The sequence below is a fragment of the Leuresthes tenuis genome, unplaced genomic scaffold (genome assembly GCF_036924035.1).
Source record: "Leuresthes tenuis unplaced genomic scaffold, fLeuTen1.0.hap1 SCAF_16, whole genome shotgun sequence".
Classification (NCBI taxonomy): domain Eukaryota; kingdom Metazoa; phylum Chordata; class Actinopteri; order Atheriniformes; family Atherinopsidae; genus Leuresthes; species Leuresthes tenuis.
In genome coordinates, this window is record NW_027325370.1 from 4,663,852 (window position 1) to 4,808,030 (window position 144,179).

At 39.1% G+C, this 144,179-nt stretch overlaps 1 protein-coding gene across 1 annotated transcript; it reads left to right on the forward strand.

The window, feature by feature from the left end:
• Positions 1-27,602: 27,602 nt before the first annotated feature.
• opn7b (opsin 7, group member b) lies at positions 27,603-107,783 on the forward strand. Its single transcript, XM_072367834.1, has 6 exons — positions 27,603-27,948; positions 88,380-88,467; positions 88,557-88,719; positions 91,799-91,926; positions 101,134-101,468; positions 101,564-107,783. Exons 2-6 carry the CDS (start codon positions 88,380-88,382, stop codon positions 102,062-102,064), a joined length of 1,215 nt encoding a protein of 404 aa, XP_072223935.1. The 5' UTR covers positions 27,603-27,948; the 3' UTR covers positions 102,065-107,783.
• The last annotated feature ends 36,396 nt before the right edge of the window (positions 107,784-144,179 follow it).

Here is a 144,179-nt window from a genome sequence, read left to right on the forward strand (position 1 = left end):
CAGAGGCTAGCTTGTTTTGGTACTCGACATTAGCCGCCTTGTACAAGCTTCTTAAAGCAAAACTAGCGGCAGAATTAAACTTTGGCCTTTTTGTGAATGTACGCGATTCAAACATTCCTTTTAAAAGCACAATTATGCTTTAAAACCTATTTATCTTCACGAAGTAATAGGAAGCTGTACGGCCCTTTAACTGACCTACAGCCAACAGGGTTGAGTTGCCAAACTTTGTAACCAACTTTGTGGTACTATTTAGTGAGATCCTCATTATTAGAGTTAGCTAAACCAGATCACCTAAAGATATCCAGTATATGTTGAACCTCCTTTGCAGTGCAGAAAATAGTTTGAACGTCCATATTTTTTTTGTTTATCTAATCTATTTATTCATTTATTACGCTGAGACATAACCCCTGCCTCTCTCCATGCTAAAACCTGTGTTTTGGGGTGTATTGATGCACTGATACAGCTGCATTAAGACTATTTCAAACATGTCTTATCTATTACATTGAGCGCCTGTAATGTAAGTTGAACTTTTGTTTGAGACTTGATGGACTGTACACCGGCTCTGTCCTCACTTGTGTCATGCACTGTCACTGTGTATGATTGTGTCTGAGGTCATATAAAGAGCTGTCAATCTGGAAAATAATAAGCAATGGTGACCAGTAGAAATGCTTCTTGTAGCATGTTTGAGTTACAAGCATAGCATTGAAGTGGAGAAAACTGCTGAAGGTTTGAGCCAGCCATCAAGGGTTTAGGGGACTACCATTTTAGTAGCAAAATGAGTATAGGATCTACTTTTGCTTATGCTGGCATACAACAGCGAATCCACTAATCGACAGTAATGAAATGAGACTGGATAAGAAATTTAAATAAATACTGTAGAATGGTAATACAATAATTTCAAAGCATTCTATATTATTGGATGTGCCAGTTTAGTTAAATAAATGCTCTGTTTTATTTATGTTAAAAAGTTTATTCACTACAAACATGTGACAGGCAGCAGCAGAGCTGTGAGGTAGTTAATGCTGACCATCCAGTCAGCTAGTAAGTGCTGCTCTGCTACTGGGACCTTGTTATTCTGGAAATGTCAGAGCCTCATTCACGATTTATTGACTAATTGTTTTTAGATTTGATATCTATATTCATACCTAGAAAATATCTGAATAGAAATGTATGATTTACTGTATATTGCTCGTTTTATGTTGCAAATGACACACTATTGTTGGCTGGCCCATGCACACACAAATCAACCCTTGGTGCATTCTCAATAAAACAAGAATACATCTGGGCATGTGGATCGTTTTTCTCTTGATGCATACTTTGAAATAGAGCTGTTCCTGGGCTGTGATTGATGACATTTCAGGAGGACTCAAGGGCAATAAGAATGCATATTGAAAAAGACTTTGCATGTGTAATGCCACATTGATACAGCACTGAAGTACTGGTTTCACATTTAATTTCCTCATAGCTCAGTGTTTGGAGTCTATGTGAACTTTAATCTAAGTAAACCTCACTTATCTCTCATATGACGATAGCATTCTCAAGCATTTCTGATCTTATCCAGAAATTTCCACAACACAATTGTCTCCTTTTTCTTTTATTTTTTTACTGTAATGCCACCTAAAACCATAAGGCTATTCAAAACTGGTTTCAAGCCTTAATTCTTACAAAAATTTCTCCCGATTCTCTTGATTTTTAATGATGAACCTTAGATGAATAAATCCCCAAATTCTTTCTAGTTATAAATTGAAAAACCCTATTTAAAAAAATAGTTACACAGAAACTCTTTTACAGTGAACCTCTCCATCTGTTCTTCTTAAAGATGTTCTCAAATGTCATTTTTACTTATTTCTTGGCATTTAACCATATTAGCTGTGGGATTTGCCATCAGGTGTTGTTCTTCACAATGCATATTTGAAATAACACATGTATTTGTGGTAATTTGACACTGTAACTGCAGTTAGCAGTATGATATAATACATTTCCAGCATGCCTGTTGTACAGCAGCGAGTATTTTCTCTCAGGATAAAAGGGCTGATGAAAACGTAAAGAATATTCTGAAATGAATCGACTTGTCATCATACCACAAGCCTTTCTCCTGCCTGTCTGTGAAGTTTAATAATGAAAGTTATATCACCACATTTAATAAAGAACAGGAGGATGGATCACCAGCTCTGTCACATTTACTTTGTGATAATGATTCCCTCAGTCACAGCACAGCACATCACTTCTATGCAGCTCAATATACAGTATTAATATTTTCTTACTGTATATTTTATAAAGAGCATGGACTGTAATTACATAAGCTCTGACTGTGTAGTTTAAGTCCTGTTGGCTCAGATCACGTGGTTTTCCTTAGCATGTGCAACTGCCAGAGGAATGACAGCATTAAACAGAAGATGACAAACAATGAGGCAAACTACATGAGACAGTACACGGGGGTATTGACTTTTTCAGCGCCTGTGTGGCTGACAAATAACAAACTAAAGTGATGGTAGATAATTAGGACTTAATAATGATTGCTGATTATTTCCGATGTTGAGCTGTCAGTGAGAGAAATAATCAGAAATGGTGCTCAGTCATGCACGAACCAGCTTTGAGTTACAAGCATTGCTTTGTACACTGGAGAAAACTATTGCTGATATGGAGCCAGTCGGGGTTTAGGGAACCACCATTTTGACTTATATATATAGGATTTACTTTTGCTTATGCTGGCACACAAGATGGAATCCACAAAACACAGCTGGCTGCCTGGCTGCCTAATGAAATGAGATTAGATAAGAAATTTAAATAAAAAAAATCTAAAATCTGAAATAAATTAATATTATAAATAATGTAGAATGGTAATCCAATACTTACCTTGCATTCTATATTGTTTGATGTGCCAGTTCAGTTAAATAAATGCTTTGTTTTCATTGATTTTAAAAAGTCAAGATCACAACATTTCAATGTGACGTTCAACTGTGGCCTTTGGATGGATTATGTGGATAAAGGCAGGAAATGATCATCAGAAGAATGGCCATTTCAGATGTTTGATTTTACTTACAAAAACGTTCAATGAACTGAGATTGTGCACAATTGCAAAGTAACACTTGTTTTACCAAACTACGCGAAGCCAGAGGTTTGCTTATTGCCAAGAGAGTCTCACGGAACGTCATAACTGTCATGAATGGAGGATTTAGCAGATTAAAGAAGCAGTGGTTAGTGCCGTTGCCTCACAGCAAGAGGGTTCCTGGTTTGAATCCCGGTTGGAGGCCTTTCTGTTTGCATGTTCTCCATAAGTTTGCGCGGGCTCTGACTGGGTACTCCGGCCTCCTCCCACCATCTGGAAACATGCACGTTAGGTTGATTTGTGACTCTATATTGTACCTGGGAGTGAGTGTGAGCGTGCATGGCTGTGTGACCCTGTGATGGACTGGCGACCTTCAGGGTGTACCCCACCTCCCGCCCAAAGACAGCAGCTGGGATAGGCTCCAGCCCCCCTGTCATGCTGAATTGGATTGATATGATTGGATTGATTGCTGAAGTGGATAGATATACTGCCATGTATAAATGAGATGATCCTCATCTTTAATTAAAATGTTTTATATATAAGGAGGTCATTTAAAAAGAATCTTCTTAAAAAGAACACAAAAACACAGGAAATGAGAGAGTAAGTTCCAGTCAGGTGCTGCTGATCGTACGCACTTGATGGATGATCATCAGAAAGTAGCACCTATGAGTCTGCACCCCAGACTCCTCAGGTCTCAGTTTGCATGTTAGATTTTAACGCACATGAGTGTAAAGACTGAACTAGATTGTTTGAAATAGCTGCCTCTTTAAAAAGAACATGCCAGCATGGCATGGATTTACAAAGTTTCATCCAAACAAGCTACAAGATTTCTTGAACAATGTCCTTTGTACAGATGAGACCAAAAGTTTGGCCATAATTTACAGCACCATGTGACAAGCACAGTGGCGGAGGGGTGATGGTTTGGACTTTTTCGCAGGACCTGAACATGAACACCTCTGTAAGTATTCTTGAGTCAAATGGGAGGCTGTCATTCAACAGTATGAGAAAATCAGCAAATCTGCAACGGAATGGCTGAAAAACAAGTGAATCAATGTGTTATAATTGCCCTGTCACCTTCCAAAGTCTGGGGCAAAATCCCAGGAATCTGGGTTTGTCAGAGGCATGAGAGATGACGTTGAATTTTTTCCAACCACATTGGTTACAGTGCACAAATTAGAAAAGTTCATTCTGTTTCAACTGCACAGCACAGGCTCTAGCCCTAAAAAAACTGGTGCTATAGCAACACTTTGCTGACACAGAGCAAATAACCATTTGAATCCAACACAAGGAGCAATATATTGGGGGCAAACCAGACCAACTTGAATACTGAATATTGTGAATATTGCCCAGAGCCAGTGTGAGATCGAGTCAGCTCAAGTTAAGAGAGAACAATGAATAAAAACTGACATGCAATGCAAATGTTAGGGGTGATGCAGCAGTGTCCTTCATTTTCCTGCTATTTAATGTTTTAAATTTGCCAGTTGTGTTTGTGAGCGCTGCCCAATTTGTATGAGAGCAGCAATGACAACTGCTGTTTTTAATTGAATGGATAACCAGTGTTTGGGTCTTTTTTTCCCCATAATCGGTCTGTTTTAATATCACCAGCTGGCTTTTAAAGATCCAGCTCAAAACAACGCGTATACATGCTGATTTCAGACCCTTTCATAAATACATACATGAATACAAGCATTTAGGAACATCAGCAGTGGCACCACTTTGGCGTTGTAAACTTTTATATCGGCCAGTAAACCTTTTTTTCCTTCATAGACTGGTTTAATCTTCTTTAAAGAAGATATTACCATCATATCTTTTGCCATGAGAATAATTGGCAACATTTTAAAGTTGTAAACACTGTCCCAACTTTTTTCATGAACCTGAAATACCTTAATTTACGAATCTTATTTAATAAGTGTAATACAGTCTGCTCACACTATCTGCACTGACATGAAAGTCAAAGTGAATGTATAAAGATACAATATGCAAATTATTAGCTCAAGTCTGCACCTAATAGGTCTTACAACACATTTAGTGCAACCTTGCTTCTTTACTTCATATGCATCAAATGGCAAATTTAAATACTTGACCTGTGCAAAGACAGGACAAAGGATGAGAGAGTAGCCCTGATTTTGAGTGGATTTCACAAATAGCTCTTCTGAGGCCTGCCATCATTCTGTGTGTGTGTGAATGGGAGAGATTATTGATTGGTACTGTACCATTTAAAGGTAAATATCCATGCAATGCATTTCACCACATCATGTAAATATGCTTACCATTAAGTTGCCCATTTTGCACAATTAGGTTTGAAAGTTTGCCTCTAGTTTGTGAATTGTTATAGAAGCCATTGAATAATAAGTGGTCTGTTTGATGTGTTTTATGCAAATGATTTAGTAACCAAGGTTACACAAATGCCCATCACTACACGAGAGAATGGGTTTATTTAATTAATCCGCTATTGGTCTCATGATGTCTCCCCTACTGCGTTTGATGTATTTTCTCAAACTTCACTATTTCTTGAAAAATAGTGAATAAACAATAATCCCTGCTATAAGGAAATTTGCTGTTAGAAAGGAGGCTAATTTGCATTGTTACATGAACAAGAGTAGTAATCTGATTCAATTCTAATTATTTTTGATATACAAAAGAAATTGTGTTGAGTTACTCTTTTGCCTCCTTCATAAAGAGCAACTTTAAAAGCTTTAAAACAAGTAATGTTTGCCCTCATGTGGTGTAAATAAGAAAAATCAATATGTTACAATATATCATTACCTCTTTTTTGATAAAGAGAGCTTTCTTATTTTGTTAAATTGTTATTTTCAAATAAATAAGGCTCATGCAAATGCTTGGAAAATTACGCCAACAACAGGCTGGATAAGATTAAGTGGACCAAGCTTAAATGATGGTTAACAATAAGTTCTGGGTGAAAGCAACACACGGTAGAGCAAGAGGACATCGGCAAGAAAAACATATAAGAGATTCATGTGGGGAGAATAAACAACAAGTGAGGAAGTGGTGTATCTTCAGGAAGAGACAAGAAGACGAGGTGGGGTTTCAGGATCAACAGCAAGTCCACTTCTCTGGTGTCTGTGGTGTCATTTTGATTTCCCAACACGACAAACGTTTCGTTTCCAGCTTTCTTTATGACATGCCACATTTCATGGTTGCCTGTTCCCGTCCAAGTCTGCATGTTGACACGCAGTAAGGTGGAAACTGTAGTTTTGAAATGAGGTGAATTGTACTTTTTTGCCTTCACAGTAGCATGGATGTCACAACTCGGGTCACTCGAGTCGTCAAAGGATTGTCATCTAGCAGTGCCTACAACACGCTTAAGAGAATCCAGACGCTACAAGAACAGGGGTGTCCCTGTCTATCTTCAAGAAACTCTTCAGAGAGCATCTCCTATCCTAGCACTTACCCTGTACTTCCCTACCCCTCTACTGCACTTTATCTTTCTGTACTTCCCTCTGTGCCTGCACTCTATCTCTACTCTGTCACCCCTGACAGAGCCTGACTTGTGGTTTTCCTTCCATGTAGCTTATTGCTAGCTTTAATGTTATATCCTGTATTATAAGCGTCTGCAAAATGCATAAACATGTTGGACAACACTATGTTACAACAATGTATCTCATTTGTAATTACCTGAGGTCAAACTTTGAGGTGCTTCGTAACCTTTGAACTGTGGAGGGGTGACAGGGAGATGTATTCTGTGTAAACTGCACTTCTATGGCTGCTATCACCTGCTTCTAACAGTCAGTATTTGAAAAACAGACTTTTCCCTAAAGATTAGCTGGCCTCTTGAATTGGCCTCTTTCTATCAAATCAATACCTGTGGAAAACCGACTATTCTAATCAATCATCTGTGGAATAAGCCTGATTCATAGACACCCCCAGAGGTCCAAAGTCCCTCCCTGAATGAGAGCTGTTTGGCTGCACCAGGAGGAACTGTGCTCAGACAAAACAATACATGTGTTGATCTTCATTCTGGACAGAAAGGAATGTTAATTCAATTCAATTCAGTTTTATTTATATAGCGCCAAATTACAACAAATGTCATCTCAAGGCACTTAAATAATATAGTCCAATTCAAGCCAATTGGAGTTATTGAATACGGATCTTAATTTGATTAAGGTTGGTTCCACTTTGTTAAGAGAAGTTATGTTCTATAGCAGGTGCATAAAAAGCAGGACAACAGACCTTCTGTCTGGAAAGAAAAGGTATTTTGGTTCACATTGAAAAATTAATTTGTTTTTTGAAAAGCAATTAAAAAATATATTCTTTAAAACCTCTCATTTTGTGCTGTGACCGGCTAGAAATGCAATAATGAAAATAAGCTTCTTTGTGCTGGAAATATTGGTTGTTTTGGCAGACAAACATTGCTTGTAAACTAAATATTTTTTCTGATGTTATAGGGTGCACCCTCTAGGTAGCCCTTCAATCATAAAACGGATTTTAAATTGACCTTAAGAGTGAGTCTGAGCGTGCATGGTTGTTCATGTCTGTGTGGCCCTGTGACTCGTGACACATCCAAGGTGACCCTCACCCACTGGAGGCTGGGATAGGCTCCAGCCGCCCTGTGACCCTGGATGAGTAAAATTTGAAATGTACACACCGTAGCTTATGAATCCATATCCATAATTCTTTGCATCATCATCACGCTCGTCTGCCTTTCATAAACAGAGCAAGAATATATACAATGTAACATCGACAATACTGTTGTGCAGAAATGGCTGAGACTGCAGAAACAGAGCATATCAGCATGTTTATAGAAAATTGTGCATTCCTCTAGTTTGAAGGAATCTTACTCTTTACTTTAGAGGCATGCAGGGCAGCTACAGTAAAAGCCTGTGGAGTGTCTAACTGGATACAAGCATGTAAGAACAGGGTATGGGGGATGACTTTAAGCAATGCTAGAATAGGATTATTACTGCAGGTTTTCTCTGTGCTTCACTGGCTCTTCAACTTAAGCAGCGTTATTCTTCCCTCATACACTGCAGGGCAAAACAATATCTATGTTTGTCCCTGCTCATTTTCACTTATTAGTTACTGTAGGTTCGGAGCAAGGAACGAAAAAAGTGCAGACAGAGAGAGATGGGGTGGGAGTTTGGGTGAAAGCTCATATTGCACAGCCAGAGGGACTGGGAGAATAGAAAACATGAAAGAGAAGGCAGAATGCGAGCCAGAAAGACGGACAACTAACCATGACTGATGACTTGAGGCCTCAGTTCCCATGTGACCCCTCAGCGTACTCTGCAGAGTAAATAGCTGGCTGTGACACTGCGTAATCACCTCTCCAGAAAAGTGGAGTTATTTCCTCCTATTTCATCCTATTCAGAGATCACAGTAACGGTGACTGGAAAGGATTACTTTTACTGTAAGGTGAACAACAAGGTGAAACAAGGTACCAAATAAAACAATAATAATGGTGAGAGCTCGAGACAAATAAATCTTACCATTAAAAGGTAAACAAGAGAAAAATTCCTCTGGTAAAAACTGCTTGCTAGATGTGTGACACTGATATGTAACATGGCTACGGTCCTGCATAACCAAAACAATCTCAGTGCTGTGAAAGAAAATAGTCTGGTTGCACAAAATAGTCTGGCTGGTTTATAATTCTTTGAGCCAATCTCAGTCATCTTCATCATCAAGTCATCTTGGCACAGTCAGCACAAAGTGGAAGTGACGTTACTCCCTCTCCATCATGAGTTAAGGGGAACTTCTTTTGGTCTAAGTTGAGGCTCCAGTCCTGCAAGAATGTCCCTAATTGGCAGGAAGTTTTAAAATTATTATTTTTCCTAAATCTTTGTAACCATTTACACCAAAAGAACCTGGCAGGCACAATCCAATCTCTGCAAAATCAGAATCTTCTTAAAAAGTTGCCATTTTCAGCCTGGTGGTTGCACCTTCTAAGTAGTTTATTTCCCAACGGTGGAGAAGATTTAAAAAAATAAGAAAATACATGAAGCTGAATGGTTGGAGAATGCCTCGAAGCAGTAGTCAGTTTGAAGGCTTGCAGCAGTGATTGACATACGACATCGTTCATCATTTTCAAGAAGAGAAATAGCAAAAACCTCAAGAACTGCAGCTCAAACTCTGCAGGCCTTAAGCAAAGTTTATGACTGTACAACTGGAAAAGACTGGACAAGTTTGGCTTGTTTGGAACAGTTGCCAGGAGACAGTCTCCTCTCTTAGAGAAGAACAAACCAAAATGGTTCTGGGACAATATTATTGGGACAGACAAGACAAACATAAAGACGTCTGGCCACAATTCACAGAAGTGTGTTTGGGGGAAAAACAAACTGCATATCAGTACAAACACTCATATAAACTGCCAAGCAGGGTGACAACAGCGTGGTAATATCAGATTTTTATTTAGTTTTGAGGCCATCTGACAAAGAGCTAAAACTTGGCAGACAATGAATGAAACGAACAGAGAGTGAAAAGGAAAATAATTACAGTGTCTCAATGACCCAGTCAAACGTAAAACATGACATACACACAAAACGGCTATCGCTGAGGAAAATCTTTCCTTGTTTTCATTCAACACAACTTTAAATCGAATATATTTTCATTTCCTTCATGCGTGCACCATTTTTTAGACATTTGCAGATAGATTGGAACTCATCAGCGATATAACAAGAAAAAGAAAATTTCTCACATCTGGTAAACATTGTGGAAGAATCTTTGTCAAAACGACACACAAGAAGCTTGGGGTGTTGACAAAGACGTAGTGGGAAGATGGGAAAACGGAAAGCAGTATCATGTGTTACACTGAGACATGTTGGCAGGTGCGGATATCTCCACCCAGCTTTCAGACTATTTGGGGAGACGGAGGCAGAAAAAAGAGCGGTAATACTGAGGAGGAGGAACGTCAGTATTTGTCACAGTGAAGAAAAGGATCATGGCCCCAGATGTTGAATTAGTTTCTTCCTTCCATCGTTTCATCATTTTTTGTTTGTGTGAGTTCAGCTGTGTTAATGTTGATGCTGCAGATGATGTCATCAGCTAAGCTGTTGTCAACCTACAAATTGAAGCCGGAATGCATTCATGGCGATCCCTGGAGATTTCAACCCCTCGTTCCTTGGTTAAACTTTATCTTTCAAACAGTTTGCCAGCTAATTTAAATATTTTTCTTTTTAAATGTTCCTGTTATTTGTCTATTTTCATCATAACTTGATATGTCAACAATGTCATTTTTATTTGTGGATTAATAAAGTAAAATATAATTCAATTAAACTAAATCCAGGGAAGAAAATAATTTTTTTTTCCTGTTCTTGAAGGTATAAATTTGGGTGTCTAAGGTGACGACCAATTCAAAGGCTCCAACAAAACAAATGGAATATAATTTGAGAGAGCCTAGTTCTGAAAAATATTTAATTAACCTTTTCGCCACCCATAACTCCATATCATGGTACATTTGTTGTATCTTTGCAAAAAAACAGACTTCTTTGCATTTTCTAAAATTCCCACTTGAAAGATAAAAATTCCTATTTTCCGTTTGTTATTGAATGCATCGCAAGTTGTGAAATCGCCATTCCTACATTACAAAAACAAATTTGTAAATACTGATGAAAGGTTACACATGTAAGTAATACTTCTGAATATTAGTCTAATATCTCCAACCAGAGGAGCAGATCAAGAGTGAAGCCCGGAGCTTATTCAGCCTAAGTGCAGTGGGAAAATTACAACAAGATTGGGACTAGAAGAGGGATCAGAGTCAACTGTATGCTGTTGAACAGCAACTGTCTGTCAAGTATTTTTATTTACCTCAGTTTGGCGTGTGGTAATGTGAGCTTTGTTTACTGTATATGCTAGTGGCAGCTCTCAGACAAGGCACTGTATGTTCTCATATGGTTAGACAAGGCAAGTAGAACACAATTCGTACACAAGGCAATTCAAAGTGCTTTACAGTTACATAAAATCAGAAGAAGACAAATAAAATCATTCCATAAATATAAAAAAAAATCATTAATTAATTAATTTAAAAGTGAAGAGTGCAGATAAAATACTTTCAGTTGTCATATGCACAGCTAAATAGAACTGTTTTCAGCTTGGATTTAAACATTGTCAGAGTTGAGGCCTGTCTCACATCTTCTGGAAGACTGTTCCAGATTTTAGGAGCATCAACCTGAAACACAGCCTCATCTTGTTTAGTCCTGACTCTGGGCACCAGCAGGAGACCACTCCCTGAGGCTTTCAGAGTCCCAGTTGGTTCATATGGCTCTAACATGTCAGAGATGTACTTTGGCTCTCCAAGAACAGACTTGTACTCGAGCAGAGCTGTTTTAAAGTCTATTCTCTGACCGACAGAAAGCCAGTGCAGAGACCTGAGCACTGGATTAATATGGTCATATTTCCTGGTTCCAATCAGGACTCGAGCAGTAGCATTCTGGATGTAGTGCAGCTGTCTTACAGCCCGTTTAGAGCCCAGTGAGCAGGTCGTTACAGTAGTCTAACCTGCTGGTAGTAACACACTTTAGGGTTTTTTGGATTTATTTTATTTCTAAATGTATGAGCGATGTAAAGCGTGTATATAAGCATGAATACCAGGGAGATTTACCACATTTATAAGAATTGAAAGAGAAAGAAAATGTGACAGAAGAGTTGGCTCCTGGGAGAGCTAATCCAGATGAGAATGGACAGAGAGGATAAGACTTCATTCAAGATTCAAGATTCAAGAGGCTTTATTTATCCCGAGGGAAATTGCTGTGCAACAGTTATGGAACAAGGGGGGAAAGTGCAAAATAAAATAAAAATAAAATAGACAAATAAGATAAAATAAAGCTAACCTAAAATAACATAAGTAACTGAGTACATACGTGTGAAACAAATTAATAATAAAATTAATTCTGTCATAATCCACAGTTACCATAACAACTTTGTTTTATAAGCTATGAGCTTTTATAGAGAGTGCAATCTCAAATAAAACTACCCCCATCCAGCCCACTACAAAAACTGATCAGGTGAGTCTGATCAAAGATGGTCATGCTTGGCTAATTGTAATGCGCATCACATGATTTTCACCATACGGTCCCCTTCAGTCATGTAACAAGCTGATTTTGACAGGATTATGCTCCTCGGGGATGATGGTGGTGACGACAGACAGAGCAGATGACGTAAATGGGGCAGTGTAAGGCTTGGTGTAAAAACTTTCAGCAGTGGTATATCAAACCTTTTCAAAAACGCACAAACAACTAAATAGTCCTCAGAGAACCCCGAACACTTAGAGAAAAGGGTTGCTTGTGTGCAGTGGAAAAATATTGTTTTTGTGGTCTGGGAAGTAGAACATAACAAAAATCTAATAAAAACCTTGCTTCATAAATGATTGCTGACAAATTCAGAAGCAGTGTGAGGTGTTAGGATTGTCCAGTTGATCAAAATACAGATACATGTCTGTCCCATTCATGAGATATAAACTATTTAACCATTTTAATGGACACCGTAGGGAGAATGTTTTAGAACAGAGATGATCAGTTATAAGTAAAAAGTGCAACAGACTGTTCCGGCAAGAGGGAGATCGACTGGCTGTCTGCTGGGTAGTGGTATCATAGAGTGGGACTCTGAACAGTGATTAATATTCATGCATTTATATTCATATGCATTTCAAGGGTTGTGTGAGAAATATTAACAAAAGTGATACACTACTGTCTGTAAAAAACTTACATTCACTCCAGCTTTGTTTAAATTTTTTATAAAGTTTAGTTTAAGACGAGCCAATTCCACAACACAAAGAGACAAGTTGGGGAATAAGAAAGAAAGTACAAAGCTGGTTCAAGACTGAAAGAGATTTAAGGAAGGAAAGAAACAGGAGCAGGCATAGGGAGAATACAAGGTGTATGAAAAAAGAACAGAAAGAAATTAAGCTCGGCACAAGATGACAAAACAGACGTCTGGAAAGTAATGGCCCATGGCTCACAGATGAAGAACAAAGAAAATAACACAGACGATCTGGCTACTGTGTGGGATGACTGTAGTGTACACAAACTAAGGACTTGTTAGATAATGAAAAAACGGTGACACAGAAAACTGATATGAGGAAAATTTCAAAGTAAAGCATAACACAGCCACACAAACAATAATCAAACTGAAAAAAGTCTCTGGTTGGATCTCAGCTGTGGCCGTTTGCACATTCTCCCTGTGCATGCAAACATGGGTTCTCCCCGGATACTCTGGCTTCCCACAGTCCAAAAACATATATGTTAGGTCAACTGTATGCAGGGGTGAGTGTGAGCATGCATGGTTGTTCATCACAGTTGTGTCTATCATGAATTTACTCCAGGATGTTGGAGAAGAGGTTCCAAACTGTTTGCTGAACCTTGGATTGGGCCCGGGCTTCACCAGCTGTAATGTTCTGCTCTGGGCCATTGTGGTAAAGAGAGACCTGAACCGGAAGGTGAGGCTTTCAATTTACTGGTCCATCTTTGTTCCTTCCCTCACCTATGTTCACGAGATCTGGGTAGTGACTGAAAGAACGAAATGGCAGATACAAGCAGCAGAAAGGGGTTTCCTTCAGGTGGGGGCTGGGCTCAGTCTTAGTGAGGTGAGGAGCTCGGTAATCCAGAGGGAACTTGGGATAGAGCCGCTGCTCCTCTGCATCGAAAGGAGTCAGCTGAGGTGGTTCGAGCATCTAGGATGCATCCTGATCGACTTCCTTTGGAGGTTTTCAGGGCACTGGGGGTAGGCCCCGGAGACAACCCAGGACGCGCTGGAGGGATTATATGTCCCTTCATCCCTGGGGACGCCTCAGGATCCCCCAGGAAGAGCTGGAGAGTGCGATGTCTGGGTTTCTCTCCCGAACCTGTTGCCTCTGTGACCTGACCTCAGATAAGCGGACAATGGATGGATGCAGCGATTTGTGGATGGCAGAGTGAATGTTCACAATGATCTGTGATCATCATCACATCATGATGTGTTACTGAGCCAATGTGGTGATTTCAGTGACAGAATCATGTCTTTTAATGTAGTGCTGCTTGAAGACCCAAAGATCACTTGCATTAACTATTGGATTTTGGCCATGTCCATTCCACACAGGGATCTCTCCAAACTCTCCCAATATTTTAATGATATCATGGACTGTAGATGATGAAATATTCACAGTCTTAGCAATTTTATGTTGAGGAACATTATTTTGAAATTGCTCCTCAATTTGTAGATGCAGTTTTTTTTTAAATTGCCGAACCTCTGCCCAACTTTAAGTCTGATAGACTCTGCTTCTCTAAGGGGCTCTTTTATTCAAATCATTTAATATAATTTCTGTTTTGATTTACATTTTACAGTTTCTAAACTTTTTTGGACTTGTACAATATGATATCACAAAATTGCAAGGTATCGGTTTTTTGTAGTCTGGTGGATGATAATCTTCCTACTCTGTACTTATTTGTTCATGTAGCAGCCCTTCTACAACCTCCCCCAGTCATCAGACTAATTTGACAGATGAATAGAGGATCCTATTTATTTCATAATGCAAGAACAGACATGAAAACATAAAGATGCCAAGTCGAATTACTGCGAAAACATGAAGATGAGAATGGCGAGCCTTTTGCTAAGTGGAAATTGATTTTTGATTTTCTGCTAACCGGTTCCGAACTCAATTTAGTTTTTTATCCCTCACAAAAGAAATGTCTGTCAATAACTCATTCAATGCAATAACTACTTGCTTAAATACTCATTTAAGCATCTGCTAAGTCAATATAATATAGTGAACACACAGAGCAAAGTTGGGTATCTGATCTCTGTCACAACAGCTGAATCCGCCCACAGTGAGGGGAGTACTGAAAGTAAAGCATAAAGAGCCGTGCTGGATCAAATAACTTTCTTCCTTTTTAAAAATACAATCCACCCCTCCATTTTGTTTTATATCTGCCGAATCCAATCTAGGGTGGGGGGCTTGAGCCTATCCCAGCTGCCATCAGTGAGAAGGCAGGGTACACCATGGACTGATTGCTAGTCCACTACAGGGTCAACACAGAGCCAGCTGAGAAAAACACCTATGTCTGTGCACACTCACTCCGAAGGTCAATTTAGAAACACCAGTTAATCTAAGATGCATGTTTTTGGCCCGTGGAGGACACTGGAGTACCCAGCGAAAACATACAAACCCCACGCAGAAAGGCCCCAGCCAGGATTTGAACCAGGAATATTGGTGCTGTGAAGTGGCAGTAGCAACCCAACAGAATTTGTTTAATTTCAAGGTGTCAAAATGGACTCATCACGGGTGTTTTGACTGATTAACTCATCCAGCCTGAACGTTCTAAGGTTATCGATACAGCATGCTGGTTTGGATCCAAACTAATAATTTAGCTTGGATTACAATATTTACTTACTTTGATCTTTTCACAGCAGTATTCCAAAAAGGATATGGAAATGCCTTTGAGTCAACAAAAGGATTAAGTCCATCTAAAATCAAAATGGCAGCATTCCCTTCATCTTCAAGATATTTTTAGGCGCGTAGCCCAGAGATTTTTTATTTGCCTGAGAGAAATTGGAAGATGATCAAGCTCCAAGAGTGAAGTAAGTGATTTTGAACATGTCTCAATAAATGAGTGACCATTGGTACAAACTGGAAAATCCCATCATATGAACAAGTGAAATAAGATAATGCCAGACACACTGCAAGATGTAATGCAGTTGTACTGTGCAATAGGCAACAGAAACCAAGAAGAAAAGTAGAAATTGCCCATGTAGCAGACATAGAAAACAGTCAATTTAACATGTGAGAGGTTCAAATTAACCAAAAAAGGCAGGATTAACGGGTACCAGCTGCAGAACTTTGGCTGACTCACTTACTGCCACTCAGCCTGGACCACAAACAGTTGAAGAATTAGATTTTCTGCACACAAAATCATTCAAAGCCATGTGAATTTTGTTGAAAAGGAAATATCCTTTTTCCTTGGTTTAACCCTGGTGCTTTTAAAAAGCTCTGCTTTTGCACTATTAAAGTAAAGAATTAACAAACCGAAACTACAATGTCCCTTTATTCAGTTATTGAATGAGTCGCACCTTGGAAGTTTGATGTGTACAAACTAAGTATGAAACAGCTACTTGCATGGATGGACGAGTCAGCACAAACTTCATCAACAGTATCTGACTATCATTTTTTTGTCCTGTCAAGTTATTCATACTATGTTTGTGTATGTATTTTAGAAAAGAGAAGGAAAGATCAGGGAGCTGTGCATAAAGATGCATAAAGATAACAACTCTTTATTTGTAATGCATGCCATGCATGTTCATAGAGGAATGCATATCCATGAATCAGTTGAGGGTGTTAGTGACTGTTTGAACTTACGAGAGACAAGCTTCATGTACTGCTTGTTTACTCCAGCTCAAGGTCACTGTCAGTGCTTTGTCGAATGGTAAAACTCAATTAGTCATTAATCGCTTTGTCGGTTGGCTGAGCGGATAAGCTGCTTCTAAGGGATTTGACTCAAACTGACATGCAAATTCATCACCACCATAACTTCAGTGTATTGCTTGTGGAATGAATCCCATCTTGTTTTGAGTCAATGTGAAAGTTCATCTCCGGACAGCACAAGCGAGTGGTCTAGTATCTGCATGCCTATTGATGCCACTGAGGAATTTCTCCCTGCATTTATTCTTAAACTGACATTTGATGGCATGTTGCCACCTTGCTAATAGCAGACTTGCAGATTTCACGTAATGTTTGAGCTATGGCTCTCTGGACAGAACTCTGCGTTTGACAGTTTTGTGGTTGTTGTTTGTCTAACTTGATACCTGGCTTAGACTGACAGCCTGTAATCTCCTACCTTTCCCTTAAGTGCTACTACCAGATTTGATATTGTTATCCAAGGACACATGTCAACTTGAATAAATGTAAACATATATATTGATGTCATGTGTACATGCAGTGCAAAAGAGAGCAAAGTGAGGAAAGGCATCATGGGAGGTCCCCGAGCAGTCTGGGCCTATAGCAGCATAACTATGAGATGTTTTAGGGTCACCTGAGCCACCCCTAACTGCGTCAGACCTTGCCCCCTCCCCCTCATGCCATAAACCTTATTTTATCATTTTATCAGATAAAATATAGAAAGAGAGCACTGAAATATAATGCAAGTCTGCTCCCTGAACGCAAACTGACAGCTTTTTCCACAAGAGAGGGTCCTGATGACTGAAGGCTCTGCTTGTTATTCTACTTTTAGAAACTCCAGAAAACATCAAGTAACCCTCTCTGCAGCCTGCATCTGCCTATGTAGCCAAAAAGCAGAACGGAGAGGCGTTAGAGTTATTCTGGCAGCCAGCTCTCAATGACAAAGTAATAGTTGTCTTTGTGTCTTCATCACATTTATCATAATATATTCTAAATTATACAGTATTTTTCTTGTGAGGTCCTTTAACATTACCCTACATGGTAGCTTGAAATATTTGGTGGCATCTGATGGTATTTTTGTCAGCCTCTTTAGTGTATGACAGTCCGTGTGCCCTGTGATGGATAGATAATCTGTCCAGCGTTAACCCGACCTCTGGCATGACAGCAGCTGTGATAGACTCCAGCTTCCCATGACCCTGAATTGGATTTAGCGGGTATAGAAAATGTATCTATGTACATGTGCAAGATTCAGATGGATGTTTGTTTTTATGATAGTTCTGTTCCATCCCACAACTGGAGGGGAAATCAAAGAGCAAGATGCTTTAAGTGAACTCTGTCACTAATGATGGTATTTGCTGCTCGTGTCAAAGCAAAAAGAAAGTGCAAAAGACCTTAAACTTCCCACTAACAAGGTACAGTGAATGCAGCATCATCTGAAGTTGAAGTTAGGTGGAGATAACGAGAAAAGCGGTTGGATAACCTAGTAGAGTTTCCCCTGCAAATCTGAATAGCTCAGCGACTGACACGTTTTCAGATAAATGAGGCCCGAAACAAAATGCCAGGTTGTGACTTCACACAGCCAACTATATAATAGATTTTTCCATTACATGTTCCCTTTAAAGCTAACTTAAAACTTAAAAAACAAACAAACAAACTACAAAATTTTTGGTCAACTTTGACTGTTAGAGTAAGATTCTCTTTTCCAACTCTGATGTATTAGTTTGCTGCTTGGCTAAAATAAATTACTTGTATTAACTGCTGCCCACTTCTTATTTCCTGTTCCACAGCTTTGGATTTTCTCCTCTGCCTGTTATCATCTGTTCCTATTTTTATGACAATTGTTACAAGTAAATTGCCTCGGCCTTTATGATGGGACCTGAGCCTGCATTTCACATCCGGACTCATGCTGTGCTGTGACAGTTGTTGCTTTGAGTTAGTTCAAAGTAGGGAATGTGAGAGCAAATGAAAACACATTTAGTCAACAGTTCTCAATGGCAAGAAAAGGCCACTAGGAATATTTTGGCTTTCTGCATTAATAACTAATAAGATTTGAATGATCTTTATTTTCTTTTTTAGCACAAACAAACATGACGAGCATTCACTGTTCAGTTGTAATAACAGAATAATTTGATATAATAAATAATTAGATCTCTTTTGGTAGCAACAACCTCAAAGTGTTTCTGGCAGGTTTATGTCAGACCTGCATAGGGTTCTGGTGGAAATCTGGGCCATTGTCACTTACACAACTGCTTCAGCTCAGCCACTGAGCATATCTTCTGTTGTATTTGTCAGGTTAAGGTCCTGGGGTCTGATTGAATCAAAATGGTGGGTGCTGCTGCATAAGACAGCTGCCAGCACCAATTGAGATAACTTCATAACCTTGATAGGTAATTTTCAACTGATAATACTAAGATGTCCAGGAGCAAATCAGCTATAAATCATTATCCTTTTTCCTACCGTATTACATGATTAGGATACTGTTTCATGCTGAAACCTTTTTATACTACAAATACTTCATGAGCAAATCATCCTCCCAAACAATTCAACATTTGTTTTTATCAGTGGTCCCAACAGTTTTATGGACTATTATTAAGCTTTTTGAGAAACATCAGGTGCTCAGTTACTGTCTTTTGGGTGTCCTGCAGTGGTACACTGACAGTTCACCCTATCCTATATAAGGATAGGATAAGATTTTGCCCATTTAAAGTCTTCATTATACCAATATGTTTCAAAACACTAAGCTTTACTTGGGTTTCTCCCTTGGCCCCAAAGCATGTCTTCTTTTTACCTGCAGCCATATTGTTCTCGTCATGGTTCATAGTGTGAGGTTGGAGGAAAAAGACCCAAATGAGCAATAACCAGGTGAGCAGGCGAGACGAGTGATAAATGAATGATGGTTTTGATAAAACTAAACAAAAGGCGCCGCCGAGGCAGGATAAGCAAAACTATTTACAGACAATGCAAGACAAAACCAACGAAGAAACGGCAAAAGGAGTGGCGGTAAGACTGACTCAGGAAAACAACCGGGAAGAGAAACCCCAAGAAGATGTACAGTAGATCGCAACAACAACATACAATGATCTAGCAGCTGACTGAGGTGACCGAAGAGCTGTAAATATTGGGAGGATTGATTAGTTGAGTGAAAACAGGTGAGTGATTACCAGGAAACAGGTGGGGACGAGACAAGGGAACAAAACCAAGACAACTGAGGACATCTAGGGGTTATGACAAGAACCAGGAACCTTCTACTGAGGACTGGAAACGAATACAGAATATAAGGAACAAAAGCTCTAACAACATACCAACCAAGACCACAGAACAGAGACTAAGTCAAGGTATTAATAGATATTCAAACCAGAGCAAAGACGAAGAAACCAAAAGACAGAAAAACAATACACTAAGAAAACAGGCACCAAATCTGCACAAATCTATTGGAGCATGTTTTGTTCTGCTACTGGAGCCCTTGTTCTGTATTGTGATAGAAACAAGCAACCTGCTCTCTAAAAGCTAGGCCAAATCAGATTAATTGGTTCTTATAAAAAAGGCCAACATTTCTGATAATTAGCAGACCTGGTAATAAAGGAAATAAGGTCAGGCACTGAAAACACCGGTTTTCCTTGTCCTTATGAAGCATGTAAGATCTGCTTATTCCACACACTTTAATTCCATCTCTGCTTACTCTGAATACGATCTTATTTTGGGTAAAAGTGCTAAAAAAAAATGGGTTCACAGGGCATTGTCTTCTTCAGGGTAAGGTTTTAATAAGCAAGTTATAAACATAGCAAGTTATTCATGAAAGCTTTTGCTGTTACTCTTGGGTTCTTTTTCTGCTTAAAGAACACATGTGCATTGTCCCTTTGATGTAATTTCAGCTGGCAGTCCATTTTGTGAGGTGCGTAGCCACAAGAATTAAGCATCTTCTCACACAAACACACACACACATATATGTTGTATTTTAAGGCTATTTTATTTTATATTCCAATGAATTTACATGTTTTGTCTTGACAGATATCTAAACAGCCACAACATAAACATATCTGTCCCACATATCTGTTATTCTAAGCTATTATTATTCACATTAGTATACTGCTAATGTGGACATAATCCTTTTGAAATTAAAGCGACCTTGTCAACAGCCTGACCGCATTTTAGGTTAACCATTCTGCAGTCGTAAAATGTTCAGTGGTGTTGGGTGTCTATGACAGGCAACAGTCATATAACCACTGTTATGACCTGTTATAAGAGTACAGATTAAATCTAATCATAGCTAAAGTATGAAATACAAGGATTACAGAAAATGATTATTTAGTAAGAACCCTATGAAATGATCCACATTTGATTCCAATATGTTGCAAGCTTATCTGAAATCACAGATAAAGATTCACCATTTGGTGAATGGTGAGCCTATGATTATGTAAGTTTGTTTGTGTTTTTTTTTTGTTTGTTTTGTTTTCCCCTTTCTAATTAATTTACTTTTTCATTTATTTTTTAACAGTATTATTATTATTGTTATTATCTTCTTTTCTGGATGGATGTCCTGTACGTTCGTTTTGTGTGAATTAATTCATACAAAATGAGTTGTGCATTGGTCTAAAGCTCTTTTGTGAATGCTGCATTATGTATAACTCCTGTGATATGAGTGCTCAATAAAAAAAAAAAATATATATATATATATATATAAAAAAAAAGATTCCCCATTTGAAGTTCAGTGTTTGTTTTTTCAATAATTACTTCCTGCCCCCATCATAGGAAGTTCACCCATGTGTGTCCTATTGAATTTCTGGCAACTAGACTATGAGAGAAACTAGGATTATTGATCAGTTATGGTACAATGTGAAATTGCATGTGACTATACTCTCCTCTTATTTCCCAACAAAATACTTTCTTTCTCCCTCTGTTCTGGGAGTCGATTCTTCACTCTTCTGGCTGTTATACAGTAAATCACAGAGTGCTGACCCACATATCGAAGGAGTTGCTTTTACTAACTCATGAATAAGACAAAGAGAGACTGCAAGAAGGACACATAGGGAGACAAAGATAGAGAAATGTGATATGTCCAGGAATAAGGGTACATGCAGCAAAAAAAAGTTTGTCATCCCCAGTAATGGGTTTGGGAGTTAGGTTATTATGCACCACAATGACTTCTGTGACAAGTTTAAAAAAGACACCTGATGCTGTATTGACATTTAAAGACTTAAATGTGCTCTCCTCTCTTAAGGATGCAGGGACATCACCACAAAGATGCATGCACAGATACATATAGTGTACACTGCCATTTGGTTAATACTTGCTGTGTAAATATTCTTGATATCCTGGAAATACTGAGGAAAATATTAAGTGGATCTGTAAGTATGGTGCAATGCTATTTCCAATAAGGGAATCAATTAATTAATTGCACATGGTTCATGCTCTCTTCCCATGAAGTCAAAGTCAAAATACACCACAGCATGGTGTCCTTGATGAAGTGACTACAAGCTTTTTTCCCTTCTCATGTCCACAGTCATTGAATAATTTATGGTTCTACTTAGGGCATTTACACTGATCTGATGGCCTGGACTTCCACTCAGTTTTAGACATCAAAAATACTTCCTACATATGGAGATGTATTTCTGACTGCTTATTTGCTATATGTAAGCTGAGATGGAAAAGACTCGATTAAAAGAAAATAGGTGTGTGTGTGTCCTTGTCACAGAGCTGCCTACGAGTGCTTATTTGTAAATGCATTTCTTTTGCATGTGCTTACGCATACTATTATGTTTTTTTTCTTTTTCAAAAATCAAGTCCAACATAGCTGCCGGTGCTACTTGTGGGATTGGGAATTGAAACAAATGAATGTCATCTTCAATTGAATTTAATTAAATTAAAGGCCATTGGTTTTGGCTTAGGTCTTTACTGTGGAATTGTTGTGTAAAATCCACTATGCAACCCATGTCACGTGCAAGCACAGTCGTGAATCAAGAGAAATGGTGCTGCTTGATTGTGGCCTCTAAAAAAAGCTTTTTCCTTTTTACCCACTTCCTTTATAACACTGACAGATCATTTGAAAATGATGTTGTAAAAGCAATTTAACCATTATATTTTAATGAATTTAACCATTCATTAAAATATCAGTAATAGATTAAATATGAACAAATATAGAGCAAACTTTACACATTAAGTCACTTTCGTGACAAATTTTGCTTGCAGAATAGACCTGTCATTGTTTCTGTTAGGTTGTCATGACTACTGTAATTAACATCTGATTATTGAGGGTTCAATATAACCTTTTATTGTACATATTTATTCACTGTGCTTATACAGAGTTGATGCACTCCTTTTTGAAGGGAACAAGCATTGACCCCACGGTGTGAAGGGGTTGAAACAGGGAAGAGGCTGAGATGAGTGTTGAGAGAAACTGTTACATGCTTACAGGGGGAGTCAAAACAGGTGAGATGAAGCCCATAGTGGAAAAGTATCAGACACAGGGAGATAGGGAGGGTTTCCTGACTGGAGGAGAGATGCATATTTGTATGACAATATAATATATATATTATTTTGCAAAAGAGTGGTACCCTTTTCCTGATCAGACTGCCTGACAGAGAGAGGTCCACAGCGCTGTGTAGACTTGGAGTTTGTATATCTTCTCTCAGACAAACGAACACAATATGACCCTAAGCCATAACGCAAACCAAAAGGAGCAGTGTTATACATGTCCATCATATACAAAAACATTGCAGTTACATGGGCTATATGTGGGAGATAAAAATGTATATTTTGCACATGAAGTGTTCATTGCAAATCCACATTCTTGAACTTGTAACTGGCAAATCTATTTGGCTCTCCTTTCCTTACTTTTAAGAATTTTGTAAAAGATTATCTGGACTTCTTTCTGAATCTGTCGATGATTGACTGTATTCATTTTAGTCTTTTGTGTTTTCCACCTGGTCAAACAGTCCACAGACTCTGGGTCAGCTGTCTTTTAAAAATGGGTGTAACCTGAGTACAGTTACATGTTTGACGACATATGCATTCCTTCTATTCTTTTAATCTATTTTTAATGCTCCCCACCTCCAATTTATAGAGTGTTCAGCCATTTTTTCCACTGTATTTCGAGCTCTGTGCTTTCTTCAAAGCTTTTTAGTTCACATGACTTAACTGTCAAGTCCCATGAGTCTGAAATGCAGGGAACTGTGACTATCATATTACCATGTATCTTATTCTTTAGTATAATTTTCATGTTTTTCCATGGGTTGTCATACAATTGTAAATGTGATGGGATTGGAGTGAGAGTTAGAATTTTGTATCATGGCTGCAGTTTTACTGTAAGTTCGTAGAACCTCTCTTTTATAACAATACCAATCAACAGCTAAAGTTTTGTCTTTATTTAGAAGCAGAAAGGTTTGAGTCATCCATGTCTTTATGTCTTTGAGACATGCTGGTCTGACCAACCTATTGGTTTCATCTGTTTTCATAGATAAGTACAGCTGTCTGTTTTGTTTTTACAGGTGTAGCAGCTCTGTTTCCTCTTCTTCTTTCCTTGTCCCCCGGTCCGGTTCGGCTCTATTACATGTTATATAATGTAAACAAAAATAAATAAATGGGTGGTTGATGGGCATCAAGGGGAGCTTTACATTTATAAAGCTTCCCTTGGCAAAGCAAATCTGTTTGGCATAAAAGGTATTCAGATTACAATTCTGCTGCCATAATGCTGGACAGGACAAGGGAAAAAAAAAAGATAAGTACAGCTGAATATCATCAGCATAGCAATCAAAATGTATGCCATGATGTCTAAAACTGTTACCCAATTGAAGCATGTATAAAATGAAAAGATTCGGTCCAAGCACAGAACCCTGAGGAACTCCATGACTTACTCTGGTGTACAAGGAAAGTTCTTAATTTACAAGAACAAACTGCAAACTATCAGATAAATATGAATTAAACCAGCCTAATGCAGTTCCTTTAATCCCAATAACATGTTGAAGTCTCTGTAATAGCACGCTGTGATCAACCGTATCAAATGCAGCACTGAGATCCAACAGGACAAGCACAAACACAAGGAGATCATTGGTAACTTTCACCAGTGCTGTTTCTGTGCTATGATGCACTCTGAATCCTGACTGAAACTGTTCAAACACATTATTTCTGTGTAAATGATCACAAAATTAAGCTGCAACATTTTTTTTTAAAGAACTTTAGACAAAAAAGGAAGATATAGGTTGATAATTAGCTAACACATCTGAATCAATAGTAGGATTTTTAAGTAAATGTTTAATTACAGCAACCTTAAAAGTCTGAGGTACATATCTTATCAACAAGGACATATTGATCAAATCCAATATGGAAGTGTTGATTAACCTCCTTGAAAGTCTGGTTGGTATTGGGTCTAAAATACAAATTGATGGTTTAAAAGAGACTACCGCTGTTGTTTGCTCACAGAGATCGACTGGACAGAACTATCTAAAGACAAATCAGGTTCTAAAGATACTTCTAAAGCTGCTGCACTTGATGATACAGTGGTAGTGGGAAGGATTCCATTAATCTTCTTTCTAATAGAAACAATTTCATTGGTAAAGAATCTCCTGAAATCATCACTATTTAAGAGTTAAAGGAACAACGGAGCTCAGACTCTTCGTCAGTCTGGCTACAGTGCTGAAAAGAAGTTATTCTCATTATCTTCTTTCATTGATGAATAATAACCACTTTTTGCTTTATGAAGGGATTTCTTATATGTTATTAGACTATCTTTCCAGACTAACTGAGACTCTTCTAAACGACACTGTCTATCCTGCTTTCTTGCAGTCTGCTTTATAGCATGCTTCTGTGAATTATAGGAAGAAGCCATCTTCTTTTGACTGATTACCTTTCTTTTCAGAGGGGCAACATTGTCCAGTGTTGAACGCATTGAAATTGTAGTCCTGTCAACAAGAGAGTCAAGTATTGCTGGGGTAAGATTTAGCTAGCCGTAGTCTGTAATATTTGCACATGCGAGTGCAGAAAAAGATGATTGAATGAATTCTTTAAATCTGGTTACAGCCTTATCTGATAGACATCTTCTATATGTAAATTTCTTCTCAGAAGCTGTATAGTCAAGTAATGTGAACTCGAAGGTTATCAAAAAATGGTCAGACAAGACAGGGTTATGATGAAATACATTTAACTGTTTACTCAAGATCACGGGTATGACTAAGACAGTGAGTAGGTCTGTGAACACTTTGAGAAAATCTAATAGAATCTAATATAGAATTAAAGTTAATATTAAGGCTGTCATTTTCAACATCTATATTAATATTACAGTCACCCACTGGAAAAGAGTTTTTTTTGTGATTTCCACTTTGGGTGGGATAAACTGAGAAAGAGCTAAAACTAATCTTGGGTCTAGGACTGATTAGTGATCCTGATTTCAAGATAGCTGCCACTCCTTTGCCTGTTGTTGGAGGAATGTAAACATTTAAATACTTAGAGAGTCATTAATGCTAACATGATAGTCCTGCTGCAGCCAGGTTTCTGTAAGACAAAATATATCAATATGATGATCATGCGATGAGGATGGATGTCGTCTCTCCTAATCAGACCAGGTTTTCCCAGAAAGATTGCCAATTACCTATGTCCAATATTGTTTTAGCAAATTTACACCGATGCAACATTAATTTTAGTGACCTGCAAATGGTTTAACTGGGTGTCATTACTGCAGACGAGAATAACTATTTTACTGTATCTACGCTTATCCTTAGCCAGCAGTTTAAAACAGGATTCTACGTCAGCTGCCCTGGAATACATTTGACTACGGTTTTGTGCTCAGCTGGTGTGTCGCTGAGCGGGGAATATCTGTTTGAAACGTAGACAGGTTGATGGTGAACCATGGGCTTGACTTTAGGGCTACGCTTCGTCTTCCTGGCCGTCGCCCAGCCAGCCTGGGGTCCTGGCTGCTCAGGTTCTGGTAGGGGGCAGTTAACGGGGTTAGCTACGCAAGGTGGCTCTGCACCTACTAAAGGGACCTGGCTTTTCAATGGAAGTTTTCAATGGTGAAGAACCGAACTTCCTATTCAGATAACCTCTCCTCCAAAACTACAAAAGGACTAAATTTTTTACCATTATCAAGAGGGAAGGCAGAGGAGTAACTAAACATCTGACACACAGAGCAAGTAAAAGCATGAGATAAAGGGAGGGAACTGGTAGCCATGCTAAGCTAGAGAACCAGACATACTGCTAAAAAAGTGAAAATAAAGACTAAAGATCTGCAGGAGTGAGTTTTAGAATAAAACAAATACGCAATAAAGTTAACTATGCAAAAATATGTAACTTAAAGGAAGAAATTAAGGGATTTTTCTGTTCGCTGTGCGTTTTTGTTACTGGTGTCCATATTTACTGAAAATTCAGACAAACACGAAGGTATTTTTTCACAGACTGAGTCACCTTCTCAGTCTAGGAAACAATATCTTGATGTTTACACAAAGGCAACAAAAACTAACAGCAGAGAACAGAATACCCCTCAAAAATATGACTTTTTAACATTTTAATGTACACACAATAACATGCAACAGTAAATACAGCAAAAGATAAACTGCAGTCTTTAATGTCACATACTCATTATCGTCGGGGCTGAAAGTGACAAAGTAATGAAGACTGGTGTAAAATCATCTGTCTCTGTTTTCTTCATGAATAATGGTGCCAATAGATCCTCCAGTGTATTGTGAAATTCAAACAATCTAGGAAACCCGTGTACACTCACCAGTGTGTCTTTGCTGGTGGCAATAAACAGCACTCGCTAGCAAAGATTAACCATGACGTTTTGCTTTCACTTGAACTTCAAAGCTAGTGCCCTAGTCTCAACCCCACCCTACAGAACTCTACACAGCCAGATTTTTTTTGTATCATGTTGTAATTCCTTTGCCTCCTTAGTGTTATCTTTCTGTCTGAACAGTATCTCTGACTCGTTAGTGCCTCATACGTTTTCTCTTTATGTCGTACACCATGTACAGTTGAATATTAAAATGAGTGCAGGATTTAGGTGGATATAGACATCAGACCAAAAAGAAAAGCAAACTCATCAAAGGTATAAAATCCATAGGAAAGACTGTAAATCAAGATATCACAGTGCGCATGAGGTATGTTTATAAAGTGGGGCATAAAGGCTATGACTGACAGACGTGCATAACAGTGTGTGTTTATGTGAGAGAGGGAGGAGATGCAGTGTGGAGAATGCATGTGCTAGAGGAGATTTAAGAGGAGAGTGAGAGCAAAGCAGCAGAGGAGGGACTGGGGAGAGAGCGGGAGCTGCAGACAGAGAGAAAAAGAGACACGAGAGTGAGAGGAGGAGAGTGCAGAGACCAGCAGCCGCACGTCTGCCTCTGTCCGTCGCCTTCTGGATCTCCCTGAGCACAGCTGCCGGGCTGCTGCCGACTTGCGAGTGGATCCTCGCCTTCAGTTGGAAGCGCCTGAGTGCGTAGTACATGCCAGAGTTTCCCTGTGGCTATGCACTAAACCTGTGTTCAACTCTGCTGGTTGTAGTACTGCCACATGAGTGAAGGTTTGACCATCTTCGATCCGGACTTGACTAAACACCCATGAGCCCCAGTCAACCCTGGCATACCGTCTCATTAAGGTAAGCAGATAGTGTTTTATTGACAGTAAATGGTGTTTAAATGTGACCTGAACAGTATGCTAATCTTTGTAAGATATTCATCATATTTTTAATATGATAATAACTCTAAAATGTTTGGTCAATTAAAAGAAAATAAATAAATGAGCGTAAAACTGAATGCTGTACAGTGCATCACATTGCATGTCCCGAGCTCTAGTTTCACTGTTTACGGCGTGTTCTCTGATCTGCTTTATGTGCACAAGCATCTGTGATGACCCCTGTAGTTTATCTTGCCCCTGCTGATGTGTGCCGGTGTAATTACTTTACTTGACATTATTAACTGTTGATTCTGTCATGGTCTGTTGAGGCTGGAACAGTTTGTGGTGTTTTACATAATTTTTTTATTAATTTTGAAGCCTCAGCATTTATTACTCACACATGCATCATAGGTTAACTGAGCCCATAATCAATTCTGCATGCTTTATGGGACATTTTAGCAAGTTCAAGTTGCTGGGTCTCTACCATGCGGAGCGCAATACTTATGACATACAGTAATAAATGTTTACAACACAAAGCACGAGTGCACCTTAAATACAACATATGAAGTTTGAAGTGTTAATAATGAGCAATATGTTGGAGACATGCTTTTCCTTGTCACTTTGTTGTAATTCTTTTTTTTAAAAATGTGCTTGTAACTGAGACACTACAATACAAATAGGGTCTCCCAATGCAGCTTCCCAAAATATACATGCCTCCGTCAGTAATGTGAGCTTTAACTATCAGAAGATCTCTGTACTGCTGGATCTCTCTGTCTCGTGTTTACATCCAGAATGTCTTTTTACTGTATTTGCTTTTACACTTGAACATGTTACATAGAGGTCTTTCATAAGCACGTCTGTGTGGAGGATAATTGCGGTATTTTAGAAATGCTCTCTAATTGATTTGCCGACTGAAAGCTGCGTGAACTGAATAGTCAATCTGATTTATCTAATTAATTCTGCACAGTTTTGGTGCCACTTCCTTAAACACAACAGCAGACACCAACCACTGAATCAAATATGATTGCCTTCTAGCCTTTTTGTTTTTTTATTCAAACATAACAGGAATAAATCTTTTTATAAAGTGCTTACGTTTTTATAAGAACTTGTTAGTGAGCAGTGAAACCACTTGAGTGATTACTAGTTTGAGAGTCAGAGTATGAATAACAGGACCAGAAATGCCTGACATTTGCATCACACGAGGTGATGTGATTATTATGGGTGGATGTGCACTGCATGTCCTGTCAAGTCAATGACCAGACATCCCAGTATCCTATGCTGCTGATATTCTACATGACCCTGCCAGCTGTAATAATAATTAGACTGCTCACATCCAGTATCGAACATTAGACACAGAGCTTTGTCATGCCTGCTGCCACCATTGCTGGAGGACATCAGTAATGCTCACCGCTCTTCACCAAATTTATTTTTCAGTCACGTGACGGTCCGGACCACAGTGGAAGTAAAGACTGGAGCTGGAGAGTCTAAACTATGAAATGTCAAAGTGGAGGACAAAGTTGTCTTTGTAACGCAAGGAACTTTCTTTCAGAAGAATGTTGGGAAAGTAAAACGGGGGCTGGATTTCTACCACAGGGTGATTTGTTTATGCACATGCACATAGTTTAAAATGAAAACATGACTGAATCATGTTTTTGAAAGTGACTAACATTCAGTCACTCAAAAATTTGCTTCTGAGTCCAGATTTGATTGTTGTGGACTGTTCTGGCACATATTGTAAGTGTGAGCTCCAGCAGTTTGTCAGTTAATGCATTAGTGGAACTCTTATGATGACTGTCATCATTTTCTATGCAGTCACATTAAACACCTATATATCAAATATGAGGATTTTTACATTTCTCTTGTCTATGACAGTATAAACTGATCATCTTTGGGGCAATTGTTGTTTAACAGGAAACGAATGGCATGAATCAGTTGTAATTGCCATCCTGTCAAAGTGAAGTCATTTTTGTTACAGGTGCAAACATCTGTTTTGCTTGAATTATGACTTCGGACAATTTAAAGAAAACACTAGAAGCCATGTATCCATATGTGATACGTATTTGGTGCATGGCTATTTATGTACGTCTGTGCCTACTTTATCTGTCTTTTGACTTTATATAAATAACCCATGATGTAATCCAAGCACACCCACTCTGTGACAATAGGTTACAGAGGTGTCATTGTGAGCAGCAGTTGTGGGAGGGAATTCATTTTGCAATGACGACCCAGTAGAGTGAAAGACTGAGTCTACAATAATCAGGTTTATGGGCCAGATGAAGGAGAAGTCCCATGTCGCTATGAACTAAGAAGGTGATATTTTATTGGCCACCGTCCACTGGCCGAGTGTGTTCATGCTCCGTGGCAGAGGCATCATGTGTGTGCCACGACATCCCAGAAAATAGCCTTGTGTCCATTCTTCTCTCAAGACAAATCTCGGCTTATTGATGTTTAACAGGTTGGTATTGTTTTTATTTTGTAGGAATACTAATTTGATATTTTTTGCTGTAAAACATGATTACCAGATCTAAGTGTGAGTGGTCACTGACAGTGAAGGAGTGCATAAAAAATGTACACTCATTATTGCTCCAGTATGAGTACTTTGTCATGCATGCAGTTGTTACTTCACAAAGAGGGTTATCTATCTTTTGACTTATGAAACCAACCATCCCCCACAGTCTAAGTCAATTCTCTGTGCTCTATTAAGGTTGACAGACACAATATCCATGAGCTCCACTTTTTAAAGGATAAACTGAAAATGCTTAGGAAGGAGAGGGAACCTTCATTTTAAAGTTGAGTTAAGAAAATGCATTGTTTCATCCACCATAGCTGCCAAATGATGCAATCATAACATAATCCCACAGCTTGTTTGGAAAGCCTTCAGTGGTTTCAGGTCCTGCCTACTGTATATTGTATCTGCAATCTGCTTACTCCCTATGAGCTTAACTGCTCTCTGAGATTCTCTGGCAGGGCTCTACTAATGGTTCCTAATTCTTGAGTTCTCACAAAATGAGAGCGGTGATGCTCGCCCCTTCAGTAGTCACCCTTCCTGTATTTTTTTAAATATGCTCTCTTGTTGTCACTGTTATGACAGATGGTACTAAATGAAATGAAAGCCGGATTAATGTCTTTTCCTTGATGAGGATTTTTGTTGTAATTAGATTATTTTATATTAAGTTCTTTTCCTTTTTAACATTGTCTTGAGAGGAGTCAATAGTAAAATAGTTATCATCATTATTGTTTGCATAATTTCATAAACCCAATTCAAGTATATGGAGGATGACTGTAGCACCATATAACCAGGATCTAATTTTGATTTGATCATTGGAGCATTAAATTTAAATCTAAACATATGTGTCTATACAACAATACAGTTATTGCCCAGCCTGTGCTGTGAAACCTCTGCAGATGGTCCAGAACGAGGCGATGCGTCTGGTCTTTGATCAGCGGAAAAGAGCACACGTCACGCCTCTGTTGATTGAACTCCACTGGCTACCCTTAGCCGCCCACATCAAATTCGAGACACTGATGTTAGCCTACAAAGTCCTTAATGGAGCGGCTCCCATCTACTTGAATGCCCTTGCAAAGTCTTATGTCACAACTCAGTCACTCCAGTCGTCAAAGGATTGTCGTCTAGCAGTGCCTACACCACGCTGAAGACAATCCAGACTCTTTTCAAGTGTCGTTCCACGATGGTGGAATGACTTACTGAGTGCTACAAGAACAGTCTTTTGAAACTCTTGAAGACCTTCCCTACCCCACTACTGCATTTTCTCTTTCTGTACTTCCCTCTGTGCCTGCACTCTATAAAATAGGGCGACCGTGGCTCAGTGGTTAGAGTGGGTTGTCTAATAACTGGAAGGTTGGTTCTATTCCTACTCTCACCACTCAAAAAGATTGGTGAAACTGACAGCTGGAGGGGTGTCAGCCTACCTCCTTCTCACGGCCGAGGTACCCTTGAGAAAGGCACTGTACCCCCATGCTCCCCGGGTGCTGTAAATGACTGCCCAGTGCTCCAGTGTATGGCATCTGTTTCTATGAGTGTGTGACTCATGCATGTGCATGTGTGTGTCAACAGGTGCCAACCTGGATGGGTTAAAAGTGGAGGACAAATTGTGTATATGCACAACAGTAAATCTACACTGTCACCTCTGATAGAGTCTGACTAGTGTTTTCCTTCTACGTATCTTATTGTTAGCTTTGATGTTAGCTGTCTTTAGCATCTGCTAAATGCATAAACATGACCATTACCTGTAAAGTGTTAAAAACAAACCTCTGATTGATGTTTCACAGGACTGCAACCATCAGAAATAGTGGAATAAGTTGAATAAATATAATGTTTATAAACCTGGCCCCAGATAGCACAGCTCTTTGTAGATAGAAAAGACCATATTATAAATAAGAGATCACAGAAACATACTGAATGTGAATTGTACCGAATTGTACCGAATTGTACCGAATAAATAAAAGCAGAGAATTTAGTGTAAGTAGTCTTGAGAGCCTGAGAAAGTGTAAAACTATTGATGGATTTTGATTTCATATCTTGTAAAGATAGTAGGAATTTTGTAAACAAATGGGAAACTATGCTCTCACAATAAAACAGAGCGTCAGAGAGTCAGTATCAAGATGATGTGACAATCGAGGAGTAAAATTTAGATTAAGATCAGATTTACTGTCATGTAGATACAGGGAAATGCACAAAATTTCTCCTTTAACCCATCCAGGTCAGCACCTGTTGAACACACACATGCACAGGGTCACACACTCATGGAGATAGATGCCATATATACTGGAGTGGTGAGCAGCCATTCACAGCGCCCGGGGAGCATGGGGGAGCAAGGCACCTCTGCCGTGGCAAGGACTGCCATCCCTCCAGCTGTCAGATGGAGGTTATTTGAGTGGGAATTGAACTGCAAACCTTCCGGTTACTGGACGACCCACTCTAACCACTGAGCCTCGGCCGCCCACAATGCACTTTAAACAGAAAAGCAGTGTGTTTTGCTACTCCTGTGATAGGAATGCTTGTTCAGAAATGCATGCATAAGAATTCAAAGAACCGTTGAGCACTGAAAGACAACTTTGGTTCAGTGTTTAACAAAGAAGCCTTTACAATTTATCTCCATGGGGAGAAGAAATTGTGCAGTCCATTTAAAAACCTTATCATTCCCAAACTTTAGATTTTCAGTATGTACAACTATCCATCTTCTATTCTTTGGATTTTGTTCTTGTGAAATAGTTCGTCATGAGTACAAACATACAAAGCTGCCATTGAAATCTGACTGTTTATCCGCTGCACAGTGCTAAACTTTTGCCACAATTGCTGCAATTTGGCATCTTTTTCTGTGACTTTGACGTCTGGTACGAGGTATTTGTGCTTTTTGTCCTCCTGTCAAATTGTACCTTTTTATTTAATGCTTAGCAGTGGGAGTTTAGGGGGCGAGAGCACATTTGGCCCCACAATTTTCTGTACACAACTTGTAGCCTTTGATCATCTTTCACGTAATGATAGTGGTGCACAATGAAGAAGAATTTAATACAATAATTTCTGTTTTACAGGTTTGCTGCCACTACAAATTAAATATGCATATGCCACAAACTGGTTTTCATTTTCTAGAGAGCATGGTCTGACGGAAACCAGTTGAAAATACATTGCCATCCATTATTATGGTATATTTCTCACCTATCTACGGGCTTTTTGATAATCTTAACTTCCCCTTGTTAAACATACATTTTAAACATTGCATAAGGTATATTTTTTAGGAGCTGATTATATGAGGATATGTAAACGCTGCATGTTTAGTTTGAATGTAGTATCAAAATTGGTGGCTAAAGTAGAGGGCAGGATTGTAGTTCAATAGCATTATATAAATCTTATCTTCCTCAAACTAACTTTGAAAGAGCAGTCCATGCATTTATAACATCACGTTTGGATTACTGTAATTCTTTGTATATAGGGTTCCCTGCAGCTTCTACAAAGCACTCAAAATGCTGCAGACCGCCTGCTGACCAGAACAAAGAGGCGCAAATCCATCACCCCTGTCTTTTGCACTCTTAACTGACTCCCTGTTGGCTTTCGGGTGAAATATGAGGTTTTATTGATTGTTTTTAAGTGTTTAAACTCCATGGACCTGTCTTATTTAAGTGAGCTGTTGCAGCCCTACACTCCACCCAGAGCCCTGAGGTCAGCTGACCAGCTCCTGTTGGCTGTTCCCAAAGACAGGTCAAAACCCAGAGGTGATAGAGCCCTCTTTGTGGTATCACCCAGACTGTGGAACAGTCTCCCTTTGTCTGCCAGGTCCTCTCAGTCTTTAGGTCAGTTCAAATCCAGACTGAAAACGCATCTGTTTTTCCTGGCTTACAACACTAGCTGAAATGGAGTTTACCTTGGCTTGCTATTTTTGTTGTTATTTTATTGCCAATATTATTACTGATTTTATTTGTGACTATTTTATCTGTGATGCAGTTATTCTTATTGCTATTTTACTGGTGACTTTCTTCATTTGTAATGCAGTTGCGGTTACATACTACATACATCTCTCCAGTCTTGGGCCTTAAATTGTCGGAATGGCAACACTTAATTTTCTATATAACGTCCCATCATGCCGACACTTTTTTTTTTTTTTCACCCAAAACATTTTGCACTATCTTGTCCGATGATCGCTGGGATAGGCTCCAGCCCCCCCGCGACCTAACCGACCGATTTAGCGGCTATAGAAAATGGATGGATGGATGGATATGCCGGCGCAAATACACCCTAAAGTTTGGCAGAGAGCAGTTTGCCCTTGATTTGCATCTGAATGAGTAAGTGGAGCTGTTTCCAGTGCATTTCCACATTAAAACACACATTGGGTCAAGTAATGAAAACAGCAGATGACATCAAAGCCTCAGATTTTATGTGATTTTAAAGCAGAGGAACTCCACAACTTCGCAAACCAACTTTATTAAGCTATGATCAAAATCCCCTGAAATTTTAAATATCTGGGGACTTCAGGTCAGGACAACTGAACCGTGAGCTAGTATCTTGGATGTTTGTGCATATTATGGAGCCGTTTTGGTCCATGTTTGTAAGCCTTTTTTTTTTCCTGGATTAAATTTTCTGTGATTGAGTGTGTGATTGAAAACCACCACAGTCTGCTTCCCGTTCAAGGCATCTCCTTCTTTGGATGCCGAGACTTTGTGTTTTTGATTATGCTATTCAAGACTGTATCACATCTGTACACATGCCTTAAAACATGTAAAATGCATGAACAGAAAGAAGTGACTCACCTGTTGAGTAATGCACATTTCCTTACATTGAAAGCCTTGTCGGAATGGTGGAACGTCAGAATAGGGGTATGTCGGACTGGTAGGATGTCGGAATAGCGGGATGTCGGACTGGTGGGATGTCGGAATAGCGGGATGTCGAACTGGTGGGATGTCGGAATAGGGTGATGTCGGACTGGTGGGATGTCGGAATAGCGGGATGTAGTACTGGTGGGATGTCAGAATAGCGTGATGTCGGACTGGTGGGATGTCGGACTGGTGGAAGGTCGGAATAGCGGGATATCGGACTGGTGGGATGTTGGAATGGTGGAATGTCAGAATAGCGGGATATCGGACTGGTGGGATGTCGGAATAGCGGGATATCGGACTGGTGGGATGTCGGAATAGCGGGATATCGGACTGGCGGGATGTCGGAATGGTGGAATGTCGGAATAGCGGGATATCGGACTGGTGGGATGTCGGAATAGCGGGATGTCGGACTGGTGGGATGTCGGAATAGCGGGATGTCGGACTGGCGGGATGTCGGAATAGCGGGATATCGGACTGGTGGGATGTCGGAATAGCGGGATGTCGGACTGGTGGGATGTCGGACTGGTGGGATGTCGGAATAGCGGGATGTCGGAATGCCGGTTGCCCTAGATATAGCATTTGCTATTGTGAAGCACTTTGGTCAGCTGAGGTTGGAATGTGGAATTGGGACACTGCTGTGCGGCTGAGTTGTAGGTCCTTACCCCATCTATGGCCTTCATTGAGACTGTCCTGTCCATTTTTTTCATTTGGTTTGCTTCTCCATGTGGGGCTGTGCTGGAGCTGCAACAGCACAGTAAAGACGACATCCCTTCTACTTTAATATTAAGTAAATTTTAGTTAAATTAACTTCATGCATTATACACCTAACATTGGCTTGAGGCAGAAAAAAAGGACTTTTGCAAAGCTGCTGCTCAATAGGCCGAGCACTCCTTCTTTTTCATGTTAATTAAGAATATCAGTTTGTTTTTAGAGCACGTTGAATGCTGGATAAACACTGGACAAAAGTTACAAAAGCAGAAAATTAAGTCTATAAAGTAAGAGGACCAAGTGTGTGGCTTTGCTCCAAAAGCAATGTGACATGTTATTTTGGTTTGGCCTGTTGATTTGGCTCATTTATTCTACAAACACAGTCCCAGTTGGAGCTGAAGCACACGCTTTGATAAACAACACATAGAGACAATATCTGTTCTTTGGAACATGCAGTGAAAAATCCTACTCATTCGCCAAGCTGTGACTCAGTCAAAGCTGAACACTTAGACACGATATGCAGTTTCGGGTTTACTTTAACTCATGCTTATTGACCATATCCTTTAATCCGATATGAGACATGTATACATTTTCTGTGTTTAAAAGTTAAAGAAAATCGTTGGATAAACATGGAATTGTTTTTTTGTCCGGACGGGAGTTGGTGACTGCCTCTATCTTCATGATTGTGCTGCATTTTTTAATATGATTTCCATGTTTTATTCTTGTTTATGTTATTCAATAAAAATGTCATTAACTGAATAATTAGTCTTACTGGGGAAATTATTAATGAATTATCACAAGCTGAACCGTGCAGCGCTGGCCGCTCCAGTCTGGAGCAGTAGGTGTGGTGCTGAGCTAAAAAGAGGATAAGCTCTTGGCTTTGCAGTAGCAGAATCAAAGAAATCTACAACTATGATTAAGGGTAAGAGCATATCAGAATAGTTTGCAAATGGAATCACACAGTTACTGTGCTGGGAGTTGTTATTCCACGCTGCAGTCAGTGAGTATTACAAACCAGAGCAGCTGATGGGACTGTGCTCAATATGCAATAATTCAAAGTGGCTGCATCTTTATAGGGAATGAAATACATTCTGGATTTTGGCCAAGCAGATAGTTTTTGTGAAGCACTTTGGTCAGCTGAGGTTGGAATGTGGATTTGGGACACTGCTGAGTTGTAGGTCCTTACCCCATCTATGGCCTTCATTGAGACTGTCCTGTCCATTTTCTTCATTTGGTTTGCTTCTCCATGTGGGGCTGTGCTGGAGCTGCAATAGCACAGTAAAACCGACATCCCTTCTACTTTAATATTAAGTGCATTTTAGTTAAATGAATAATTCAAAGTGGCTGCATCTTTATAGGGACTGAAACACATCCTGGATTTTGGCCAAGCAGATAATTTTTCTTTGTGACCTTCCTACAAGTGACACATCGATATGAAGTTAATGTCAGTTCATCTGGCAGAGAGCTCAGATTACATTTTGGCCTCTACCCAAATTAAATGATTAATTGGAAAGTACATTATATTAATTACACAGAGAAAATTGTGATTTTGTTGATATGAAATTACCTGCTTTCAGCCTACAATTCTGAATCTGGAGCGATACTAACATTAACATTAATTATATGGTTTAGGGGGCAATTTGCATGTTTTTTCAAAGTTTTTCTCATGTCAAATGGGGATCGTGAGGATGCCACAGGCATAGATTTCACGAAGGACAAGGGGTAGCAGGGGTCATTGTGATTAGGGTGATTATGAATAACCCCAATCACCAAGTGGTTACTTTGCTCCAAGAGGAGCTTTGTACCCTCAGCCTGAAGCTCCCAAGTGGAGCCGACTTTTGCTTAATTTCTCAGGCTTCACTGAATCAAGACTCTTATTTCTCTCTACAAGAGCCTGTGAGAAATGTACTGTTCACACACAGACACCCTCCCCACCTCCAGCTATCCCTTCGCTGACATTTAGCAGCTTGTCACTTTGTTAAACTCCGAGGAATGCAGCAATATTGACATTTGCCAGAAGTGGCAGAGTATTTCTGAGTTGTGCTTAATGTCACAGTGTGACAACAGCGATTATGATTAGACAAAATGATTTAGTGTACATTGACGTATGACACTAATATTACATAAAAAAATAGTGTCATGTTCATTACTGTAAACAAAAGCTTAATAACGCAGGTTAGAGGGAGTTTGAAACGGAATCAGTGCTGCAAACTATATCAAAACAATACACCTCCACCCGTCTCACAACTCTCCAACCAAAAATACACACATGTTCAGTGCTGTTATGTAAATATCACTAGAAAACCCACAGAGACGGAGAAATATGAACTTCAACTGTTTAAGAATGTCTTAAAATGCTTTGTTGTGACAAGTTCACGTCATTCCCGTCGTTTGGTCTCCTCTCACGGAGTGACACAAACTGCCAGTTTAAAAATAAAAATGTAATTGCAACCGTAAGCCCTGGTTGAGCAGCTGCTTTTTCCATTACTCTGTCAGCGTGTTACGTGTGTGTCCATGCTGCGGTGTGTGTGATTCAGTACACAACATGATAAATTCAATTACATATTACAACATACTCGTTGTTTGCTAAATACTGTCAGTTGTGTTGAGCACAGTTTTCTGTATTTTTAAATCAATATTCATGCTCTCGTGCAGATCGGGTTGAAAAAATGGCTGTGATATTTACATTTATCTACTTGTTGAATCTACACCACACAGCTGATAATATAGTACATTGTATGCTGAGATGTTATGCAGAGATTGGGTAGTTTTTCTCAGGGCAGAGCAGAACCTCTGTGACTGACAGGGACATCTGCCATTGACAGTACCACAGAAAGGAAACACGCTTTGGCTTTGGTACAGCATCTGTGTATGTGTATAAATACCCATGTGTGATTCTCTGTGTGCACGGTCATCCCTGCGGGAAGATAGATTCTGAATGACAAGCAACCAAATGTCAACTATGCTTATACTCATGTACATATGCAGACTTTCACTTCCAGGTTAGACTGCGTGAACAACAAGAACATGGTGTTAAACACAGACACCAGCATGTAAACGAAGGTGTGAAAAGCACAGATATACTTTTAAATGCTAATTATCAGTCACAATGTGAATGAGATCTGCTCACCTAATGCCTGCTTCCCTCACTGTTTGAATCTTGACTTATTTAGTTTGTTTCAGCACAAAAACTATATTATTATGTGTCATATAGCATACTTCACTCTCATGTCAGTCACACAAACCCTGTGCAGTTGGTTACAAATATTTACCCACACAGCAAGCAATAAATCTTATTTATTAGATATGTAAAAAAAAAATACAGGTGAATTTGGTGCAGATGCAGGACCGTGTCGTTTAGTGAAACTAACACAAAAGTGTTACACGAGGAAGTTTAGTCTCATTTGAATTTGTGAAACTTACAGTAGGAATTTCGACAGGTGAGACAGTCTTTTAGGCTGTGAGAGCGGCTGTGTAGACTGTATAGATTTTTCTTGCTGAACCCGTACTTATTACATTTTCTATTGTTTTAAACTTACATCTTTCACTTGCTGTTGCATTGGCACGTATTTTGTCATAAAAAGCCACTTTCTTACTGTTAGGAGAGTTTCCACCCTGGAGTTTCACATGCCAGTCCAGCCTATTATTCATTGATGTGGAGGATATTGAATAAATTGAAAAATTGTTTAGTACTAATTTCTGTCACTTTCTAAATTGTTAGTTGGCCTATTTTAGTTCAGTTGAGGTCAGCTGTTTCACTTCGGTCTAAGTTTCTGCAACTTCATCTCTGCCTCGTTGTCAGTAGATGTGAGGATTTTCTGTTCCTGAGCAGTGAATCAGTTTTACAGCTTTTATATCTTAGAAATATATTAAAGTTGCAATGCAACACTTTTAATTTTACATGTAAAAATGCATTATTCGGACTGAATTGACTGGATCTAATTATGATTCACATGATAGATCTCTGCCGTCCTCTGAATTTATAAGAAAAATATCAGAAGCCTCTATATAATTTAGTTTAATAGTTTTGTTTAATACCAGAGCTTTTCAGTTTATGTGCATGCCTGTTCACTTTTTCTTTTTAAAAATGTTGTTACCGTAACTGAAACGTCATGACTGCAAATTAGAAAACTGGACTGTGTGGGGAATTGCCTCAGGTGGTGGCATCCAGTATAATGCAAGCCTGACACTGAACAGTCATAAGGAAGGACAGTACAACTTTGAACTAATGATGATTAAAGTAGGTCCATTGTTCAATACTCCTCAAGCTACCGATTAGCAACTTTATTGCTGATTATTTTGAAATATACACCCCTTCCAACATCCACCTGGCACAAATGTGGTGCAGGCACGAAAGGAACATCCAGCTTAGCTGCATTCATTTCGTGCATCCTTATTTCACTACTTAAAACTCAACCAAACTGCTCACACACACACACAACTAAATGCTTAACCTTAAGGCTTACCCAATCCTAATTAGAACCTAATTCTCACCCCGAGCCACGCCTGTTCTCAAAAATAACTTTGTACCCATGGTGACAAAATTGGTGTCCTCAACCTTTACAGGAGGTCGCCATTAATTGGAGTGCAGTCACATTTGCAGCCCCACCATATGGGGAAAATGGAAACACATGCATTTATTTATCTATATAGTGCACAACATGCTTTGCCATCATCAAAGAACAGTAACTCTAATCATTCAAATCAATTTGCTGTCATGAAAGATGACAAATTTGCTCTCAAGAAGCATACTTGGCAACAACTCATATTTGTATGACCTTCTCTTTTTGCCAATTAATCCTTCCTATATTTATTCAGCCATCCATCCATTTTCTATACCCGCATAATCCAATTCAGCGTCGGTGGTGGTGGGGGTGGTGGGGGGCATTGGGCAGGAGGCTGGGTACACCCTGGTCCGGTTGCCAGTCCATCACAGGCCCACACAGAAACAAATGACACCAACAACCATCCACGCTCATACTCACTCCAGAGTCAATTTAGAGACACCAATTAACCTAACATGCATGTTTATGGACAGTGGGAGGAAGCCAGAAGACCTGGAGTGAACTAACCCACACATAGACTGGGAGAGCATGCACACTCCGCTGGGGATTCAAACCAGGAACCTTCTAGCTGTGAAGGGACGGTGCCAACCACCACACTACCATGCAGCCCCCTATATTCAAAAGTTCCTACACAGTTAGATAAATACTTTACACTACAAACTCCCATGGGTATTATAACCAGTCTTTCAGTCTCATTAACTCAGAAATGACTCATTTAATCATCTCTCTGGATTATGCTTTGAACTTGGGTGAAAATTTCTCATTACTCACTGTCTCTGCTCTGCATCTCTTCCACGACTTTCTTTGTGTGGTGAAAGATTACATCACATCTCTTCTCTACTCTCCCTCCGGATCTGGGCCTCTCATGTCTATCTAATAAAGAACCTAAGCTTCATTACTCACCTCCTTCTCTCAACACATATGATTATGCCATTGTGTAAGGTCTGTGGATAACAAAGTCAGAAGTCAGCAGAGGTGCAGTAAAATGGATGCTCAGCACTTCACAACTCAATTATTAAGTGGGTAAGAAGAGGAGACGATAGAATAGAAGGATAGAAAGCATGAGGAGTGCTCCTAGAAGTATTTTGTTTGCTGTTATTGATGGAAAATGATCAGATTGTTGTGAAGGATGCATTTTCTACCAAGACGACTCATTTTTTTAAGAGTTGAAGGTACCTACTTATCTCTCAACTTTCTTTTGCTTATTCATGAAGTGTCTCTATTTGGACTGCTGACCAGCACCACAAAATGAAGTACAGCTGCTTCAGAGATCATTTGGTCATACTCGCTGAACAATTGGGCTGTTGACCTTGGTGCCCTGATCTCAACAGCTGCCCAATTCCAAAGCATTCAGCACATTTACTTCTAGACTTTACTGTTCACCTTATATGTCCCACAGCTCGGAACATATTTAGCAAAATGCTCATCCGTGACTTCACCACCCACTTCAACACCATTAAAATGATCAAGTTCGCAGATGACATGACAGTGGTGGGTTTGATCTAGAGGGTTGCAACTCAAATCTTGCAGGTGCAGGCGGCTAAAAGAAAACACTGCAGGATCGGGATGTAGCCTAGCGACAGGATGTCAATAAATGATGTGGAAAGGTAGAAAAATAAATAAAATGCAGAGGAGGAGAATAGAATATGAAACAGCCTTTACTTAATTAAAAACTAAATGAAAACAATGAAATAGGAGGGTTAGGGTATTCCTGACCAGTGCGTCAAAAGACATGCTGGCCAGGAAAAGGAAACAAACAACCCCATGGATCTCGTCATTAGCCTATAAAATGACGTGTTTTCTCCTGCGGGACGGGAGAAGACACAAAATCAATGCATTTCTATTATTGTGCGGGCATAAATTCTCAAAGTTTTGTGGTTGCGGGCGATAATGGTCAGAAATTTTGTGTACAATGAAGAAATTATAGTTAAAAGCTTAAGTTTAATACTGTTAAAGTAAGACATGAAAGTGTTGCTGGTGCCTACAGTACGAGTTGTCATCAGCTAAGTTTTAAGATTAAATCTTGTCAGGTCAGATCTGAGGACAGCAGAGATAAATCATTAAGTTCAGGAACATGTAATAAAAGTCATTACTATAAGAGCTTGTGGTAACTTATAAATTTAAAAAGAGCGACATTCCCAATTGAACAAAGTCTGTCTTTATTCTCCCAGTTTTCATTGAGGAAAGAAATGGAGTGAAAGGTATGCCAAATAAACACAATATAATTTGGGGCTGAGAGCTTGTTTGTGCAGTCTCTTCACCCTTAACTCCACTTTAGATTGTTTAGGAAGTTCTCTGTAGCAGCATGGTTCACCCAGTACTGCTGTGCCGTTTGTTTATGAAATCTTAAGTAGTCTGGGCCTCTCATTTCCGCTCTTAAATAGCACAGTCATGCAGAAAATTCTACAGACAGTGTAGCAACAGAAAATTCTGCAGAGGTGTGATATAGTAATGCGATGCATAATTATTTTTATGCTAACATAGCAAAAACTGTGTCTCTTTAATACAGGCAACTTTGATTAAGTGTAATTTCTCTCACTCACAGGAGACTGAACGATGAATTCTGTCACAGTTTATGTGTTGACATTCTTGTTTTCAGGTTATTTGTTATGTTTTTCTCCTGCCACCTAGTTTCACTCCAGTCACCTGTCTTCTGTTTAACAGCTGCACATCATCATCAATCACCTCCCCACAGTATATAGTTTCCTGGTTTCGCTCACTCTTTACAAAATCCTCACTTAACCTTCCACACTCTTGTTTTGTTATTTATTCCATAGCCTTGTTTTGCCATAGTCTTGTTTGTTTGTCCATAGTTAAGCATTTTTGATATCCGGCCCTGCCGCATCTTTTGTTCTTGCCTTACTATTGTTTTTTGGAATAAACCCTCTGGTTTTTGAAGTCTGCATCTGGGTCCTCCCTTCCTGCATCAAAACTGACAAAATTCATTCAACTTTTTTTTGTGATATCACTAACATGGAACAAATACAACAAACATAAGTATTCAAAGACTGGATTCAATCGGTCTCGGTTTAAAAACCTATTTGTGTAAATTATGTAGATCCTGTTCAACATGCAATACTGATAAGTATGAATGAAAGACAGCACCACAAACATATAGAAGATATGCAGCATCTTGGTGTTGATACTGAAGGACCTAAGCTTCCTTAAGAAGTACAGTCTGTTCTGTTTTGTCTTGTCTTGTTGACAGCCTCAGAATTGTAATTACAGTCTAGTCAGTTCTCGAAGGCAAACTTCCAGGCATGTGTTTGTATCAACCACCTCTGCCTGTTCTCCCAGGATGGAGCCAGTGTTTGGTTTATTTCTGATCCTCCTAAAATCCACAGTTGGCTCTTTTGTTTTTTTTGTGTTCAAGATGAGGTGATTGTACAAAGTGATTGACCATTTCCCTGTATAAGCCCTTTATCCATCACTGATACACTCAACAACTGCAGAGTAATCTGAGTATTTCTGGAGATTTACTGGAAGTCTGAGTTGTACAGATTGAAGATAAATGGTGAGAGGACCTTTCTCTGTCCTGCTCCAGTGCTAAATTGTTAAAAGGTGCCCTTTTATTAAAGTTTTCTTTAGTTATTCAGTAATTTAACAGTGAGTATGCTACAATGTATATTAGTTTAATAGAGATTAGCTGTTGTGACAGTGATGTTACATTCTACAACTGTAGGGGGAGCCAAAGGGCGAATAAAGTCAAATTCTCTTGCGTAATTCTTGATTTCATTGACAATCACTACTAGATTATTGGTTACATGTCTACCCAATGTTTTTTGTACTTGTTTACTCAGATTAGCTGGGAAGCCAGGTTCATGGATATCTCTGGTTTCAAACTTGTTCCATCTGAGAATGATGGAAGCTGTGATACTCATCGGGACGTTTAATGCTGCAGAAGTTACTTTGTATATTTTCAATTCTGGGCTTTGACAATCCTATCTCACAGGTCGACAAACAATTCACAACTTCATGACTTGTCACCTTGATATACACCATCAACAGTGATACCTTTTATAGACAGGTGTGTGCTACCCCTAATCATGCAGAATCAATTAAAATCAACGCAGATGGGATTCAGTCAAGTTGTAGACGGATTCTTCTTTCAGAAGTAGGATCTTCACGACTCGCTTGCAAGGTGCCATGATTATTTTTTAATTATTTAAAAGCAGACAAGGCCACTATTTTTAGTGACCGTTTAAAAACTCAGCATTCAAACTCAGCCCCTTATCAGCCTGTCTTGTGTGTGTGGTTTTATTGATGGAGTAAAAAGAAAATCTTTATATCCCTCGCAACTGTGCAGTGCCATAGGCTATATGCCCACTGGCCAATGGTTGCAGCCCAAAAATATCCATAATACAGGAAAATAAGTGTAAACTAGGGAAGATATTTCGCAGGAGGCCTGAAAGTCTAAGAAAAAATTCCAAGGATTTTAGAAATAATTTTGCAAGATAACAATGTGGCCATTGATGGAAACATGAAAGCAAAGGTAAAGAATTCACAAGCAGATGTTGGAGGAATCTGCTGATTAGATGCTGCTGATGAATAAAGCGCTGACATTTAAGTGAAAGAAAACAACGTGAGTGTGTTGTAATTTACCACTTTTATTTAACAGCATTTAAATACTACTTTACTGTTTAACCCGCTGTGTACTCTGGATGTGCAGGTATGTGTAGGCAGAGAGAAGAGGGAATTTCTGCTCGAGTAAACAGAGCTTACTGGTATGATGCAGTTATTTGGTCACCCAAACTGCTGAGCTTTTCAGATTGTAAAATCAATTAGCCATGGTCCAATTAGCCCTTCTTAACAAAGTCAAGAACTTGACAACTTTCTGCAATGAATTTACTTATTGCCTGGTAAGATAACTGAAGCTCACACCCAGGATCAAATGCATAAACAGTGAATACCCACAAAAAACATACAGCTTTTCCTGCATGTGTGGGGTTTCCTGTATTGTGTGCACCTGGTTCTATAACAATGTAAGAGGTGGAAACAGCAGAAGAAGCCACATAATCAACCATTTAAAAAAACACACTTTTCACAGAGCTTACTGAGTATTTTTGTTTTTCAGATTTGGTTTATCTTCAATTTTACAATATACTCGTGTCACAGGTCTTTGATTTTTAGCTGGTCTTGTCTCGTCATTTCCTGTTTTATTTTGAAGGATTAACTCTCCTCTCGTTTCAGTTCACTTGCCGTTCCTCATGTGTCACCAGTCTGACTGTCTTCCCTGATCCCCGAGTGTTTCCACCTGTTCCCCATTTCCCTCCATGTGTATTTATAGTCTGCGTCTCCCTCTGTCCTTGGCCAGTGTGTTTCGTTACAAACCTTGTGTGCGTGCGAGCATCCTAGCCTTCCAAAGTATTTCCACAGTCATGAAACACACCTTGGCGAGCAGCATTTTCCCGCCATCAGGGTGGTTTTCATTTGTAAGTTTTGTCTCCTAGATCTAGTCTAGCCTGGTCTAAGTTCATAGCCCTTTCGGTTTCCTTCTTAAGGAGTGATTTTGATTTTGCTAACTTTCATAGTGCCTCCATTTTATAAGAGTGATTTTGATTTCTCATCGCCTCTTTAGGAAGAGAGCATCTTAGTTATTGTTAACGTTTATAACTCTTTTGGTTTTTCCTCCTGGAGTGGACAGATTATTATTTTGATTAGTTTAATAGCCACACTTCTCTCACCATAGTTATTGAGAGAATAATTTCATAGCCTATTTACTTCTCTGACCTGAAGATTTATAAGTGGTGTCGATTGAAAACTACTTATTGTAAAAATCCCTGCGCCTGTGTCCTGTGTCCTGCCCAGTTCTGACAACACGTATCCACAGTAATAACGGGTGCTTTAAATAAGTGTAGCAGTGTGTCCTGCGAAATGGCAATAGTTAATATATTTCCACCATGCTCGATCTGTACATCTGTGTCCCACTTTATCCTCTCCACACAAAGCCACAAACTGCACAGGCTGTGTGTTCATCCATCGCAGATAAAACAGGAGCTGTCAGTCCTCCACGTTAGCCCTGATGTGATGTGCAAGCATGTTTCGGTTTCTAACCACATCTGTTTTACCTTTGCTCTGAACTTACAGAGCTCGTCACTTGCTGATTTTTTTCATTTAAAAGTTTTTGTCCTGAGAACTGAGATCACCAATTGAAACAGATGCACTTTTTCAGTGTTTCACTGATGAGGCTCTCAGTTTTATACGAGGTGCAATCGCACTTCTTTATTGTTGCTCTCATTATAATGCCTATTTAATTGCGGTGCAAACTGTGTCTTGATATGCAAATGAGAAACAAAGAGAAAAGTCACACACAACTGTTCAACCCTGTTTTATTTGATTGGATGCATGACAGCTCTCGCTCCACAATCGAGCACACTATAGGCATCTTAAAGAAATGCTGGATGTGATTGGACACGGCCCTTCATGGCCTTTTATGGAAATTTACCAATGCAAATTAGGAACAGCTGACAGGTTCTTTCAGTCAATGAAGAGATTATCTTTCATCATTCTGAGAGCAAATATACGAGCAATTTCTCGTTTAAGAACACGTTCATGAATCTTACGTTGAGTTTTCTTAAGAAATTTCTTAGAACAAGAAAGAATATAACAAAATTATCATGAGGATATTGGCTCACTGTTGGCTTTCTTTGGCCATGAACCAAACTGTGAGACCCTGGGCGTTTACGTGTCCTTATCAGAAATATTGATGTTAGCTAAAGTTATATCAGCAGAACACTTGCCTGGCAAACAATTATTATGCTACGTTCTATATATCTGCAAGACAGTTAAATTAGCTTTTCAATGAGCTATTTCAGTTTACCATAACATGTTTGGTTCACCACATAGACTCCCTTATCAAAATACATAGAAATAAAGACAATTGCACTATTTTTGTCTTATAATCTTTTCCTTCCAAATCAAACTATTTCTTTAATTACTTATGCAAGTTTCTTACAAGAACTGATTCAGGATCGGACTATCTCTCAGAAAATCCTGTTTTCTTACACTCTAAAGATGATGTATGCAGCCTGCTAAGCAGAGTAATTGACATATTTTTTGTGAAAAATCCTACAATTAAAGTATTCCACTGCATGCTAGACAACAGAGGATCCACAGTGGCTGTAAATAAGTAGTGAAACATCCATGAAGCATGTTGTTGTCAAGATATTTGACCTTCAGTCTTTGGGTCTGTAAATCAAATTAGTGGACAAGCCTTTTGAATGAGTGAACATTGGAATCCTGCCAACAGTTTGACGAATCGCTGCATGGTTTTTAGGAATCTTTTCCTTTTCCCATCCACTAGAGGCTAAGTCCCTTGTGTACAGTGACAGAGATGGAAGGCAAAGGATTACATTTTTTGTCATTTTCACATCTAATTAACCAACATTAGCTTTAGAGTTTTCAATGTAAGCTGTCCCCTGGGTCACTGAATAACATCACAAATGATTGTTTCACCATGCAACACATGACTGATGTGGCTGTTCCTTTTAATTTTAGTCCAGACTCACATTAGGTGCATCACACAGACCTAAAGATGATTTACTAGGCAGCAAAGAATAATTGTCTGTTAAACACAACATCAACACAGAATAAGCCTGCATTGCAAGATATATTATTTAATGTTTACAAAGTTTTTCCTTTATATGGGTTTTGCAGTAATATTTACATGTAATTTGGCAATTAATTAGATTTAGTTTAAAATCAACAAAGTCTAAAGTGAGCTAAAGTAAATATCCAGTATTTCTACACAATTAACTTTTTAAATACTTCAGTTCTGGGCATCCTCCAATAAAGGTTCAATATGCTTGTTTCAGCATCTTTATACCATAATGTTTAGAATTCATGTTACCTTACATAAGATTAATAAATATATCATATAAGCAAAAACCCTGAATTTAACTATGAATGTTGTAATTATCATGTAGTAAGCAATGAACCAACTTTATAAGGGCAGTAACACTCACTTCTGCTCAATTTGATTTTGTGACCAGTTGAAATTTGCTAAGTATTGAAAATGCGCTCAACCATCTGTGTTTTAAAAATGGGGCCATGTGTTATTGATCTAATCAACAAAATTGATTGACCTCAACTACACTCATTGCTTTTGTATTTCTATCATGGTTAATGACGTCCTGTCAGAACAGGACCTTTTAGATTGGGCCCTTCAAGGTTGCATTGCAATGATTATTTGCTTAAACCTTATTAGACATGAACAAATAATGCTTTGTTTGTGATGACAATTTCCATATTCCTAACAGCTAGGCCCAGAGCCTTGTACAGAGCTCCAGGCAATGTGGACTTTTTCATGTATACTTTGACGTTTTCTTTCCCCTGACATCTAGGAAGAGCACCCTCTCTGTGTTCCTGGACCTACTTATCAGTAAATTAAGCACCGGGCATGGCAAATAGAAATGTCAGACTGTTGGAAATGTCAGGCCACCAATTTGGAACAAATTGAATTATCTTGTGCAACATCAAACAAGCTCTTTACCCTCTTAATGGTGTAATGCGCAACCTTTGAAAAACCACTGGGTGTTAAATGAGAGACGCAGACTCTCATGCCAAAACAAAAAAGTCAAAACTGGAAGCGAAAACCAACTTTCTTTCCTCAAAATATAGTTCACGAGACCCCACAGTTAAAAAACAACCTACATAAACCTATATTGTATCCCTCAATAGTAATTGCTCACACTGAAGGAGCTGCATAGTCAAATCCCATAATTGGGTGTTGAAAACAGGAAGCATGTGAGCAGTAAATATGGGGCAGGCAGAGGAAGAGAAGCTGCACACTCTGGTAGGAACATCAATGCGATGTTAAATTTCCACATAGTAAATTGTCACTTACTGCTGTATTGATTGAAATATCATTTATGGAGCTTTATAGATACTATTAGGTGCAATGGGAGTTTGCCCAGTCAGTCATATGGACTTTATGGACTTGGAAAAGGCACAAAACCATATTACTGGGGGTATCTTGTGGGGAGGTTCTTTAGAGTTATTGGGTAGTGGGTCAATGTAATGGGCCATTTAGCCCCTATATAATTGGAACTAGACTGTGGTTAGTGATGCTGGCAATAAGTCATTCTAGATGAATTTTGGACGAGGCACAGGTTGCTATTTGCCTCGCACATAACTTTTGTTAACATGATTTCTAGAGTCATTCAAGGGGCACAGTGGGTGCAGTTCAGTGAGTCATTATTGCATCTGGTCTGCTTTCGGAGGAGTGACCTTCAGTTTACATCGCAGCAGGATAAAGCTGAGTCTGGAGTGGCTGAAAGCAGTTGTTTCCTCGTTTAACAGAATTTGAGTATGTCAGGATTCTTTTCCATTCCCAAGTGGAGTGTAGCATTTGCAGTCATAGTGAAGCTACTCATCTGTCATGGTCAAGAGCTAAGCTGAAATAAAGCTGTTTATTTATTGGTCTAAGCTTCTATCTTCACCAACAAAGGGATAAGATAATAGATAAGATTGTTTGAAAGGTGTCTGAGCTCACCCCTGGAAATAGTGTGGGAAGATCAGTCATTGGGAGGCTTTGCTCCTCCAGTAGATTCAGGCTGTTGGTGGTTGTCTGTGATATTATACAGACACCCCTCTGATCCATGCCAGATGGGTTTTTTCAGATGTTAGGCTGAGAGCATATTTTAGGGAAACCCCATTACACATTTAAGAGATTTCATCTCTTGGTTGGCTTGGGAATGCCTTTATATCATTTAGAGCAGTGGTTCCCAGCTGGTGGGTCGCGGACCTGTTTTCAATGGGTCGCCAGACTCTGACTGGGAAAAAAAGAAAGCTCAGAAAAATGACCAGGCTTTAATCTTGAAGGGTTCAGAATGCATCCTATTCACACTTCTAAACAGCAGGTGGCGACGATACCCCTGTAATGCTAATTGACTCCCGCCATCTCCCGCCATAGAAGAAAAGCTACGGTTTCTTTTCATATGAGAGTGACCATGGATAAATGCAGGTACGACATTGACTACATAAAATGTGGATTTTCTTATATTGAGGACAAAAGGGGGAACGACGTCAGTGCACTTTTTGATTTTCTAATAAAATGCAGCCACTTGAGTGTTAAACGGGATTTTTCCTCTTTTGTTTGCGTTTGTTTATCGTTAAACTTGAATTTTGTGTCTATTGACACACTGTGATATTTCATTTTATGTCAGATTCAAACTGCAACATGTTTTCATTAAAGAAATTTGAGATGTTAAAAATGTTCCTGGGTCGCAGCTTGTCTGTAACAAATGATGGTGGGTCCTGAAGCCAGACCAGTTGGGAACCACTGATTTAGGAGTCTGAGCTTGTGGTCCAGCAGTGGGAAGTATGGGTAGGTTTGCTTAGACTGCTGGCCTCACAACAGATCCAAGTCAATTAATGGTCAATAAGTTTTTGCCTTCAAATTCATCTTTGCAAAAATTCTTATCCGCCTGAATGTGTCTTTAGTAAAGAACATAAAGAGAGAGAAGATGGTACTTTCAGACATGTTTTTACATTCTTCACACCGGATATGTGCACTATGAAAAGAATAAAGTTGCTGAGGGAGTTATATTGACTTTTCTTTTAACCTTACCTCATGAAGGTAACTAAGGCTAAACCCATAACCTTCCCCAGAGAGGTTTAGGATCAGTGTTTAGGATTAAACTGTCAGTAAAAAGCACCATCTTTCCACTGAATCTTGTTCTGAAGATATCCCAATCAGACTAAAAACAGCACTTGAATGTTATCAAGCAGAGGTAATGGATGGTTATAATCAAACTGAAACTATTTGATGGTTTTAGTTGCAAAATGTGACTACAGTGTTGTTCAGTGACATCTTATCAACATTTACTTTGTAAAACTAGATGCTGAAAAGTTAAAAGGAAAATTGATTTCAAAATTATGAAAAAAATGCTGGATTTCAATCTTAATTAAAAATCTGATCTTTTTTTATCAGAGTTCTGAGTTGAATTAACACTTCAAAATGTAACTTCTCAACTGAAAGAAGTTGTCCTTTAAATGTTCGAAGTCTTTGACTCTGACACTGTGCCACCGATTATTTGTCAGCCTTCCTCCTTTGTCTTAATGGCAGCAACTGTGTTTTTTCTGTAATGACTTTTAAATGTTGTCTTTTCATACTACTTGCTCTTTATACGATTGAAGAACCAGTTGGTATATGAGCACACACAAAGTGTGAAGTGGAAAGCCTGAAATAACAAAGAAAACAAACAATCGCTGTTGTAGTAATTATCTCTGAGTGGAGGCATAGATTTCGTTGAACCAGCTAACACAAAGAAAGCCTGGCTGGTGTTGAAGCTGCTTCACTGTATACCTCGGCTCACTGTTACACTTTCTGCCCAAAGACGCTCAAAAACAGCTAAATGAGAAGAATCAAGAGAAATACAAACAGAGTAGGGTGTGTGTAAGAGCCATCGGGAATTGATTGATTTTTGTATTGGGTATTGAGTCAGATCTCACTGGGTAATCAGTGGTCGTGGCTATATAAGGTAAGAACCTTCTTTGCTTAGGCAGGTGTTTCACCCGGAAGGGGAAAAATAGTTTTTGACCGCAGAAGCAATTGTTGGATACAACAGGTGTGGATGTTTAATGTGTACGAGAAGGACGAGGAAATACATGGAGAAAGTGTTCAAGTAGCAATCCCCACTCATACTTTAATGATATCAAACAAGGTAAAAATATCAGTATTACCCCGGTGCATCACCACAGCAGCTTAAAGCTTTGGGTTGGCCTCTACAGCGTGTCTGTAGAGAAAACACACTTGGGACAAGACGTGATACTCAGTATGATTCTACAAGTTGTTGTTCTTTTGAATGTCATTTGAATACTGTGCTTTGTACACTTTTAAAGACAGAATAAAAACATTCCAATTCAATACACTTGCATATATTTCTCATAAATAGTTTATTAACACTGAACACTGATGGATTGCAGTTTAACAGAATTATTACAACAGACCTGAGTAGCTGCATTTGGACACTTCACATGGTTTCCTGGTAATTTACAGGTCATAACCAACTCAGCTCTTCACCATATTCCCACTTTTACAGCTGTTACATTCATTAAAACAGTTCGCTACCACATACGTAATTTAATTTGTTTCACTTTGAAATGACCACGACTCGGCTTTTTCTTCTTAACCAAAGCCAGCGCTCAGTATTATCTCAAAACAAACACTATGTGCAATGTGAATGGGGGAAAAACATGCAGATGAAGTTCCCTTACCCATTACAATGCACCTACTGTGCAACTGCAATTACTGGGGAGTAAAATCGGCTTGTATGAGAAAATAAAATGAAAGCTCCGTTACAAGTGAGCCCTGCAAAAATCAGCACAGAAAATTAAAGCTTAATTGAATCAACTACTGCAAATAAAATAAAATAAATAAATAAAAAAATGTATATACTGTGTGTGTATTTATACTTATTTATTTTTTATACATGTACCAGAATGACTCTTGGGATAGCAACACCTACATTATCTGATGAGTTACCATGACATAATCCATGAGGGCGGCGTACTACAAAGTTCAACATAGCCAGGATTACTTTGCTTTAGCTCGACGAAGTAATGATATCATGACAGTGGTTTTCATCTTTATCTGTTAAGCCAGGTTTACGTCTTTAGACTTTGTACATGCCCTCCTAAAAAGTGCTAATCTAGATTTGGCAATGTCTCTATAGAGCAGCACCTTAGAACACAATATCTGACCAGAAACTAGGGCTGAACGATATGGAAAAATAATCTAATTGCGATTTCTTTTAAACAAATATTGCGATTTCAGCGATTATTTTTGTATTTTCAACAAATATAGGGATTATATATTTCTGTTATAGTAGACAAACTTATCTGTTTTCAGCTCTGCTGTCACTCTTTGCTTGCATTTTTTGTACAGATACTGATATATAAACCTGGCTAAAATATGTCCAGGATGGCATGCTGTACCGCTTATCCAGTATATTAATTAAGGCTAAACCCAGGCTTGGTCACCGTGGTGATGGGCATCACGTCCCTTGCCAAAAAACTCCATTATTGCTCGAGTAATTTCTAAGAGTAAGTTCCTTTAGTGTCGGCTGCTGTCGTGGTTGGGCCTGAGGCCATCTTCGTCTGGTCAGTTTTTTTTATTCTGGCCCTTTGTGTGTTGAAAGTCACATGACTTGAATTGCAACGCATGCGATTATAAAATCTAATTTTTTCACATTGCGATTTTATCGCAAATGCAATTAATCGTTCAGTCCTACCAGAAACTGCTTCTTTCACTTGCCAAATTAAGGTCACTGGTCTAGAGATGATCATCCACGCTTTTATTTCGTCTCGATTAGACTACCGTAACAAATCTGTCTTGATAAGAAAGTGGATCGTCTCCAGACTGTACAGAATGCATCTGCACGACTTCTAACTAAAGAAAAGAGCTCACATCAGCCCAATTTTGGCATCCAGTGCATTTTAGAATCAATTTTAAAAAAGTGGTCCTTACTTTGGGAGCCCTACATGGTCAAGCCCCGGCATGTACCTCTGATCTGATTTATCACCACACATCTGCCCGTACTCTGAGATCAGCAGGTCAAAGGTTGTTGGTTGTTCCTCACACACACTTACACACTCGAGGTGACCGTTCCTTTCAAGCAGTGACCCCCAAACTCGCCTCGCCTCTTCGACTAAGGTGCTCTGAGTCTGTGGACTCTTTTAAGAAGCGGCTAAAAACTTTTTTATTTAGGCAAGCTTTTATTTTAGACAGTTGTGAACTTACCTATGTCTCCACCTACATTTTATTTATTTTGATCTTGTTATGGTCTTTTTCGTCTTTCATTACCGTATTTTTCAGGCTATAAAGCGCACCGGGTTATAAGGCGCATTAAATTAAACAAAACTCAGATAAGTCAAACTTTATTCAACTCTCTTGTTGCACCGCATGACTGATAGTGTTGATATTCATACACTGAACACTGTGCCTGTGCTGAACCGCTAAAAACAGTATAAGTGAGGCTGACCGAGACGGCAGGTGACTGAATATTTCTAAATTAAACTGGCAGAGGTGCAAGTGCAAACCATGGCACCACAACAACAATAAATGAATAGTACTGATTAGCTTTTTTTTACTTGTACATCCAGTACATTCACTTCTGTTATGGAGCTGGGGGATTGAGCACAGTACAAGCAGTAACACTATTTAAACAAATATTGATGTTTTAAATGATGACATTAAAGTTAATCATTTGTACCAATTTTTAAACCAATCTAAGTTCATACATTTTAGGTTACCTGCTGCAGCTAGGCCTCACATAAATGCATGTGTCAAAGCCTTTCTAACAGTATTACGCAACGCTGTGTCCATGTCCTCTGAAATTCAAAGGCATTATCAATAGTTTGAGCAAAAACAGTTTGTTCGTTACGGTCAGTAACGAACAAGACTGTCTTGTGTGGAAGCATTTATGGGATGCGTTTGTTTTTTCCATGGTTCACTGAACAGTTCAGCAGTTCACAGTTAAAGAGGAACAACAACACCATTGTATGTGTTGTGTTCATTCTCTCTCAATGACATCCTCGTGCAGGGCGGCGGGCCAAGGACTTGATTTGCTGTGTGCTCTATGAGTTTAGAACAAAACATCAATATGATTTGTTCACTCTTTATCATTTAATCAGATGTCAGGGTATCTGGCCTTGACTAAAGTTGCTTAAGATTTATTTACTGAGTAAATTTTCCTTTCCTTTTAGACTCCAAATGTCAAACTCCAGTGACGCGATCAAGTACTGATTGCAAAACAGTAGGTAGATCAGGAAGGAGGTCAGCAGTATGTATTCCTAAAACTGTATTCTTTCATTTTGTCTGTTGTTTAAGGCACACATTTATTAAAAAGCTCTTTAAGAATGAGATGTTATGGTGGTATATGCAGCTTCTGTAATGAAAAGCCATCAGTACAGAGAAAGTCGAGTCCCTTCAGGAACGGATGAATCTGAGTGACTGACAGCTTGTTCAAATATGACGGCGGATTATTGACTTGACCAGAGTCCTTCAGCTTTCAATCCTTGGCTGTAATGCATTTATTATCCTCAGCATTGTATTCCATGTGGTTATAGATAGAAATGTCATGATAGCTTTTTTCATTCCTTTTTTTTTTTCTAGTGACACAAAATGATTTTATATTGAACCAGAAAACATGTTGATTGATGTCAAGTAATGCTGCACCTAATCTTCTTCTTGCCAGGACTCATATGCACTTGCACTCCAACAGTCATCATGCTCTTTTTTTACAGTTGTGTTTGAAGTGATTATCCTCAGACTCAATACATGGGTCCCCTGAGGCTTACGACCTTATAGCCAGAAGGTCACCTCGCAAAGTGGCCACTTATTTGTATGAAATAATTCCATGCCGCAGTAACTTGGAAAAGACATTTGTCCAAGCATAGGCAACGATTCAGCACCCACGGAGAGCCACGTGTGCCAGGCAGCCTACACTTGTCATTGATTTGCTTATGATGTCAGATAAGCCGCCAAAAAGGCTGGACGGCAACTTGCTGTTAAACTAGCATAGTGGTTGATTTAGCCAACAAAACGGACAAATTTGTCACAAAAATACCGAACATATATCCACCGACCCGACACTGTCTTCCAGTGAGAACTCTTCCCCGTCATCGACTGGGGACAGTGGCAGTACAGATGATGGACTTTTCAAGCTAGCTGGAAAGGTAAATACCCATGGATAGACTACAATGCTGCAAAAAACAACGTATTTTGTGAGGTTGCACTGTTGGATTGTGGATTTTGTTTTTCCTTTATTTTAATCGGAGCCTTTTGCGTTAGGTTACATTGACATTAACTTCTTGTTTGAACCACCAGTGTGTAGACTGTGTGAGTTTGTGAAAGAGAGCGTGTGTGCGTGCCAAAATAGCAACGAGTCATGCAAGCACGGTGAGCACCAACCAGCAGAAACATAAATCAGCGCCCCTGTCTCCAAGTAACCTAAAGTAACCGTTTGTGGCATTTGAGTTTTTAAACTCTAATCCAGAGATGATTCTTTTTTAACGAGAATCTTCTCAAACCCTTAAAATTTAAAATGACTAACTGTTAGTGAAAGAGTGCAGCAAGAGGTATGTTTCCAGCAGAGCAGAGTGAATTTGAAAATGGCTACAAGAAACCATGTTATTCAGCTCTGGTTTAAAGTTTGACGTGATGATGACCACAATGATTCTGATTTAAACAGCTCGTGCAGCGGCTGGCATACATAAATAAATATGCAACCTTCAGCAGAAACCCTCACTGTATCTTCAATCATTTTGAATTAAATTAACTTTAGACCTGTACTTTGCTTGGCTTCTGAAATCTGACTCTTTAAATTCTGAAACAGCACCAAAGCGTAAATAGACAGATGGATATTTTCAGCTAATTAATCTTGTGTTACTTTCTACCATGAAATGACATGTTCAGAATGCTACAATGGACAGTCAAACTCACAATAAGTCATATTTCATCAAACACTCAAGTTTAATTTACCTCACTCACTTTCCTTCTTGTTCTTTTTTAAATCCCCCACATAAAAGAAACAGTAGAAGACAAAAACTCATTTGTGTTAAGTGCATCAGTTCAGCGGGGTGAGCAATGAATATTCATTGCTGCACTCAAATGGCTGCTTTCGCACTCACAGATGACCTTAGAAATGTTCAAATGGGCTATATTGCAGCAAAAGGACCACTTTGTGTTAAAGCTTGACTTCCTTAAGTCACTTTTTAAGCCTCTTTTCTCTCTGCTGATATTCCTCAGATTTTTTATTAATTTATTTATTCTGTGCCATGTACCTTTGTAGTAGTATAATTGAGCTGCACTAGTCCATACCAATTAAAATAAAGGGATCCAGTTCACTTGAGTCACACTTGTTGACCACTGCTACTGATAATAATGATAATAGTAATAATCATCTTCACCATCACATTATGTACCTAAAATAAATCAGCCAGTGTGTTAATCACTTGTTTATTGCAATATTTAACTAATTAAATATATTGCTGTGAAGTCAGTGAACTGAATCATCTGCAGAACCGACCAGCTCTTCAGTGTAAAGGCTTTCGAGTGATGAGGTTTCACACTGCGTACATGTAAAAAGAATGAAATTTTTAAAAAATAGTCGTATTCTGTTAAAGATTGTCAACATTAGTAGATTTTACCACCTCAAATATAAAAACTTGCATAACACTGTGTGTAATTTATTAATTTATGGAAATGTGCAACAGGAAATAATGGGGACTTTGGATCTCAGATGTGAAAATTGTTCTTGATCACAAACAGGGTTGTGTCAGCTACTCAGAATTTTATTCATAAGGATAAGGGAGTGGGCAGTAAGCAGCTGTAGAGAAGAGTGAACATAATGGATAATGAAGCCAGCATAGGTTTGGAGTGGGGCACCGTGAGCAGTGTCAGTAGAGGCAAGGGTTTTTTTCTTGGCTGATTTTAAAGTGTCTCAGGCTTTGTAGTTGAAACAATCTGACAAAGATTGTTTGGAGAGCTGATGAGATGCAGGTGAACCGACTGAGAGAGATGAAATGATTGCAGACAGCAGTGTTGGTAATAAGGCTGTTACAAACGGCATTATTTTTTTCAGTAATGAGTAATCTAATTGATTACTTTTCACATCGTTGCAACGCCATTGACGTTACTGAGAATGTGAAGTGGCGCTTTACTGCAATTTGGTTGAATGAAGCGCAAAGTGTAAGATTTTGGCTACACATCAGCTGCCTGGTGAGAGCAGGGGTGGGGATGACGCCGTTGCAAATGCGATGATGATTGGCTGAGTGGGCGGCTCATGCCCTGCTCACGCTATCTCACTGCACGCCAAAACACAACAAGACAGCGACAATGGCGATAAGCTGGGGAAATTCAACGGTAGCGTCCTCAAACTGGAAGTACCGGCACTACTTCTCACTCCTTTTAATTAAAGGCAATAATGTGTCTGTAACATGCAGCTATGCCCAGGAAAAAGACTTTAAACATGTCTGCCTCAAGCAACTCAAATCTTATGAAGCAGCTCACATCAACACATACTGACATGGCAGGTGCAATCTGTTGAGTTCAATTAAATCCATCCATCCATTTTCTATACCCGCTTAATCCGTTGGTCGGGTTGTGGGGGGGGCTGGAGCCTATCCCAGCAGGCGAGAGGCGGGGTACATCCTCAACAGGTTGCCAGTCCATCACAGGACCACACAGAGACAAACGAGACCATGCATGCTCATACTCACTCCTAAGGACAATTTTAGAGTCACCAATTAACCTGACATGCATGTTTTTGGATGGTGGGGGGGAAGCCAGAGTACCCGGAGAGAACCCACGCATACACGGGGAGAACATGCATGCTGCAACTCCAGAAAGGTCCAGGTGTGGATTGAACCTGGAATCCTCTTGCTGTGAGGTGACGGTACTAACCACCACACCAGCGTGCATATTTAATGTTAAAGATGTTATACAATTTAATAGCGCATAGAACATGAAAAATGACATCAGATACTTTGCTGAGTAACTAATTACTCTTACAATGAGGTAACTGAGTCACTAACTCAATTACTTTTTGGGAGAAGTAATTTGTAACTGTAACTAATTACTTTTGTAAAGTAAGATGACCAACACTGGCAGACAGGCTTGCAGAATGACAGAGCGAGGAGGCTGTAGAAGGGACACCACACCAACACGTACGAACAAACAGAGCAAGACAGACGGAGGAGCGCTGGGAACCCGGGGAAGGGAAAACACAAGAAACAACACAGAGTCTGATGGAGACATGTGGTCACAGCCGTAAACACCAAATGTCAGAGTGAATTTTGTCTCCTCGGGATAAAAAAAAGGATAAATTAAAACTTTCAGGAATTTTTCGCATGACTGTAGTGGAAGTCACAGCTTCAAACAGTAAATCCCATTCTAAGTGATTTTATATCTCAATCCTGTCAACATCCTGACACCATATTTAGCTGAGTTATAATATATATAATTGATTTAACGACGTGGTTTAACTAATGCTGAGTCTGTTCAGTGGCCTCTAAATCTTTGTGATCGCTGTCGTGTGATGAGTATCCTCCAGAGGCAACGGTTAGTTTTTCATAACATCATCGTGTTTAGTGTGAACTTTATTCCTGTTGTATGATTTTTTTTTCTGAAAAAAACATAAATTATCAGTGTAACTCTATGCCTAAGCTGAGCAGAAACATAAAGAAATGTATTTGAGATTTCTGCGTTGCGAAGACATCAGCCTGATATGAGCAGACAGCTGGCCAGCCAGTGTTTGCTGGAAGGAACAAAATGAAAACACACAATGTTTAGTCTACTTCCTTGGCCTAATGTGTCATAGCCAGAGATAAAATCTCTTCAACAAATATCAACTGAGAGAGTGATGTCTTCATTCTTCCATCCAACCCTCTTATAGATAGAATCTTTTGAACAAGATAGTGATAACTGGAGAAATCTGTAGCAGCAGCGCGAGGAGACATAGACCAAATCATCAATAAACAAAATGAGACACAATATGCAGCCTAACAGTATATTACTAAAAAAAACTGTATCATTTAATTTTTCTCATTTTATAGTCTGTTGTTCAAGGCATAAGTTCATAAACCAGGAAAAAAAAAGTAAATTGCTGCTTAAGTTTTGCTGAATATCATCAAAACTGCTAAAAGACCACATCTCACTCGTGGTACTTGCTTATCATGCTGAGAAAACATATTCACAGAAGCCCAGGACTGTGTTCTAGGGTTTAGTCATCTTGCAGTCAAAGTGCTCTCTTCAACAATGCTTCGTGGCAGGATTTCAATGCTTTTGGCAATGTCACCCAATGGACTTCATACATTCCTTGTTTCTCAAACCTCCCCTGTCAGAGGTTGATGTGAGCACTGCACATGTTATTGTTGGAAGCTAGTGTACATGCCAATGTTTTAGATCTATATTATTATTTTTCACCCATTTGATCCAAGGGGAAAACAGAGTAGATCGAAACTCTGTTGTGGAGCCATACTGATTTGCAGTATTAGTTTCAAGGTAAAGTAGAAACAAAATGACCTTTGGAGCAGTGAATTCACATAGTTTTATTGTTTTTCTTTTTGTCTGGATTTCACTTTAACCTTTTGCAGTGGAGAAATAAGAGACTTGAAAAGTTGGCTCTCTATTCAAAATATTACCAGAAGTTTCTTCTGGGTTCAGTCTACTTTTGACAAAATCAATAATAAAAGCACATTTGAAGAAATCCAATGTATTTTGAACTCATGACACCCTGTGACTCAACTTTTGGACTATATTATAAATAACATTCAAAAGTATTTATTTCATAATGTGTAGAGAAATCCATTCTAGCAGTAATCAAACAAATGTGGTATTTGCAACGGTGTTGATCATCTATTACTACGATTACTGGGGATGGGAATGGAGAACAGATTCTCGAGGAGAATCCGCCTGCCTAACGATCCCGTTTATAGGTTCTGCTAATGTCTGACGCATTTGCGCGATGACGTCATGTGCACGCTTCGTATTTTGGCCCAGAATTTTTCCAACTTGGCATTGAGGCAGAAGCGCTCCAAAATGTGGTTATATTTCACCAAACAGGACAATACTAGGGCCAGTTGCAACACGTGCCGAGCTTTGAACACATCAAAGGTGGAAATACCTCCAACATGCAGAAACATTTGACCACACAGCATGCAATTTCTGTTGTAATAATTTCCATCTGACATTAACATTTAGTTGATGAGGACTGTAAGAGTGAGGCACAGTTAGATATATAGAGTTATATGTTGCACTATATTTGGATGAGAATCAATAAGAGAACTGAGAAGGAACCGAATCGATAAGCGATATCAATTATGGAACCAGAATTGCTAAATTCTTACCAATTCCCATCCCTAACGATTACTACTTGTGACGTTTTTTCACAAATGCATCTGTTTATATATTGTGAATATTCTAAATCACAGAGTTTTGAGGTGTAGCCAGAGTGGGGATGTAATTCAGCATGGATGTCTGAGGGTAATAGTTCTGTGGATGATGTTTTGCTTCTGGCACCATCACAGGGGTCTTTCAGCTCTCATGTGAAGAGTTGAAGAGAACTGAGCAGGATGCAGCTGGAATGCAGATTCGTACTGCCAATGTTCTCTCCCAGAAAAAGATGGCATTCTCTCATCGGATGAAGTGAAAGAGTCTTTGCCACATGAAGGAGTTCGAATATCATGCGGGGGTGACAGAAAAAAGTACAGTGAGATGAACCTTTGTAGTGAAGGGAGGTAAGAAAAAAAAGGAAAAGGTCAAAAATACCAGTGGGTCTACAGCTGTACTATTCGTGACATATAGCCATAAGCTCTATGTAATTGACAGGATTGCAAAAACAAGTGGTTGAAATGAGTTTTTTCACAAGGTGCCTTACATGTCTAAAGATCAGTTTACAAATTTGGAAATCTAACAGTAGCTTAGAGTTTTTCCGCAGAAAGCAGAGCCAATTTCAGAAATTGTGCCTGCACCGTTTGGGAGTCGGATTTTTCCGTGTCGACGTTCATCATAGGGTCAATGCAGAGACAAATGATAACCACACAGGCTCACACCCACTCCTTCGGTCAGTTAAGAACCACCGATTAAGCAAACATGCATGTTTTTGATGGTGGGAGAACACTGGAGTACCTGGAAGGAACTGGTGCATGCATGCAGTGAACAAGCAAACTATACACAGAAAGGCCCCAGCAGAGATTTGCACAGCTGTGATGAACCAGAATCTTGTTTAATCTCTTATGTGAGCAATGTTAGCACACCATTTGAAATAGTAAGAGAGGATTTTCTCTAGGATTTCACTCTTTCCTGCTTCACTGTAATCATAACATTCATCTATGAAGATTACTTACAGACATTTATTATGCTTTCAGTATGCTTTTATGTAAGTATTCCTTCCATTTTAATGTCCATAGTATTAAAGAGTGTCATAGCTCATTTCTTAGCAGCTAAGAAAGAACACACAAACTATGATCTGCATGATCATAAACCCTCTCCTGGTCAAATGTCATGATGCTAGCATTGATGTTATACAAATTACAGATGTCATATATCTCATTTAGAACTGAATAATGAAGCATTAGTCTGTCTGGAACACAAAAAACTAAAAGAATATTACAGTCAATACACAATAGAGCTATTGGACTGGAAGCTGAAAGAATCCCCCTATTACAAAGCTCTTCCCAGTTGTCCCTAACGTCCTGTCCCAAAACACACCAGAGGTATTTAAAAAGGTTTTGATGGTAAGCCATCTATTCCTGGAGCTTTGCCTGATGCCATTTGAGATACAACCACAGTCCATTCATCCATAGTTGTACCCAAGTTTGAGGTGTTTTGATCCTCTGGACTCAGATGAATAAGCCCCTGCAGAAGTTTTACAGGACAAACCACATGTCATCTGTCCTGGAAAAGGTTATGTGGATCTCCACTGCATGTTTACTTTCATCACTAGATCTCTGGTCACCTTTACATTCGGGAGATGAAGATAAACCTCTGAAAAACTTCTCAATATCAAAGTAAACGTGGTGGACCAGGGTCTTTGGAGTTTTGTCAAGCAAGCTTGCACTACTGCTTCTTTGGCTCTCTCTTTTGAGAACCAATCTTTTGGTGTAATAGATTCTATGGAGCAGTGTATGAAAATTATTTATATCTTCTTCTAACGTCTACTCAGTTCTCTAAGTGTTATAAATTAAGCTGATTGTACAATATACCACTGACAGAATACTTTACCTTGGGCGCTCCCTACCTCCCGCAACGGAATTAGCAAAGAAAAATAAATTCTCTTCGATTTCCCAAAAGCCCCCAAAAAATAGTCTGATTAAAACACATAACATGTCAACTCGAGCAGCTATACTACAGTACAGCCTCTCAATTCAGCTAAGTCTTCTTCAAGATGAGACAGAAGTGGATGAGTGAATGGTGGATTCCTTTCCAGTCCTAGCTCAAGCCCAACCAGCCAGTTTGCCTTTCTGTACTTTTTTAAAAGTATAACAGAGAAAAGCAGCTTTTGCAACTCAAAAAATGCACCCTATGCTTTAAAAGGGGCACAATTCAAGATACAATGATCGTGTTGGAGAAATAAGCCTTCATAAGCTTACATCAAGACACCACATTTAGGAATATAAGAGGCACAATCAAGCTAAAGCACCAGTTATCTCAGACCTTACCTGATGATCTCAGAGGAATTATTTGCTTGCCTAACAGACTAAGAGGTGTGTCTAATAGAGGAAGGAAACCTACCATACAACATTCAAAGCACATCAAACTACACACACACACACTAGGTTTAAGGAGTATACTGTATTAGCGTAAATTCCTATAGACTATAGACTATAGAGCGCATCTGAATATAAGCCGCACCCTCTAATTTTAAAAAGAAAATCCATTTTTTCTTGTATAGGCCACACTGGATTATAATCCATGGGTGTCCACATTGTAAAATGAGATATTTACACAGAATGATGTTACACATCTTAATTAATGGTGACATAAACAAACACATGCTGCAATCGTTTTTTCCCCCGAACGGTGCCTGTAACACCAATGGTTTTAACTTAAATACCTATCGCTAACATGCAAATATGACGTAAATCCTTTTTTTTCGAACAGTGCCTTTAACACGTCTGGTAAAAAAAAAAAGACAGAAGTCATTGATCGCCTTCTTCATCTTCCTCCTGCGCACTAAAACCATCAAGGTCATCTTCCTCAGTGTCCGAATTGAACAGCCTCAGAACTTTGTCACTCACTGCATCATATGCATTTCTTTGTTTGTTTTCCATGTTGAAGGTGAGAACAAATGACCGATTTACAATAATTTAGTGTAAGTGTGTTTGATTTATTGTACAATTTCATTGGACCGCTGTGAACTATTTGTTAATTTCATTGGTCTAATGTTACGAAGTAAAATATTTTTGGCGACATCAAAAAGAAAAAAAAAAAAAACATATTAGCCGCACTGTATTATAAGCCGCGGTGTTCAAAGCCTGGGAAAAAAGTAGCGGTTTATAGTCCGGGTAATTGTCTGTTATTATGCATGAATATTTCATCTATATACAGCCAAAACAAACAGAAAGCTACATAATTGATGATTGAGCGCTGACATCATTATAAGGTCTAATGTCATCCTTTTTCGAAGAGCAACAAGCAATAATAAAGCCGCCTGATGGTAATTATGTGGTTATGACGAGAGAGTCAATAGTTTTATTGATGTTTCTCTCCTCTACGTTTTGATTCTGTCCCACAGGTTTCAAGTACAAAACCTTTCTTAATAAAGCTTTAGAAGAGTGATTCTTGCTGTTCTGCTTTATTCGCAGCAGCTCAGATTCCTTTACAGTACAGTTCCATTACCATCTCTCCTCCATCCTACACTTAACAGCGTTTCAGTTTCCTCCTCACCTGCTGAATTCTCTTTCGACACAGAGCTTCCACTACCAGCAGTGTCCCACAGAGTTGTGAACTCCAGCTGTTATTGAGCCGGCATCAACAATGAGAATCTCAGACACAGAGACACTATCACTAACTGCCACAGAGCCAGCAAACTCACAAACAGATCAACCAACATTGTCAGTACCAGATATGGAACCACCAACACTAGCAGTTACAGCTTCCAACATTGGTGCTATCAACACAGAGCCAATATACTCAGTCAGTGGCCCCGGGCAGCATCCTCCACCGACTGCTTTCCTCCCCACCATCTGCTGAAACATTCACAGCAGGCCCTGCTGTAAATGCTGCAGCACATTCAGAGCATGACCCACATTTTCCCACACTTAACTTTTTAGAGACTCATTCCAAACAAAATGAGGAACCCTTGGCACAGTGATCCACACATTGGTACAGCCAGCTGCTAAAAGCTGTTATTCAGATTAACCCTGCTCTCAATGAGATGACTGACAAACACTTGTTCTTTTAATACAAAACAACTACACTTTTACCGGTACATAAAACATATGAGAAATGTACGCGAGAGAGGACATCATCCTCTCTCAGAAACATGGCACAGTAGCCACCAAAACAGACGGATTGCACATAAATGCAAAAAAATAAAAATAAAATCAGAAGAACCAGACCCTGGAGCACGGCAAGGGGTATGGAGTCACACATCTGATTAGAAATCAACCATGCATGTGTTTTGCAATTATTACTTATTTTCATCAGTCACACATTTTGAATGAAGGCTCATAGCATTGATTATACTGTACACAGCCAAAAGAGAGCAGAACTGGTGATCGTTTCTGCAGTAAAGTGTCCGCACATCTAACACACCTTCTGAATAGTGTGTAAGAAGTGACTTTGCATGTTGCCTTGTCTGTTTGCCCCTCCACCACGATATATAGTGTCCATGCACACTGATGCCTTTTCTTGTTGTTGTTGTATTGTTATTATTTCTTACAGATAAATGTTTACTTATTCTTCCTGTTATAGCCTTCTTATGTCCGTTAGTGCACTGGAAATCACTGTTGGAACCATCATATTTGATCATATTTGATGTTTGTTGAACTCAGATTTTCCTTCAGCAGGTGAATATATAAAAAAAGAAAAAGTTCACCAATTTCAAACCGTGATGTTAAATGGAATCTGTGACTGTTCACGTTACATGGTGAGTGGTTGACGCCAACATCAATAAGATGATGATACAGTGTGCTGTCATTGTACCACACTACATAACATCCACACAGAATAGGAGCTTTCAGATTTTCATCACTTATCTATGCACTCATTTGTCTCTGACAGACTCGTGGTCTGAAGCAGGCGGGTCATGTGAAGCCAGTGGATCTCTTTGTTTCCCATATCAAATTGTCTGCTTGCCTCATGAGAGGCAGATGAACCTCTCTGAGCAACCTAATGAACCCACACGGAGCTAAACACTTCAATAATGTATCATATTTCAGTCAGAGAGACTCACAAATTCCTCTGTTCTTTTCATTCTTGTAAAAGATTGATGAGACTTTGACTGATTATTGATAATACATGGCACAGGGGCCGGCACTCCAACTGATTCACACATACTGTATGTAGATATAGAGTACAATACAGTGAATTCCTGTTATGCACATAAAGCCAAGCCAATATGCATCTCATTCAACTGCTTTATTTGCAGTGCATTTGTTTTGTACATTTAGTGCACGTACAACATTAATGTTTCTAGTGTTTGCGCTGACTTCAGCTAACTTCCACATTTTAGAGGTGTACACTAAATGCTGAGAGACCACAGGTGCATGTGGTTGTGGAAATGGGGATTTTTGAAATGCTGACAGCTATGGCAGCTAGAATGAGCATGGTGATCAAGTGATTCATGTGCTTCGGGATGCAGCAAAAAATTGAGCACAGCTGTGATTATGGACGTATGCTGCCATGATTAAAGGGTTTGCTGAACATATGTTGCCATGACAGAGGTGTTGTTGTGTAAATTGTCAATTTTAGCAGGGTAGCCTGCACTTGCCGGTAGGCTTAATTTTATTTTTATGATGCTGAATAAAGACGGAAGCAAGTTCACTTTAAACTAATGTAGAATTGTACGATCTGAGCAAACCTCAGTAAGAATGCACATGTGATACTAAGGTACTGGTGACAGCCTTAGATGTTTACCTTAATAGCGATCTGTACATGTTCCGGTTGGGGTTTTTCACAACAAGTCTTTTTTCACACTTCACATTCAAGGTGGGACCAGTTGCACCTTGGCTGCCATTTTGTTTATAAGAGACAGAGGGCTGTGGTGTTGCCGAGGTTAAAGACATAAGTTTGCTATTTAAGTACAACCAGAGGTGATTAAATAAGTGAATAAATCATTTACAAAAGTATTTGAAAAACATGTTATGAGCAACATCAAAAGGCAGATATTTCCCAATAAGCTTTTTCTTTAAGTATAAGCTAGCAGACCTCTGTTTCTCATTCACTGCTTAAGGACAGTAGCCTAGCTATAGTCATTTTGTAACCCTAACCAAATTGTTTTGATTACTTATCCTGACCAAGTAATTTGATTGTCTAAACCCAATTATGAAAGTGATAGAAGTGTTTCACTAAGGGATTGTTGTCATATGTAACCCTTCAAAATCCATTCCACGGATGAAGGCCCTTGGTTGAAAGTTCTGCTCGTAATTGCACCATCCACCCTCCCACCTTTCTCCTCATGTGAACTTTGTGCCGTTCTGCTCTAATGTGGAAACTGTAATATGTGTACTCTACCAACACACACACACACACATATTTATGTATATTAAACACACAATAAATACATGGGAATCATTCACAGTGTGGTACTAAAACAACAATTCAGAGCTGTAAATGAGCAGAAAGCTGCAATTTGCCTTTAAGGACGATAATGCTCAGTAGCTAGATTTCTAATTTTCAGCCTTAGGACTTAGTTATTGTCTACTCTTTTAAAGGAAAATAAAGAATGATAATTAGTGAATTATGTGAATATTCCCAGTGTGAATTATTACAACCATTTACAACATTAGAGCAACACTGTGTTTGTCATTTTCTTCCTTTTTAAAGTAGACTTTTAAACCAAGTGTTCTGTTGCTTTTCACGCTTAGTGTCAGTACCTATCAGATAAGAGATGCTGATTATTGTTTGAAGCTAGAGTCTTGCAAAGCTGTGACATGCACAAAAGCTAAATAGTTAAGATTGTAGTCATGATTTGAGGATTAGCAACTAACATGACAACGTGCACTTTGATTATTCCCCAATAGCTTAAATGTAATACATTTAATACAATGAGGTCAGAACGCCAACCAGAGTTCAGTATGTGTAGAAAATGAGGCTAGAAGTGATGACAAGTGTTTCAGATCATTATGAAGGTCCACAGGACTGTCTTAACTCATAGCTACCGCTATGATATTTCTGAGCATCTCTCATTTGTCAAACTGTCAACACATTATTCAGGCATAAACAAACTGTTGACAGGGCCTTCACCTCACCAGTTTAAGATTAATTTCTAATATATACAGCCCACATGCAATTCTATGATGATATATGTTTGCTATGTGCCAAATGCCTTCTTCTTGTGACACATTTTGCTGTGATAGTTGGCTGGAAAGATGCCCATCGATGTGCAGTCAGTGTCCTTGTTGGTTAAAAATACAAAAATGATTCCGATGTTTATAACTTTGTCACCTCTCAGAGTCTCAACTCAAAAGCTGAAAAGAATAGAGGCATGGTGAAAGACTAAACTTCAAGGATGAGGCAGCGGCGTTAGCAACAGAGAGGATGATAAATGGATGAGGAAGAACACCTGTTAACCTTTAGCCCTAAACTCTTTAGTACACATGACAGAACTCGCTAAGCCTGAAAGCTGTCAGTTGAAGCCTGCGTTTTGTGAAAGCTTTTAGGAAAAACCATTAGAAAAGTCTCAGTTGATTACTTTGAGGAATGAAGTTCAAGATCAGCCTGGATATTTTCACATACACATCTACACATGTCGGTTTGTCACGAAGAAAAATCCCCCCGGCTGAGGTACGTCATATATCTGAGGCTTGTGTTTGTGGTCAGCAGCAGCTTGACATTAGGGGAGCAGATGGGTTGCGTGCGGGATGAATTACTTCAGTCACTAGTGATTTTAAACTAAGAGCACCACGAGAGAATGTCAACCTTTGAGTGTTGGGCTGTTGGAGAGGTATTTGTCAGAGGCAAAGAAGTGAACAGATGGATGTATAAATGATGGAGGGAGAGAGCGTGTGGGGGGAGAAAGCTCTAACTGCCGCACATCTAATTTGCATGAACTTGGATAAATGTTGGGGTTAAAAGGGGCTATGCTGGCTGGAATGGGTTGATGACAAGAAGATGGGTGGGATCGTTTGGAGCGGGGACAAATGATGGGTATGTAGAGCCGAAGCTGAAGAGAAGACACAGTGTTCCATTTAGCTTGAGGGGAGGTAAATTTACAGTCATATGGTGTCTTGCACAACTGTTACAAACAACACACAGAAATGCTGCAGCTTATTGATGTCAGACTTGAACTTAAGTGTACTTTAGGGATTTTCCAGTATTTTGTCTCCTCAGAATCACATGCACAGCTCACAGCAGGTAATATAAACTCATCATTGTGTTTTTACGTCGAGTTAGGAAGGGCCCAGGTGTCACCGTGCTTACACTTTGATGTTTTGTGTGCCATTTTGTCTCGTCATTTTCTTCCTGATCTACTCTCAAGGCAAGCCTTGATTTCACTACATTTGTATTCATGCAGCTGAATGGCAGAGCACATGCCAGTATTGCATCATTTCGTGGACTGAATTACAGAGGCAGGAAATCCTTACAACTGTTCACTGAGTGAACAGGTGATTGTCAGGTCATCTCCTAGGAGTATTCCAAGGGTTTGAAGTGATTCCAGAAAAAAAGGGGATTGGTTTTCTCTTGGCAACTCTCTTGGTTGATTAATTTTTTTTTATCATAGTTTTTCCCAGAAGCCCAGTCCTTAGAAGGATCCAGGTTGCTTGAAACAGTACTTATATGATAAGTTGCAACAACACTGGAGTTGTCATAGTGTTATAAGATATGGTTGGTTTGTATTGGGGGCTGCACGGTGGTTAGCACTGTGGCCTCACAGCAAGAGGGCTCCAGGTTCAATTCCTGGCTGGGGCCTTTCTGTGTGGAGTTTGCATGTTCTCTCCGGGTACTCCGACTTCCTCCCACCATCCAAAAACATGTATTGTCCCTAGGAGTGTGTGTGGTTTGTCTCTGTGTGGCCCTGTGATGGACTGGCAACGTGTCCAGGGTGTACCCTGCCTCTCGCCCAACAACCGCTGGGATAGACTCCAGCCCCCCCTGCGACCCGACCGACAGATTAAGCGGGTATAGAAAATGGATGGATGGATGGGTGGTTTGTATTGTGACACCTTGGCCAAGACTGTTCTGTACTTCAATTGTAATCCCATTACCATTCCGCATTCAAATGCTATGATCAGAGACCAGCTCATGTAAGCCATACCGTAGATTTATATTTCTCATTCAAATAAAGGACTGGAACCATTTAAGCACACATAACTGTAGCAATGAAAACAAAACACAGAAAATCCTGGCATCAGAAATACAGCCTTTATGAGTTGATTTCAAATCAGTATGATTAAATTTGCAAGATATACTCAACATTGTAACATGATTAGCAGCTCTAAATATTAAATACGGAATTGAAACTATCTCTAAAAATCAGTTTTGTGTGACCAGAATATTCTAATAAAATCTCCAATCTCTGAGCCATCAGGTTAGAAATGTCTTCAGACGACTTGTCGCTTTTGAAACATATCCAGCAGCACAAGAGGAAACTTGATAACGAGCCCTGAAATTGATCCTGCCAAAAAGTTTGGGAGAGGTTGACTGGATAGTGCTAGAAGTGTCTGAAGGTCCAAAAAGCCTCTAGATGGTGACCAGCAACTATTTGGGTCTGTCTTTATTGCAAAAGGCTCTGTAGACTAATATTGGTGATAAATACTACAGTGGTTATCCACGGATTGCATCACTTCAGTGGTTATCAAAGGAATTGCAGAACTGGTAAAGTTTGTGCATTAGTGTCAGAAAAGATAATTTTGGCTGGTCATAGATAACCTGAAAGTACTGTGAGATACCACTGGAATGCAGTTTCTCTCCAGGTAGCATTATTGCTTTATCTCTGCCTCAGCGCTCAATGTCGAGTTGTTTTAGGTGATGTCACTCAAAAAATAAATAGCAGCATAAAAAACCCCACAATTTCCCATTAAAGATGGAAAACTATTGTCTGGTTTGAATTACAGAGAGACAACTTAGTTCAGAGATTTTTTCTCTGAGTTGCCTTTGCCGAGTCATCTTTTGTCTCAGTGAATGAGCTCATCAATATATTAAGCGGACATTTCAGACAGCAAATGATAGAAACATAACAGTGAGCCTGTGGCAATTAAATCTTTCTTCTTTTAAGTTGCACCAAATCATAGTACTATTGTTTCAGGGAACATTACTTGGAAGCGTAAGGACCTAGATGTATTCAAAAGAAAACCCAACAATTACATTTGAACAAGCACTTACTGACCAGGGAAAGAAAAAAATTAATAATGAAATTGAGACATAAATGCATGATGAGAGAAAGAGAAGAGAGTAGTGATAGGTGCTCAGTGCATCAAGGGATGTCCCCAGCCCTTAAACAATCTAAGAATGTTTCAGTGTCTGAGCCATGGAGAAGGTGTCTTTCTTCGATCCACTGTTGAGGAATCCGTTAGCTGAAGGCTTTGCTGACAATTCAATCAATCAACATTTATTTATATAGCACCTTACAACAACCAGAGATTGACCCAAGTGCTTCACAATTCCAAAAGCAGATCACATAAAACACAAGACAACAACAATAAGGTGAGCCACAGCTTCAGTGAAAAGCCAACCCAAATAAATATGTTTTTAATTTGGCTTTGAGTTGAGGTAGGTCAGTGGTGGTACATAGATCAGAGGACAGTGTATTTCAAGATTTCGGACCTGCCACTGCAAAAGATCGGTCACCCCACTGTTTACACCTGGACCGGGGGACCTCCAACAGATGATGATCAGCAGAGTGGAGAGCTCTGCCTGGTTGGTGAAATCTCAGGGTTTCACTTATGTAGGAAGGTGCAAGGAGATTAACTGCATTGAAAACAAATAACAAAGTTTTAAACTGGATCCTACATTTTACAGGTAGCCAGTGGAGGAAGTAAAGTACAAGTGTGATGTGGTTGTGGTTACGGGTGTTAGTTAGGAGCCTGGCAGCAGCATTTTGTACCAGATGTAGGCGGTGGAGAGATGTTTGGCTAAGTCCGATCTACAGTGTGTTGCAATTCTACTTGAGGAGATCTATGAGTCACAAGAAAGCCTGCAGTCTGAGGGGGAAGTGGTTAATTCATATAAATCTGCACTTTAGCTGATAAAGACAGATATTTAATTGGAGCTACGGGTATTTAGCCTGGTGATCAGAGTGTAAATTAAGGGTTAAATGAAATAACGCAAAGAATTAAGTTATTCAATACTGTGACAAAAATCATGATATTTTTTAACTGGCCATTAATTTGCTGCACAAAATGTCTTGGTTTCTATACCATGATATAGAGATGTCATCTGTGAAGCCTTAAGCAACAACCCAGCAGGAAGGCGTTGCATCCTGCCTGCCATCATATGTGCACCATCCATGACCAGCATGTTAATCTTTCAAAATGAACTTGGGGAGAGCCACACAGAGGCATTCTCCATCAAACAACCACACACAAAAACACAGCTGTCCTTCACTGCAGTTGTAAGCTGACTCATCCACAGCTGGAGACACCACCTCCGCCAGCCCCAGATTGTCAGAGTCTCAAAGACATCCTATGTGGGGATCTCTAGGATAATGGAATTTTCATGATAGGATCAGTTAAGCTGAAAATAAGGATGCAAATATCCTTGAGAGTCTCTGCATCTATAAATAACCTTTTTTTTTTTTTTTAGCCTCGTATACATCTGTCATCTGTCAGAAGCCAGGAACAGGGTGGGATGTCTTTGCTCCTAACATGAGGTTAGAACAAAAATCCTCTAACAGTGAGCATCAAAGCCTAGTGGTAAACTGGTTTCAAAGTAAGCAGGGGCTGTGTTAAAATGCCTTCACTAATATGTACTTTAAACACCAAAAATCCCATCTGTAGAGGCTCGCAAGAGAGCTGGCTGGCATCCCAGTTGAAGCTGGACAAGAACCCGAATATACTTTGAATAGCTCACAAGTCAGTAACAGGAATAACATGGAGAGCGAGACAAGAATTCATGTGCACATTAACAACCAAAAATAGAAAAGATTCCAACAACAAATCATGCAAAAAATATTTAAATGGTCAGACAGCTGTATAGACCACTGAAGATGAGGACTGCAGTCTTTCTTTAGGGTCATAATGCAATGCTGACTGCAAGCCGTGAGTACAGTCCTCATTCACACCATCTTAGAGGAAACATGTAGCAAATTGATTTTGCTGTAATTTTTGTAAGTATTATTAGCCGCATTCGGACAGAGACGTTCTAAGAACGAAGTTCTAAGAAATGTACACCTCGAATTTCGTTATAAGAACTGCCCTTCCCCAGGGCAACTGTTGCATTTTGCATTCACACATGAGTCGGGGACCTTGACAGAGACTGTGTGCAACCGTCTGCGACAGACGTGTTACTTTAGCGCCATACATGACAACAAAACAAAACCCGCAAAAAGTAAGGAAAGAAGAAAACAACACCACCAAGAAGCTAATATGGAGAGCGAGGAGGCCACCATGTTCATGGTCTGCATGACGGTGATATTAATCATGGACGATCACATCAGGCGTCTAAGATCGAGGCTGGAAGAGCACACAGCGAGAGTCAGGAGACGAAGAATCGAGGTGATACTTCTTCGTTTCATGAAGTAAAGAAGGAGAGCAGAGCGCCGCAGGCAAAGGAGACGACGTCTGAGTGTCATATGTGTTCCTATGGAACCCAGAAAAGACCCTGCCTCGGGGAAGGAGCTAAAATGGTTATAGGAACTGAGGGCCATGGTCCCTAGTTCCTGTATGTCCAAATGTGCAAAAAAAACCCAGCCCTATTCCTGAAAAGGCTATAGGAACTGCTAAAGGTTCCAACAGTGGGAATGTGCCTATTTAGAGCTAAAGTATTGTATCTGGTTTATATCAATTTATCAAGCAAATTTGATTAAAAAAATAAAAAATAAAAATTGTATTCATACTTTTATTTAGTTTCTTGGCATTGTTAAGAGGTATTAACAAAATCATTTAGATATTGATCAAGCACCGTGTGGACCTTTCTTAACTCTCTGAGGTCTATGATCACGCCGGCATGATCAGATCGCATAATTACCGCTCAGACCCCAGAGGGTTAAAGTGATGGTTGGATGGTTGGATGGATGGATGGATGGATGGATGGATGAAACCCTTGATTGAAAGCATCCCAAACATTTAAGAATTGTAGTTTTGCCCCTATGAGTCAATTCAAAAGGTATGAACAAAAGACCTATTTGGTCAATCTCATTAGAGGATTCAACAATCAGTGTATGAATATTGATACAATATTAACAGAAAATGTGGGTTGATTGAGATATAGATCATTACAACAGGCAAAACTGTTTGTACTAGTTTAAATATAACAGAAGAGAAAATAGACAAGTGTGTAAGAGAGGACAGATTGAAATAGAAGGCTAAATGAGTGAAAGCCAATTGATAAAACATGAGGTGGAAAGTTGAAGACGATGATGAGATGATGGTAAAGGATGTGCAAAAATGGGTGGAATCAAAAAGCATTTTCACATATTCGACTTTCATTCCTTTGATCACGAAGAACCAAAGAGCAGCGAGTTACACAAGGAATGAAGCAGAGGAATGGAAGGAGTGAGCCAGCACGAGGAAGTTCAACCACTTTCATAAGAATTGACCATGTTATTGATGAAGTAGCTCCATCAGAGGTGATCAGGTTTGTAATGTGAAATGCAGCCAACACTGAAAATACTGAAGAAAAAAGTGTGGATATTTATTGGAACTGTTGCAAGTGAAAAGCCAGCTCTGAATGTGACAATCTCTCCTTGACTGATGACATCCCTGCTGTGTATTTTCAAGTTGTTCCAGCGTGAACTTTGATCATCTTTCAAATTTTAAGGGATTTCCTGCAAAGGGTATACAGTAGTCCCACTGCAAGAAGCCATCAGGAGTGGCGTGTCTTGTTTATGTAACATTAAAGCAGCAATCAAACACATCAGCATTTATATCTAGGTTATGGAGTTAAGAATGGTTCAAATTTTTGATCATGAGATGGTAAAAGACACAATTCAGGGGAAGATACGAGGTAGCAATGGTTGGAAAGGGGGCCAAAGGATTCTTAGCTTTATTTGTATCCCTCTCATCTGTGATATCTGGGGGGGAAGATAATCATTCTTGTCCTGTTTACATAATCATGCTTATTTGTTATATTTGGCTTCAGACTCAGCTCAGTCTCTGTTCTCCTTTTCTGCAGCGTTGTCTTTCAGGCATGATAAAATGGCTGAATCTTGTTTTATGTGCTGTTTATGTCCCTGTAGCAAAATTTTAACCCATTACTCACTCAAGTCAGTGCTAAATTTGATGTGTCTCACTAACACTCCAACATTTCTATTTCTTAATGATTTCAAATTTTTATTTTACAGAGGTAATGTGAATTTATGTTTTATTGCTGGGATGACATCTCACCAGCACTTTGAAAGCCCTTCCCTTGGGGTCATTATCAAGGATAGACTGAAAGCTCCTGGCATCACCATGTATCTTTTGTAAAAAAAAAAAAAAAAAAAAAAAAAAAAAGTCAAAAACACAGACCAGAGAGAACAAAAAGAAAAATCAAAGAAAGGAAAAATAAGAAATAACTTCAAACATACTAGGGCTAAAGCCAGTAACAAAAACTATGCCCCAGCTCTGAGGTGCAAGCAATTACCAGCAACTGAAGCAAAGGGATGCCAAATTAGATGTGGCCGAAATGCCAAAGGCTGACTTTTCAGTCTCTGCACCTTTAACATACAGATATATAGCTTGGAACAAATGCCTAACGAAGACATAATCAGACAGGATTGCTCTAACCAGCTAATTTCAGACATCACCTATTATTCTTAATGGTTTAATACTTCTTCATACTGCATTGGACAAAGGGTGTCAAAAAAGACTTTACAGAATTGACTTCTTATTTTATGATTTAATTTCTGGAATTGGTGGTGATGTGGATGGAGCTGGCTCTCTTACAATACCATTCATTTAGTTGCCGGGTGACCTGGTGCGTTTTTTCGTGATATTTCCACGGTAATATAAAAGCTTTGCAAATGAGTAGATTATAACCTCACTGACAGCTTTGTGTTTAAGAGTACCTGATGTTTGTGCATTCTGTTATTTTTGTGTATTTCTCTGCTTGTTATTTGTCTGTTGTGCTTTTTCTGTTTTGTGGCTGTGTTGCATGCTGGCTTCAAATCAGAACAATGAGGCTCTGCAGTCAGTAGGAGCCAATTAGTAATTATCACCAGAGAACATTACAGTATTTTAAACTCCATTTGTATGACACCGGCAGACACCAAAAGATCTTTCAAGAGATTTATACTTGTAGTAATGAACCAGCGGACAAACCGGAGAAAAGGCAGCAGAGTTTCTGAGCCTTGAAAAAGAGAAAGGTTTCACAGCCAGAATGATAAATGACAGCTAGGGCAAACTTTCCCAGCTTATACTAACATCATAGATGGTGCAATTTCCTCTGTTCAGAGCTCAGTATTTCTCAGCAGTATTTGTTATTTCAGTCATTGACCAAAACACATTCAAGTTACAATTAGTGAGGATTCAGTTACAGTGCAGATGACTTTATTTTTTTGGGAGATTCACACCCAAACTGGGGAAAGAGTTGAGTATACGCTGCTTTTTAAATGTAGGACACACTTCTTCAGTGGCTGTTGAATGGCAGTGGATTTCACAGGTTTTCCTCATGAAGTGGCTGGAGAGTGAAGGCAGCCTGAGAAATAAAAAACCTTCATAAAAAAAAAGAACAAAATACCCAAAAAAAAACGTTGAATGATATATTTCAGCCAATGAGGAGCATCACATGATGAAGTAACATGGCATCTTATTTTTATCTATTACATAATTTCATAAAACAGTTTTTAAAATAATCTGCTGGAAAAATATGCAGACAAAATACATCAAAAACATTTTTTTTAGCCAAAATTACTGTATGTCAAGCAGGATCCAATGCAGTTAAATTTTTTTGTATGACCAAACAACTACATTTGGTTATGTAGGTAATTTAATATGGACTAAATCTGGGGCTTAGTTTGGAGTTGGGGGAAAGAGATGAGAAAGGTTGGGGAACATGGAAAGCGCATCAAAGAAGGCTTGAATGTCTATATCTCCTGTTCCTGTAATGAATAAAATGGTAAAGAAGTGGATGAGAAGGGTCTGGAGAGGGGTTAGGGTGGGTTGTGAGAACCAGGACCAACAGAAGACAGAGAGGTTAAACATGCCTTTAGCTTTAGGTTGATTCTTTGCTCCTTAATCTTAGTTTAAAGACTTCATTAAATGCCACACAGTATATCAATTTGGTTGCAAAAAAGTGGAAAAACGAGTGGAGGTGCACATTTTTTTTAATTAAAATATGTAACCCGGGTAAAAATGTTCAAAACTTTCACCAGTGACAGTCTTAGAAAGACTGTGATCACAAGAATGATCACATTTAGCTTCAAGGTCCAAGCTTTCCAAACAATACTCATCACTGGAGCTTTCAGATTTTGCACAGTGCTTTAAACTTAATAGAAAATTAGTGATGTTAATTGGGAGGGGGGGGGTCAGGTGGTTAATGGTCCCCTACAGTACTTGGCTCTTTAGTTTTCCCCTCCAGACACAGCACTCCTGTGATTCATTGAAGAAGTCACTCCTGCCCTACTTCTCGTCCTTGTGCCCCCTGAGCAGTTTAGACGAAGACTGAATGGATTCTCATTTTGACCCCTTAACACAACCTCTCGTATATGTTATAATCCCCACCTACATATCAGCAAATCCTTTTTTTATTGGGAAAAAATGGGCTCAGAAGGGCATTGAAGGTCTCAGTGACCTTCACGTGGGGCAGGACCTCAAATCCTTTCACGACTCTCAAGCCAAATTGAAGCACACAAAAAGCAATGCTGGTAGTGTACCCAAATTCTTAGTCTACTTAAATCATTCTCCAAAGCCTCTTAAGTCCCCCAAAAGTGAAGAATCCTTCATATACAATTTCATTATTTTTTAACCTTGTCCTTTTATTGAGATATTACTCTACCTGTTCCCTGAATATTGTATGGTAAATGGGAATGAATGGATCAACAACCTCTGTTACTGAGACAGCATGTTATACGATTCAGCACCAGGTTAAATTCAATAAAAGTGACAGTTATAGTATTTGATATGACTTGTTCAACAATGTAAGTCAACTCACACACCATCAGTTACACAGTAGCATCTCCTTGACAGGGTGACAGAATTAACTGGTATCCTCTTTTTTTAAATGGGAGAAGGTTTGTCACCATATTAGTGACACAAAAAGTTCAGCTGTCTTCCATCTGTACAGATCAGGCTTTTCCAGGCATTTTCAGCTTGTGTTTGCATTAAAATATCATGTATTGAGGTCACATTTCGGATATGTCAATTACAAATTAGAAATAGCCTTAGAGGACACTGGACAATATATATGTATGTATTAGTGATGTGCGATACCACTAATTAAATTCTGATCCGATACCAAGTAAAACCAAAGGGGATTTTGTTGATACTCATACCGACACTTTTTACAAAAGCTTCATGTGCTAAAAGAAGGGAACTTTAAAAATGAAGTGTTTCAAACTCTAGCCACCCAATGACACCAGAACTCAGATTATCTTTCTCATTCTGTATTTATAGAGCATTTGCAGTTGTAATAAAGATAAGAAATGATGATAGGAGAAATTTAAACAAATGATCTACTGATGAACCTGCATATTAGTTTGAAATTATGGCAACTGACCTGTAGAACGATCAAGTCCAGATGTACCCTAACCCTACGTTGCATGTTGCGTAGTTTTTATTTTTGTATGTCAAAAAAGCTCCACATGACTAAACTTTTGCGCAGTCATCCCATTAAAGTAATTGCCATGCATCTAAAGAATTTCAGCATTGATTCAGCTTCAGTTCCCCTTACAGGCAGAAGGAGATATAAGTTAGTCCCAGCAGAAAATAGGTCCTGTAAATGGTGAAATAACTATATACTGCATTGAAATAGTAGCTGTTAACATGCAATTACTGCAGATTTGTGAAAGTATCGATACTTGTGATAAAGTGTCGATCCTAAAACGGACATGTTTGGGATTGCAAATATCAATACTTAAGTATTGATTCGCACAACACTTGTATGTATAGTGCACCTCAAACCACACTATTGAGATCAGGCTGATAAAGCTTTCAATTTGCATTACATCTTTTGGGATAAGTTTTAAATTTACACACTTAAATTAATTGGATCAGTTCTACCAAATATTTCTCATTTTACTACACATAATTTATTTAATTTCTTATTTCTTTAAATAAAAAAACAGTTGGAACTCATTCCACCTCATATCCAACAGCTACACTATTCCTGGAAATGACTTTCATTACACAATTGATGTATCACGGTAGACATTACAGCCAGATTAACAGAGATCATGGAGATAGCCTAAGCTGCAATTCAGAGCTCTTCTGGTAATAAAACAGACCAAACGTCAATGAGCATATCTTTCAGCACAAAAATAGGGAATAATCAACCCAGCTACCCAATACACTCGTTGTGTCATAGCTTTGGAAATTTAATGTAGCAACAAAATAGAGCAAAGCACTTGGAACCTTGTTGATATGTCATGATGCTGCATTACAACCACTGTTTTCTGTCAGTATTTATGTAAATAACTGGTTAAATATTACTGGAAGTTAAACTTCCTTTTAATTAATTTTTAGTCAATGTTTTGGAGTATTTTTGTTTTATTTTGAGCAGTTAATAATGTGTAGTTAGTGTATAACGATTATCATATTTCACTATAAATAATAGAAGAGCTTCTCATGCATATGCATGTTGTAGATGGTTTGTTTGAGTGTGTGCTGGAGATGATACAGACAGAGGTAAAGATATATGTGAATGCTGTTTCACAGCCTGGCAGTGTAACAGTGTTTAAGGTGATTTTTGACCTCCACTTCTTTTCAAGTTTTTAAGAAAACAATCATACGCATTAATTCACTATTCATCTACCTATTCATCTATTGTAGTTATTTCAATAAGCCAACTGTACATTAGAGATGGTGCCTCTGAAGAATAACACTAATGCATGAAAGGAAAGCGCACAGTGTTATACAAAAGATTTTCAGTTGAATGAATGTGAATGTGTGAGATGTGACTTGACTTCTTAACTCAAGATCAGTTTTGGAATTAGCTGTCGAGCTAGTTGTCAGGCATAATGTTTTCTTTCGATCAATATGACAAGATTATTTATTTTCTCTTCTCAACTAAGACACTTCATTAAAGTTTCAGCAACTAAAAGCACTTGGTTGAAGTCAGAGAAATGATTGAACACAGAGAAAGTCATCACCGATTTAAACTGCGAGATGGGATGAGTTCTTCCATGTTTAACCAAAGACCAGCACTCCTATATATTATAGAATTTTGGTAATAAGTCTATTATGCACAGAAGATGATCTCTTTTTAGGAACCCTAGACATCATACTGTGATGCATTGGCATGTTACATATGCAGGGTTCCAATTTGTGACAGTTTATTACAGGCCAAACCATTTTTTATTTTTGCCTTGTGTTTATGCATTTGGCAGACATTTTCAGCCAATGAAACTTACACCCATGTCCCGGGTAGGCAGGTAGCATAAGGGGTTCTTGCCCAAGTACCAGAGGTAGTACCTTTCATGAAGGGGTCAGGATTTGAACTCCGGTCACTTACGACTACACTATCCAGCCTTAACCAAGCCAAACAGTGAAAGAGTTTCAGAACAGGAAGTGAAGGGACTGTAACTGTGTGTTTAACGTTATATCTTTTTTCATAATTCGTCAGATGGCATATCTTGACATATCTTCGTTCATAACAGATGCACACTCGTATTTTTATTCATGCACATACAACAGTAAAAAGGCTCTACCAGGAGGTTAGCCAGGTTGTTTTGCTCAATCAGTAAGTTTAATATGGTATTAACAGCCTTATTTTTCATTATTAATTGTGCACAAAGCTGTAAATACACACATCTAATTTGTTTAATCTGGGTCTCTCTCCCTGCTTGATCTCAACAGTGAGTGAAACACGTTTGTAATGCAAAATAACACCTCACAATCAGGGTGAGATTCAGCTGGTGTGAGAACACGATACAGATCACTACTCATTATCAACCACAACTATTTATTTCAGTCAACAAACAGCTGGCATTATGCTAAACTCAGACTCAGCTGAAGACCTGTAAATTAAAATGTGGGTGTAAAATCAGACTCAGGGGGTTCTAAAATATGATAATCCGTTTTCCAAATATATTCAGTGGAAAATTCCCTCACTAATCTGTATCTGGCTCTGTAAATCACTTTGCATTCCACAAACAGTGACAGGTATGTGATATATGTGTACTGACTGGATGTTTTCAGTACTACTGAATTGTCCCCATGTCCTGTAACCCTGTGGGTGAAATCCATCAATCTGCTCTCAGCCCTGTGCTTCTCACAGTTTCAGTTATGGGATTCACTTATTTGTTCCGGCCTCTGATTCTTTGAAACAGTCCCCACCTTCCTCACTCTCCTTGCCAATTTCTTACAATTTCTTTTTGTCCTGAACGTGTGTTCTGAACACGTCTGCGTGTGTGCAGACTGGAAGTTGCATTTGTATGGCAGCGAGCTTTAAGTTGTCACAGATGTCCTCTACAGTCACGTCATGACTTTCACTCCCTTTCCATGGCAGTTTTCCCTCTCAAACTAATCGTGACGAGCATTGGGTTCCTGTCATACCTTGACTCGCTCTTTGGCCTATCACTCATTGGAAGTGTGTGTCTTGACTTGATCCTCTCAGACTGTTTCTCCAGCCTCTTTTACCACTGACACTGCAGAGGGAGGAGGCTGTAAAAGATTCAAAACTTTCAGTTTGCTTTCTATATGTATCATATTTGTAATATAACTTATTTTTTAACCAGTTAAAGAGGTTGATCTGAATATTTTAGGAGTTTCCTCTTCAATCTTTCCTTTCGTAACTCCAGAATATGCTCTGTGAAGTCTGATGAATTGACTCACATTGTTTAATGTGCTTTATCTTCAGTTTGGAATGAAAAGTAAAAGTTTTTTTTTTAAATAAATACATCTGGAGGTCTTTTTGTTGAGTAAATCATTGTTACCAGACATCTACAGCTTGCTTTCATCTCTGTCCCTCATCTATTTAATCAGTAGCTTGCATGATACACCAAGGTTTCTGATGTTGGCAGATATCCAGGCAGCTGACAAATAAAAGGAAAAACCTGAAGTCTTGACCCTTACAATCACGAGACCGAAAGATTCTTTTTTTTTTTTAATGGTTTGGGGTAACTTGTTCCTTTAGGGGGGAAATTAACCGCAAATCAAAACAGTTTGTATGTTGGATCGTATGGATGAGTATGAGAATAATGTTAATTTATTCTGTGATGTTTGTCGATGTTCTGTCTGAGTTACGCACATTCTCCACCTCTGTACTCGAAACGATGGTGTTCCATACCTCCAAGAGGATTCAAATGACTTGCAGAATCGAGGCCAATGTTCACTGAAACTCTTCAGGCAACACATGTTGGCTCAAGAAATCACTAAAACAAAAAAACACTCTTTTTATTTGAAAGTTTCTGTGTGTAGCAATACAAGTCATCAATATCTACAGACTGCACTGCTTCTCTTTCATGAAGTTTGCCATTTTTCTCTGCAGTATAATAGCCTATATTTTGCTCTATAATAGCCCTAAAGGAACAAACTAAACACTGGCTCACATGTGGACGGTTTGTGTTTTTAGCAGTAGTTTTAGTTTGTCTTAGACACTTGGAAAGGAAAGATGAGGCAGGGGGTATTTAGCTGGTTTTATTCTGCAAATCTGAAACTGGACTAAATCTTTAATAAAAGTTTTCTTGCTAAACAGTCAGCAAACGGTTCTTTCCAGGTATGACAAGCTAGTTTCCTCTTCACACTGTGATTAATGTCAGGAGATTCTCTGCTGATGATGCATTCACACAACAGTAAATTCTCTGGAGTGGCATCTGAGCTGAGCACAGGAGCACAAAAGGTACACTGTGGAAATGCTGGTGTTGCGTTTACAGCACGTCAACAGTAATGGAGGTGGTTCTCTTTCCATAATGATCCCTGTTTTGTTTTGATATTAACACCAGGTATATTGTGATGAATGTTCACGAGAGACTACAAGGCAGCCTACAGGTCAGCAGTCAGACATATGGGGCAGCAACTCTTTTCAGCGCACATTCACCCTGTGGTGCGTTATCCACTGTTTTCACACATGGCCTCCAGTCATTTTCCACAGTAAATTACTTGTATTTGGCTGGGTTGTCTCCACACGAAGTCTGGGGGGAAATGTTGGAGACATTCGTTTCCTCACACGCGGCCCATTCGGAAAATATTTTTGAAATTTCAGCACAACTTGCACTTGGGATCATAACACATAAAGCATCCATTAAATAAATTATTTCCCACTTGTTCCCTATAAGTCCCTGACATTCCATATTTATCTAATTTAACCATCGCTTTGCAGCCTTATTGCCAATAGAGTTTTTTTTTTTCCCAGAATGAAACAAATGCAGATAGCAAGGCGGAATCAAAGCAGTACTTTGAACGAAGAACAAAATCTGTTACAAGACTTAGAAAACGCTTTGAACTCATCGGGGAATGTCTAACTTTGAGAGCAGTCTGTAAGGTTCACGAAAGTACCTGAAAGCAGCCAACGTTTGTGAGATCATCCACTGTAATCACTATAGATGTCCATGAGAGATGTCAGGTGGTTGGAAAGCTTCAGCAGTGACGTTCTCTAAATTAATAACAAGAGATACTTTCCCCCTGGACAATAGGAAAGTCTATTCAACTGTTCGAGTGATAAGTTAGAAACTTGTGATAAAGCTCAAAGATCTACGATGTACAAGGTTTTACTGCTGCACTGATGATGAAGCAGCATGACAAGAGGAATTTCTCCGAAGCCAAGAACAGACATGAAGGTTGACTCCATAATAGTTTTATGATTGTTGGAGGACTAGTGTCGTTTGATTCTATTTGATGCATTGTTGACAAAAATATTCAATAAGCCAAATTCTTTGGTATCTGAATAACTCTATAAGAGTAATATGAGTGCCCTGTGAAGTCTTAATGTAAAGCTAAAATGTAAACTGGATACTATGAAAGGCAGACTGAACACGAGCCAGGGTCTCAGCTGGAGTTAAGTAAAAAAAAAAATACTACATTTAAATACTGATTAGGAAGACAATAACAGACCAAGCACACACTGTGTTGAGTCCCATTTCTGGCAGTTATCATCAGCAGCAAGAGAGTGAATAGTCAGGAGGGGTTCTGAGAGTTAACTGCGGCCTCATCTAGACCTTTAGACTGTATTTGATAAAAGAGGAATTTTCAAATTACTGGATTAAAAGCTTTTCTGAGTGTAAAGAAAAGGGCTGTACAAAATACTTTTTATCCCGCCAATGCCATCACGGTTTGATGCAGCGGCCATCAAACTGCAGTAAGTGATTCGGTGAAAGCACATAGCTTTGAATCTTCTGAGAACTGAATGATTTTCATTAAGAAAGGGAGCTTTTTTGTATGAGTGATATTAAAGCTCATTTCCACAGAAATGGAGTCGTGACTTTTCTAAATATGAGCTAAATGTTGATAAATGAATTGGAAACTTAGACGATATGGGCCTAGAATTTTAGTGAGAATATCTGAGCCATCTGGCTTCATAAACCACTTTCATTAGGATGTTGTTCTATATGTTTGCATGACATCAGATCAAATCCATTGTGCTGTGATCAACATTGCTGATCCTGTGCAGAGTTGGACTGATCTTTGATCTCTATGAAATAACAATGACATGTAGAGGAGAGATAGCAAATCTGCAGCTGTAACTGCATGGAGATTTACAGTATTTCCACGTACTAGTTTCAAAGACGTAGTCGACCCCCCGCTGATGGGCTGAGAAAACGGTTATTTTAATTAGTTGTAAATATTTCGAGAAGACTTGCTGATAGTCCAAGCTCTACACACTAAATATTGAATTTGTATTTACTAGGGCATATAAAAACCCGGATTTAAATTCAGCTTGCCTCCCATTCCTCTCTTTTAATCTTGGGGAATTTTAATTTAAAGTTCAGCAACAGACAAAAAAAAAAAGGAAAACTGTATATTTAAATTTCCTTTTGAGTTAGCTTACCCGGAGGAGCTACAGACATACTTAAAAAAGGTATAATTCTGTGTGGAGGTTGGATAAAAAGAAGCAGGAGGCTTCAGCGTATCTCTGTGAATGTCAGGGAGGGTGAGGTTGGGTGTGTGGAAGTTAGGACCCGGATGCAGGTATTTCAAAACAAAAACTTGATTTATTTGAACAAACAACAAAAAGCGTGGCTGAGTCGGATGGAAAACCTCGAAACTAAATACTGAGGGAGGTGATTGGTGATGGAGTGCAGCTGGGGAGAAAATACAGGTGACGTGGATGAACCTGATAGCAGGGCAAGAGAAACCAGGGAAAACATGACCAAACTAAAGACTAAACCTAGAACTAAAAACATAACAAAACTAACAGATGTGACAGTGAAGTTGTAACCTGATATGTGGGTTAAATACTGACACCAAAAGGATGATGTCAATATTGTTTTTCTTTATTATAAAGCTTAGTAATGCTAATCAGCCATTTCAAGAGACAGTTGCATAATGTCCCATAGGTGAGAAAATGGTTATCCAGTTTGTACATGAGGATGGATGAATAAATAAGGGCTTGTTTGTTTGGACTGGTTCATTTAAAATGCATATGTCTCACCTTTTAGAGTGTGGGTCAGCATTAATTGCAAAAACTGCAGCTCTTCTATGGATAATTTTGCTTTCCTGATGATTCAAACTCCCTGAAGTCAAGCAGCAGAAGACGAGTAACAAATTGCAAAGACTGCTGGCCTGTGTTTGTACTGGTCATATATATATTTCCCTGGTAAAAGTTGCTAGATTGATCCTTTTGTCATTATTGCATGAAATTAATCTACAAAATTCAGTTTGAAGCTGTTAGACTTAGCAGCTTAAAAAAAAATAAAAAATGAATAACAAATGAATAAGAATTAGATAAGGTAATACTGACGTAAAGAGATAAAGTGAGACAATAAGACAAAGATGATTAAGTGCATGAAAAGTTAAAAGTCCAGCGAAGAAGTTAAAAGTCCAATTAATTCAACTGTGTCCAATCATTTGATTTGCAAGCAAATTAATCCTGTGGGTGTTCAGCTGCGTATTCACTGCTCCAAGTAAAAAGGTGCTCTTAAGATGGCTGGTCCTGATCTCCATGACCTGAGAAAAAAAAAGAAAAGATTTAATTTTATATTATCAACATCAATAGAATTTTCATCAATAGATGATTATCAAAATCAGGAGCATCTGTTCTGAAAGTGACACGGATAAATTGGTTCTTACGTTTATCATAAACAGGCTAAACTGTTGCAATGCCATCTTAGCTGGATATCCAAAATTACCAGCACTTCAAAAAGCTCAAAAAGATCAAATGTCTCCTATTTTAACATCTCTACATGGCCTCCTTCCTCTAAAGGCACCTTCTGACTTTTATCCTGTGGAATCAGCTCCCAGTTTGGGTTCAGAACACAGACACACCAAGCTTAAAATATGCCTTTTGGAAAGACCTTATATTTAATTATCTGATTCCTTTCCTACTCTGAGCACATTTGCTTTTATAAGTGATGTTAATCTTTTAATCTCTTACAGTTTGTTTTATTTTACTTTTTCCCATGCACGTTTCCCTTTAGGTCTCCCTTTAGCTGTGCAAAGCATGTTGGGTACACAAAAGGGCTACACAAATACATTTGAGTTGATTTTAATCACATTATTCTGCCACATAATGGTGCCTTCTTCATAATGTTGACACTTTTATTTCTATCTAATTTCATATAGAAGTGCATTCTTTATCTACTACTTATCTGTGTGCTCATCTGCTGGTGTGACATCTTGAGTTCCCTTCAGGGCCTCTTAAAGCACCATCGTATCCCATCTGTTCTTCACACATTCACCAGACCCTCAAGCTCCCTAACATCAGTGGGAATACAAAATAGAAAAGGAAGTACATATTGTACTAAAATCGCAGAAGATAGTTTTTAGTACTTGGCATAAATGAATAAATAAAGATAAATGCTGCTGTTCTGTATGTTCTCACATTCAAGTTGACAAAAAAACATATCCAGAGGTCTCAACCGATAATAATTAACGAAAAATGACAAATCTGCATAATAGAAAGGTGCATGCTGAGTGACTCCATGTGAATAAATAATTAGTGTCTTGTTTTAATAGATAATGGGGGACAAAAAAAAGCATTTTATTGTGGATTACTTTCAGATTTCTACTGTAATCAGCATGTGTCATACATATAAAATCCCCAAAACAGGAGATACACACATCACATTACCACTTATCTAGACTAAACCTGCGTATCTACTTACAAGCTATGCCTTGCCACATAAAGGCCACGTAACATTTTAATAAAAGGTCCACATGAAATAACATAAAAGAATTTCCTCTTTGAAGATTGGCTACAGCGTGTGGTAATTTGCAATAATCTTGAAGCAGCTCCTTTCTTAACCCCAGGTGATTTAACTTGACTCTTTTCCTTGAATATGTAAATACAGGAGTAAATAAAAAGTCTATGAATATATTTTCACGTTATCTCCACCCATAAATTCAGCAAGATTGCCCCAGCAATTTGCCTTGGCCACAGTGAATACTGTATCTGCAGCAGGTCATGCTGTGTATGCAAATCGCACCGTGGTTTCTGAGATGATGCTGATTTCGAAGAGAAGGATGGGATCGAATTTCTGCACCCTCTTCTTTTCTCTTTGATGAGACAAAGAAGGTTCCAAGTTATTAAAACAGAGGGAGGTGGACACGTGTGTCTGCACTCTGCTACAGAAAACATGGTGAAAGAGCAGAGTGTTACCATCCAAACCCATGTTGGATTTGGTTTTTCTTTAACTCTTTTTACCCTCAAACAGCTCGTATGTTTTAATTCCCTCAATTCATAACAAAAAAAAACAGTTAAAAATGTCTCTTCTGTGTTTTCTTTTCTCTTGTTTCCACGTCTTTGCTGCAGATGGGAAATGCCACCGAAACATTTTTGTTGGTGTCCAGGATATCAAAAGACAGTGACTTCGTCATGGGCACGCTCTACACCATTTTCGGTAAGTTAATTTCTTTTTGCAGATTTTAAGTGAATGAATGTGAACTCAAATCAAAGAGCTTCTATGTATGTTACCTCTCCATCTCATAGGTGTGCTGTCAATACTGGGAAATGGGATCCTGCTATTTGTGGCCTACAGAAAGAAGTCCTCCTTGAAGCCAGCAGAGTTCTTTGTTGTAAACCTGGCCATCAGTGACCTAAGCATGACTATGACTCTGTTCCCACTGGCAATTCCTTCAGCCTATGCTCACATGTGAGTTTCTTTTCATGGTTTTTCCTTCCTTACATCCATTCATCTGTTCTGTCATCTCAACATGCAGTGAAACCTGTTCAGGAGGAAAGAATTAAATAAGGCAGTAAGACTAGCAACAGAAGCTTTTCAAGGATCCTGTCATGGTCCTTTGCGCCTTTAGAAGCTTGAGGAGGAACTTCGGTCACACTGCAGTTGCGAGTGACATGCATGCGATTTTTTTGCTCATATGTGACCTGTATCTGAACCGTATGCGACAGTGTGAACAGCACAAGTCACATTGAATCTGACATTTTCTAATCAGAATCAGGCCACTTTTAAATGCGGTACTGACTCGGATATGCATCTGATTTTTTTTTTGCGACCGCAATCTGAACAGCCGTTTCCATAGCGACAGCGGCGTGCCAGAGAAATTTATGTTATACTTTTTTTTCAGCGTGAGAAATACCATGTGTTGCCTGTGAGCATGAGAACTTGATGAAATGCGTGTGTCTCACGCTCATTGCGTGAGACTGGAGAGCCTTGGGCCATCATTAACATCTGAATTTTCTTCCTCCTTCGTGTTGTCACCCACTCACAGATGTGCCGCCACAGACTATTTTTCGCATTAAGCCAAACAGTCCTGCAGTACTGGTTGCCGTTGCCATGGTGGCTTCTGTAAACACCATTGTGGTGTGGTCTATGGGCGTGATGTCATCAGTGATCAACTGCGCATGCGGGTCACTTCAGGAGCGTTACCTGTTCACACAGCAATCCGTAAACTGGCCAAACAAAAAATCGGATTTGAGCAGTAAATCGGAATTGTGCATCAAGACCTGCAGTGTGAACGTTGCATTTCTCCCTCTCATCTACGTGGGAGGAGCTCAGGGGGAGCAAAGAGAGGCGAGTGACTGTAGCAAAGAGACATGTTAGTGTCATGAGAATCTCATCGGCATAAAGAAAAGGCAGTTTCATGACTTGAGCAGGAGTTGACATTCCCAATACAAACGTGAGGGTTTCTTTTTTCAGGCAGAGAGAGAATATATAGTTGTTGTTGTTAAAAAGGATCTAACTATTCTCCTGTTGAATAACATAAAAGATTAGGGTGTTTCTTTGGATTTTTCTGTTGTTTTACTTTTTTTTGTAGGCAAAATACACAAAAATTAAACATTAAACATGTTGATTAACTTGCTGATACTCTCATTTTAGTTGCCTTTCATTTCAACTTTGTAGCCAAAACAAAGTCCTAGAAGAAGAGGAATACTCTCATTTTCATCGTTCCCTTTCAATCTAAAATATTACAACCATTTTCATATATTGACTGCAGCCCAGACAGCTGAACATCCACAGCATTCTATGTTAACACCCATCCAGCTCCCTGGCCAGGTAATCTTCAGGAGAATTCACAGTGAGTGCACATTGATGTTCACTGAGTGCATGTGCAGGCTGCTGGCAACCGTTTGAGCGTCAAACACTTGCTTTCAATTTGCTCCTCAAAACTGCAGAGATGCCCAAAAAATGTATTAAACAAAACCAACACAAAAATTATCATTATTACGTTTATGTCTGGCCTCATCCTCCAATCTCAATGTGCTGTATAAATAATGTGATATACTATGAATATGATTCTGTGCACAGCTCAGGAGTATTTCCAGTTATTAGAATCCAACACCTGCACATGTGAAGCTGCAGAGAAATTCAGGACCTGACTCTTCAGACATTCTCATGTGTTCAAGTGTAACAGCGGTTTACATAAAATCCAGATGAAAGCATGAAATGGGGGGAATATTTGCTTTCAGATATTATCACCATTTGGGGAACATCTTTTAATCATAGATGCCTCTTATAAGCCATTACAAGCCAAGGCTTTGTTTTAAAAAAAGACCTGTCCAATATACCTCGATAAAACTCGGCTTAATGTCCAAGAAATTACAAACCTTTCCCTGATGGTTCTCGACATATTTGATAATCACATTTATCCATGTTGCTTAAAAATTGTGACATAAGGGTCACCCCAGGCTAAAGATCAAAGTCAGATAGGTTAAGGACCTTTCAGCTATCATCTCAGCTCATTTTAAGCCTCAATTAAACACCCAAACAGAATAAAGAAGCAGCTAATTTCCTTTTGCTCAGTCAGAAGAGCACTTGAGAGCACTTACAGATGAGTAGTTTGACCTCCAGTCCTGCCTCTCCACAAAGTATATTTACATTTTTTTATGTGAAGTAATACATGCAGTATTTTTACTCAGCAAATGAATATGCCCTTGGTTCAGAGCATTGACTTTTTAAAACCTTTAGAAATGAGTTTGTCATCTGAGGCCTCAACAAGTGTGCACCACTTAGTAGGTTAGGGCTGCTGCAGCCGAGACAATACAATACAAGGACTGAAAAGGTGCTTCTGTATTCTGCATTATTTTAGAGTTAATAGTTGCCTGAAAAGGCACAAGCACCAAAGCCGTTCAAAAATACCCTCTTGGCTGGCCGAGATGAATAGCAATGTCTCCATCACGAACATGCAATGGAAAAAATAGCATTAACTTGAGTCCATTTTGCTGTGGGATCACATCAGCTGCAACTGCAATCACCATGTCGTCTTTTGCACTGATTATACTGATTTACTAGGGTGTTAGAGGCACCTTTTATTTTAAATGGCTGTAATACAGTAGCAATCAAATCACCTCCCAAAGTACTAAAAACAGCCTTTGTGATACTTCTGGCCACCGTAGGTGTCTGCAGGACCACACTTAGCTTAGATGACAAGAACCCACACTGACTCACAAAGTGAGAATTACACACACCACGAGTGAAACCAGTTGAAATGACACGATACATGCTACCTTTGTCACTCATAGCTCTCTTGCTCTCCCTGCCTTCTTCTCTGATCCCCTGAGGAGGTGTGGATCCAAGTTGTCATATGCTCCAGTGTTGGGTCAAAGGGCATCACTGCTCACAAACGTCATATATGACCTACGGGGAAGGCCGGAAAATGTATTACTTGTCTCATCGCTTGGATATGAATTGTCCTGAAGGATTGTGCTGAGAAACCTTCACTTAATATCAGGATGTCAGTCAGTAACAAATATTCTCTTCTTTCTCCGCTCAGGTGGCTGTTTAATCTGACGACTTGCACTGTCTATGCCTTCTGTGGTGTTTTATTTGGCCTGTGCAGTCTGACTAACCTCACAGTGCTCTCCTGCGTCTGCTGGCTCAAGGTCTGCTGCCCAAACTACGGTAATCCGAACTGTTTTTATGCTGTACTTTGTGATTCTGAATGAAAACTGCCATCATGAAAAATATTTTTTGTATTACTACAACACTGCACATATTGAAAATGGATGGTGTGTGTCAACAGAATTTTACAGAAATTATATATATATATAGTTATATTTGTTTATACATTTGTGTTGAGTTTGCTATAGCGCACTCCCTTCAAAGTCATACTTTCACAGACTTCTGCTTTATTTCAGCTCAGTTTAATTAAGTTGTATTTTTCACCTCAGGATCATGTGCAGCAGTCATAGAATGAATATTTATCACAGGTGTGTTTAGAAGGCAGCCTTTTCCCGTGTCGATGACCACGTTTAGCGACTTGCACGACAACTTCTCGACTCTGAAATCAAATACCTTCAATTTTTAAAAAAGAGCCGTTTAATGGAGCACCAACGAGGCTCATTACAAAAAAAAGGCCATACCGCATTAATGTTCAAGGATTTGACCTCTTTGAACAGCATCATATGTTAATAAGGGGATGTTTACGGGGGCTTTTCGGGGTGTTCCCTCCCCTTTTTGATGAATTCCAGCAGCAAGGTCTTACCTTTGAAAAAATAACAAACCTTCCATTTATTGGAATTGCATGATTCCTTGGCACTGTCTGCAGGGACCTGGCTTTTGCCAACACTCTATGCTGTACATGCAAATCATCAGACTGCTAATCCTGTCTGTTCGTGCACTAGTTAAACACATCCTCCACACATGAGTAAATGTGAACACTTTGTTGCAGTTGAACGTCATAGTGGAGCAGCACAGTTGTTTATCCGAGCAGAAGACAGAATCTCATTTCAAAACAACCATGTCAGTGAGACGCAATCATTAAACTATCATCATCACAGGTGGAAATCTTACATAACGAAGAACAGAACATCAGTGCTTCTCTTTTGCTATTAAAGTTTTAGTCCTCGTGATCTTTTTGTGGATAAAGTCGTTGCAGTGAACAGTCTTTCTGCTGCAGTCGAGTGCATTTGAAACACTGCAGTGGTTGCTGCACACACTCTGCTTTCTCCAGTTACTTCTCCTGCCACATGAAGGTTTAATTAACAACAGCTTCATTATTGTTATGATGCCATCATGCCATCATTGAGGAGCTATTTCAGCTTTCAAAATGATTGATTATTGAATTTTTGATAACAACCACATAAAACAGTTTATTTTGCCAGCTGGAGAAGAACAAATATCAAAATAAAACTGTATAGACTAAAGACTTAAGTTTCAGTAGATGTTAAAACTGTCATATATCACACAGTGTTTTACTGATTTGTTATACATTCTCTTTTTGTTGCTGCTTGCAGTTATAATAGTGTGTTTATAATCCACCAATGAAGCATAGTTATACTACCAATGAATGCTATTTAAGGAGTCTTAAAGTAAATTAAGTTGATTTCGTTTAAGAGAAGTGCTTAGTTTAGACAGCAGCATTTGATACAATTGTGGCACCAACTTCTTTCTGAGTTAAAGATTATCAGATGCCACATCTCTTATGTAAGCCTCTCAAACAGTTATGCCTCTTTCCAGAAAGCACTCGCAGATGATCGTATGGCTTAACTCTAACTGTTTCTGAGTGATGTCCACTTAAGGTAACCCCACAATCAAATCTCTTTTTCAGATAATAGCACTGGCTCCTAGAAGTTTCACTGAGTTCTGCTGTCATTACATCATATAATTATATAATTTGTGGATTTTATGTAGTTTCAAATGTAATGTAACATTTGCATAAATATAAGTGTTGAATCTATTCTTGAGGTGTTATCATTAGTACAGAAAGGTCAAATCAAGCTCTGGCTGCAGAGAGATTTTTCGTGACCACCATAGTTTCCTACATGCTTGAAAGCGGAGGCTAATCCGCATGTTGAATTCTTGGCAACTAGAAGGCACTAAGCTAAAAGGTTATCATTATAAAATGGAAATTGGGGAAGTACTGTAAACACAATATACTGCACAGTAAGGACTCAGTATCATGGTGAAGTGTGGAACTGACCCACCGCAGTTGCTATTAATCTTTTAAAGTGCTGCTACTTTTAATTCTACACCTCTGCTATTAGGACGGAATACAGCTTTGAAATGATCCTCTTTCATTTTGACTTGGTCACATGTGGTAGATGCATTGTTGTCGGCCTCTGCAGACAGGGCAGGGCTGCTACCTCGCAGTGGCAACCTGTATTTGACCTAAAACTGCTCTGTGATGCCAACTCAACCAGCCTGACAGCAATGCACCATTTGACAAACACATGAATTGAACACACTCAAACTTAAGAACACCAGCAGGTTTTTATCGTCTTTATTCACACTGTCCTGTAGATCAAAGCTCTACAAGCCACACTGATCATTGACTCAGCAATAACATAAGAGATCCAATGTCTCAGAACACTTTTTGTTTGATTGAACGCATCAAAATTGCTTGGGACACTTCAAGAGGACATTGAGAACAACTGCAAACAGCTGCAGCTGTCACTATCAAACATGATTTGAAGAGGCAGCTCTGTAAACCCCTTACTGACAGGAAGGAGGCATGAGGATTACAATGTCATATTCTGGAGCATTTTAGCATCTGAGAGTAACAGCTGTCAGACACAGATAGGTCATTTTACTGTTTCACACAGCTTTGATTTCCTGTAGATACTCTTTTCACCCAAAATGCATGAAATATACACCAAACTAAACCTTCTATCAAAGTGCCTGCCCTCTCTGCAGCAAGGTTGTTGTGGAGATCGTTACTTTGCAGCAGGACTTGTGTTTGATTCTCCTTGGGTTTCTGTGTCCTTCTGCTTATGCTGTTTTTCATCGCAATTCCAAAGACCTATAAGTGAGGTGGGTTTGATAAAATTCTCATAGAGCATTCATGAAAAATGAAAACACAGTGACATGCTGTTGTGTTGCAGTTAAAAGCCAAGCTTGGTTACTGTAGTTGGAATGTTAATTAGATGCATTTGCTAATTTGCACAAGTAAAGCGGACGGACAGAAAGCCTTGTGATGTTGTAAAAGCAATACAGGATAACTGACAGATATTTAATGATGTCAATCATACATGATCAGAATGTAAACGGACTAGTTAAACATTCCCAATTACAAAGAGAAACATTCCTGAAAGAATCAAACACAGACAAACAGAAACAGCTACAGGAAATAGGGATAATTGGGATACCATAAGTGTACCATCCCCCAAAGGCAGTTATACTGGGTGGTCACTGAATTTTACCCTCATATACTGAATCTCCAACGGAACTGATTCTCTTGCCTTCAGAAACCATAGTAACCAGGGACTGTACAGGGTACTTCAAGTGAAATACTGCTATTGCATGGTCTTAAAATGTAGCGTTACATGAGAGACTCGGAGTAAGGCTCAAAATGTCGACGTACTGTGAGTGGAAGGAGGAATCTGGTTCTGTTGATGTATCAACATGTCCCCAGGCTTACAATATAGTAAGTTAACAGAGGAATTCTGTTTCCTAGTGACACTGACTCCACTTTAAACAACTCGGTTATCATGTAGGTGTCACTTAACGGTCTTATAGTGTTTGTGCATATGAACCCTGGTTAAAAAATAATGTTTACTGTTCAAGCAGCACAATGTTGCAGAGCATAATTAATCTTTTTGTCACACTTTCAGCCATTGAGGCTTTCTTTGCACAAATGACTGCGTCTATAAGTCAAATCTCTCAGCAACAGTTGAGATAGAGCCCTCATAATTTATTCATAAATGCACTGCGGGGGCTTCCGAGGACAGTTCCACCGGCTACATGTTTCCATATCGGTTTTTGCAGGATGTTAATGCAAATTAAATTTTTTCATGACTCATTACTCATTTCTAATTTACTCATTAAACCTTCTTATTCCATTTTTTGTCTTTCTGAGATAATGTAATACGTTGTTACAGCACCACTTAGCCATAATTAAAAAATCATTAATCATATTTGATTTAGAAATATGGACTCTGTCATACATTTGAATTGGCATCATCTAAAAGAGACCATATGTAATGTGATTTGGTCCAAAACCCATCATTGCATCATTATTGTACAAAAGAGTATAGCATTTGGCATGGCTGATATGCAGATGTGTCCAGAATAATACTCAGAAACTGAATTCTCCCTGGCAAAAATTTGGATTTTAAACAAAAGTAATAATCCAAAGTGTTGTCTCTCAATGCATTTGGTTACAATCAAAGTTAAAAGGTTTCATCGAGCGGTATGAGTCCCACCTTGTTGTTCTAATATCGCTAAAAGTATTGACTTTGCCACGTCTTGTTTGGGAGACTTTCACCACATCTGGCTGGAAGAACACTTCAGAGTTCAACTGTTACACACATAATCCAGGTTGACTTTTTGTAATAAAGCAGTCTTTCTCTGGAATGATGTCGAGGACATCTTTATTAAGATCGGCCGAACACACGAAATTGAATTTTAGGGATTTAATTGTGTTATGGAAGGGATGAATTTTTTTCAGCAGTTCAAATAAACATGAACAAACAGATCCTGTTAAAGGGTCTGTGCACCACTTATTTCTTTCATACATCTATCTCCTCATTAAAACGGTTCCATTTATTTATTGCTTTAATCTGTGTTGCTCCCCAACCAAACTGGTTAAGATTAGGATCAGATTTATTGTTATGTAGATACAGGGAAATACACAAAATTACTCCTCCGCATTTAACCCATCCAGGTTGGCACTGGTTGAACACGCACATGCCCATGCCCATGGTCACACACTCATGGAAACAGATGCCATACACTGGAGCGGTGGGCAGCCATTCGCAGCGGCCAGGGAGCATGGGGGTGCGGTGTCTTGCCTTGCTCAAGGGCACCTCGGCCGTGGCAAGGAGGTGGACTGCCTCCATTCACCAATCTTTGAGCAGTGAGAGTGGGAATCGACCCACCAACCTTCCAGTTATTGGATGACCCACTCTAACCCACTGAGCCTGAGTTTTAGTTTATTGTACAGATTCCTCATTCAAAGAATCTGCGTCATGCAGCACAAAATCCTTGGATGTTCTCGTTTACATTCCTCACACACTCTTACTGACACCTCAGGGGCAAACAAAATAAAAGCAGTCTGAACATAACATGTGTCCGAACATCTTTCATGTTAAGTGAACATGTATCATTTAAAATTATAAACCCTGACAGACGTGGTAAACATGCACTGGCAGAGTATAATCACTAAAGCAGAGGGCAGATTTGATCAAAACTGGATAAATTAGCATGCAGATAAAGAAAGACATTAGAAATGTGAGGTTTGTAGCCAGGATGAGTTACCAAACTCAGCTAAATGTTGTATTGATCTGAAGAACAGTGCGTGGCACTTACATACCACAGATGAACTAATTCCCACTTGTATGCATCCAGCTTGACAGTGTTAGAATAGAATTAAAAGTGTTTCTCCGTACTCAGCAGGTTTTACGATTGCGCACAATAATTGAAGGCTGTGTTTTCAAAGAGCTTTTCCTGTCTGTTTTCCAAGGAAACACAGTCTATAATGAAGAGTATAAATCTCAAGAGTCAACAAGCCTTACAAATAAAAGCGTTTGAAATGGAAATGAGCATAAATTATTACACTTTAAGGAGACTTGCCTGCAAGACTTCCTTTGCCTCTAAACCACACACATGGATTTTAGAAATGCACCTCCCCTATTATTTTGGATGATTTAAAATGTAAAGCACAATGAGAAATGTTAGTTTTGAGAGGATAAATAAAATAAAAATAAATAAATCTGAACAAATAAAAACCAACGCTGAGAAATCAAAGGTTACTTGCCGTCATTGTTCCTCCAGATCCAGGTCTGTTGTACCTTTCCACAATGCTTTTTGCTTTTGGGGTAACGGCTGACATTTCACAGGCAGACACAGCCAATTTATTATTTTATCCTGATGCTGCTCAGCTGACCTAGTGGGTGGCATTCTGCAACAGTCCCAGTACCTTTATAATGCTGCTACACTGCATGTCCTCAGCTTAGGCCAGCTGACCGACACCTCCTTTCCTCTGTGGTTCACTTAGCAGTTGCACTATGCAGACATTTGAGACATATTTAATATATATTTTCACAGCTATGAATTGCACAAGTTTCAGAAGTCATGTAAAAGTTCATTAACTCACCTAAGTAGTGAGTACAGCTGAACTTGGTTCAAAACATGATTATTATCTGAGGCAAGTGAGAGAAGGAGAAAAAAATGGCCGTGACTTGTGCTTTTGGTTTGGGTGAGTGTACAGTGGCTTATACGTTTCAACAGATGGACCCATTGCATCAGGCAAGCATGTAGTTTCTGACAAACACACAAAAAATTAATTGAAATGAACATGAACCCTGTATTGTTGATGCGGAAATCCAGATGATCATTGCAGATGTGCTGTGCCAGCAAAAACATGAGCAGCTTACACTAAATAAAGAGTGAGTGAAACATCTGGAATTGATTGCATCTGTGTACATGACTATTTTACAACAGACAAGATCTAAATTACAATCATGAGCAAACATAACCCGTTTGCATCTGTTATCTATCAGTCCTTTTATTCTTATATAAATATGTATTGAACCTCTCATTCAACCACGTACAGGGTATGATGGAGAAAGTGCATAAACCATGGGACGCTGACATAAACAACAGCTGAAATAAGGAGAAAAAGTGTTCAAACACTGAATCTGTCATTCACATGAGGCATCTGCTGATGTGCACCATACCTCACAAAGAGGAGTACTCAGGAGACACATGATCTGGATCTGCAAGAAGTCTGAAAGAGTAAAGAACTGTTTCATCTGGCATCACACCAGAGCTGACAAAGTTCCTGTACAAAAAGTGGAAATAACTAAAAGGTTGTCTTTAGGAAAACCTTTGCAGGATTTCTCTTTCAGAATACAGACTACAACAGCATAGAATTTCACATAAAGGCTTTGGGAGGAACATTGTGAGCAGTAGCATTTTATAACAGTAGAACAAAGTTCAACACCTTTAACTTACCGATGACGGATGGAGCAGTCGTCTTGCATTTCGAGGCTGGGTCTGATTGAGAAATCCAGAAAATCTGAGTGTTACAGTTAGAATTATAAAGAGGAAACTCATTATTCACAGATCGAATCCAAACAGAATGACATTTACTGAAATTACACAAATGGTGGACACATAAAATTACCTTAAGGAGGTATAAGGACGGCAGGACTTTACTCTGGTGTAATGGTTAGCACTGTCGCCTCACAGCAAGTTCCTGGTTCAAATCCTGGCTGTGGCCTTTCTGAGTGGCGTTTGCATGTTCTCCCTGTGCAGGCGTGGGTTCCCTAAATTGACCTTGAGTGTGAGTGTACATCGTTGTTTGTGTCTGTGAGGCCCTCGTCCTGTGGCAGATAGGCTCCTCTCGAACATAAACTGGACTAAACGAGTATAGACAATGAATGGACTGAGGTCTACCTACCTACCTACCTACCTACCTACCCACTCATCCATAGTTGGTTAGAGCAGTACCATGACACCATCCAGTTTTGGACAATATCAGGAGGTGAGTAGAATTTGGTGCATCCCTGTTTAAAATGTAGGACTATGTATTTGTGGGCTCCTCTTTTAAATTGAATTTAACTCTCAACATGAAAAGAGCTTAAGTTGAAAGCTTCATGTGCCAGCTGGATAGCTCAGGTTTTTGTTTGTGGAGAGGATGCTCCACATCAGATAAAAAGCCTTCTGTAACTACCCTTCCTTGGCACCACTGAGTTCAGCGAGTGCCACTGGGCGTAATCACCTCCCCCCACCCTCAGCTTGAAATGTAAGAGGGACTGACATTCTGCTGAAGAGGCTGTGTGGTGCCAGATAAGACTGCCTGTGTTCTCCTCCTCACTGATTGTGCACTGAAGAAGCCTTTGACTAAATCAATTATAGCAGAATGTGGTGAGGGATGTTTCAGTGTTTCCCATGGATTCTCTGATTCGCACTCTGACACGAGTAATGGGACGATGGCGGGCTGTACAACATGTCACACAAAACTACAAATAGTGATGTGTCATAAACATATCATACAACCCAATAGCCGAGTGGTTAGAGTGCATACTGCATGAGTGCAGATGTAAGAAGTGCCCGTTGACTTATTATTTTTAATTAGAAAAAAATCTTTGCCAAAGTTCGACATCATACGAGTAAGCAATTTTGCTCAAATCAGAGGCTCGTATCTAAAGTTCAGCATTACTAATGAATTTCTGTTGCTGTGCAAAGATGCTCATTTGCCTGAGAGAAGCCCTTGTACAAATGTAATGCTTACTGAATAAAACCATTCTCAAGAAAGTGAACTCTCAAAAAATAATGCAACAACCCTGGCTTGATGCATGGTTGTCATGCACACATGTGACACACACACTTTTTCATGTGCATCTGCAGTGATCTTTTCTTGCAAAAAAAAAATCAGTCAAACTCACAAACATTGGTGAATGTGTCTCAAACTCTGAGAAGTACCTTTTCTCAAGGGATTTTTCTCACATGCATTTGCCCCAAGCAAACAAGCAAAGAAGCAGCTGTCCAAATACACTGAATATTGTTTATGTTTGGGTTGTGGACATTATAACCATCACTAACTCCATACGTGCATTCTCGTAGACCATATGATTTCTCATTGGAACGCGCCCGAGGTAAAATATGTATTGACTTGAATACATACTGTAAGTTTAGAAGAGGATAGAATATTTCTTTCTTTGTGTAGCAATTAATTCTACCTGTCAAATCTACCCATTCCTTCAAGGGACATATCCTATGGGACAACGTTTCTCCATTTTTTACCAGATCTTATATGCTTCAGTAGTCTATTGTTGTAGCTGGGGCCTTTCTGTGTGGAGTTTTCCACATGTATGCAACACACACGTGGATTCTCCATGAATACTCTGGCTTCCTCCCACCACCCAAAAACATGCATGTTAGGTTAATTGGTGACTCTAAATTGACCCAAGGAGTGTGTGTGAGCGTGGCTGGTTGTTCGTCTCATTTGTCTCTGTGTGGCTCTGTGATAAACTGGATAAACCTCTCGACCAATCTCCCCTGCGACCGTGAATTGGATTGGACGGGTATACAAACTGGATGGATGGATGATCTATTGTTCCTTAGCTGTTTTTGTAGCCTTCCTTTATGTCCTTGTCCATCAATAATTACTCCCACACTCTCACACCTTTCCTTCTTTCTCTGCGTTCTTATACTTTTCTGCAGGTAACAAGTTCTCATACTGCCACGCCTGCCTGCTGGTTGCTGGTGTCTGGGGCTACGCTGGAGTGTTTGCTGTAGGTCCACTGTCTGGCTGGGGAGCGTATGGGGCTGAGCCCTATGGAACAGCATGCTGCATCAACTGGCATGCTCCCAGCCAAAGTTCTGCAGCCATGAGCTACATCATCTGCCTCTTCTTCTTCTGCTACATTATACCATGCACTGTCATTTTTCTGTCCTACACGTTCATCCTGTTAACTGTGCGAGGCTCTCGCCAGGCCGTGCAGCAGCATATGTCCCCACAAAACAAGATCACCAACGCACATGCACTTATTGTGAAGGTAAATACAAAGGCTTACTTTGCAAGATTACTTAATTTGTATTAGTCACCAAATTATGTCATGCTTACATGAAGTGTTGTTATGTTGCTTTTCAGCTTTCTGTGGCAGTTTGCATCGGTTTCCTGACAGCATGGAGTCCATATGCTATAGTTTCCATGTGGGCAGCGTTTGGTAACCCAGCAAATGTACCACCCATGGCTTTTGCTTTGGCAGCTATATTTGCCAAGTCCTCCACCCTTTACAACCCTATTGTCTATTTGGTCTTCAAGCCCAATTTCCGCAAATCGCTGTGTCGGGATGTGGCCCAGTGTAGAAGCACATTCTGCGGATGTGTGTGTCAGCACAGCTCGGCACAGAAGGGATCTTGCAGGCAATCACATCACAATGAAGAGTGCAACTCTACAAGGTTGTCCAATGGGCTGCCCGAGAACCACAGGACCTGCAGACATTGTCCTTGCCCTGAAACAGTCCCCGGTGCCAGGGAAAACTTTACAGATTACAGTCCTCAGCAGACTGCCAGGATATTGACGGGATCTCTGCACAGTGAGGTAGCAGTCAGTCAGCTCTCGAATGAGCTACAGAGTGACTTCCTGTAGAGGAAAAGAAAGACAGCTAAAGACTATAAAAGGCTGGGTAAAATGAAGGAAGCAGAAAACGTGGAAAGAATGATGGATGAAAGAGACTTATAGTCACTTAGGGAAAGCTCATCATCAAACTAAATGTAATGAAAAACAAGAAGGCAAACATATAAAAATACACGGACACATATGGAGATTAAAACTTGTTTAATGCCTCAAAAATGTGACACTGCCAAAAAAAAGAGAAAGAAAGAATAAACCAGAAGAAGATAACTACCATATAGTTAAAAGCCAATACAGGAGAATAAGCGAGCCAAACAGCCCACAGATGTGTACATTAATATTCCATCAGGTCAAATGAATAAGCATTAGTAACTATCACTCTGAACAATCAACATCAAGCAAACAAGACTGCAAAGTCACAATGCAAATCAGTTTACGCTGGATTCAGAGGGAGGAACTGATACTGAAACTACTACTTCTCCCTGAACTGAAATCTTATTTGTTTTCATTTTAGTGTTTCTCACAAATACTGTACTTATTTATGCATGCCTCAAACTGAAGGACCACAGGGTTGCTGTTGTCATCTAACAGGAAATAAATACTGTGTCCTTCTTGCTAAAGATGAACAAAGCCTTCAAATCTCCAGTTAATCTACCTACAGTGTGCTGAACTCTATATTCAACTTTATAAACAAAGGAGATGAAAAAGAAAAGCAAAGAGCAGAAGATCTAACTTAGTAAGCCCTCTGTTACCTCTGTAAAAATGGACAGTTTGCCCAGAGGGTAGTATTGATCCTATTTGTTAAAGCTATGCCAATTTTGTCGATGTCTATTTTGTCTAATCACCCCAGGGAAGATATGAGTGTGCAGAATCTCCTATAAAGTAACCCTCAATAAGCACTATTCCCTCCCAATATACTTTATATGGAGACTCTGTTTGGTTGGGTCCGGATGGTCAGTTTTACAGTTTCTGAAGACCAAGATGTATAATAAGTAACAAATTAATTTGATGCCTCACGCTGATATCTTTTACAAATGATTTAATCTGCTATTCTGATATGAAATGAAGGCAAAAATGTAAAACTTATGCACTTTTATGATTAGATGCTGATGAGATAAGTGACTGTCTTTCGGCCACGGCACAAACTGTGCAAAAATTAGATTTGAAAAAAATTGACAAAAACAACTATATAAAGAGGAGGTTGGGCTCATGTATTGGTCTCTTCCTTTTTCCAGGATGTGTCTAGCCTGCCAGCTGTCTTCTAAAGATATTGCTTCTTTGGATTTTCTCTGACAGAATATTTTGTGTTTACATTAGCTAATGCAGCAACATCTTTCTGAAACAAAAAATAAGTTAAATAAATGAATGCATGGCATACGAATAGAGAAGCCCTCAGATGATCAAGCGGTTGGGAACAAGTCAGTACAGGAAGGTTTGGAAATTGATTTAGCTTTCTTTGATTTTGACTGTTAAAAGTCAAGCCTTCACCTTTCATTGGACTGTTTAAAGTGATGGTTGTGCCCCTAAATTACAGCAATTAACCTGGATCATGTATGATTACTGTCAATAATTAGGTCAAGTCCTACAAAAGCCAGGCCCAAAATTGCAACCAATCAGAGAGATCCTTTGATCAGAGCTTCTTTGATCAAGCAAGTTCTTTTGTTGTGTGTATGAAAAGAGTGTTAAAAAACACGTGTTGTATTTATACTGTGTGTGAGTGTATTTTTCTAATGTGCCTCTGTGAGAGTGTGCTTTCATGGGCAGGAGTACAAGAGTTCATTTGCTGAGAAAAGCTAACTGTGTCTCAGCAAACTAGTTTGGCTGTGATACACAAGCAAATAAAAACAAGAAAAGAGAACATAAATGGGCACATTTAACATGTTCGTATTTCCATGTCATTATTACAAAATGGGGAAAAAAAGAAACGTGTTAAGTCTATGCATCAATATAGACCACTTGCCTTCGGTGCTCCTCTTATCTGCTGTTCAATATAAGAGTTTGCAACGTGAGTGACAGAAGGCTTCGCCTCAGCACCCAACAACATTGCTCCAATAAAATGCCCACAGAGCGCAACTGAACTGCATTGTTTGCCCAAAAAGCAGTTTTGTACTTTTCCCACTTGCTGGGGTTGTCAAATGGAGGTGCAAAACGACATGCCATGTGCAAGATGAATTAGATCTGCCTGACTGCATGTTGCAGTTGACTGGCATGACTTTCATGATTCCTTCAGTTAGACAGCAGCTCTGTTCAGTTTCCACAAATTACCTGACTAGAAAATCGGTTCCCATTTGGTGTTCCTATTTTCAGATGGCATGAAAATTATTTACCTGAGGTCATACAAAACAACCAGGTCACCAATTGGGGTGTGTTTTGATGCTTGCCTCACTCCTCAAATTACTGCTCTCGCCTTGCAAGCGACTTCTATAAGAACATCGAACAAAATTACCATCACCAGCTAAACTAATACTGCACTTGGGCATTTCACATGACACTCAACCCTAGGGTTAGATGCCTGTTAGCGCAGGGCTTACGTCTCTGTCAATGATGGATTTAAGCCCTGCTCTGACAGACATTAATTCTTCATTAAGAACAAATGCCCCTTGTTCATCTTAGTAAGGAGTGTCAGCTAGTACATTTTTTCGTCTGGCTTACTTTTGCCATTATGTATCCAACTACACACTCAGTTGGCAAATCAAATACTGTGTGTCTAAGTGCACGTTACTGGTGACCTAAAAGGTTAATTTCTACCTCTTTAAAATCAAGATGGAGGATAAAGACTACTTCTGCCATGATTTTCCAGTCTGTCTCACAGCATTATAAATTGCTGTAAGTTCAGTCTGCAAATGCGTGAATTTAATTTTATTTCACAATTGTTTTTGATATCCTGAGCCAATGTTTTCTATTAACACAGCAACACAGTGTTCTCTAACAGCAGTATGGTTAACAGAAGGGAAAAATCCTGATGAATCACTAGATTTTTTAGTAAACAAGACGTGGTTTAAATATGGTATCATCACAGTCGTACTTTATGTGTGGGTGCATAACTTGTCAACCCTTCTTGGCACGGGACATATTAGGTACATTCAACATGGCACAGTCTTTCTTTATGTAACAACCCACCACAGATGCACCTCTTTGCAGTCTGGATTGCGATGCTGTCGCCTTTGTGAACACACAGTTGCTTCATCCCCTGAATGTGGGGTATCCCCAGGCAAATTTTTCTCTTAACAATCCCTAAATCTGGAGGTGTTATAGTCATTCATAAATTCTTAATGTTTTTCCATGAAAAAAATAATAACAGACAAAAGATAAAAAGCAATGAGCATCTGTAGTCTAATCAAATCAAACAAGTTTTATACTTTGAGCATTCTCATAACCTCAGCCCAGACTTGTGCAGCTCAAGTGAATCCTTTAACACTCGAACTGTGAGATGAAATGAAGGAAGCCTCAGGCTGTCTGTAGCCTGAGTTTATTTCAGCTGACACGTGTAGCTGCATGTGAAAGCCTTACTGCTGTAAAAAGAAGGACCGTTTGCAAAGACAAACAGGCTTTTCCACAGACATACACAGCTCTTATCAGGATGTTGGAGACAGCACTGTCATCTTTAACTTTTCAGCTACAGTGTGTATCCGACAACTACAAATACATGGGTGTACAGGGTAGCAGCTTATTACTGAATCTTGCTCTGTAACCTCCAGAATGAAACGAAAAGGGATAAGTAGCCTACATGCTGTGTAAAGCATGTTATGGTGCTTATTTCCTATGGAAACAAAATGATTGTACTTACTCTTCTGATGTCTCCAGGCAAGTGTTGATTTTATGTTGACTGGAGCAGTTGGAAAGACAGGAAACAGGTGTCAAAACTGTAGGATCAGTGAAACGCAAGGAGAATTTTCTGCTTGTCATGTTGCAACCAAAGGTTACGGTCACCTTTACACTCGCTGTCAAAGCCAAAAAGCTGTTTTGGACATACTTTTCTACCAATATGCAGATTACCATGAAAAGAATATACATATCAAAGACTTGGCTTCAGGTCCTGTGCTGGAAAGGCTTTGTTTGGCCCAGCAATGTGAGCAAAGATGGATGAACAAACCAGGAAACATAACTGTGAAAATCTGCTTCTGATGTCTCTTTTTTCTACTGCATTCTACTCAAATAATAAATCCTGCAAGTACCTAGGTGCATAACTGTATCACTAGCCGTTTCCATCTGGGTCATCTACACTGGCTTTACGCATTAAAAAAAATATCTTGTATATAATATATATGCCTGCATGTATGTAAATATTATTTGTTTGTACAGATGCCAAATGTAATTCATATATCAATTATAAATATCAGCCAAAATGTATAAAAAGGATGGAGAAACCCATTGCAGTGTCTTGAAACAGGGGATGAAGGGTTTTATATTTCATGTTTTTTCAGCTTCTGGCAGGTCGCATTCCAGGTGTTTTCAAAAATGTTTCCTGTTATGAAGTTTAAGTGCAAAGTAGCTGCCGGCTCTGTGAAGTCCCTCACAGCAGCTGGAGTCTATTTTTCTGGAGCTCTTTAAGGTTGCCACGAAACAGCTAATGCAGTGCTATTTGCCTCTGCATATGTACTTGTTTCTTTACAAAAAGAAGCCCAGAAAAGGCCAGAAAAGCTGACGCCATCAAACTAATGCAAAATTAGTCTAAATATGCCACAGAGCACAGGGTGACTTCTTTTTTCCTCATGACCCCTCATCAAAATTTGATTAGGGGTCATGAAATCAAAATTTCATGAGGGGTACTAACTTAATAAGTTCATGGTCAAACCAACGGACCGTTTTAACTCCATCTCCATAAGGTGACTCTTTCTTCCTCCCAATTAATCCTAAGAATGTATTTGTTGCTCCATTTGGTTTGGGATATGGAAGCATTTATTGTTAAAAAATATTCCAGAAGCATTACGCTTGCTTAGTGGAGCAGTTTACTGCAAGCTAGCTTAATTATAGAGAAATGAAAGTGTTGATAAAAGAAGTTGTGCTCGTGAAACACCTCAAGCTCAATGCAATTATCATAAAGTCTAACATAGAGAAATCATCTGCTGTTAAGGGCACTAAAATTAATCATATTAGTACCTTTGTTAAAGTTATTCTTCTTTACTCGGAATCGTATCTGTCAAGATGCAGGCGGAAAACATGACAAAGTCTTTTATTAAAGACTTCCTCTAAGCATACTATAGGTCTATATATATATACACACACAAGTCTAATGTAAGTAAAGTGAAATGAGATGAGGAAGATGCAGCTAGAATCTGAAAATTTGGGCAACAAAGTCTTTCTATGAATCCCTTTTTTTGGTCTTCTGGTAAGCAAATCCTTTTTCCTCAGGAGATTGTTTGCTTTGGAGTGCCCTACAGTATGCTGGCATATGTGAACACAAATGGTCACGTATACACACCTCCCACGTATGGCAGACCTTCTCCCCCAGTTTTTGAGACACAAACAAGGCTGAATGTGATGTGGTGTACATATATGTATGTTTGTACATGGAAAAGTTACGTCTATCTATATAGGTTTTAAAAAATATATGTTATAACATTATAATTATTAAATTATTGATTGTTGTCAGTGAAGTTTCAGATGCACTGTGAAAATGTTTACATATTTTTTTTTGTTCAAAAGAATATAAAGGATTGTATAAAAAGTGGTAAATTCATCTACCGAAGGGCATATCATTTGTTCTGGAGTAAAATGGAATGGTAAATAAATATTATCTGGGATTCAATTAATGAGTATGTCATTAATAAAAAAATAAATAAAAAAAAGATACTGCAGGCAACAAACCCATTATTAAGTGATCAATAGGTTTTGATTTCTGATGAGAACATGAAAGCAAAACCATCCTCTTGGACTATATGCTTCTCCATTATTATACACAATTTGATGAACAACGCTGCCTAATTAAGATAATTTACTTTTATTTATTCCTCTCTTACTCTCCAGTATTTGCTTCAGACATTTATCCATCAGCTTCTGTCCACGGCAGGATGTCAAGTATGTAACTCTTAGTGAGCTATAAGAGTTTCACATTATCCACTTGTTGAAAGGTGGCCAGAGAATTATGTGCTGCTAAGATTGATGCTTAATCAGAAACAGCAGAAATGCAAATATTGATCCCTGGGCACATTATGAATCCAACTTGGTTTTCCTCCAAATGAACAAAGGAATAGATTAATTTAATTTAATCAGTTAAATCTAAAAAAAGAATCTACTAAATTTCCAGAATATTAGAAGGCAAAACCAGAGTTCTTGTATAGAGCTATAATAATCTTGTTGACCACTCAGTGTCTTGTCCAAGGGGAGGTGTCCTGTGAACTGGAGCCTGTAAACACTCACCGAAAAGCCATGTTGTTCAGTTAATAAGTCAGATTAGAATGTCTTGGCTGAATTGTACATCTGTTGTGTGGATGTAATAGTTGTCCATGTAACCATCACTTGTCATTTAATTTTTTTCTGATTTACTTTCAGTTAGAGAAGCAAATGATAAGAATGTAAATGTCTGCATTCTACTTACTTAGCATATGCACCACCCCAAAATCAAGCCTCATTAGTAGTCATCCTTTGAACTGAGGCCACTTTACAGAACTATTGGCCAAGGAACTAACTTTTTGATGACTCCACCATAAAACAGATTACAGTTAGCCCAGCCTAACATGCACAAACATCTGCAGTGCTGTGCAGTTACGAAATAGGTTGCAGGTGAATTAAGTTAATGCTTTGGCATCAAATGCAAGTCATAAACTTAATATAAGGACATAATGTCACACAAATATATTATAAAATCCCATATACAATAAATAACAATACCTTACCGCTCCTCCTTCTTCTCTCTTTAAACACACACCAGGTGTAGCTCTGATTGCAGAGTGTGGCCCTACATAAGCAGGTGTTTGCATTTATCAGTATGCTTTGGTCCCTGGCTCGAACTTGATCTCCAGGTGTTGGTGTGGTGGGCTGCAGCAGCGTGGCTCTTGCATGCCTTGTGTTGGCTCTTCTATCCACTTGAGACCGTAAGTTGTGCAGTGAGATCCTTTTTATGTTGAGCTTTGCTAAGTGTGCGCTGGCATTAAGCTGCTTTGTTCCTTTGCTTTGTAACAGGCTGTGTTGGCGGTGGCATTTGGGTGTGTTTGCGTGCAGTTCTACCTCCTAAGGTTTGTCTTTCTTCTGTGGCTCACTGCTTCACCTTCCTCCCCTGTTACCCCTGCTCTGCCTCAGCTCCCAGGTATATGTGGCCATATTGGGTGTGTTATTTGTATTGTGGGCATGTGTAACATGCAGTATTCTTGTATTCTGTAGGTGTGTTGTGGCGCTGGTGGTCCCAGCTGTTGCCTTGTCTCTGCGCATCGTTCCCTTGGAGATGGAGACACTTTGGAGTGTCTCCACCTGTGATTGCTGTGGGTCTCCACTTGCACTGTATCTTGCTGTTGTGTGGGGCTGCCACGATTTGTCGACTAGTCACGATTATGTCGACAATTAAAATCGCAGACGACTAATATAATAGTCGTTTTTTTCTTTTTCAGACTTTGTTTTTCTCTCAAAGCTGCTGCGGCACCTTCCACTGCTGCATCTGCATTTCTGTCCTTCACACACATGCACAGTAGTGGTAACCAGGGTCAGCCATGATGTCACAGGATGTTAAACCATACGGGCTCTGGTATCATGGCTACCTGGCAACGGAACTCAAAAGTGGGGAGCATTTTAAGAAAACTAAGGACAAATGTGTGCAATGCAATATCTGCAAGGCAGAACTTGCCTTCCACGGTAGCACAATGACGATGCACGAGCACCTGAAAAGGGAGCATGTTGTTGTGGCTGATTGTGAAGAGGGACCGTCATCTTGGTAAGCTAACTGGCTAGTTAGCTGCTAAAATTAGCGTAAACAGAGAGTTAACTTGCCTCTTACTAATATCGATAGCTGTAAACGTTAACATTAGCGATGACGATTTGATTAATTAGCATTAGCACACATATTTCATGTGTTTTCTGTAACGTTATAACAGTGACGTGTTTGAATAGGAATGCTAATGTTTTCTAACGTTATGTTTCAGTGATTAAAAGTATGTTCATCTTCAATGGACGACTTTGTTACAAAGCTAGCTACATGCACACCTCAGCAAGCAAATGTCTTGACTGAGTCCATAGTGAACATGTTGGTGTTATATTTGAGTCAGTGAGACCAAAACTTTATGTGAATAATTCCTTAATTTCAGGTGCCTATCTCATTTGATTTAAATGCAGCTATGTTGATGCCAGAGACAAATGAAGGAAAGAAAAACCCAAAAACCTTAAGTATTTATTTTTGTGTGTTTGCTACACAGTTAAATAATTTTTTGTTGCTTCTCCCGATGGGGGGGCGGCGTTGCCTCTCCCCGCTGCTCGCGACTTCACCTACCTGTGGGCACATCTTGACTCCCAGGGCACTTGGCCAGGGGCGCTGGGGCAGGCGCTGACCCACTGTGTGGCTGTCTGGGGCGCTTGGCCCTCCTGGGTATTGGGTGGGGCCTCTGCCGGGGGGTTTGGGGGCGCTCGGGCTCCTGGCGCCCGGGTCCAGTGCACGGCCCATGTCTGGGCGGCTGGGGCCTGGTGGGGTCGGTGGGCTGTTGCCCCTGGCTCCCGGAGGGCCTCTGCCCTATGCTTCCTCTGCAGTCTTCTGGGTGGATGCGTGGTTGCCCCTGAGGTGGGCTTCCTGGGTTCTGTGATCTGTGGGGGCTGCTGGTGGCCTGGGTCTTGTGGCCCTCTCTGCCTGCTTCTGGGGATTGTGGCCCTGTACGCTTATACACTCATAACTAAGCACGGTTATCATGTAGGTCCTGTGCCATGGGTGTTGCATTTTCTCACACACACACACATTAATTAGTCCAGTAGCATGGTCGCTAAGCAGTTGATGTATTATCATGTCGTCTCAGGTCATCTATATCCACAGCTGTGTTGTATGCGATTGCCGCTTCTTGTGCTTGTTTTTGTTTGTTTGTGTGTTTGTTTTTTCTCTGCTTGTCTGCTTTCAGGTGCTCCTGGTGGCGCTAAGGCTGGATTCCCCTCAGAGGCCATGGATTGTTGTCTGTTTTGTTTTTTACAGGTGTAGCAGCTGGTTGTCTGGTTTTTGTTTCTATTTTTGTTCTGTTTCCTCTTCTTTCCTCTTCTTCTTTCCTTGTCCCCCGGTCCGGTTCAGTTCTATTACATGTCATATATTGTAAACAGAAATAAATAAATGGGCATCAAGGGGAGCTTTACATTTATAAAACTTCCCTTGGCAAAGCAAATCTGTTTGGCATCAAAGGTATTCAGACTACAATTCTGCTGCCATAAAGCTGAACAGGACAGCATTAACAACAGCTTGTTGTTTTGTTGCAACAAGCTACATATTTCATTAAAGGGTTAATGAACAATGATATTAATGATCTTTTTTTTAGTTAGCATATACCTTAAACACTCCAAGTTGAAAGATAATGATGCTATGATAAGCTGTATGTTTTACATCCAATGTACGTATGATCCGATTAGTCGACTAATTGAAAAAAATAATCGGTGATTAGTCAACTATCATAATAATCGTTTTTGGCTGCCCTACTGTTGTGCTATATATAAGTGTACAACTTTGACTTAGACAATAATTATCTCTTTGCTGGATGGAGGCAGGAGCTGTTTAATAAAGAGAAAAAGACTCTTTCAGCAAATTGGAAGCTGTAAATACAAACTTATGACCTAATGTTAGGTCCTAAACCTAAACCTAAGTTTATGATTGTGGAGATGTCTGTGTGTGCATGATTGCAATGTGTTTATTGCTGTTTCTGAAATGTTGAAATATACTTGTGTTCAGCCCATGCTGTGTATCGAGGCAACTTTTTTTTTTTAGCTTTATTTGATAAAGAATTAGCTTTGAAGCCTTCTTTTTCTCGCAAGACACTAATTTCAACCTTACTTTTGTCTGGAAATTAAGTGCATTGCTGGGAATGAGAAAGTCAGATAATTTGAGTGCTGTGGTGTTAATAATTTAGATAAAAGTTCTCTTGTTGCGGTTTCATAACTTTCTGTTGCCTGCATGTTGGTTGTTAACAGCACTTTGGTTAATCGGTAAATTCTCAGAAGTCTGTGGGAACACTGCTGAAGAAGAAAAAAACTGCTCATCACAAGCCACTCAGATCCCAGAATTTGCTGTTTGTCAAAGCAGCTGAAACAGTAAAGTCTTGGTTTAATGATTTAGCAGTGGCCCCTGTTAGCGGTAACTCTGCTCTGACTAGCAGCAACACGCATTCTTTGAGCGTATATACGTGGTCCTCTTTTTAATATCTGCATATTTTTAACATATTTTATGCTTTTTTTTTTTTTAATCAACCAATATGAAAGGCAAGCAGAAGAGACATTGAACAGTTAGTTTCATGACAACCTTTCCATATTTTATCAATAGTAGACCACAGTGCAATCAAAAGTTTGCTGACTGTGATGGACAGAACTGGACTGTCAACAGGGCAACAACTAATGGTAAAGGCATTACAGGACTGGCAGTTTAAGAATGCATTCTTTCTTTTCAACAACAGCTACAGGCTGTGTTTCAGATGATCACAACTCTCTGACAAAATCAGAAGAGACAGAAAATAAGCTGCCAGCTGTATTGACAACAGGTTGAAAAAAGATCAATCTCATCTCTTTTAAGTCCTGAAGTTGTTGCTGTCAATTTTAGAGCCTCCCCATGTGATGTTACAATCTGGAGACATGTTCCTGTAAAGAAAATGTAAACTGTGTCCCCGAGCAAAGAAAGAAACTGCTTGTGAAGTGGCAGTGCTCATTAAATACAAAACTCACACATGGGGTGCACAGCGTTGCTGATTTCTTCAGTATGTTGAAGCATTTTGTCATTTGGACATTGTTCATTTTTACGTTACCATTTTTCATGGTTTCATTCATCCATAACAAAAAACAAATTATTGTTTAAGCCAGACATTAAAATGCATGCAAACAAATTAGTCTGATCAAAATCCAGTTTCTCAGCTGCACGTGCTGATGATGCAATTGGGGATTGAATCAATCCTGCACGCAAATGCTTAACTAAACCCAAATGAGTCTAGGCGCTGAGCAGATAATCCCGAGCTCTACCACATCAGAGGCTGTGTCTAAAAAGCAGCTCATTAAGACCGTGTAAAACTGCGGTCACCAGACTGTCACTCCACTCTATTAAAATCCTGTTTTTATAACAGTGTCATCTGACCACATCACTATTCAAATCAAAGCAAAATTATTTATATTAAATCAAATTGATTTATACAATAAACAATACAATAAACAAAATGTATACAAACTTTACAATAGCCCAAAGGTATCCAAAGTGGTTTACAATAAAGCCATAAAACACTAAAACAATACGTAAAAACACAATTTAAAAAGTGCTGCAACACTGCAGGGAATTAAAAGCCATCCAGAAGTACATAGAAAGGACCTGACACGATATACGATATGATACACGGCATTCAGCCAACGATTCGATACAATTCTATATGATTCGATTCGATTTAATACACATCATTTTCTGAAAGATTTTAAAGGGACAGTGTGATTTGACATGGATCGTCGCTGATTGGATTGGTTGTCCATCCTTTGAACTGGAAGGACAACACGGCCAGACAAACGGAAACAAACAAACGTGTCACAAACGTGTCTTCAGACTCATGTTTATGTTGTGAATATTACATCATCAACCTGCTTGTTTTACTTGCTAAATACAACATTCACAAATCCAAATTCTCTAATCACAAACCATCTTTTTTATTTTTGAGAAGGAGCTCAAACAATACATTTCAACAATCCTACATTCTAGAAACAGAAAAGCCATCAAAACCACTGAGCTATGCACTTTATATAACATTTTTATGAACTAATTCATCTTTTTTTTGTATAATGTTCTGTGTTTTCACAAATTGTAATGTCTGACTTTACAATAAAGTTTGCTAAAAAAATGTTTTTAAAAATCGATACTCGTGGCTGAAAAATTGATACTTCATTGGGAAACAAAATATCAATATATATCGTGGTATCGATAAAATTCGCTCAGCCCTAACCTTGGTGGTGTCAAACATAGCAGTGAGGGGTTCCTTTAAAACTTTTTTTCTCTTAATCATTAGGCCTTAATGCAGTGAAAAAACATCAAGCCATAGAACAGGAGTTTGGGCAGCACTTTCATTTATTCAGTGATGCAATCTGTAAGACTTCTGTGATGAACAGATCACAATCCAAATAAATATCCACCACTGCTGTGCGTACTGATTCTTTGACGTTACTGCATGTAGTACAGAATGATCCTGCTTTACAACCAATAAATAAATGCTACCTTTGTAAAATGCACGAGAGAGCTCATAGCATATTCAGTTGCAGACAGATTAATGGACAGGAGTGCACGTCCGCATTTTATGGGAAACTTTTCCTTTTAAAAGATGCTAAAGGTCCAACAAAAAGCATGTATGAAGGTGTTAGTCATCATGTTATTGCAGTAAGCTCCATGCCTTTTACCTCGTACCACTCCGTGTTTCAACACACACACACACACACACACACACACACACAAACCTCTCTCTGATAGGATTTCTTAGCAGGCAGGCATAGATTTTTAGCTCTAATTGGTTTTGTAACAGTGTTCTGCACCTCCAAAAGACTATTGATTGAGATTCATGAGTATTTTTTGTTGTTGTTGTTGGTCTTTTCAACCTTGCCTTATCCAACACACTTGATTTCTCTTTCTTTATCTCCATGTATGTGTCTATGGTGAGAAATTGTTAACTAATTGGAAATGTAACTGAAAAAAGATTTTGATTTATTTTTATTTTCTGCTGATCACATCGACGATCAAGCTAAAACTAAAGCTTGGGGATTGAATCAATCCTGCATGCATATTTCATGTAATCTTCAGTATTAAATAATAATCTTTAGTCCAATATGTACTCAAATGACATACTTCCCTCTCATCTTAATCTCTAGTAATCAGTTTGGCAATATGTCAGACCTTGAACTGAAAGAAGACTTGTTTTTCCACTTCCTTTCACTAAACACTCTACACTTTATCCTCTTACTTTGTCCTTACACACCTGGCCTGCATTGGCATTGACAATGCATTAATACGACAGTTACAGAGGCAGTAAAGAGAGTTGCACTGTATGCAGACAGATGGACATTATCTGTCTGCTTCACCTTAACAAGATGTCCCTGTTGAATGCCATCTGCCAGGCATCTGCACTCTGCCAGGTCTGCACTGAGGCAGGATGAAGAGGTTCACAAGCAAATATGAACCGCTGGCAACAGTAAAGTATCAGTTTAGAAATTCATGTCACTCAGGACATAAACTTTATTAGTGCTCATTAACTTTGTGTTATGATACTTTTTTCAAGAAAAGAATCCAGGTAAACTTATCTTTTCAATTAAGTGTGAAAACCTATTTATCATTTGCTAAATGGCTATCAGCTGTATTTCATCAACAAGGTCTTGCTATAATTCATTGTTTTGTCATTTTTTTAGCCATCCTTTAGAAGATAAGTAGGAATTTGCCACAAAGAATGGCATCTGTTGCTTTTTATCATTTTTGATTGATTCTAATTATTGCTTTTTACATTTTAGTAAAAACGTAAAAAGCAACGGAGTCACATGGAGATTAATAAGGTAATGGTATAGTCTTTAAAAACCCTGTTCATTTCTGAGCAAGTGACATAACAAGGAGGAGGACAAACCTAGATACGTACATAACTGTTTTAACTGTTTCACTCCGGAAACTGGGCTAGATTATATATATCAGAAAATAGGTAGCATGAAAGCAAAAGGGCTAATAAGTGACTTATGAATAGTTCTGAACTCAAATGTTCTGAAACTGGAAGTAAAAATGTCGCTATGTGACGCTAAATGATATGATTTAACAGAGCCGTGATCGAGAGCATCCTCTGTCTCAATATGACTGTGGTACCGCAGCTGCACAGTTCAGGACAAAAAACACTTGGTCCGGGTGGTGAAAACTGTACTCCGAACCTGGACTCAAAATACTCCAAAGAAAGGACAGTTGTATTGCTGCTGACCCACCCGGGATACAAACTGTTTGTACCGCTGCCGTCCTGGCAACGGTACACGTTCATAAACTCCAGAACCACAAAGCTGAGAGACAGCTTCTTCCCAAGAGCCGCGAAAGCCATCCGCCCACCCCTACCCCTCTGCTCCCCCTTGCAGACTCACACAGAGACGCCTGGACCCCCTGCAGACTCTCTCACACCCGCTTGCTGCACCTCAAAGACTGCTAAAAACTCTTTGCACAAACGGACCAACTGCACTTCATATTGTTTCTGTAAACGTTGATGCTGCTCTATCATCAGTGCAATAATTCTCACATTCTTAACCATTCCAATGCAATAACTGCAGGTGCAATATAAACAATCTGTATAATCTGTACATGTACTTTTGCATTTATACTATACATATTTTTATTCTTTTTATACATATTTTTTTATTTTTCATAAAAAACAATGTCTTTATGGTGGATGGAGAGGTTATAATGGCCAGAAAAATGAACACTCACAGATTATAGTTACACAGTAATAACATAGTTAAATTGGACATTTATATGTTTAGTCATAAACTTTTCAGTTAAGAAGTAAAATGCTGCTAAACTGCCATAATCAGTAAGAATGAAGGACTGATGTTCACATAGTGCAAGACCTGGATTAGAATAATCATGCTTGTTCATTAGAAACACCTTGCTGATAAAGCACAGGTCCTCTAAGACATTAACTGGCTTTCAGTTTCAGTGATAATGTTATTTCATTATCATAATAAATGTTCTTTCAAAAATCCCACTGCTTGTAATACTTTTCATTTAGAGGTTTCTGGATTTTTATTCATTTTCTTGTTCCGCTGGTGCAACATTTTTCTTACTTGGCCTTTTTTTTTTCCTGGATGTGCTTCCATGTTTCACAAAGGGAAAATGTGTTTGTCGAGACCTACGCTAAGCATTTTTTGCCCCTGGGCAGGCTCTCTGAAAGAAATAATTCATTTAGACTCACTGTCCCTGCCGTCTCTCCCACAGTCTAGCACCAAACATTGATCTAAATTGCACTTTATTGCCACAAATAATAATTTCCCTATCGGATATTAAGATCCAATTTTCCACACATAAGTATCCACTAATGCAGGATATTAGTTTAATTTGATTCACTGTCTGGCACAGCATTAAAACAAGAATTAGGCAAGTTTTATATACAGTCACAGTGCCTGGCAGCATCAGACACACACAGTGTGCATATAAAAGTAAAACTCTGATGCAGTTAAAAACTGATTAAAAAAATACTTTTTCTTTTTGCCCCTGCGATGGGTAACTTAGAGGTTAGAGTGTGTCGTCCAATAACCGGAAGGTTGGCGGTTTGATTTCCACTCTCGCCAAGATTGGTCAACCTTGGTCAGTCCACCTCCTTGTCATGGCCTTGAACCCCCATGCTCCCCGAGTGCTGTGATTGGCTGCCAGTGTATATGGCATCTGTCTCTATGACTGTGTGACCCTGTGCATGAGCATGTGTGTGTCAACAGGTGCCTGGATGAGTTAAAAGCGGAGGAGAAATGTATGTGTATGCATGACATGTTTCCTTGTGTCAACCTGATTCCACTGACTGGACCTGGTATTTGGAGTAAAACTATAAGTTTTATTGTGGCACTATTTATGCCAACACATCTGAGCTTGAGTCAGCATGTACTTGGCAATATAGTTATTTTTGAAAAGCTGAGAAATGTCGAACAATGTCGGGTCAGCAGAAGTGACAACACGGAGAAGCAAAACGGCAGTGAGTCATCTGGCAGAAAGAAAATTGATGGAGGCTCACATTGTGCAGCAATGAGGAAAAAAATAACAGCAAGCACACATCCCTCGTGGATTTACTTTCACTGTTTACCCTACAGTTATGCAGATGATCGGTGTAAAATATACCTTTTACGGGAACAGTGGTTCTTCACTTTGAGTAGAAAGCGTGATACTCTGTAACTGATAATTACTTTTTACATTTTGCTGACCTTGTACACTCAGCTGACATTCCTCTCGGTGGATTTAATAATCTGAGAAGCACACATTTAACTGGATTAAACATTTAAGCCTCTGGAACATCTTAAAATAGAGGCTCTTGAAGACTTAACAGATGTGTGTATGTTTACTTGTATAACTAATTTTGTGGGGGGCATACAGTAAACTTGTACATACAGTCACATTGTGGGAACCCCACATTTATTTAGGAAGTTTTCATTATATCACTAAATTTTGAAAACACTGACTTCTTTGCCCAGGGCTCGGCATGTAGTAGATATGCAGAGGATTAGGTTAAACCTCCAAGAAATTAATGTCAATGTGATGTCCTCTGAAGTGAACAATCTGACTTTGCTAACATTAGAAGAGGGCAGCGTCAGTTTGTTTCTGTGTCTTATCTAAATGTTTTTTTAGAATCAAATCACCACTCACTGTTTTCATTATATTGTGTGTATTCTTGACTTTTCTAACTTTCACATGCTTCATAAAGGTTGCCTTTTTACTTGCTGCCTAATCCTTCATCAAGTCAAGCTAAATCCCTTACGTCCTTCAGTCCTCTGCTAATTTTATCGTTTGGTACTCTAAATGACTGTTCTCTCAGTATCTTTATTTCTTCTTTCTATAAACACTATGTTAGAAATTGTATTAGATATTTAAATATTTCAAACATTTACTGATAATTTGATTTCTTAGCCTTAATGTAATCTGTGTTACAAATTACCATTCTTTTCACTCTCTCATTACCACCTATTCATACCATAGAGGGGGTGACGACTCAGCTCTGATTGGCTGCAGTGTATCCATTAATTCCTAATAAAGGGCACTTACTAAGTACTTCCCATTAAGATGTCTGTTCACTCTTTGAATTAATGTGCTGACTAAGTCTACATTTAAAACTGGAAATCATAGTCACTGGAACAGTAAAGGCCCCCCATCCAAATGCATTCTAACATGCTAGCAAGCTAACATCTAAATGGCTACACAGATCGTTAGCTTCATCCTTCCTTTTAACCTGTTGGGAGAAAAAACTTTAATAACAGGGATGTAGTTAATTCAGTGTTGCATCTTATCTGGTCAATGGACCTCCGTTAGATTTGAAATCAGCAGGTTGCAACATTATAAATTGATTGAATGTAAAAATTCAATGTGTCACCACAGCTTTTAATGTCTTTTCAGTGGTCAGTTTATTTTGACTGCACCACGTTTTATGTCATGATGAGCGTCTGTTTAAGTCAAACTGTGCTGTTATCCTAATCATAAGCTAACCTAGTTTTTTAAAGCATAAATCTAAGCCTAAGTAAACAGTGACTGCTTACCAAAATTTCATATTACATTGAGTGTAGTATGCATTTGGTTGGCTGAAGATAGGGACACACATCTCTTGGTTTGACAGTCATATGTTACTCCACAATCAATACCGTCCGGTGTGCAGAGACTTTTTAAAGCTGTTTCCGGATATACAGTTATTTTCTAGTCGAAATTAATGAAAAAAAAAAGTTATTTCAAAACATTTTATAGTAGTTTCTCAAACTTCTGGGGCTGTGTTGTCTTTGCACGGGTCCTTGCAAAATGTGGATCATGCAAAAGCCTGGATTAACCCTCTGATTGAGCGCACTATATGTCAATGCCACAGTCTACTAAGATAATAAAACCATTTAATTTTAAAATGGGGATAAAAATGAACATTTTTTTCTTTTTCTAAAGAGACTGTGTAGGGACACAGAATTTACTCCGTAGTGTTTTAGAAACAATGTATTTGACTCTGTATTAGTTTAGGGCTGTTTCCCTTAAACACTGGTAAATTACTGTGACATTGCTGTAAATATTATTTCATTATAATCGATACATTTGCAGTTAAGAAGACTTTGTTGAAACCTTAAAACTATCTGAAATGCTATAAGTCATACCATGCATATAACAAATATGTATATATAAATATTTATTTTCTCTCCTCCAAGGGAATGAGACGGAATATGTTGCATCCTTAACTTGTAGGAGAGACTAATAGAAACTATACAATCATACACAACTGTCAAGGGTGACAGATCATGTTATTTTGTTCAAAACAACACCAAAGACCATTAGTCTCATCCTCTAACTCAGTCTATGACATCTTTGGTTTCACTGCAGCAAAGATATTACCAGGTATGTCTTCTCTGCAATGGGTTTTTCCCCAAGGGACTGTTGGAAATAAAAAATAGTTGTTTTTGTTTGACTCCTACGAGCTGAGAACTTCTGGCTGTGAATGAATAGATTTCATTGCGCTGCTTGTTCATACAGAGCAACATGAGGTTATCCACATTAAGATAATGACAGAGTTCTATGCAGCATGCTCAGATGTGAGGTGTGCTTTGTAAAATCAGACAGTAGGAAACAATTTTGAAGGAAATTATACTTATTCAGTGACTTTCTGTGATTTGGGGATGGATGTGTCACATATTCTGTCTAGTTTTATTGGATTTGTATACATGACTGAAGCATGTACTGAGCATTTTGTGTTTATTACGCATTACAGTGTGTCTTAGATATATTCCCCTTTATGTGATGGATTGTTCTTGTGTTGTAAAACACAAATACAAATAGAATAGAATAGAAAAATACTTTAGTCAAATTAGTCGAGTAGCTAGAAAAAAATATAAATATTTACAATGATTGCATACTAGACAACAATAATAATAATAATAATCAATGTTGAAATAGATAAATAAATAAATTTGAGAAGAATATGTCAGCAGTCACTGTTATAAAGCCTTATGGCTGTGGGGACAAAGGACCTCCTGAACCTCTCAGTCCTGCAGCCTCTCACTGCAGCTGCTCCTCTGTCCTGCCAGGAGGCTGTGGAGGGGATGTTTATTATTCTCCAAAACAGAATACAGTTTCCTCCTCAGCCGTTGCTCCACCACAGCACTGAGAGGGTCTAGTCTTCTACCTACAACTTGATACAATCAAAGAAGAACTGCAGTCTCTAAAGAACCAAATCAGCAATTTTTCAAATGCAAACAATCCTTTTTATGTTATTTTATTTTCTTATTCGTTATTTCCCTTGGGCTCATTATAATTCTATAACTTATAGTCTTCATATCTGCCTGTAGCAAATGATATTGAGCCATTTTTGTTTGGATTGAAGGTGTAGGATTTTATTAAAAACAGGGTAAATTACTGTAAAAATCACATCTTGCTTTATCTTTTTAACTGAATCAAGTACTTCACACCTTAAAGTCACCTTGTATCAAACCAAGCAGGTTGAAAATCTGCCATATAATTTAGGAAATTATATTGACATGAATAGTGGAGGGCCTCCTACATAACATAGTATTAAAACAACAAAGCATGTTCAGTTAGAGGCTTCCTCAGCTTCACCGAATTTACAGTGACTGAAAACTAATGACTGATTTGATTTATTGTGCTTCAAAAAATCCTTCACCTTTTGGGATAAGTAAAGTATTATCTCTATTCTATCAAACCGTTGCAAGATAATTTATTTGCTTTGATAATGTTAGCTGTATCAATCTGCTACTCAGTCACATGCTTTTTATCATGGTGACTGTGTTAAATAGCATAACATCCTCCCCCAAAATTACAAAAATTATTGACAGTAATATTGACAGTTCTTTGAGTTTGAGCTAATGTTGTTCCATACCTGCCTGCTAAAGAGTTACACCATAGGCTGTATATAAGTATATTAATTCTATAGTTGCTATCTATGAACTAAACTTACAGTTGACACAGTATTTCTTATTCGAATAGAATTGGGATTTAGGTAAATTCCCTTTGGTTTCTAGTCTACGTGATAAAACAGTGACAGACTATAAACACATTCATTGGTGGAACTGAGGTGATCGCCTGTGTTGAGTCTGCACAATAAATTTGGTGATTACAGGAAGTAAAAAGCCTTCATTTTTTTTGGGTCATTTGCTCCTCAAATTTTTAAGAAGTTTTTAGGAAAAAATAATTATTTCTCATGCCATAAGGGTCATATCTGGAGTGAATTCAGAAAATGTGTCTCATTTTGAAAAAATTGCTTTTGGTTTCAGATTGTTATGCAACCAGTTTGCTTCATGCTCAGGTGCACTTTAAAGCCATGGTCTGATTTTACAATATCTGTATTATCTAATGCTTCTTTAAGTGCTTACAATCTAATCTTCGCTGTGATCTCTGATCTTTTTGAGTGACTGTTTCATTAAATGATTGATATTAAAAAAGTGTATTTTTGGATCGAGGTCTACCAACATATTTCAACTTGGTAAGAGTTAGTTGTAGTAATTGCTAGTAATTGATTAATTAATTGTATTGCAGTTGTGAATTAAATAACCATAACTAGAAATTATTATTTTTATCCAGCAAAGTGAACACTTGGTCTGGGCACTGTCAGATTCTCATTAAGGGCTGAGCACACCTCAAGGTCTGATACTTGAATTACCCCCGACTCAGTTATAATGTTGTGTGGAACATATTCCCTCTATCCCCCTGGAGAACATGTTTTGTTCCCTTTTTTTCAGTGTGGTTTTGATTATTCTGTGTCTTGTCTTCTTGGTGGTTGGTCTGCTCAGTAACAGCAGTAACCGTGCCAACATTGACACAACAGTGGAATGTTATCAGTTGCCAATGCAGGGACCATAGGCCTCACATGATCTCAGTTCCCCACAATCATCCATTTTTCAGTCTCATGACTTCTACTCATGGACTTGGAAAGTTAAATAATTTATGTATTAGGTCATTTCTCGCTAGTTAAGTCAGAAGTTACACCCAAAATCTGCTTCTGCTGTGCCCTCCACTGGTGAAAAGAGATTTTTTTTTCCAAACTGTGGAGATACAACGCCGGACGCCACCATTTATTTAAGATCATGTGTAGTTTAAGCAGGGGTGCAACAGTGCACAGAGTTCATAGACTAGTATAATGTTGGTGCAGAAGAGAAAAACTCTTCTAACTTTTTTTGTAATCTTAGCAAATGTGGCTAACAGCGTAACCAATAGGCCCTGCCAAAAGGTTTTAGGGGCGGGGCCACAGGGTTATTGGCCCCAACTGAAATCTGATTGACCCCCTGAAGTGCCCCGGTCCTGTCACTCATCTGTCTTTTGTCCAGAGCAGAAAATCAGATTATAGGTGGTTGCAATTCCATACTGAGACGCCAGTGGCGCTAATGAGCCAAATAAGACTGTCCAGCATGAATAAAGCTTACAGAATAAGAAGATGTGAATGATCTCGAACGATGTTGGACAAATACTTGGCCCCTCTATGAATATTGTGGCCCCTTTATGGCCCGTTACTCCTAGATCTGCCACTGCCTGTTAAACTATTCCTGTCAGAGCTTTTGTTCTTAACATCAGGAACTCTGAATCCACACAGCTGCTGCCCATGTGGACCTGAACAGACAGTGACTCTTGAATGAGTTTTTAACAACTTGAAAAGTGTTAAAAACCCTACAGTCTTCTTTTTGTCGCTCTTGTTTTCACCTCTTACTAATGTGAACACATTCCCACTTCTGAATTCTGACTGGTACTGTAGAAGAAATTTGAGGAGTTAGACTTGAGTTGAGTTCAAAGCTGCAGCCGAGCTTCGGAAACCTTTGTCTCCACTTTTTCACACCTACACAGATTCCCCACCAACTTTGCAGGTCAGCACCTGATGCATTCATTTTCTCCTTTTTGGTTTTGACATACACAGCAACACCTCCCACACACTTGCATGTACTGTACAAACACAAACCAACTTGTTGTTTCTTTAAAATACTAATTTAGACTGAAGTAGAAGTATTGTTTCATGGTTATTGCTTTGCCTGTAATGAATAGATTATGTTCTGTTTCATGAAGTGGTGTCTAAACTCATCCAATGCCATCAAAGTACCCATAAGTCTTGATAATATGATTGGTTGAAACATAATTACAGTATAACCACTTCAAGCGCTGACACTTTAACTAGATATCCATTTATTTTGATTATCTTTGTTGATATATTCCAATTCTTTAATTCAGGAGTTATATTTCCTGAGTGATTGTTTCATCTATTATGCGTCACTCAAAGATAAAGACCCTACTTAGATTTTATGTTCAATTTCATAATTATAATTACTTCCTTAAAATTCCAAAATGTATGTTAAATCATTCATCATGGTCTCACTTTTCATTAGGCTGATCCAGATACTTCAGTGGTGCACATTTCACTTGAAATCAATAAATCATCGACATAATGGAGAAAGTGGATGGCATCCCTCTGTGCAGTGGAAATGGACCAGTGAGCTGCCTCGGTCCCAAAACAGATGGGAGGCATTTAGGCATTGAGAGGCTGGAAAACCAAGGCCAGTCTGAGGGACTTATCCACTTATGAGCCCGGTTTTCATAAAATCCGAAAACTATCAGCTATCAGCTCTATGTGAACTGTTGCTTTGTGTGCTTGAGTAAATGCAATTTGGCTAAATTGACAGAATAAACCCCATTTGCATGCCAGAGCAAGGCACAAGAAACCACTTTATCCTGGTGAAATGTTATTTTCTAGGGGCTGAGTGAGTTTTTTTCAGAAGAGCAGTTTGGATTATCTCAGCCTTGTGCAGGGACATGCCTCACTGCACATAAAAACCATTTGTGCCATGAGGTGGGATTAATCTTTACCTTAAACATTGTGATAGTGAAGGCTCTGAGACCCATCGCAGCTTCTCAAAACATCAAATCATTTTAAAGCTTTGACTCCAATGCACATTGTTTCACAGTTTTTGTTTTTCCACTCAGGTGAGTGAATATTCACAGCTGTATAGCCACAGGAAGGCAGGTGTTCCTTTTCAAACTAGGACAGACGCCCTTAGACAGTGAAGTCTCAGAATGAAAGTGGGACAGGGACTCTGATCACTGTGGAAAAATGCCACAGGTAATATGCATTCTGACTGAGGTGTCCTTTGTAACTTTGTACTTTGTAAGTTTCTCAGTGTCAGACAAAGAGGAGACAAAGGCAACAAAGGTTATATGAAGTGGTATATGTGTCTGGCAGCTGCTGATGCTTATATGCCTGGGGCAAATTGACAAGCCTGAGAAGGCTGTGGTGTGACTGACACTTGTATGGTAGGCTCACCATTGGCAATGACAGTGATGCAATCACCTACTTCCTCCCCTCCTGAGAACAGCAGGGCTGTAAAGGCTGCATCTAAGCTGGTCTGACAATTCTTTTGTCCACCAAATGTTTTGGAAAATGATTGTTGTGTTCACACATCAGGCACAAAGTTTGAGAGAAAGATGAACGCAGAACCTTTAGAGAGAGTGAATTAAAAAGTCAGACTCTTCATGATCAATATCAGGTGAGGTTTCCCCAGATTCTAATCTGATCAAGCATCCACGGGCTGCATCTGAGCAAGATCCACTGAAGCCCCATCCTGCAGCCCCCAGAGGGCCAGCGTCTATGTCCCAGCGGGTCAGAACTCTAAAACTAAGAATATCTAAGAATAGATATCAATTAAAGCTTTGATCACGTGGTCAGGGCACGTGAGACCTGTGTCCACTCTTGATGAAAACAAGATTTCAGCTGCTTGTGTTTGTTGTCGTCTGATTCTCCTCTTCACGATCTCGAGAAAGCCTCGTTATTAAAAGTCATGCAGAACAATATTTAGCACTGTCCTGCTTAAATAGGCACTTACCAAAATTCCATTTACACCTCTGTAAAAATACCCTCACACATTCTCATCTTTAGGTACACACAACTAGAAATCAGTTATTTCTCAAAAGCAGCTGAAAAGCGGACTCATCTGACCATAGAGCATGTGTCCACTGTCTTTGTGCACATCTGATGGGAGCCTGTCCACGGAGAACGCTGCAGTTTTTATGCCCAGAGTGGAATAATGGCCTCCTACTTGCGTAATACAGTTTTAGGTAAAATTTCTGAATACAGAGGCAGACAGAATTAAATACCAATTGTTTTCCAAGGCACTTCAGAGCCCATATGGCTATAATAATCACAGCAGCATGACAGTCACTCATGCAGAGCCGCCTCAGGGCGCAAAGGTCACGTGCATCCAACAATGGTTTTCATCCCTCATACTGCCTTAACCTTTTCACATTATTATGCACGGTAAAGGTTGAAAGACTTTAGTTTTTTGCCGTTTGTTATACTTTAACTGGCCCGTGATACTTTGATGGAGATTTCCCAAAAAATGACTCACTGTTGATTGCAAAGACTTTTTTCTTGACACCCTCAGCAGTCACCACTTCATTTCATATTTATTTAGAATTCTAAAAACAAGACCACATGAAGGCGGTCATTGAAGGCACCAAAGACTGTTTCCTTTGTAATTGAGTCTATTGAACTGCTTGAACAAATTTAACAAATTACAGATATCAGCTTTTGTTGTTTTCTAGAAAACATTCCAACTTTTCTGGAAATCATGAGAAATTATGATATATTCATTTCCAACTCCCTGTTTCCCTCTTTCTCCATGTTCATCATCCATAAGACGCTTTTTATATATATATCTCAGTCGAGTGAAGATGCAACATGAATCTGAAATATTTTTGCCCGACTGAACAGACGTATCGTCCAAATCATGCTCCTCCGTGTTTTGTGCTGTTTGAAGCTATCAGCTTTGTTTAATTGAGTGAGAAGCTTATTTGTGTGTGGGTGTGTGTGTGTGTGTGTTGCCCATTGCTGACTCGTCACTTTTCTTTACATCCGCATGTTGCAGAACAACCAAGTCCCTTCTGTTACTATGACCCCACCATATGTCTCTTTTTCTCTCCCTCTGTTTTATTAGTGTTTTCATTTAATTTCATTCCACCCCACATTCTCAACATCCACAATGAGTCATGATAGTACTATAATTTCATTTCTAAATGAGAGCTGTTCTCTTTCACTGAGAACATTGACATTCATTCACATCATATCGATCATATTTGGGAAATAACATTTACATGACATAGTACATTAATAACGTTATTCATTATTCATCTTTTTATGTGCATTCTCTAATATTATTCAAGTTAGATAAATGAGCAAATGTGCATAAGCCTTCAACGTCTCTTTATATCTGATTTCCAAGGGTACAAACCCAAAAACATCTGAATAACATGACAGGTGACATGACTGAACAACGAGCCTCAACAGTGCTCCTCATAGTCCTATTGTATTAAACCCAGTCCGTATTAGATTAACAACGAGACATGTCTTGCTAAGGCAAAGTTAGCAGGGGGGTCTAAGCATATTCTGCAAGAGTTAAGCAATCGTTAGCTCAGTAACAATATGAAAATAACTGAATATAATGCGGTTTGATGTAAGGAAGCCGATGCATTTCATCATTCTTCATTAACTGGCAGATTAATCTTTGCTTCACTCTGTTCACATGTCAGAATGTCCTTGAATGTCTGCTGCCAACTCAATTAGGTTGAACAGTGCGTAGGCAGTCATTTGCATCTGACAATTCCTACGGGTAGCAGTTGTTGTTTTTTTTCTTCTTTATGAGGCACTGCTATGGTTTTAATTCTTGGAAAACATCTCCATGTGGCATTATGAAAGATACTGACTTGTGTACAAAAAAAACTCTCAGTTTGGAATGTATTGACAACTCATTTGGTACATTCCAGCAAGAAATTACTAATCAGGTAGCCTAAAATCCTGTGCATATCTCACCCCAGTGGTTCTATCCAAGTATGCTTTCCATAACCAAATTAAATAAAGTGGCCTGATGAAAAGGCAGTTGGGATGATAAAAACAGACTGACAGGTTCTTTTCTTCTCCAAAACACAGTGTGTATCATCTGCTTGTCTGTTTTCATACAGTCTTTAAAAGGTATTCTCTAATGTTTATGCGATAGTGAACTGATAAGGTTTCCAGCTGTCACTTATCTACCAAACTGGACTCTGCAGCATTTTCTCTACATTCAGCTTCAGAGTGAAACGATTTCTGGTCCTAATCTCTTTACTCACTCTTCTAGCTCCAGCTTATCTTGACATAGCCTTACTTTTCACTGAACACATCAGTCCTCACATGACTGACGTATGAAGGAGAAGAAAGGGCATGGATAGCAGAAACTTGTGCAGCAGGAGGAAGTTTCCTGGAATTGGCACCGCTCGTAAGAGACCATAGAGACACAATTACGGTTTTACTGGATGTTTGTGGCTGAGGAGCAGTTCAACTTTTCCATCAGTACATTCTCAAATTATATGCAGAAAACAAAGAGACGTGTGTGTGATTTTCTGTTTCTTTTAGCTTAATACAGTTTCTGAGGGGGGGGCTTGTCAAAACGCCATTAAATAAGAACAAAGGCTTACAAAAGAATGTGCATTTAGGGATTTCTGCCAAACAACATTCTGAAATGTACCTTGTGGAGTTTCAGGACTCTGGTAGCAGTACAATCTGATGGTTGTTCTGTGATTTTTAGTAAGAGATGAAAAAGATTTGCACTGTAGCATCACAACCACAATGTTTTGGGTTCAGCTGATGAGCTGGAGCCTGACTGTGTAGAGTTTGCATGTTGTGTGTGCATGTGTGTGTGCTGCCTCTGAGTGCTCTTTTCAAAGACATTAGCTGATTATGTTAGATTGTAACTAACTGGTGCGACTGCACGCAGTTCTCTTTCTGCATTAACCCTGTAGTGGACATGGCGACTATTTGTTGAAACCTTACATGAGCGCCATTGACTTTGCAACAGATCTGCTAGTTTTATAAAGGTGTTTAAAATCAAACTCTTTTAGCACAGAAACTACTAACGTTATTTTGCCCTGAGGTCCAACAAAATGAGAGTTGATTCTTCTACCCTGAAATCTCCTTTTCTCCTACAGACAAATTTTTACAAAATTGTTGCTTTTCCAGCACATCCAATAAAATTGAAATTGCCAGCTCTAGCCAGGATTGTTAGTGTGTGACAAAAAATGTAGTTATGCTTCCTTTTAAGTTGTTAGTAATGGCTTCTTCTGGTTGACTTCTTCTGTCACAGAACAAAACAGGTGATAAACAATGTGACTGGTGTCAAATTAGCACCAGGTCATGCGGCAAGTTTGACATCTTTAGAGCTCTGTACATTTTTTTTACTTTTCTCTTTCCCATGTGGTCATTCTCTGTTATCATACCAAAGCTTTAAGAGATACTTTTAATTAATATGTTGTTCCTTTCTTTTTTCCTTTTAAAGGCAGTGTAACCAGCAAACAGTGACATGTAGTGAGTAGGGATGGAGTGATTTTCGATCGGATCGTCTATCGGCGATCGAAGGGAGGATCTTGATCTTTTTTTCAAATGGTGATCTTGAATTAATCCAATGCCAAAATATGTTAAAGAAAGTAATTTCTAGAACTTGCGCTTTACTGAGTACTTAAAAATGTTGCTCATGGAGCAATATGTCTGCACACAGAGCTCTTTGATCTGTGCAACTTTGGAGTGAATATTAAACTCTTAATCACACTCTGCTGCATCTTGGAGGTGCGCGCCGCGGACGCAGGCTCTCTTTGTCTCCTCTGTTCTTCATCTTCTTCCTTGCTTACCAAACACTGTTCTCTACGCCACCATTGGTGTGCTTTCTTTTTAGTCACAAAATAAATAATTCACGCATATATTTGAACAACAATAACTTTATTAGATCAAGGGATCAGTGTGTGTAAATGAAATGCTCCTCACAAAAAATAACCAAACCAAAATAAAATTTGAGACACAGACACGTCTGTACTTGTGGTTTCTAAAACCTATATTTCTAAATAGATAATAGGCTGTAATAGGGATGGAGTGATTTTCGATCGTTTCATCTGAAGAATGATCTGAAGACAGGGCAGATTTCACATCCCTAGTAGTGAGTACTTTGAAAGGTGACTCACGAATGGGCCAGAAGTACATATTTGCACATTGTTGGATATTTTCTGCTGGTTGACATCAGGAAGAAAGCATCAGCATGAAAGCAGTGCCCTAAATCTGATGCATAAAACTAATAAGCCCATACAATGATGGCAGCTACCACTAGCAAGTGAAAGGCAGAGACAGGCAGAAAATAGGAAAAGTAAAAATAGACTTGCAGTTCACCAAAGAATATGATTTCAAGTTCAAGTTACTGCTTCTGTGTCAAAGCCTGGCTCATTAACCATGGGACCTATGCCAAATGCAGAGGACAGTTTGAGTCTCATTACATATATTTATACAGTATGAAGGAGCAATATGACACGATATCAGTCAAGCTAACAATGATTATACATGTTCTAAAAGTGTGGTTCTAAGCAAACTGACACAATGAGTTATGTCTATTATGTCTGAATGGCTGAAAGCTCTTTTTTAAAATCTCTTCTCTACCTGCACAATGTCATTATAACAGCAACATTTTCACGGAACTCTTATTTGTTCGATCAGTTTGCTAATTTGCAAAGCTGTGCATTCAAACAGACAACATTTATAAGTCATGTTGGTGAAATTCGACCTCCATGACACTTTGAATGCACTTAAAAGTTCACATACAACGACACACTTGAACATATATGAATATACGTATATCTATGTTTAGACATACTGTATTTGTGTGAATGTGTGGGTCTGTCTACATGTCCTTTCTTGCTGCCGTCTCCCTCCTAATCACCTGTAGTTTTTTGTCCCAGATGAGCACCTCACCTCATTAAACTTGACTCAACTGCAGTGTTCCTGCTGAGCATCAACAGCAGTCACACAAGACTCCCTCTGTACTGAAGGGCTAATAACGAAGCTGAGGTGAGTCTCTATCATTCCAGCTAGGGGATAGAGGTCTGTTATCACCATGCAGCTCATTGATAGTCACAATGCATCGCTACATCCTTAATGAATTAAGGCAGCTCCACTCAAGCTGTTACACTTAACTTTATCCTTTTATTCCACAATCTCCTGCGCAGAAAAAGACCACATTTTCTGCACATGCGTTAAACAAGATTTTACTCATCCTTGGTACTTGGTGGAAGCCTCCAGAGATATCCTTATGAAGAGTTAAAATAAATATAAAACTGAGCACCATCTGTACTCCTGATTTTGAAAAAGAAAACTATCACAACTTAATCTAAAAGTGCAGAGATGCTTGATCAGACCCATCTGCACTGATTAAAGGTTCCATCTGGACCAGTTTCCCAAAAAGTTTTGATGCAGTGAAAAAGGTTTGTGAAATCCAGGTTGTTGTAATTTGGCAGATCTGGGCTGAGCAGCTTGGAATAAGTGCGATTTTTTTTTCCTGGAAGATGTTCAGGTCTGCATTAAATCTTCATGGTAAACACATAGCATTACAATTTTCTAGTTAGACAAATCAATGTGTAGAGACTCCCCTGTTCGAGGGGACATATGTTGGAAATCACCTCTCTTTGTGCTCGACAGCATATATTTGGTTGTCTGACATCCAGCTCAAACACAGCCTTGGCACTTTGCTTTGGGCCTGCTAAAACTGTAAATATGTCACCCAGTGAGCAGCCACCTCCCTCTTTGTGCCGCCAAGTCTTTTTTTCAGATGATGCAGCATTTGCTGTACTTCAAAAGCTGAAACTCTTTTGTTCTTGCTTTTTGTTTTTGCTATCAATATCCGGTCTCATCATGACTGATAAAGTTTTCTCAATAAGAAAAAAAAAACAGCTAATAATAATGCTTCACCATCACTTTGTTTAATGTTTTCTATCAATAAAGCGCAGAGCTGACGGAGAAATTATGACAGTCCTCAATAGCGTTATTAACTGACCAGCTGCCATTATGTTCTGGGATCCATGTTTTAACAACTCGGGCTGATTCTACGCTTGATTTGCAGTGAGATTATACCCAAGAGAAAGATCGATAGCCTATATTCTGTCCTTGTACAGAATAAGATTACAGGTCAGTTTGGTGTGTGGTCTGAGCTCTCAGTCTATTTACTGAAAGCTCTCTCATACCATAATAACATGCTTCAAAGGCTATTAAGTTCATCATAACCTGACATAAAAAAAGCTGAATCTGAGTGGCAGAGTGGAGTTGAGTGGGTCACTGATTTGCTTAAATAGAGGTGTGAATTAATGGATGAAAAGGAAGCTGCTGTACTGTCTCCCTGTGTTTTTTAATCAAGACATTTTATAACCACAGACATTTACTCAACACCTCAGGATATTGTTGCAGCTTTTGAGAAAGAGCCTGTCTCTAAGTACCAGGAGGAATGTTAAAATCCTACCTTGCTTTAGTTAACTGGTCCCTTTTAATTGCATGACACTTGCCAGCCTGTCAGTCAAACGCAGCAGCCTATATAAGCAGGTTGTGGCTGCAAATGGTGTGTGTGTGCTCTCTCGGCTCTAATCGCCATCCTCTTCCTGGTCGCCTATCCTTTGACATTGCTGCAGGTATGGTTTGCTACTCCATGCAGCTCTTTTCTTCCTTCGTAAACTGAAGTACAATTGCTTATTGTGGCTGTTTCCTCTTGCAGCTTCAGTGTAGGCCATGACTTGGATGATAGTGGATCACAGCTGATATATCCATCTTTCTTCATGGTGTTGTGCCATCTTAAATGAGTGGTAACGAGTGTGTGTTTCTAGGCTTAGGTTAGCTGGTTGTCTCTCCCTGGAGCCAACAAGCACTTGCCTGATCCGTATGTATGGTTTGCCTCCTATGGTGTGCACTGTCATACATTCCAGCTAACAAGTTCTTTTATGCTTTATAGAATCTGTAAGCCTGGATTGAGGCCTTCTGGTGCAGCCTTCCACAGCAGCTAACTCTGCTGCTACTGTGGCCTACACCTGTTAATGTGCACTAATACCTGAGCGGGAACTCTGCTGGTGTAATGAGAGGGAAACAGAAAAAAACTTGCTAAATTCTCTTGTGTTACTTTAAGTTCTTATGGCAGAGAGACCTGCTAACAGACTTTGGTTGGGAAATTGTAGAGTAATCTGGGAGATCATGGGAAATATGTAAAGCACAACACCCTCAAGGTAAGTTCACACAACAGAAAATTGTACAAAAATATTCACACATCCTAATAAAACTGATGATAAAGCTCAAAGTACAAACACACTAGAAGAGTGAAATCGAGACTTTCCTACATTGCACATGAGGATATGAAAGTGAAAGAATTCTAGGCTGAACTTGTGGAGGTAAATGGGCTGTACTTGTATTTTCTCATTTACCCCTTCACACACTTTAGTCTATATAGTGTTACAGGCTACACATTGTTTTTCTCACATATTCACACCCTGATGGACACATTGGAAGTATCGATGGGTTCAGTGTTTTGCCCAAGGACACTTTAAAGAGTGGTCTGAGAAAGCAGGAAATTGAACCATTGACCTTCTAATTGGCAGACCCTTGCTCCTGAGCTGCAGCATCCAGGATCGAAGTTGTGTTTGACTCGTGTTCTATGACCATTAGAGGGCAAATCCAAAATGCCATGTCTATCAAAGAGTTTGTTTTATGTTGCTATGCTTGGGTTGGTCACAGCAGGGATTATTTGAGATCATGGGAAGTAATTCTCCAGATCTAAAAGGCTGGGTAAATGATATGGCAAAGACTGTACCTTAAAAATCAATACTTGATTTAAAAAGGCCACAAAGGAGATGGGACTACTCCTGAAGACCTTTTTTGGTCTCTCATAAAGACTCACAAGACTGTTTTTCTTAGTCAATTTTCAGTTCCACTTTAGTTTTGAGTCCTAGTATCAGGATGCCACTGTGGGGACACAAGGCAAACATTATTGATGGCTTGAAGTGCAGGTTATTTTTCAATTTCATTCTTTTAATTTTTTTTATGAAGTACTAAAAAGTCAATAGTTTTAATACCAGACTGAACATTTTTTATGATGAAGGGGGGGGGGGGGGGGGGGCACTTTCAAGTATCTTTTGATTGGAGCTGCACATCAGCTGGAAGGAATTTTAGCTTCTGCCAGAAGAATCCACAGGAACTTTAGAAAAGAAATGATTATTTTTACAACCCCCTGTGATTCAAGAATCTCCCCTCTGTGACATGTTTGATCAGTTTGTGAAGTTAACCTTTTACACTACAACTTTTTGAACCATTTCAGTGACCTGTTTGACCTGCAGTAGAGAAGCAAGTTTAGTGTTTTCCTCTCTACAAAACTACTTTATCTCTGAGATCATGGTGGGTTTCCTCATATGAACTGATATCTTCAGGCACTTCCACAACATTTCTCAACCACTTTGTTTTGAGATTTTGTGTATGGACAGATGTGTTGTCACTTCCCGTTAAAATTTACTGGTGTAATTCAGACTTGATGGATCTATTAATGACGGCAAGCAGTTCCAGCCTAGATGCAGCAAAACAGGCCAAAAGCATGATACGACCACCATGTTTCACAAGTGGTTTAAGGTTCCTTAATTTGGAATGCATTGTTTAGCTTTTACCAAACAAGTTTCACATAAAGTGTTGATTTTGATCTTATTATCATCAACAGAACATTGTTCTGCAGCCCTCTGGCTTGTCCAAGTGATCTTAAAAAAACTACAGATATGTTTTGGAAGCAGTGGCTTACTCCTTTCTGGCCTCCCATGCGCAACATGCTGTTCTCCTGATGGTAGACTCCCCCAGCAACACCCCCACGTGAGAGAGGCCTTTAGTTACTTAGACGTTACCCTGGGATCCTTTGTGACTGCAAACTATGATTTAAGATTAAGATCAGATTTATTGTCATGTACAGGAAAATACACAAAATTTCTTCTCTGCATTTTGGCACCTGTTCAACACATGCACAGGGTCACGCACTCATGGAGGCAGATGCCATCCACTGGAGCGGTGGGCAGCCATTCACAGCGCCCAGGGAGCATCAAATCGTCAACCTTTGGGTTACTGGACGACTCCCTCTAACCACTGAGCCACGGCCGCCCCATTTGTCTTGCCCTTGGAATGATTTTTGGTGGTCTATCTGGGTTCCTTGTTCAAGTTTGTGCTCCCTTTCCATCAAGTCTGATATGGTTTAGTGTTTTGAGTGCTCTTGTTTACACATTCTAACTAACTTGTGCCTTTTACCAGAAGAATGAGAAACAACTGAGTCCCAGAAAAAAATTAGATTAAGTCTATTTTAAAACTTAAGTAAAATACTCCATGCAATCAGCTTTTATCTGATCCTCATATAAGTGTGTATCTTTATCTGCCTCAAAAACATCCAGAAATTGATTTAGCAACGCAGGAGCGGATAAAGATCTACAGCTGATATTCCCATTAAAGTGCTTAAAATTTTGGTAATTTCAATTTTTTTTGTTATCTATAGACTGTGTTTAATTGTAGATTTCCCATAAGCTAGATAATATGAATAACTACAATTCAAAGAGAGATTGCAGTCCACAGTGAATGCTCACGAGAGCAGAAACACCTTGCAACCATTGTCACGGGAGGAGAAATCTAGGCTATCATTTATGTTTTAATGCTTCATGACTCAGCTACAAGTCTTCCACATCCACCCTTCTTCTGTGCTTCTGTCACCCAGCCACCTTATTTCCTGCCTGCCCTCAGTCTCCCAGCAATTCTCCCCATCTCAGGCTCTGCGGCTGTCACTCCTCGTCTCTGTCTTTGTCGACGCATCTGTCCATCATCGCTCCTCATCTGTGGATCACTCAGCTCTTTTAGCTCTTGTGCTGACTGCCTCTATTGATCTTCATCTCATCACAGTTTACCACCTCTCAGTTCATTCCTGCATATTCCTCAAACTCAGTTTCTACTCTGTTGCATCACTGCACTTCATCCATCTTATTACTTCATTTTATCTGCAAATGTCTCCCTGCGGCTCCTCACCCATCAATAAACCCAAAATCTAACTCTTTCTCTGTGTTGGATATAAGCAAATACACACAAGCACACAAAAATCCTATTTGTATTCACTTTAATGTCACACTCAGATCCTTCAACACTTTATGGCATTCGACTCTAGTGTTTCCTTGGGGGGCCAGAACTGACGTATAGCTTGAATTCTCTCTTGTAGCACTTGTGTAATGCAGATCTTACATAACAAATTATACAACATTTTTTATATCTTTTTAGCAGTTCTCCTGGTCAGCATGATGTTTCAAGATTAAAAGTGATTAAAAGCAAAAATAATTATAGAATCCAACATTTCCTGCAAAAAACGTCTCTGCAGGCTGCAAGGAAGCGCATGCAATGTATGCTGCCTTACTTCTTTATTATGTATGTTACAGCTGTATGTCCCCTAAACCAGGCCAAAGGCAAGCGTGAAAGGAACTGGATTTAGAAAGATCAAAATCCTTCTTTCCTTAATACTTGAGTGGACACATTGGCTACACCAGAAAGATGTTTCATTTATTCCTGCAATAAAGCTCTCAAAGTGGCTTCACCTTCTTAAATCACACCATTCTCAGTACTTGAACAGGAAAATCTGAAAAAATGCTCCACTTTCTCTTCCAGTAAATAGGTGTTAGAGAGGTCGGTAGACGGCTTTGTGGTGCTGGGGTAAAACAAGAATGATGAGCTGATCACTGATCTCATGACTGCAATCATGTAGCTCACAGCACTCAATGTGTCCACCGAAGGATAAAACGGGTATTTGTCAAAATAATATTTTTGGTTGGGTAATGAAAGGGGAGGACATATAAAGATGACTGATTGTATCTGCTCTGTTATGTGTCTTGTGAGTGAATATTGGAAAAAGTTGTGGTGCTACACTAATCTCTATCTTTTTTCTTTTTATTTAGTGTGTTTATGGCTGTAACTGGAAAAATAAGTGGTACTAAAAAAAAGACTGCAAGAGAAACATGTCATAACCATTGATGTCAACTGGGGGCTGCACGTGTGGTTAGCACTGTTGCCTCACACCAAGAGGGTTCCAGGTTTTATCCCCACCCGGGGATTTCTGTGTGCATGTTCTCTCCGGGTGCGCCGGCTTCCTCCCACCATCCAAAAACATGCGTGTTAGGTTAACTGGTGTCTCTAAAACTGTCCCTAGGAGTGAGTGTGAGCAAGTGTGTGGTTGTTTGTTTCTGTGTGGCCCTGTGATGGACTGGGTGTACCCCGCCTCTCGCCTGATGACCGCTGGGATAGGCTCCAGCCCCCCTGTGACCCGACAGCTGGATTAAGCGGGTATGGAAAATGATGGATAAATGGATGGATGATGAACTGGCAACAGGTCAGTAACATGGTTCAGCATAAAAACAGCACTGACACAGTCCCACTATCGTAAAAATGGACAGAGGTTGGTTACAATTTAACCAAAAGATTTTTATTATCTAGGGAAACCTCTGTGCATCTTCAGGTCCTCGGGTGGCACAGCGTTAATAACGAGCATTTTTCTCAGGAACACTTCAAGAAAACATTGTATGAGCCTTTTGCAAATGCAGTTCAAAGCTCTATCTAGCAAAGAGGCCATTTGTAAACATGATCAAGTAATGGTACCGTCTTCTCTGGGATGGAGCTGATTAAAAATGGAAAAAAGGCAAGCAGGAAAAATGTTTTAGAAAACATTTGGCACCTTAGGAAATGGAAAATAAAGAACAAGGAAGACCCAAGTCCTGTGAATCAGACAAGAATGGACAGCATTCGTCTCCCAAAGTCCAACTGCTAGTTTCCTCGGCTCCCAGATGTGTACAATCTTAAGTTAACAGAAGAAGGGATGCTGCACAGTGGTAAACATGATCCTATCCCAGAGTTTCGGAGCCATCAAATTCAAGCTCAGTTTTTTTTAGGAAACAGTGAAATATCTCACTTCAAACATATGATGTTTTCCATGTTTTAATGTGAATAAATGTCTTCAGTCATTGTATTATGTTTTTATCTACATTTTGCACAGATTCCCAGAATTATTGTAAGCAGCACTGTACATTGATATAAAAGGGAAGACATAGAGGTTGAAAAAAAAGATTCAAAATATATTTTTAAGAACTGAGCACTTATTTATGAATTATAAGAAACATCTGTACGATTATTGAACAAATACCAGGAAGAAAATGGCAGAAGTAATACACCTTTAATCTATTTTTATGTTTACTGAACTAATAACTGCTGAAGGGAAACTTTGACTATTAATACAATAAAATACATCCAGTGAAATCATTCACTGCTTCAAGCAAGTATGTCATTGATTTATCAAGGAGCAAAGATAAAGGGGAGGATCAAGGTTACTGGAAGTGATGATTAAGTTTGACCTTGGCAAGCCAGGAATGAGCAAGAAAATGCAGCCATTTACACTGGTGGAGCTTTTAATGCGGTTCAAGAAGGCACAGTGCAAATTGCAAGGCTAAAAGAGGAAACAGTGACATGGAATGAAGTTGGATAAGGCTGTACCGTCTCATTAAATCCCTGAGCATGCAACTCACTTCAACCAGCGAAGAGATGCAGTACTTTAGGAGTGACAAAGGGAGCTTTTAATTAAAATGTGTATTTCATAGGAATTTTAAGTGAAAATAAGGGGGGAAATTTGCGTGCTTGGGTGTAACAAAATGAAGCACTCAAAGTATGTGCAAGATATGTAAAGAAAATTCAACAAAGTGGAAAAAGAATACGTGCTTCATACATGTAATTAAATCTTTCTTTTCATAAGAAAAGAAAGTGTACTGTGCTGCTTTTTAAAACAGTTCTTGGAATTCTACAATTATCAAAGAGGAATTTTCCCTTTCGCCATATGTTGTCGGAGCCACAGAGATTCTGAAGTAAAAACATTTATAAAGAATCAATCTTCTCAGGGTTGCAGAAGAACAGTTCTAAAGCAGGGACACTGCGTATAGGTACATTCAGAGGCTTAGAGAATAGTTTTTCTTTCAATGCATTTTCCTACTCCCACCATTGTCTGTCATGGTCAACTTTTGACTTTTTTCTATTGCAATAAGATTAGAAAAGCTAAACCGTTGCATAACTTAAACGAGTTCATGAGTTATGACTTTCTCGCATTCATTTACATGTACATCAAATATCATCTAATTGAAAGTAGTTCTCACTTTGTGTCTCATATGTGTGATTTAGATTTAGGTCACAGAATGTGTTTATTTATAATCTCATTTCATACCACCATACTTATGATGATGCACCTTTGAAAAGTATGGCTTTATTGGTAAGTGGGAGTGGAGGTCACCCAGCACACAGAACTATGAAAGAATAGACCCAAGTTTGTCTTCCAGTTGAATCACTTGCGTTCAAAGTCTTTTGTCAGGTTAAGTTTGTAATGTTCCTAGACCTTAAAAACAACTTTACTGGTCGAACACCCACTACAGCTCAGACTGTGGTTCCAAAGCCACATGAAAGCAGCGCCCCGAGGCAAGATAGCTAACTGTGAGGTGAAGTGGACACACGCCATCTATCATTTATGCATCTGTTGTACAAACGCTGAATGCAAGTAAGCAGCTAGGCTGGGAGTCAGTGGAGGCATATTAATATAATAAGAGCATAGTATCAGGTACAGTTACCATCAATTTGTTGGAGGTTGACACGTTGTTGTTTTTCAGAAGTGGTGGACAGAATATTCTGCTTCATCATATGGAATAACACTATTTGTCGCAGTTTTGTTTAGCTTCGATGTGATCTTGTTGGCTGAATGTTTTGACTCCCCTCCTGTTCTTTTTTTCCCACTCCCTGCCTCTTGTTTGGCTGCCTTGCAGGTCCTGATGGCTAGAGATCTCAGTGCCATTTGGAAACCAGGCCATAAACAGCTGTCTCAGTCTTTTTGGCAACTACCTACCCTCTGAGGACCATGTTTTGTTTAGAGTCGTGTTATTTCAGGTTCTACAATTCACAACAACCTACCAACATTGGACTGAGTGGAGGGACTGGATAGTGTAGTGGTGAGATTGCCACCTTTCATGTGGGTCCTGACACCCCTGCATGAAAGGTACTACCTCCAGTAGGAGTCCTTCGTGTCCTACCAGTGTAAGTCGCTTTGGATGAAAGCGTCTGCCAAATGCATGAATGTAAACATAATAAACATTTGGCACTTATCCACCTGCTGATTTATACACCCCATACAACATTTGCAAATTTCCTAATGTTTCGGATGTAAATTTGAACAGCACACTGCTTGAAAGAGTAAAGTGTGATTTGCATTGTGGGTAGTAAAAAAAAAAAGGTTGATTAACTCTGCAGCATCAAATGGCATAAAATGAGGCTCGTGAATTTAGTGTATGATCAAATTACTGTAATTATTTTTGTACTATGTGAAATACAGTGATATTGCTTAAATTAGTTCTCAGATGACTGCACTAACTAAAACATTTGAGGCCTCCAGGCAAACTAAAACAAATGACAAATTAAATCTAAGGCGATCTCCATTAGTAATATGATATTAAGAAATCATAAAATAATAATACAGGCATAATACCATCTATTTATTGTAATTGAAACTGAATAAATGTCAGCTAACCAGCCACATATCTTCAAACAGGGAGGCTAGAAATAAAAGCAGCAAGGTCCTTCTTAGCAGGAGGTAAGATTTCACCCTGACTGATTTTAAAGCAGCGCTTCACAAGCATAATTTAGACTTGTAATCTTAAATCACTCCTACATCTAACTCGCTATTCCAGCTGGTGAAAGTCGCCTCAGACTGTGCATGAAGGTTTCACATTTTGGAACAGTTTGCTAGAAAAGCCTTTGATGCATTCAACACTTAAGCTGAGACAACAGAAAAGAAAAAAAGTCTCCTAGTTTATCACAAATTATGTCCTGGGACACGACTTTCTTTTATTTTTCATGTACAGAAATCACTACAAAAAAGCATTTCATGAAAATGACAAAATTCACCAACAAATTAGGTATTTATATACCCCAGAAAGGGTTATTTCACACGAATTTCCAGGAATGTAGTCCGAAAGTTGAATAAAGTCGAGTTTTTACAAACGATACATGGGAGGTTTCTCCATAAATGATGAAATATGTCAACAGCCAGAAAAAAAGACTCAGTTTCACCCCTTTGAAAAAGTTAAGTCGCTCCAGTAAAAGTGTATTCATGTCGTTTGCTTCCTGCTCTGCGCCAAATGTCTCTCTACACAACTCATTACCACTGAACACATCACAAGAGGACAGTCATTGTGTCGGAAAATTGATTCTGCATTGTAGAACAGAAACGTGCTGAACCTGTTTTAAGGGTAACAAGCGCCCACGGCTCTTTTTTTTTGATCATTTGAGCATGAAGGTAATGAGAAACTGACATGGTGGAAGACGTCGATAAGAAACACATCAAGGCTGAGTGGCTGCCACGGTTAGGCCTCGTTTCAGTTTTTTCTCAGACTTCAGAGAGGTTAAGTGTGCTGAGATAAAGGAGACAAACGAAAAAACAAACGCTCATTTTCTCCCTTTAGGTGTAGTCTCCACTAGGAATTCACCAAAGGTAGGTTTAAAATTCTAGTCTCGCTTCAAAGCAACTTGATTTGCTGAATAAACTGTGATTCAGTCAATAGATTCACGCTAGAATCGTCTTTCTCTGTACACTTTTTCCAGATACTGGCTTCACAATAACTACAGCACGAGTGAAAGGCTCTTTTAGTGTCCTGGGGATTTTCTTTCTCAAACCAATTTTAGGAAAACCACATCTTCTGAAGTAGCAATGTCAACTAATGGCTCTCGACAGAATGATCTCTATGTGTCAAGTCAAAGTAAAAGCTTAGATCTTTATTCACTTCAACTCCGTTGGGCACCAGGTTTTTATCACAGGCAGGCTCTTATTTCTAATTCTCATTGTCATGTGACTTGTTCAATTTTTGTACAATATCACACTGTGATGCTTCGAATCAAAATTTGGAATGGTGCACACGAACACTTAAGCCTTGCTTTCACACACGTGTCTGCACGCATGCTAACAGACGACTGGCTGTCGAGTCACTTCAGGAGAGATCAGCGAAAGGTGTGCAAACCTTTGCCTTTAGTTGTTTTTCCCTCCAGACTTTGCTGTGAGTGCAGTAAATTGTGCATTATGTCCCAGGAAGGTTTAGTCCACATAGAATTGTTCATTTAGCATCATTAGAAAACTTAACACATGTAGACCAACTTACTCAGTTAGTGTCACAGTAATTCCATGCACATATTTTTCATTGGATAGGAAGCTGCTAAAGTAACCGTTTCCATTTGTGCGGTAAACTTTTCGTGCATCTGTGAGAGGAAAAGCATTTTCTTATGGAACACTGGAGGTGTAGTCAGGCTAACAGAGGGAACTGTGAAGTCAAAGTAGACATTTGCTTCAACAAAGCGTTATGGTTTCTACATTAGGTTGTTACTACACATGCTACACATAATATCTCACTCTGAAATATGCCTGAGTACCGCCAGTACTGCCAGTACAATATTTCTACAAAAGCATGATTATTTCATTTGGTTGGTAAGATTTGAGTGAGAAAAAGTGACTATTTTATTTATTAATTTTTGTCTCATGTGTGCACATTATGATGACTCTCATGCATTTCATCCAAACAACAGCAGGTAGCTCTGAAGGTCAAAGCTTCCACTCTGAGTTAAATTAATAAACAAGTTATTGGTTATATGGGCATTGAGATGCTAACGAGTGCTGTGGAGTTCCCATCTTTCTTCAATAAAGCCTTTGCAACTTGTTAAACTATAAGCACCACATGTTTTAAACAGTAGGGTTTGTTCTTGAGTTTTGTTTTAATCCCATTAAGTGCTTGTTAGCTGGAGCCAGACACAGTCCACTTTGGGCACTGGGACAGTACAACTGCTCTCCTCCAAGTTGAACAGCCTTTATTAGGCGCTTAGATTCCATTTAAACTGAGGAAAGAGGTAGTAAACAGAGTACTCATTCAGGTTTGATGATTTGCTATTAAAGACGAGAGTTAATGTTGTTTCTGCAAATAAAAAAATAATCTTAGACAAATCTACTTCTTAACAGCAGCGTCTGGAGGAAACACTGACTGCAGGCTGCGGCGTCCAACCTACAGCGGCTCAGGAGAACGTGACTCCCCAGTGTAGAGGTAGAGGTAAGACCATATGGATAAAATGCTGTGAACTTTACAGATTTCAGAGGGATTTGAGTTGTTTTTGTAGCACATTTTAAGTAAAAAAACAAGCACCTGGCACATTTTAACACGTGAGTTCTTGTTTCTGCCTATAAGACATGTGCTCCAGGCTCAAGACAGGCTCCATATGCCTGTAAAATTGTCACCCTAAGGACTAACTCCAAATAACAAGGTGAACTGACACCTTTATGCTGATAAAACTCAGAACACTTGAGCACCTGAAGGGAACTTAATGGATCTGAGCACGTTAGCCAAAGTTCCAGGTGAAGGAGACAAAGCAGGACTGTTGCCATACACGTTTTAAAATACAGTGATATTCAAAGTTTGACTGTGAACACGTGCTCTGAGCATCAGGAGTGTGAATGATTAACAAGAACATATCTAATAGTTGTTATTTTTGTATCTTATGTCAGATTCAGAGCATTTATGCAACGCAGCATATGTTCATTATTCCTCCACGGGGAGACAAAAGAACAAAATGTTGTTAAATACACACAATTTACATTTAATGCTATATATACATATATATATATATATATATATATATATATATATATAAACTAGAGCTGCTTTAAAATTTCGTGCAGTTGCACAAAAAAATTAAATTGGTAGCACCAGTGGTACTGCTGTAAAAGGCTGATCTGAAAAGTCCCAAATGATAAAACAGCTTAAATACGTAGGCACAATGCAATAGAAACTTTTTTGCTATTGCACTGTGCTTTTTTCGCTTGAGGAAAACACCTACATTCCTACCGTACATTAAGTAAAGTCGACTTCAGCGGTTTTTAATCCCCAATTAATGCCCTGTGTACCCCAGCTCTGTTTTGCAAGTCTAATATTGGGATAATGCAGCCATACGTGCTTAATCTAGAGAGTGATTGACACAAAGGAGAAGCTAAATTATACAATGCTGCAGGCAGGTAGACAAATCATGATGGTAATGCATTCACGTTCCAAGGCTATCTGCAATAATAAAAATATAACGCTCGCCTGTCAGCGGGCTCCTGGCTGGCTCAGCCCACCCGAGAAATCTCCCAGCCGGAGGATCTCGTGCTCGTGGACATGCCGACAATGTTTGTTGATAGCGGAGGGGGACTTTTAGGTGGTTTGTTGAACTTTTTCTGGCTTATTTCAATCATCTGAAAATGTAATGATTAACCTTGTGCCTAAGATCAGCTCTTTATATTTTTAATTCGATTTTTGCTAAAAAAAGATGAAAATGTATCAACTCCCTGCTGGGGCCTTTCCGTGTGGAGTTTGCATGTT

What these genes read in the sequence shown, in the direction of transcription:
- opn7b (XM_072367834.1), top strand. Translation starts at nt 88,380, where the DNA reads ATGGGAAATGCCACCGAAACATTTTTGTTGGTGTCCAGGATATCAAAA. An exon ending in GGTCTGCTGCCCAAACTACG is followed by an intron (nt 91,927 to 101,133) that starts GTAATCCGAACT and finishes ACTTTTCTGCAG; the next exon opens with GTAACAAGTTCTCATACTGC. An exon ending in CACATGCACTTATTGTGAAG is followed by an intron (nt 101,469 to 101,563) that starts GTAAATACAAAG and finishes GTTGCTTTTCAG; the next exon opens with CTTTCTGTGGCAGTTTGCAT.